Source organism: Oncorhynchus mykiss, chromosome 26 (genome assembly GCF_057628025.1).
Source record: "Oncorhynchus mykiss isolate SJ-2025 chromosome 26, ASM5762802v1, whole genome shotgun sequence".
In the NCBI taxonomy this organism is placed as follows: domain Eukaryota; kingdom Metazoa; phylum Chordata; class Actinopteri; order Salmoniformes; family Salmonidae; genus Oncorhynchus; species Oncorhynchus mykiss.
The window spans coordinates 46,517,501-46,655,000 of record NC_143047.1 but is presented as its reverse complement, the minus strand read 5'-3'; the positions used below and the strand labels follow the sequence as shown (position 1 = coordinate 46,655,000).

Genomic DNA, 137,500 nt, shown 5'->3' with positions numbered 1-137,500 from the left:
CCATTTGTGACCAAGATTTAACTTCCTGACTGATGTATTGAGATGTTGTTTCAATATATCCACATAATTTTATTTCCTCATGAGCCGTCTATTTTGTGAAGTGCACCAGTCCCTCCTGCAGCAAAGCACCCCCACAACATGATGCTGACACCCCCCGTGCTTCACGGTTGGGATGGTGTTCTTCGGCTTGCAAGGCTCCCCCTTTTTCCTCCAAACATGATGATGGTCATTATGGCCAAACAGTTCTATTTTTGTTTCATCAGACCAGAGGACATTTCTCCAAAAAGTACGATCTTTGTCCCTGTGTGCAGTTTGCTTTTTCATGGCGGTTTTGGAGCAGTGGCTTCTTCCTTGCTGAGCGGCCTTTCAGGTTATGTCAATATAGGACTCGTTTTACTGTGGATATCGATACTTTTGTACCTGTTTCCTCCAGCATCTTCACAAAGGTCCTTTGCTGTTGCTCTGGGATTGATTTGCACTTTTCTCACCAAAGTACGTTCATCTCTAGGAGACAGAACGCTTCTCCTTCCTGAGCGGTATGACGGCTGCGTGGTCCCATGGTGTTTATACTTGCGTACTATTGTTTGTACAGAGGAACATGGTACCTTCAGGTGTTTGGAAATTGCTCCCAAGGATGAACCAGACTTGGCTGATTTCTTTTGATTTTCCCATGATGTCAAGCAAAGAGGCACTGAGTTTGAAGGTAGACCTTGAAATACATCCACAGGTACACCTCCAATTGACTCAAATGATGTCAATTAGCCCATCAGAAGCTTCTAAAGCCCTGACATCATTTTCTGGAATTTTCCAAGCTGTTTAAAGGCACAGTCAACTTAGTGTATGTAAACTTCTGACCCACTGGAATTGTGATACAGTGAATTATAAGTGAAATAATCTGTCTGTAATCAAATGTTGGAAAAATGACTTGTGTCATGCACAAAGTAGATGTCATAATCGACTCGCCAAAACTTTAGTTTGATAACAAGATATTTGTAGAGTGGTTGAAAAACGAGTTTTAATGACTCCAACCTAAGTGTGTGTAAACTAGTTTTAATGACTCCAACCTAAGTGTATGTAAACTAGTTTTAATGACTCCAACCTAAGTGTGTGTAAACTAGTTTTAATGACTCCAACCTAACTGTATGTAAACTAGTTTTAATGACTCCAACCTAAGTGTGTGTAAACTAGTTTTAATGACTCCAACCTAAGTGTATGTAAACTAGTTGTAATGACTCCAACCTAAGTGTGTGTAAACTAGTTTTAATGACTCCAACCTAAGTGTGTGTAAAATAGTTTTAATGACTCCAACCTAAGTGTGTGTAAACTAGTTTTAATGACTCCAACCTAAGTGTGTGTAAACTAGTTTTAATGACTCCAATCTAAGTGTATGTAAACTAGTTTTAATGACTCCAACCTAAGTGTGTGTAAACTAGTTTTAATGACTCCAATCTAAGTGTATGTAAACTAGTTTTAATGACTCCAATCTAAGTGTATGTAAACTAGTTTTAATGACTCCAACCTAAGTGTATGTAAACTAGTTTTAATGACTCCCAACCTAAGTGTATGTGAACTAGTTTTAATGACTCCAATCTAAGTGTATGTAAACTAGTTTTAATGACTCCAACCTAAGTGTGTGTAAACTAGTTTTAATGACTCCAACCTAAGTGTATGTAAACTAGTTTTAATGACTCCAATCTAAGTGTATGTAAACTAGTTTTAATGACTCCAACCTAAGTGTGTGTAAACTAGTTTTAATGACTCCAATCTAAGTGTGTGTAAACTAGTTTTAATGACTCCAACCTAAGTGTGTGTAAACTCGTTTTAATGACTCCAATCTAAGTGTATGTAAACTTCCCACTGCAGCTGTATCTGTTGTTCCTAGTTTGATTTGTCACATGCAACAGTCCAGTGAAGTGCTGATCTTGCCAGCCCTTCCCAACAGGGCAATATAAACTGTCTGTTTAATGTGTGATGGGTGTATAGTATAGCAGTGTTTCCCAACTCCAGTCCTCCAGTACCCCCAACAGCCCAACTCCAGTCCTCCTGTACCCCCAACAGCCAAACTCCAGTCCTCCTGTACCCCCAACAGCCCAACTCCAGTCCTCCTGTACCCCCAACAGCCCAACTCCAGTCCTCCCGTACCCCCAACAGCCCAACTCCAGTCCTCCAGTACACCCAACAGCCCAACTCCAGTCCTCCTGTACCCCCAACTGACCTGATACCTGTAGAGAACCATTCACACTGACCTGATACCTACGGAGAACCATTCACACTGACCTGATACCCACAGAGAACCATTCACACTGACCTGATACCCACAGAGAACCATTCACACTGACCTGATACCTACAGAGAACCATTCACACTGACCTGATACCTACAGAGAACCATTCACACTGACCTGATACCCACAGAGATCCATTCACACTGACCTGATACCTACATAGAACCATTCACACTGACCTGATACCTACAGACAACCATTCACACTGACCTGATACCCACAGAGAACCATTCACACTGACCTGATACCTACAGAGAACCATTCACACTGACCTGATACCTACAGAGAACCATTCACACTGACCTGATACCTACAGAGAACCATTCACACTGACCTGATACCTACAGAGAATCATTCACACTGACCTGATACATACAGAGATCCATTCACACTGACCTGATACCTACAGAGAACCATTCACACTGACCTGATACCTACAGAGAACCATTCACACTGACCTGATACCTACAGAGAACCATTCACACTGACCTGATACCTACAGAGAACCATTCACACTGACCTGATACCTACAGAGAATCATTCACACTGACCTGATACCTACAGAGATCCATTCACACTGACCTGATACCTACAGAGAACCATTCACACTGACCTGATACCCACAGAGAACCATTCACTCAGACCTGATACCTACAGAGAACCATTCACACTGACCTGATACCTACAGAGAACCATTCACACTGACCTGATACCTACAGAGATCCATTCACACTGACCTGATACCTACAGAGAACCATTCACACTGACCTGATACCTACATAGAATCATTCACACTGACCTGATACCTACAGAGAACCATTCACACTGACCTGATACCTACAGAGAACCATTCACACTGACCTGATACCTACAGAGATCCATTCACTCAGACCTGCTACCTGTATTTTGGGTACAGGGTCTGTGGAAATGCAGGAGTGATAACCCCAAGCGTCTTACAGACACGCCAAAAGCTGCTCTAAAGGAGCTGGCATGGTGTGTTAGTGTGATCTTTGTCTGGGTATGAAAGGGGTATTTCTGGTTCCACCCAAGGCAAAAGCAGCCTCAGCTGTTCCTGTGCAATACGCACTCACATTCCACAACATAGTCAAACTCAATACATCTAGACAGCAAACAAATAGTCCCACCTACATTCATCTGATATCATCCGACCTCCCCCTCAATAACCTCCCCAACATGATGATACATTCATCTGATATCATCCCACCTCCCCCTCAATAACCTCCCCAACATGATGATACATTCATCTGATATCATCCCCCTCAATAACCTCCCCAACATGGTGATACATTAATCTGATTTCATCCCACCTCCCCCTCAATAACCTCCCCAACATGATGATACATTCATCTGATATCATCCCACCTCCCCCTCAATAACCTCCCCAACATGATGATACATTCATCTGATATCATCCCCCTCAATAACCTCCCCAACATGGTGATACATTCATCTGATATCATCCGACCTCCCCCTCAATAACCTCCCCAACATGATGATACATTCATCTGATATCATCCCACCTCCCCCTCAATAACCTCCCCAACATGATGATACATTCATCTGATATCATCCCCCTGAATAACCTCCCCAACATGATGATACATTCATCTGATATCATCCCCCTCAATAACCTCCCCAACATGATGATACATTCATCTGATATCATCCCCCTCAATAACCTCCCCAACATGATGATACATTCATCTGATATCATCCCCCTCAATAACCTCCCCAACATGGTGATACATTCATCTGATATCATCCCCCTCAATAACCTCCCCAACATGGTGATACATTCATCTGATATCATCCCCCTCAATAACCTCCCCAACATGATGATACATTCATCTGATATCATCCCCCTCAATAACCTCCCCAACATGATGATACATTCATCTGATATCATCCCCCTCAATAACCTCCCCAACATGATGATACATTCATCTGATATCATCCCACCTCTCCCTCAATAACCTCCCCAACATGATGATACATTCATCTGATATCATCCCCCTCAATAACCTCCCCAACATGATGATACATTCATCTGATATCATCCCCCTCAATAACCTCCCCAACATGATGATACATTCATCTGATATCATCCCACCTCCCCCTCAATAACCTCCCCAACATGATGATACATTCATCTGATATCATCCCCCTGAATAACCTCCCCAACATGATGATACATTCATCTGATATCATCCCCCTCAATAACCTCCCCAACATGATGATACATTCATCTGATATCATCCCCCTCAATAACCTCCCCAACATGGTGATACATTCATCTGATATCATCCCACCTCCCCCTTAATAACCTCCCCAACATGGTGATACATTCATCTGATATCATCCCACCTCCCCCTCAATAACCTCCCCAACATGGTGATACATTCATCTGATTTCATCCCACCTCCCCCTCAATAACCTCCCCAACATGATGATACATTCATCTGATATCATCCCACCTCCCCCTCAATAACCTCCCCAACATGATGATACATTCATCTGATATCATCCCCCTCAATAACCTCCCCAACATGATGATACATTCATCTGATATCATCCCCCTCAATAACCTCCCCAACATGATGATACATTCATCTGATATCATCCCACTCCCCCTCAATAACCTCCCCAACATGGTGATACATTCATCTGATATCATCCCCCTCAATAACCTCCCCAACATGGTGATACATTCATCTGATATCATCCCACCTCCCCCTCAATAACCTCCCCAACATGGTGATACATTCATCTGATATCATCCCCCTCAATAACCTCCCCAACATGATGATACATTCATCTGATATCATCCCCCTCAATAACCTCCCCAACATGATGATACATTCATCTGATATCATCCCACCTCCCCCTCAATAACCTCCCCAACATGATGATACATTCATCTGATATCATCCCCCTCAATAACCTCCCCAACATGGTGATACATTCATCTGATATCATCCCACCTCCCCCTCAATAACCTCCCCAACATGGTGATACATTCATCTGATATCATCCCACCTCCCCCTCAATAACCTCCCCAACATGATGATACATTCATCTGATATCATCCCACCTCCCCCTTAATAACCTCCCCAACATGGTGATACATTCATCTGATATCATCCCACCTCCCCCTCAATAACCTCCCCAACATGGTGATACATTCATCTGATATCATCCCCCCCAATAACCTCCCCAACATGGTGATACATTCATCTGATATCATCCCACCTCCCCCTCAATAACCTCCCCAACATGGTGATACATTCATCTGATATCATCCCACCTCCCCCTCAATAACCTCCCCAACATGATGATACATTCATCTGATATCATCCCACCTCCCCCTTAATAACCTCCCCAACATGGTGATACATTCATCTGATATCATCCCACCTCCCCCTCAAAAACCTCCCCAACATGGTGATACATTCATCTGATATCATCCCCCTCAATAACCTCCCCAACATGATGATACATTCATCTGATATCATCCCCCTCAATAACCTCCCCAACATGATGATACATTCATCTGATATCATCCCCCTCAATAACCTCCCCAACATGGTGATACATTCATCTGATATCATCCCACCTCCCCATCAATAACCTCCCCAACATGGTGATACATTCATCTGATATCATCCCCCTCAATAACCTCCCCAACATGATGATACATTCATCTGATATCATCCCCCTCAATAACCTCCCCAACATGATGATACATTCATCTGATATCATCCCACCTCTCCCTCAATAACCTCCCCAACATGATGATACATTCATCTGATATCATCCCCCTCAATAACCTCCCCAACATGGTGATACATTCATCTGATATCATCCCCCTCAATAACCTCCCCAACATGATGTTCCATTCATCTGATATCATCCCCCTCAATAACCTCCCCAACATGGTGATACATTCATCTGATATCATCCCACCTCCCCCTCAATAACCTCCCCAACATGGTGATACATTCATCTGATATCATCCCACCTCCCCCTCAATAACCTCACCAACATGGTGATACATTCATCTGATATCATCCCACCTCCCCCTTAATAACCTCCCCAACATGGTGATACATTCATCTGATATCATCCCACCTCCCCCTCAATAACCTCACCAACATGGACACTACCACATTATGGCAATAATCAACCCTGTGATAAAATGATTATTCTAGTGCTGAGTATTGCTGTGGTGAAATCCCTATGGGTCCTGGTGAAACCCTATGGGTCCTGGTCAACAACCCTATGGGTCCTGGTGAAACCCTATGGGTCCTGGTCAACAACCTTCTGGGTCCTGGTTAACAACAACCCTATGGGTCCTGGTGAAAACCCTAGGGGTCCTGGTCAACAACCCTATGGGTCCTGGTCAACAACCTTCTGGGTCCTGGTTAACAACAACCCTATTGGTCCTGGTCAAAACCCTATGGCTCCTGGTCAAAACCCTATGGGTCCTGGTCAACAACCCTATGGATCCTTGTCAACAACCCTATGGGTCCTGGTCAAAACCCTATGGGTCCTGGTCAACAACCCTCTGGGTCCTGGTCAAAACTCTATGGGTCCTGGTCAAAACCCTATGGGCCGTGGTGTAAACCCTATGTGTCCTGGTGAAACCCTATGGGTCCTGGTCAAAGCCCTATGGGTCCTGGTGAAACCCCTATGGGTCCTGGTGAAACCCTGTGGGTCCTGGTGAAACCCTATGGGTCCTGGTGAAACCCCTATGGGTCCTGGTCAAAACCCCTATGGGTCCTGGTGAAACCCTATGGGTCCTGGTGAAACCCTATGGGTCCTGGTGAAACCCCTATGGGTCCTGGTGAAACCCCTATGGGTCCTGGTGAAACCCTATGGGTCCTGGTGAAACCATATGGGTCCTGGTGAAACCCTCTGGGTCCTGGTGAAACCCTATGGGTCCTGGTGAAACCCTATGGGTCCTGGTGAAACCCTCTGGGTCCTGGTGAAACCCCAATGGGTCCTGGTGAAACCCTTATGGATCCTGGTCAAAACCCCTATGGGTCCTGGTCAACAACCTTAAGGGTCCTGGTCAACAACCTTATGGGTCCAGGTCAACAACCCTATGGGTCCTGGTCAACAACCTTATGGGTCCTGGTCAACAACCCTATGGGTCCTGGTCAACAACCCTATGGGTCCTGGTCAACAACCCTATGGGTCCTGGTGAAACCCTCTGGGTCCTGTTCAACAACCCTCTGGGTCCTGTTGAAACCCTATGGGTCCTGGTCAACAACCCTATGGGTCCTGGTCAACAACCCTCTGGGTCCTGGTAATAACCCTCTGGGTCCTGGTCAAAACCCTCTGGGTCCTGGTCAACAACCCTATGGGTCCTGGTTAACAAGCCTCTGGGTCCTGGTTAACAACCTTCTGGGTCCTGGTTAACAACAACCCTCTGGGTCCTGGTTAACAACCCTATGGGTCCTGGTCAACAACCCTATGGGTCCTGGTCAACAACCCTATGGGTCCTGGTCAACAACCCTATGGGTCCTGGTGAAACCCTCTGGGTCCTGTTCAACAACCCTCTGGGTCCTGTTGAAACCCTATGGGTCCTGGTCAACAACCCTATGGGTCCTGGTCAACAACCCTCTGGTTCCTGGTCAAAACCCTGTGGGTCCTGGTCAAAACCCTCTGGGTCCTGATTAACAACCCTCTGGGTCCTGTTCTGGTTAACAACCATATGGGTCCTGGTTAACAAGCCTCTGGGTCCTGGTTATAACCCTATGGGTCCTGGTAATCAACGGCCCTCTGGGTCCTGGTCAACAACAGCCCTCTGGTTCCTGGTTAACAACCCTCTGGGTCCTGTTCTGGTCAACAACCCTATGGGTCCTGGTTAACAACCCTATGGGTTCTGGTTAACAACCCTCTGGGTCCTGTTTAACATCCCTCTGGGAGCTGGTTAACAACCATCTGGGTCCTGGTTAACAACCCTCTGGGTCCTGTTCTGGTTACCAACCCTATGGGTCCTGGTTAACAACCCTATGGGTCCTGGTTAACAACCCTCTGGGTCCTGGTTATAACCCTATGGGTCCCGGTCAACAACAGCCCTCTGGGTCCTGGTCAACAACAGCCCTCTGGTTCCTGGTTAACAACCCTCTGGGTCCTGTTCTGGTCAACAACCCTCTGGGTCCTGGTTAACAACCCTCTGGGTCCTGGTTAACAACACTATGGGTCCTGGTCAAAACCCTCTGGGTCCTGGTTAACAACCCTCTGGGTCCTGGTTAACAACCCTCTTGGTCCTGGTTAACAACCCTCTGGGTCCTGTTCGTGTCAACAACCCTATGGGTCCTGGTTAAAACCACTATGGGTCCTGGTTATAACCCTCTGGGTCCTGGTCAACAACCCTCTGGGTCCTGGTTAACAACCCTCTGGGTCCTGGTCAATTACCCTCTGGGTCCTGGTTAACAACCTTCTGGGTCCTGGTTAACAACCCTCTGGGTCCTGGTGAAACCCTATGGGTCCTGGTTAACAACCCTCTGGGTCCTGGTTAACAACCCTCTGGGTCCTAGTTAACAGCCCTCTGGGTCCTGGTTAAACCCCTCTGGGTCCTGGTCAACAACCCTCTGGGTCCTGGTTAAACCCCTCTGGGTCCTGGTCAACAACCTTATGGGTCCTGGTTATAACCCTATGGATCCTGGTTATAACCCCATGGGTCCTGGTCAACAACCCTCTGGATCCTGGTTAACAACCCTCTGGGTCCTGGTTAACAACCGTCTGGGTCCTGGTCAAAAACCTTATTGTCCTGGTGAAACCCCTATGGGTCCTGGTGAAACCCTATGGGTCCTGGTGAAACCCCTATGGGTCCTGGTGAAACCCTATGGGTCCTGGTGAAACCCCTATGGGTCCTGGTGAAACCCTATGGGTCCTGGTCAAAAACCCCATGGGTCCTGGTGAAACCCACTTGGTCCTGGTGAAACCCCTATGGGTCCTGGTGAAACCCCTATGGGTCCTGGTGAAACCCTATGGGTCCTGGTGAAACCCCTATGGGTCCTGGTGAAACCCTATGGGTCCTGGTGAAACCCCTATGGGTCCTGGTGAAACCCCTATGGGTCCTGTTCAACAACCCTCTGGGTCCTGTTGAAACCCTATGGGTCCTGGTCAACAACCCTATGGGTCCTGGTGAAACCCTATGGGTCCTGGTGAAACCCCTATGGGTCCTGGTGAAACCCTATGGGTCCTGGTCAAAAACCCCATGGGTCCTGGTGAAACCCACTTGGTCCTGGTGAAACCCCTATGGGTCCTGGTGAAACCCCTATGGGTCCTGGTGAAACCCTATGGGTCCTGGTGAAACCCCTATGGGTCCTGGTGAAACCCCTATGGGTCCTGTTCAACAACCCTCTGGGTCCTGTTGAAACCCTATGGGTCCTGGTCAACAACCCTATGGGTCCTGTTGAAACCCTATGGGTCCTGGTCAACAACCCTATGGGTCCTGGTCAACAACCCTCTGGGTCAAGGTCAAACCCCTCTGGGTCCTGGTCAAAACCCTCTGGGTCCTGGTCAACAACCCTATGGGTGCTGGTTAACAACCCTCTGGGTCCTGGTTAACAACCCTATGGGTCCTGGTTAACAACCCTCTGGGTCCTGGTTAACATCCCTCTGGGTCCTGGTCAACAACCCTCTGGGTCCTGGTTAACAACCCTCTGGGTCCTGGTTAACAACCTTCTGGGTCCTGGTTAACAACAACCCTCTGGGTCCTGGTCAAAACCCTATGGGTCCTGGTTAACAACCCTCTGGGTCCTGGTTAACAACCCTCTGGGTCCTGTTCTGGTTACCAACCCTATGGGTCCTGGTTAACAACCCTATGGGTCCTGGTTAACAACCCTCTGGGTCCTGGTTATAACCCTATGGGTCCCGGTCAACAACAGCCCTCTGGGTCCTGGTCAACAACAGCCCTATGGTTCCTGGTTAACAACCCTCTGGGTCCTGTTCTGGTCAACAACCCTCTGGGTCCTGGTTAACAACCCTCTGGGTCCTGGTTAACAACCCTATGGGTCCTGGTCAAAACCCTCTGGGTCCTGGTTAACAACCCTCTGGGTCCTGGTTAACAACCCTCTGGGTCCTGGTTAACAACCCTCTGGGTCCTGTTCGTGTCAACAACCCTATGGGTCCTGGTTAACAACCCTATGGGTCCTGGTTATAACCCTATGGGTCCTTGTGAAAACCCTCTCGGTCCTGGTTATAACCCTCTGGGTCCTGGTCAACAACCCTCTGGGTCCTGGTTAACAACCCTCTGGGTCCTGGTCAATTACCCTCTTGGTCCTGGTTAACAACCTTCTGGGTCCTGGTTAACAACCCTCTGGGTCCTGGTGAAACCCTATGGGTCCTGGTTAACAACCCTCTGGGTCCTGGTTAACAACCCTCTGGGTCCTAGTTATCAGCCCTCTGGGTCCTGGTTAAACCCCTCTGGGTCCTGGTCAACAACCCTCTGGGTCCTGGTTAAACCCCTCTGGGTCCTGGTCAACAACCTTATGGGTCCTGGTTATAACCCTATGGATCCTGGTTATAACCCTATGGGTCCTGGTCAACAACCCTCTGGATCCTGGTTAACAACACTCTGGGTCCTGGTTAACAACCTTCTTGGTCCTGGTTAACAACCCTCTGGGTCCTGGTCAACAACCCTCTGGGTCCTGGTTAACAACCCTCTGGGTCCTGGTTATAACCCTCTGGGTCCTGGTTAACAACCCTCTGGGTCCTGGTTATAACCCTCTGGGTCCTGGTCAACAACCCTCTGGGTCCTGGTTAACAACCCTCTGGGTCCTGGTTATAACCCTCTGGGTCCTGGTTATAACCGTCTGGGTCCTGGTTAACAACCCTATGGGTCCTGGTTAACAACCCTATGGGTGGGGTGGACAGGGGGGTGGGGGGGTTCAGTGTAAAGCAGAAACCTGTTGACTTGTGCTGGGCATGCTGTTGTTCTGCTGTGCCAACGTCTCTGTGTTGTGATTTGATTCGCCACTTGATCACACACCCCAGGTGGCTGTGATGACGTACGTTTTCTGTGTGGTGCCATGCTCTGCTTAGTCAACACCTACCTACTGTTCTGTGTCTGCTGACTCATTTAGACCGGAAAGGGCCGTAGGACACACACTCACACACACGCACGCACACACACACACACACACACACACACACACACACACACACACACACACACACACACACACACACACACACACACACACACACACACACCGGCCCCTGTGGAGACTGTAGTAGATGTATTAGAAAGGGCTCAGGCTCCCCCCAGTGCATCTATGAAATGAGGCCCTGTACTCCCTCCAATTGAGGCCCCGTACCTCCTCCAAATGAGGCCCTGTACCTCCTCCAATTGAGGCCCTGTACCCCCTCCAATTGAGACCCTGTACCCCCTCCAAATGAGGCCCTGTACCTCCTCCAATTGAGGCCTAGTACCCCCTCCAAATGAGGCCCTGTACCTCCTCCAAATGAGACCCTGTACCCCCTCCAAATGAGGCCCTGTACCTCCTCCAATTGAGGCCCTGTACCTCCTCCAATTGAGGCCCTGTACCCCGTCCAAATGAGGCCCTTATACCCCTCCAAATGAGGCCCTGTACCTCCTCCAATTGAGGCCTAGTACCCCCTCCAAATGAGGCCCTGTACCTCCTCCAATTGAGGCCCTGTACCCCCTCCAATTGAGGCCTAGTACCCCCTCCAAATGAGACCCTGTACCCCCTCCAAATGAGGCCCTGTACCTCCTCCAATTGAGGCCTAGTACCCCCTCCAAATGAGGCCCTGTACCTCCTCCAAATGAGGCCCTTATACCTCCTCCAAATGAGGCCCTTATATCCCCTCCAATTGAGGCCCCGTACCCCCTCCAAATGAGGCCCTGTACCTCCTCCAATTGAGGCCCTGTACCTCCTCCAAATGAGGCTTTGTACCCCCTCCAATTGAGGCCTAGTACCCCCTCCAAATGAGACCCTGTACCCCCTCCAAATGAGGCCCTGTACCTCCTCCAATTGAGGCCTAGTACCCCCTCCAAATGAGGCCCTGTACCTCCTCCAAATGAGGCCCTTATACCTCCTCCAAATGAGGCCCTTATACCCCCTCCAATTGAGGCCCCGTACCCCCTCCAAATGAGGCCCTGTACCTCCTCCAATTGAGGCGCTGTACCTCCTCCAAATGAGGCCCTGTACCTCCTCCAATTGAGGCCCTGTACCTCCTCCAAATGAGGCCCTGTACCTCCTCCAAATGAGACCCTGTACCTCCTCCAAATGAGCCCCTGTACCCCCTCCAAATGAGACCCTGTTCCCCTCCAAATGAGGCCCTGTACCCCGTCCAAATGAGACCCTGTACCCCCTCCAAATGAGACCCTGTACCCCCTCCAAATGAGGCCCTGTACCCACTCCAAATGAGGCCCTGTACCTCCTCCAAATGAGGCCCTGTACCCCCTCCAAATGAGACCATGTTCCCCTCCAAATGAGGCCCTGTACCCCCTCCAAATGAGACCCTGTACCCCGTCCAAATGAGGCCCTGTACCCCCTCCAAATGAGGCCCTGTACCTCCTCCAAATGAGACCCTGTACCCCTCCAAATGAGGCCCTGTTCCCCCTCCAAATGAGGCCCTGTACCCCCTCCAAATGAGACCCTGTTCCCCTCCAAATGAGGCCCTGTACCCCGTCCAAATGAGACCCTGTACCCCCTCCAAATGAGACCCTGTACCCCCTCCAAATGAGGCCCTGTACCCACTCCAAATGAGGCCCTGTACCTCCTCCAAATGAGGCCCTGTACCCCCTCCAAATGAGACCATGTTCCCCTCCAAATGAGGCCCTGTACCCCCTCCAAATGAGACCCTGTACCCCGTCCAAATGAGGCCCTGTACCCCCTCCAAATGAGGCCCTGTACCTCCTCCAAATGAGACCCTGTACCCCTCCAAATGAGGCCCTGTTCCCCCTCCAAATGAGGCCCTGTACCCCCTCCAAATGAGACCCTGTTCCCCTCCAAATGAGGCCCTGTACCCCGTCCAAATGAGACCCTGTACCCCCTCCAAATGAGACCCTGTACCCCCTCCAAATGAGGCCCTGTACCCACTCCAAATGAGGCCCTGTACCTCCTCCAAATGAGGCCCTGTACCCCCTCCAAATGAGACCATGTTCCCCTCCAAATGAGGCCCTGTACCCCCTCCAAATGAGACCCTGTACCCCGTCCAAATGAGGCCCAGTACCCCCTCCAAATGAGGCCCTGTACCTCCTCCAAATGAGACCCTGTACCCCTCCAAATGAGGCCCTGTTCCCCCTCCAAATGAGGCCCTGTGCCCCCTCCAATTGAGGCCCTGTACCTCCTCCAAATGAGGCCCTGTACCTCCTCCAAATGAGACCCTGTACCCCCTCCAAATGAGGCCCTGTACCTCCTCCAATTGAGGCCCTGTACCTCCTCCAATTGAGGCCCTGTACCCCGTCCAAATGAGGCCCTTATACCCCTCCAAATGAGGCCCTGTACCTCCTCCAATTGAGGCCTAGTACCCCCTCCAAATGAGGCCCTGTACCTCCTCCAATTGAGGCCCTGTACCCCCTCCAATTGAGGCCTAATACCCCCTCCAAATGAGACCCTGTACCCCCTCCAAATGAGGCCCTGTACCTCCTCCAATTGAGGCCCTGTACCCCCTCCAAATGAGGCCCTGTACCTCCTCCAAATGAGACCCTGTACCCCCTCCAAATGAGACCCTGTACCCCGTCCAAATGAGGCCCTGTACCCCCTCCAAATGAGGCCCTGTACCTCCTCCAAATGAGACCCTGTACCCCTCCAAATGAGGCCCTGTACCTCCTCCAAATGAGGCCCTGTACCCCCTCCAAATGAGGCCCTGTACCTCCTCCAAATGAGACCCTGTACCCCTCCAAATGAGACCATGTACCTCCTCCAAATGAGGCCCTGTACCCCCTCCAAATGAGACCCTGTACCCCCTCCAAATGAGACCCTGTACCTCCTCCAAATGAGGCCCTGTACCCCCTCCAAATGAGACCCTGTTCCCCTCCAAATGAGGCCCTGTTCCCTGTCCAAATGAGGCCCTGTACCCCCTCCAATTGAGGCCCTGTACCTCCTCCAAATGAGGCCCTTTACCTCCTCCAAATGAGGCCCTTATACCCCTCCAAATGAGGCCCTGTACCCCCTCCAATTGAGGCCCTGTACCCCCTCCAAATGAGACCCTGTACCTCCTCCAAATGAGGCCCTGTACCCCCTCCAAATGAGACCATGTTCCCCTCCAAATGAGGCCCTGTTCCCCGTCCAAATGAGGCCCTGTATCCCCTCCAATTGAGGCCCTGTACCTCCTCCAAATGAGGCCCTGTACCTCCTCCAAATGAGACCCTGTTCCCCTCCAAATGAGGCCCTGTTCCCCGTCCAAATGAGGCCCTGTACCCCCTCCAACTATGCCATCAACAGCAAGATCAACATTTGATTTGAGTGTGTGTGTGTGTGTGTGTGTGTGTGTGTGTGTGTGTGTGTGTGTGTGTGTGTGTGTGTGTGTGCGTGTGTGTGTGTGTGTGTGTGTGCATGTGTAACCCTCTATGTTCTCTCTCCTCAGTCAGGGCTGGTGTACACGGAGGAGGAATGGGAGAGAGAATGGAACGAGCTGCTGAAACTAGCTTCTAGTGAACCACGTACACACAGCAGCAAGAACAACAACAATACTGTAGGGTGAGTATCACACACACATACACACACACACACACACACACACACACACACACACACATACAACAGAGAGCAGTGAGCACCAAACTAGTTTACTGTTGGATAGCTGAGTATTGAGACTGTCATGGGTCATTGACTACCAGATCAGTTATGATGGTGTCTATAGGTCAATACCAGATCAGTTATGATGGTGTCTATAGGTCAATACCAGATCAGTTATGATGGTGTCTGGTTGATGTCTGTATAAAGCCCTGACTATGGTGTCTATAGGTCAATACCAGATCAGTTATGATGGTGTCTGGTTGATGTCTGCATAAAGCCCTGACGATGGTGTCTATAGGTCAATACCAGATCAGTTATGATGGTGTCTGGTTGATGTCTGTATAAAGCCCTGACTATGGTGTATATAGGTCAATACCAGATCAGTTATGATGTTGTCTATAGGTCAATACCAGATCAGTTATGATGGTGTCTATAGGTCAATACCAGATCAGTTATGATGGTGTCTATAGGTCAATACCAGATCAGTTATGATGGTGTCTGGTTGATGTCTGTATAAAGCCCTGACTATGGTGTCTATAGGTCAATACCAGATCAGTTATGATGGTGTCTGGTTGATGTCTGTATAAAGCCCTGACTATGGTGTCTATAGGTCAATACCAGATCAGTTATGATGGTGTCTGGTTGATGTCTGTATAAAGCCCTGACTATGGTGTCTATAGGTCAATACCAGATCAGTTATGATGGTGTCTGGTTGATGTCTGCATAAAGCCCTGACGATGGTGTCTATAGGTCAATACCAGATCAGTTATGATGGTGTCTGGTTGATGTCTGTATAAAGCCCTGACTATGGTGTATATAGGTCAATACCAGATCAGTTATGATGTTGTCTATAGGTCAATACCAGATCAGTTATGATGGTGTCTATAGGTCAATACCAGATCAGTTATGATGGTGTCTATAGGTTAATACCAGATCAGTTATGATGGTGTCTGGTTGATGTCTGTATAAAGCCCTGACTATGGTGTCTATAGGTCAATACCAGATCAGTTATGATGGTGTCTGGTTGATGTCTGTATAAAGCCCTGACTATGGTGTCTATAGGTCAATACCAGATCAGTTATGATGGTGTCTATAGGTCAATACCATATCCGTTATGATGTTGTCTATAGGTCAATATCAGATCAGTTATGATGGTGTCTATGGGCCAATCAGATCACACCTGCTAAAGCAGGATGCTAGGCTATGTAAAAGACTATGGACTCTGAGGAGTTGTCATGGGCCATGATTCACACACAGACACACACACACAGACACACACACACAGACACACACACACAGACACACACACACACACACAGATACACACACACAGATACACACACACAGACACACACACACACAGACACACAAACACAGACACACACACACACACACACAGATACACACACACAGATACACACACTTGCCATTTAAATATCAGCCAACATTAGAGGTATAAATTTTTAAATGTTTACCCAATAGATCTAAATGGTTTGTGAGTGTCTGACAGGGGTTGTGTCTCGACGCAGGGTGGATAACTCAGAGGACCCTGTGTATGAGAGTCTGGAGGAGTTTCATGTGTTTGTCCTGGCTCACGTGCTGCGTCGACCAATCATAGTGGTGGCTGACACCGTGCTACGGGACTCAGGGGGAGAGGGTGAGTACACAGGCCATGCTACGGGACTCAGGGGGAGAGGGTGAGTACACAGGCCATGCTACGGGACTCAGGGGGAGAGGGTGAGTACACACGCCATGCTACGAGACTCAGGGGGAGAGGGTGAGTACACAGGCCATGCTACGGGACTCAGGGGGAGAGGGGGAGTACACAGGCCATGCTACGGGACTCAGGGGGAGAGGGTGAGTACACACGCCATGCTACATACTGCAGAGACCCATTGTAGTGGTGGTTAGATGCTATGTACTGCAGAGACCCATTGTAGTTGTGGCTAGATGCTACGTACTGCAGAGACCCATTGTAGTGGTGGCTAGATGCTATGTACTGTAGAGACCCATTGTAGTGGTGGCTAGATGCTATGTACTGTAGAGACCCATTGTAGTTGTGGCTAGATGCTATGTACTGCAGAGACCCATTGTAGTGGTGGCTAGATGCTATGTACTGTAGAGACCCATTGTAGAGGTGGCTAGATGCTATGTACTGTAGAGACCCATTGTAGTGGTGGCTAGATGCTACGTACTGCAGAGACCCATTGTAGTGGTGGCTAGATGCTATGTACTGTAGAGACCCATTGTAGTGGTGGCTAGATGCTATGTACTATAGAGACCCATTGTAGTTGTGGCTAGATGCTATGTACTGCAGAGACCCATTGTAGTGGTGGCTAGATGCTATGTACTGTAGAGACCCATTGTAGAGGTGGCTAGATGCTATGTACTGTAGAGACCCATTGTAGTGGTGGCTAGATGCTATGTACTGCAGAGACCCATTATAGTGGTGGCTAGATGCTACATACTGCAGAGACCCATTATAGTGGTGGCTAGATGCTTCGTACTGCAGAGACCCATTGTAGTTGTGGCTAGATGCTACATACTGCAGAGACCCATTGTAGTGGTGGTTAGATGCTATGTACTGCAGAGACCCATTGTAGTTGTGGCTAGATGCTATGTACTGCAGAGACCCATTGTAGTGGTGGTTAGATGCTATGTACTGCAGAGACCCATTGTAGTGGTGGCTAGATGCTATGTACTGTAGAGACCCATTGTAGAGGTGGCTAGATGCTATGTACTGTAGAGACCCATTGTAGTGGTGGCTAGATGCTATGTACTGCAGAGACCCATTATAGTGGTGGCTAGATGCTTCGTACTGCAGAGACCCATTGTAGTTGTGGCTAGATGCTATGTACTGTAGAGACCCATTGTAGTTGTGGCTAGATGCTACATACTGCAGAGACCCATTGTAGTGGTGGCTAGATGCTATGTACTGTAGAGACCCATTGTAGTTGTGTCTAGATGCTATGTACTGCAGAGATCCATTGTAGTGGTGGCTAGATGCTATGTACTGTAGAGACCCATTGTAGTTGTGGCTAGATGCTACATACTGCAGAGACCCATTGTAGTGGTGGCTAGATGCTTCGTACTGCAGAGACCCATTATAGTGGTGGCTAGATGCTACATACTGCAGAGACCCATTATAGTGGTGGCTAGATGCTTCGTACTGCAGAGACCCATTGTAGTGGTGGCTAGATGCTACGTACTGCAGAGACCCATTGTAGTGGTGGCTAGATGCTTCGTTATGCAGAGACCCATTGTAGTGGTGGCTAGATGCTACATACTGCAGAGACCCATTATAGTGGTGGCTAGATGCTACATACTGCAGAGACCCATTATAGTGGTGGCTAGATGCTACGTACTGTAGAGACCCATTGTAGTGGTGGTTAGATGCTATGTACTGCAGAGACCCATTATAGTGGTGGCTAGATGCTACATACTGCAGAGACCCATTATAGTGGTGGCTAGATGCTTCGTACTGCAGAGACCCATTGTAGTGGTGGCTAGATGCTACGTACTGCAGAGACCCATTGTAGTGGTGGCTAGATGCTTCGTTATGCAGAGACCCATTGTAGTGGTGGCTAGATGCTACATACTGCAGAGACCCATTATAGTGGTGGCTAGATGCTTCGTACTGCAGAGACCCATTGTAGTGGTGGTTAGATGCTATGTACTGCAGAGACCCATTGTCGTTGTGGCTAGATGCTATGTACTGTAGAGACCCATTGTAGTGGTGGCTAGATGCTACGTACTGCAGAGACCCATTGTAGTGGTGGTTAGATGCTGTGTACTGTAGAGACCCATTGTAGTGGTGGCTAGATGCTATGTACTGCAGAGACCCATTGTAGTGGTGGTTAGATGCTACGTACTGCAGAGACCCATTGTAGTGGTGGCTAGATGCTATGTACTGTAGAGACCCATTGTAGTGGTGGCTAGATGCTATGTACTGTAGAGACCCATTGTAGTTGTGGCTAGATGCTATGTACTGCAGAGACCCATTGTAGTGGTGGCTAGATGCTATGTACTGTAGAGACCCATTGTAGAGGTGGCTAGATGCTATGTACTGTAGAGACCCATTGTAGTGGTGGCTAGATGCTATGTACTGCAGAGACCCATTATAGTGGTGGCTAGATGCTACATACTGCAGAGACCCATTATAGTGGTGGCTAGATGCTTCGTACTGCAGAGACCCATTGTAGTTGTGGCTAGATGCTACATACTGCAGAGACCCATTGTAGTGGTGGCTAGCTGCTACGTACTACAGAGACCCATTGTAGTGGTGGTTAGATGCTATGTACTGCAGAGACCCATTGTAGTTGTGGCTAGATGCTATGTACTGCAGAGACCCATTGTAGTGGTGGTTAGATGCTATGTACTGCAGAGACCCATTGTAGTGGTGGCTAGATGCTATGTACTGTAGAGACCCATTGTAGAGGTGGCTAGATGCTATGTACTGTAGAGACCCATTGTAGTGGTGGCTAGATGCTATGTACTGCAGAGACCCATTATAGTGGTGGCTAGATGCTTCGTACTGCAGAGACCCATTGTAGTTGTGGCTAGATGCTATGTACTGTAGAGACCCATTGTAGTTGTGGCTAGATGCTACATACTGCAGAGACCCATTGTAGTGGTGGCTAGATGCTATGTACTGTAGAGACCCATTGTAGTTGTGTCTAGATGCTACGTACTGCAGAGATCCATTGTAGTGGTGGCTAGATGCTATGTACTGTAGAGACCCATTGTAGTTGTGGCTAGATGCTACATACTGCAGAGACCCATTGTAGTGGTGGCTAGATGCTTCGTACTGCAGAGACCCATTATAGTGGTGGCTAGATGCTTCGTACTGCAGAGACCCATTGTAGTTGTGGCTAGATGCTACATACTGCAGAGACCCATTGTAGTGGTGGCTAGATGCTATGTACTACAGAGACCCATTGTAGTGGTGGCTAGATGCTACGTACTGCAGAGACCCATTGTAGTGGTGGCTAGATGCTTCGTACTGCAGAGACCCATTATAGTTGTGGCTAGATGCTACATACTGCAGAGACCCATTGTAGTGGTGGTTAGATGCTATGTACTGCAGAGACCCATTATAGTGGTGGCTAGATGCTACATACTGCAGAGACCCATTGTAGTGGTGGCTAGATGCTATGTACTGCAGAGACCCATTATAGTGGTGGCTAGATGCTACATACTGCAGAGACCCATTATAGTGGTGGCTAGATGCTTCGTACTGCAGAGACCCATTGTAGTGGTGGCTAGATGCTACGTACTGCAGAGACCCATTGTACTGGTGGCTAGATGCTTCGTTATGCAGAGACCCATTATAGTGGTGGCTAGATGCTACATACTGCAGAGACCCATTATAGTGGTGGCTAGATGCTTCGTACTGCAGAGACCCATTGTAGTGGTGGTTAGATGCTATGTACTGCAGAGACCCATTGTCGTTGTGGCTAGATGCTATGTACTGTAGAGACCCATTGTAGTGGTGGCTAGATGCTACGTACTGCAGAGACCCATTGTAGTGGTGGTTAGATGCTGTGTACTGTAGAGACCCATTGTAGTGGTGGCTAGATGCTATGTACTGCAGAGACCCATTGTAGTGGTGGTTAGATGCTACGTACTGCAGAGACCCATTGTAGTGGTGGCTAGATGCTATGTACTGCAGAGACCCATTGTAGTGGTAGCTAGATGCTTCGTTATGCAGAGACCCATTGTAGTGGTAGCTAGATGCTTCGTTATGCAGAGACCCATTGTAGTTGTGGCTAGATGCTTCGTACTGCAGAGACCCATTGTAGTGGTGGCTAGATGCTATGTACTGTAGAGACCCATTGTAGTGGTGGCTAGATGCTTCGTACTGCAGAGACCCATTGTAGTGGTGGCTAGATGCTATGTACTGCAGAGACCCATTGTAGTGGTAGCTAGATGCTTCGTTATGCAGAGACCCATTGTAGTTGTGGCTAGATGCTTCGTACTGCAGAGACCCATTGTAGTGGTGGCTAGATGCTATGTACTGTAGAGACCCATTGTAGTGGTGGCTAGATGCTTCGTACTGCAGAGACCCATTGTAGTGGTGGCTAGATGCTACGTACTGCAGAGACCCATTGTAGTTGTGGCTAGATGCTTCGTACTGCAGAGACCCATTGTAGTGGTGGCTAGATGCTACGTACTGTAGAGACCCATTGTAGTGGTGGCTAGATGCTATGTACTGCAGAGACCCATTGTAGTGGTGGTTAGATGCTAGGTGCTCAGAGACCCATTGTAGTGGTGGCTAGATGCTACATACTGCAGAGACCCATTGTAGTGGTGGCTAGATGCTTCGTACTGCAGAGACCCATTGTAGTGGTGGCTAGATGCTACGTACTGTAGAGACCCATTGTAGTGGTGGCTAGATGCTACGTACTGCAGAGACCCATTGTAGTGGTGGCTAGATGCTACGTACTGCAGAGACCCATTGTAGTGGTGGCTAGATGCTATGTACTACAGAGACCCATTGTAGTGGTGGTTAGATGCTATGTACTGTAGAGACCCATTGTAGTTGTGGCTAGATGCTACGTACTGCAGAGACCCATTGTAGTGGTGGTTAGATGCTACATACTGCAGAGACCCATTGTAGTGGTGGCTAGATGCTTCGTACTGCAGAGACCCATTATAGTGGTGGCTAGATGCTTCGTACTGCAGAGACCCATTATAGTTGTGGCTAGATGCTACATACTGCAGAGACCCATTGTAGTGGTGGTTAGATGCTATGTACTGCAGAGACCCATTGTAGTGGTGGCTAGATGCTACGTACTGCAGAGACCCATTGTAGTGGTGGCTAGATGCTTCGTTATGCAGAGACCCATTGTAGTTGTGGCTAGATGCTTCGTACTGCAGAGACCCATTGTAGTGGTGGCTAGATGCTATGTACTGTAGAGACCCATTGTAGTGGTGGCTAGATGCTTCGTACTGCAGAGACCCATTGTAGTGGTGGCTAGATGCTACGTACTGCAGAGACCCATTGTAGTTGTGGCTAGATGCTTCGTACTGCAGAGACCCATTGTAGTGGTGGCTAGATGCTACGTACTGTAGAGACCCATTGTAGTGGTGGCTAGATGCTATGTACTGCAGAGACCCATTGTAGTGGTGGTTAGATGCTAGGTGCTCAGAGACCCATTGTAGTGGTGGCGAGATGCTACATACTGCAGAGACCCATTGTAGTGGTGGCTAGATGCTTCGTACTGCAGAGACCCATTGTAGTGGTGGCTAGATGCTACGTACTGTAGAGACCCATTGTAGTGGTGGCTAGATGCTACGTACTGCAGAGACCCATTGTAGTGGTGGCTAGATGCTACGTACTGCAGAGACCCATTGTAGTGGTGGCTAGATGCTATGTACTGCAGAGACCCATTGTAGTGGTGGCTAGATGCTACATACTGCAGAGACCCATTGTAGTGGTGGCTAGATGCTACGTACTGCAGAGACCCATTGTAGTGGTGGCTAGATGCTATGTACTACAGAGACCCATTGTAGTGGTGGTTAGATGCTATGTACTGCAGAGACCCATTGTAGTTGTGGCTAGATGCTACGTACTGCAGAGACCCATTGTAGTGGTGGTTAGATGCTACATACTGCAGAGACCCATTGTAGTGGTGGCTAGATGCTTCGTACTGCAGAGACCCATTATAGTGGTGGCTAGATGCTTCGTACTGCAGAGACCCATTATAGTTGTGGCTAGATGCTACATACTGCAGAGACCCATTGTAGTGGTGGTTAGATGCTATGTACTGCAGAGACCCATTGTAGTGGTGGCTAGATGCTACGTACTGCAGAGACCCATTGTAGTGGTGGCTAGATGCTTCGTTATGCAGAGACCCATTGTAGTTGTAGCTAGATGCTTCGTACTGCAGAGACCCATTGTAGTGGTGGCTAGATGCTATGTACTGTAGAGACCCATTGTAGTGGTGGCTAGATGCTACGTACTGCAGAGACCCATTGTAGTTGTGGCTAGATGCTACATACTGCAGAGACCCATTGTAGTGGTGGCTAGATGCTACGTACTGCAGAGACCCATTGTAGTGGTGGCTAGATGCTACGTACTGTAGAGACCCATTGTAGTGGTGGCTAGATGCTACGTACTGCAGAGACCCATTGTAGTGGTGGCTAGATGCTACGTACTGCAGAGACCCATTGTAGTGGTGGCTAGATGCTATGTACTGCAGAGACCCATTGTAGTGGTGGCTAGATGCTACATACTGCAGAGACCCATTGTAGTGGTGGCTAGATGCTACGTACTGCAGAGACCCATTGTAGTGGTGGCTAGATGCTATGTACTACAGAGACCCATTGTAGTGGTGGTTAGATGCTATGTACTGTAGAGACCCATTGTAGTTGTGGCTAGATGCTACGTACTGCAGAGACCCATTGTAGTGGTGGTTAGATGCTATGTACTGCAGAGACCCATTGTAGTGGTGGCTAGATGCTACGTACTGCAGAGACCCATTGTAGTGGTGGCTAGATGCTACGTACTGCAGAGACCCATTGTAGTGGTGGCTAGATGCTACGTACTACAGAGACCCATTGTAGTGGTGTCTAGATGCTTCGTACTGCAGAGACCCATTGTAGTGGTGGCTAGATGCTACGTACTGCAGAGACCCATTGTAGTGGTGGCTAGATGCTATGTACTACAGAGACCCATTGTAGTGGTGGTTAGATGCTATGTACTGTATAGACCCATTGTAGTTGTGGCTAGATGCTACGTACTGCAGAGACCCATTGTAGTGGTGGTTAGATGCTATGTACTGCAGAGACCCATTGTAGTGGTGGCTAGATGCTACGTACTGCAGAGACCCATTGTAGTGGTGGCTAGATGCTACGTACTGCAGAGACCCATTGTTGTGGTGGTTAGATGCTACATACTGCAGAGACCCATTGTAGTGGTGGCTAGATGCTTCGTACTGCAGAGACCCATTATAGTGGTGGCTAGATGCTTCGTACTGCAGAGACCCATTATAGTTGTGGCTAGATGCTACATACTGCAGAGACCCATTGTAGTGGTGGTTAGATGCTATGTACTGCAGAGACCCATTTTAGTGGTGGCTAGATGCTACGTACTGCAGAGACCCATTGTAGTGGTGGCTAGATGCTTCGTTATGCAGAGACCCATTGTAGTTGTGGCTAGATGCTTCGTACTGCAGAGACCCATTGTAGTGGTGGCTAGATAATATGTACTGTAGAGACCCATTGTAGTGGTGGCTAGATGCTATGTACTGCAGAGACCCATTGTAGTAGTGGCTAGATGCTACGTACTACAGAGACCCATTGTAGTTGTGGCTAGAAGGTGAAAAATCTGCTGATGTGCCCTTGAGCAAGGCACTTAACCCTCATTGCCTGAGGGTCACCGTTACCAATGGCAGTCCCTGGCCATGACCCCACTCTTCCAGGTGGTCTCAGGGGGGAGTTGGACTAAACACCCCACTCTTCCAGGTAGTCTCATGGGGAGTTGGAATAAACACCCTACTCTTCCAGGTGGTCTCATGGGGAGTTGGAATAAACACCCTACTCTTCCAGGTGGTCTCAGGGGGAGTTGGAATAAACACCCTACTCTTCCAGGTAGTCTCAGGGGGGAGTTGGAATAAACACCCTACTCTTCCAGGTGGTCTCAGGGGGAGTTGGAATAAACACCCTACTCTTCCAGGTAGTCTCAGGGGGAGTTGGACTAAACACCCTACTCTTCCAGTTGGTCTCAGGGGGAATTGGAATAAACACCCTACTCTTCCAGGTGGTCTCAGGGGGAGTTGGAATAAACACCCTACTCTTCCAGGTGGTCTCAGGGGGAGTTGGACTAAACACCCTACTCTTCCAGGTGGTCTCAGGGTGGAGTTGGAATAAACACCCTACTCTTCCAGGTGGTCTCAGGGGGAGTTGGACTAAACACCCTACTCTTCCAGGTGGTCTCAGGGGGAGTTGGAATAAACACCCCACTCTTCCAGGTAGTCTCAGGGGGAGTTGGACTAAACACCCTACTCTTCCAGGTGGTCTCAGGGGGAGTTGGAATAAACACCCTACTCTTCCAGGTGGTCTCAGGGGGAGTTGGACTAAACACCCTACTCTTCCAGGTAGTCTCAGGGGGGAGTTGGAATAAACACCCTACTCTTCCAGGTGGTCTCAGGGGGAGTTGGACTAAACACCCTACTCTTCCAGGTGGTCTCAGGGGGAGTTGGAATAAACACCCCACTCTTCCAGGTAGTCTCAGGGGGAGTTGGACTAAACACCCTACTCTTCCAGGTGGTCTCAGGGGGAGTTGGAATAAACACCCTACTCTTCCAGGTGGTCTCAGGGGGAGTTGGACTAAACACCCTACTCTTCCAGGTAGTCTCAGGGGGGAGTTGGAATAAACACCCTACTCTTCCAGGTAGTCTCAGGGGGGAGTTGGAATAAACACCCTACTCTTCTAGGTGGTCTCAGGGGGAGTTGGAATAAACACCCTACTCTTCCAGGTGGTCTCAGGGGGGAGTTGGAATAAACACCCTACTCTTCCAGGTGGTCTCAGGGGGAGTTGGAATAAACACCCTACTCTTCCAGGTGGTCTCAGGGGGAGTTGGACTAAACACCCTACTCTTCCAGGTAGTCTCAGGGGGGAGTTGGAATAAACATCCTACTCTTCCAGGTGGTCTCAGGGGGAGTTGGACTAAACACCCTACTCTTCCAGGTGGTCTCAGGGGGAGTTGGAATAAACACCCTACTCTTCCAGGAGGTCTCAGGGGGAGTTGGACTAAACACCCTACTCTTCCAGGTAGTCTCAGGGGGGAGTTGGAATAAACACCCTACTCTTCCAGGTAGTCTCAGGGGGGAGTTGGAATAAACACCCTACTCTTCCAGGTGGTCTCAGGGGGGAGTTGGAATAAACACCCTACTCTTCCAGGTAGTCTCAGGGGGGAGTTGGAATAAACACCCTACTCTTCCAGGTGGTCTCAGGGGGGAGTTGGAATAAACACCCTACTCTTCCAGGTGGTCTCAGGGGGGAGTTGGAATAAACACCCTACTCTTCCAGGTAGTCTCAGGGGGGAGTTGGACTAAACACCCTACTCTTCCAGGTAGTCTCAGGGGGGAGTTGGAATAAACACCCTACTCTTCCAGGAGGTCTCAGGGGGGAGTTGGACTAAACACCCTACTCTTCCAGGTGGTCTCAGGGGGAGTTGGACTGAACACCGTACTCTTCCAGGTGGTCTCAGGGGGAGTTGGAATAAACACACTACTCTTCCAGGTAGTCTCAGGGGGAGTTGGAATAAACACCCTACTCTTCCAGGTAGTCTCAGGGGGAGTTGGAATAAACACCCTACTCTTCCAGGTAGTCTCAGGGGGAGTTGGAATAAACACCCCACTCTTCCAGGTGGTCTCAGGGGGAGTTGGAATAAACACCCTACTCTTCCAGGTAGTCTCAGGGGGAGTTGGAATAAACACCCTACTCTTCCAGGTGGTCTCAGGGGGAGTTGGAATAAACACCCCACTCTTCCAGGTGGTCTCAGGGGGGAGTTGGACTAAACACCCTACTCTTCCAGGTAGTCTCAGGGGGGAGTTGGACTAAACACCCTACTCTTCCAGGTAGTCTCAGGGGGGAGTTGGACTAAACACCCTACTCTTCCAGGAGGTCTCAGGGGGGAGTTGGACTAAACACCCTACTCTTCCAGGTAGTCTCAGGGGGGAGTTGGACTAAACACCCTACTCTTCCAGGTGGTCTCAGGGGGAGTTGGACTAAACACCCTACTCTTCCAGGAGGTCTCAGGGGGAGTTGGACTAAACACCCTACTCTTCCAGGTGGTCTCAGGGGGGAGTTGGACTAAACACCCTACTCTTCCAGGTAGTCTCAGGGGGGAGTTGGACTAAACACCCCACTCTTCCAGGTGGTCTCAGGGGGAGTTGGAATAAACACCCTACTCTTCCAGGTGGTCTCAGGGGGAGTTGGAATAAACACCCTACTCTTCCAGGTGGTCTCAGGGGGGAGTTGGACTAAACACCCTACTCTTCCAGGTGGTCTCAGGGGGGAGTTGGAATAAACACCCTACTCTTCCAGGTGGTCTCAGGGGGAGTTGGAATAAACACACCACTCTTCCAGGTGGTCTCAGGGGGAGTTGGAATAAACACCCCACTCTTCCAGGTAGTCTCAGGGGGAGTTGGACTAAACACCCTACTCTTCCAGGTGGTCTCAGGGGGAGTTGGAATAAACACCCTACTCTTCCAGGTGGTCTCAGGGGGAGTTGGAATAAACACCCTACTCTTCCAGGTGGTCTCAGGGGGAGTTGGAATAAACACCCTACTCTTCCAGGTAGTCTCAGGCGGAGTTGGAATAAACACCCTACTCTTCCAGGTAGTCTCAGGCGGAGTTGGAATAAACACCCCACTCTTCCAGGTAGTCTCAGGGGGAGTTGGACTAAACACCCTACTCTTCCAGGTGGTCTCAGGGGGAGTTGGAATAAACACCCTACTCTTCCAGGTAGTCTCAGGCGGAGTTGGAATAAACACCCTACTCTTCCAGGTGGTCTCAGGGGGAGTTGGAATAAACACCCTACTCTTCCAGGTAGTCTCAGGCGAAGTTGGAATAAACACCCTACTCTTCCAGGTAGTCTCAGGCGGAGTTGGAATAAACACCCTACTCTTCCAGGTGGTCTCAGGGGGGAGTTGGAATAAACACCCTACTCTTCCAGGTAGTCTCAGGGGGAGTTGGAATAAACACCCTACTCTTCCAGGTGGTCTCAGGGGGAGTTGGACTAAACACCCTACTCTTCCAGGTGGTCTCAGGTGGAGTTGGAATAAACACCCCACTCTTCCAGGTGGTCTCAGGGGGAGTTGGACTAAACACCCTACTCTTCCAGGTGGTCTCAGGGGGAGTTGGACTAAACACCCTACTCTTCCAGGTGGTCTCAGGGGGAGTTGGAATAAACACCCTACTCTTCCAGGTGGTCTCAGGGGGAGTTGGACTAAACACCCTACTCTTCCAGGTGGTCTCAGGGGGAGTTGGACTAAACACCCTACTCTTCCAGGTGGTCTCAGGGGGAGTTGGAATAAACAAAACATTAATAAAAAAATATCATCAAATTCACACATGTATTAATACACACTTGTACGATGTGTGAAATAGGACAAATATAGATATCCACCAAAATTATTATTAATCATTATGAATTATTATGAATTATTATGAATTATTATAAATTATTATAAATTATTATGAATCATTATGAATTATTATGAATTATTATGAATTATTATGAATTATTATAAATTATTATGAATTATTATGAATCATTATGAATTATTATGAATTATTATGAATTATTATAAATTATTATGAATTATTATAAATTATTCTGAATTATTCTGAATTATTATAAATTATTATAAATTATTATAAATTATTCTAAATTATTATGAATTATTCTGAATTATTATGATTTATTATGAATTATTCTGAATTATTCTGAATTATTCTGAATTATTCTGAATTATTATGAATTATTATGAATTATTATGAATTATTCTGAATTATTATAAATTATTCTGAATTATTCTGAATTATTATGAATTATTATGAATTATTCTGAATTATTATAAATTATTATGAATTATTCTGAATTATTATAAATTATTATGAATTATTCTGAATTATTATAAATTATTATGAATTATTCTGAATTATTATAAATTATTATGAATTATTCTGAATTATTATAAATTATTATAAATTATTATGAATTATTCTTATTATTACATATTCACACCAGAGACGTACCTGCTCACAAAACCCAAAGAAGAAGAACGGTCCGACTCAAGAGTCACGTATCTAGAGAGTTCGAGAGGACATTTTAGGTTTCTGCATTATGATGCGTTTATATGACATGACATTGCATGGCAGCCATGTTAGCTCCCCATGGGCAACATGGACCGATAGCGGTTCACATCATTCTCAGGAATTTTTAACAACGCTATGTACAAGATTTCAAATTCTTGTCGTAAATGGATATACGGAATGCTCAAAGGCACTAACATGACGTCCAAATCGATCCAATCGAACTACTCTCATTCCTAGATGGGACAAACAAAGAACTTCAGACCGAGCCTTTCATCTCAACCTCTAACTGCCTGACCTCTTCTCCCCTCCCCTAGCATTTGCCCCCATCCCGTTTGGAGGGCTGTACCTGCCCCTGGAGGTGCCTCCTAACCTGTGCCACTGCTCCCCCCTGGTCCTAGCTTACGACCAGGCACACTTCTCTGCCCTGGTGTCCATGGAGCAGAAGGACCAGCACCAAGAACAAGGTAAGACAGACGACTGGAAGTTGACTGAGGATGTCCTAATATGTATACCGTACCTCCTAAGGGGACTGAGGATGTCCTAATATGTATACCGTAGCTCCTAAGTTGACTGAGGATGTCCTAATATGTATACCGTAACACCTAAGGGGACTGAGGATGTCCTAATATGTATACCGTAGCGCCTAAGTTGACTGATGATGACCTAATATGTACACCGTAACTCCTAAATTGACTGAGGATGTCCTAATATGTATACCGTAACACCTAATGTGCCTGAGGATGTCCTAATATGTATACCGTAGCGCCTAAGTTGACTGATGATGACCTAATATGTACACCGTAACTCCTAAATTGACTGAGGATGTCCTAATATGTATACCGTAACACCTAATGTGCCTGAGGATGTCCTAATATGTATACCGTAACCCCTAATGTGACTGAGGATGTCCTAATATGTATACCGTAACACCTAATGTGCCTGAGGATGTCCTAATATGTATACCGTAACCCCTAATGTGACTGAGGATGTCCTAATATGTATACCGTAACACCTAATGTGCCTGAGGATGTCCTAATATGTATACCGTAACCCCTAAATTGACTGAGGATGTCCTAATATGTATACCGTAACCCCTAATGTGCCTGAGGATGTACTAAAACGTATACCATGGTTCCATAAGGTGACTAAGGATGTCCTAAATAGTGTACCGGGACTGCTTAGGTAACTGAGGATGTCCGGAAATGTATCCCGTTTACACCAAGGTGTCTGAAGATGTCTTAAAGTGGATTCCTACCAGTGGAGGCTGGTGAGAGGAGCTATAGGAGGACGGGCTCATTGTAATGGCTGGAATGGAATCAATAGAACGCTATCAAACACATCAAACATATGGAAACCATGGAAACCACATGTTTGACTCCGTTCCTTATATGCCATTCCAGCCATTACAATGAGCCCATCCTCCTATAGCTCCTCCCACCAGCCTCCACTGATTCCTACTGCTCAAACCTAATCTCCATGTTATCTAGAGGAAGCAGGTAAACATACAGTCTGTTATGTAGATGAAGCAGGTAGACAGACATACAGTCTGTTATTTAGAGGAAGCAGGTAGACAGACATACAGTCTGTTATCTAGAGGAAGCAGGTAGACAGACATACAGTCTGTTATGTAGATGAAGCAGGTAGACAGACATACAGTCTGTTATGTAGATGAAGCAGGTAGACAGACATACAGTATGTTATCTAGAGGAAGCAGGTAGACAGACATACAGTCTGCTATGTAGATGAAGCAGGTAGCTACAGGGCTGGCTACACTAGAGCGACCCTTTGTGTTAGTCTGCCCTCTGTGGGCCTTTTTTCATCCTGACTGGCTCCTTTCACCCTCCGTCCCTACCTCCCCTCCTTTCACCCTCCCTCCCTACCTCCCCTCCTTTCACCCTCCCTACCTCCCCTCCTTTCACCCTCCCTCCCTACCTCCCCTCCTTTCACCCTCCCTCCCTCCCTCCCCTCCTTTCACCCTCCCTTCCTACTTCCCCTCCTTTCCTCGTCCCTTCCCTTCCTTCATCTCTCCCTCCTTCTCTTCCCTGGGAAGGCACAGGGCTGCATAGACAGACAGCTCACACTAGATAGCCTGGAACACGGCCCAGTTTGGCCTTCCCTTCCTGCTTATGGAGGAGGGTGGGGGGAGAGAGAGAGATAGAGGGAGAGGGAGAGATACTAGAGAGAGAGAGAGACTAGAGAGAGAGAGAGAGAGACTAGAGAGAGAGAGAGAGAGAGATACTAGAGAAAGAGAGACTAGAGAGAGAGAGCGAGACTAGGGAGAGAGAGAGAGAGAGAGAGAGACTAGAGAGAGAGAGAGAGAGAGAGACTGGGGAGAGAGAGAGAGAGAGATTAGAGAGAGAGCGAGACTAGGGAGAGAGAGAGAGAGAGACTAGAGAGACCAGAGAGAGAGCGAGACTAGGGAGAGAGAGAGAGACTAGAGAGAGAGAGAGAGAGACTAGAGAGAGAGAGGGAGACTAGAGAGAGAGAGACTAGAGAGAGAGAGAGAGACTAGAGAGAGAGAGAGACTAGAGAGAGGGAGACTAGAGAGAGAGAGAGAGACAGAGACTCCTTTTTTCTCTCTCCCTTATAATAACAATCTGACTCTTTGTCCTTCCCATCATTGCTGGTTTTCTATGCTTGTTTTATTGCTGTGGTTTACCAAATATGACTAAAGCCAGTCTATGTAAACAGCTGCAGTTATTTAAAACTATTTTTAGATTTACATATTATTTTAACATTTCCTGCTTTACACTAAGTTGACCCAATCAACATTTCCACTGCCTTCCACTGAAATGAACGAGGCCATTTTATCTTAAAGCCAACTATTTCATTCAACACTCTAGCTGACTAATGACTGCTAGCTTAACGGATGGAATGAAGTGTGAAACGTACCAAAAACGTGAACATACATGTATCATCATTAACGACAGTATTAGTAATTCGTCTTCTCGGTTGAATCCCTTATCTGTGCCATTGTGTTTTGGTAGTGGGGCGTAATACACATAATTACCACCAGAGGGCAGCGCTGACTAAATGAAAGAAGCCATTGTGCTTTGGTAGTGGGGTGTAATACACATAATCGCCACTAGATGGCAGCGCTGACTAAATGAAAGGAGCCATATGTGCAGCTGGTGAGGGAGGGACTTACAGCGCTGTTTAACACAGACAGTAATGCTCTTTTCTTTTTGTTCCAGTCCAACACTAACACACCTGATTCAACCAATCAGCTCATCATCAAACCCTCATTTAGTTGAATCCCTGTTGTGATGGAACGAACATGTTCTGTCCCGTGGGGCCCCCACCAAGGGCTCCCGTCCGAATATCGCTGCTATTTTTAATTTAAACTTTGTTTAACTAACAAAGTCGATTTTATACATTTATTTTTAACTAGGCAAGTTAGTTAAGACCAAATTCTTATTTAATGTACAATGACGGCCTACCCTTGCTATTTAGTTGCCCTTGGACCCTGTCGATGTGTTCTGAGATGAGTTCCTGACGTTTCTTTTAGACAAAGGGTTGTAAAGGCAGCCAGCTATGGAATCACACAGCCGTACTGCCTTACAGGTGGTCTAAAGGCTTGTTCTGACTGCTGCTGCGTTTGATAACCACCATTCTGTGTCAAACTACTGTATTCATACTGTATCCATGGGTCTATTATCTCTCTCGTAGAAATATAGGGTCTCTATCTCTTTTCGACCACCATTTTGTGTCAAACTGCTGGTTTCATAAGCTATCTGGATACCTGTTGTCTCTATTCTCCCATTTAGCACAATCAAATGGGAAGATCTGTGTTGTTCAGTGTTCCTTGATAGCTGTAGTGTTTGTGACCTTCGTGTCCCAGACAGGTTTCTACCAGTCTCTGTTTACTATAGAGAGGAACACAGCACACCACCACACGTTGAGGCTAGCTAGACCAGACACACTGACGGTTCATGGTTGAGTCCCAGACGACACCCTAAACCCTTGCACAGTGCACTACTTTTGACCAGAGCGCGTAGTCCCAAATAGAACCCCCGTTCTCTTTGTAGCGCACTACCGTGGTCAAAAGTAGTGCACTATATAAGGGCGTAGGGTGCCATTTGGGGCACAGACCCAATGCTACCCTGTTTGTATCTGGTTGTCCTGTTCTCGTTTGGAACTCTGATAAACATTCTAGAACACTGTTCCAGAACTACTACTGGCTTCATTGTGATGTCATGCCATGTTCCAGTCAGAAGCTCCTCTGCCTACAGTATCTACAAATACACAAGGTGCAATTTCAATCAATTAGCCCATGTGTCAGGTAACATTTCTACATTACCAGGTGAGGTAATTGGTCATCAAATGATGTGCCCAGGGGCCTTGACCTTGATTTTTAGGGCCAGTAACCGAAAGGTTACTCGATCGAATCCCTGAGCTGACAAGGTAAAAATCTGTCGTTCTGCCCCTGAACAAGGCAGTTAACCCACTGGGGGGGTGCTAAAGTGTTGAAGCACGTGAGGTGGGTAGGCCCCGCCACTAAATCTTGCTTAGGAACCCCCGAAAGGCTAGAGGAGCTTCTGGTTGTACTCTGTGCAAATTGTTGTCAGGAGCAGGGAGGGAGTTATTCAGGGAGAGGATGAGGGAGGGAGGGTTCAGGGTTCATTAAGTGAGTGGGAGGAATTTTTTTGGGGGGAAGGGTTGAGGAAGGGGCCGATGGGTTGTTCTAGGACAGACGCTGAGGTTATTGTCAACAGAAGAGCTGTAAACACTTTTCCAGTTCCCTGAACTGTCTGAACAGAAAGAGGAACAGGGGCAGGACAGCACGTTCAGTAATCTGTACTCTGGGCGCATCCCAAGTGGCACCTTAATCCTTATAGCGCTAGTCCCTATAAAGGGCTCATTTTGGAAGTAGTGCTCTATATAGGGCTCATGTTGAAAGTAGTGCACTATGTAGGGCTCGTGTTGAAAGTAGTGCTCTTTATAGGGCTCATGTTGAAAGTAGTGCACTATATGGGGCTCATGTTGAAAGTAGTGCACTATATAGGGCTCATGTTGAAAGTAGTGCTCTATATAGGGCTCATGTTGAAAGTAGTGCTCTATGTAGGGCTCATGTTGAAAGTAGTGCTCTATATAGGGCTCATGTTGAAAGTAGTGCACTATATAGGGCTCATGTTGAAAGTAGTGCACTGTATAGGGCTAAATAGGGCTCATGTTGACAGTAGTGCTCTATATAGGGCTCATGTTGGAAGTTGTGCACTATATAGGGCTCATGTTGAAAGTAGTGCTCTATATAGGGCTCATGTTGAAAGTAGTGCTCTATGTAGGGGTTATGTTGAAAGTAGTGCACTATAGAGGGCTCATGTTGAAAGTAGTGCTCTTATGTAAGGCTCATGTTGAAAGTAGTGCACTATATAGGGCTCATGTTGAAAGTAGTGCACTATATAGGTCTCATGTTGAAAGTAGTGCTCTATAGAGGGAATAGAGTTCCATTTGGTCCTCTATCTACTCTGTACAGTTAACAGCTGTTGTTGTGTGTTGGGGGCCTAATACTGATCATAGTGATACCATCCATACCAGCTGTGAACCCTGTGTGAACCACGTCTTTACACTGATATGCATAGAGAGCAACAGGTGTGCATGTGCACGTGCACGCACTCTCACTGACTCTGACCAGAGAGGGAGAGAGAAAGAGAGAGACAGAGAGGGAGAGAGAGAGAGAGAGAGACAGAGAGGGAGAGAGAAAGAGACAGAGAGGGAGAGAGAGAGAGAGAGACAGAGAGGGAGAGAGAAAGAGAGAGACAGAGAGGGAGAGAGAGAGAGAGAGACAGAGGGAAAGAGAGAGACAGAGAGAGACAGAGAGACAGAGAGGGAGAAAGAAAGAGAGAAGGAGAGAGACAGGGAGAGAGAGAGAGACAGAGAGGGAGAAAGAAAGAGAGCGGGAGAGAGGGAGAGAGACAGGGAGAGAGAGAGAGAGCGAGAGAGAGAGAGAGAGGGGAAAGAGAGAGAGAGAGAGAAGGAGGAGGGAGAAGGAAGACAGAAAGAGAAGTAGGGTATGAGAAGGAAGACAGAAAGAGAGGTAGGGTATGAGAAGGAAGACAGAAAGAGAGGTAGGGTATGAGAAGGAAGACAGACAGAGAGGTAGGGTATGAGAAGGAAGACAGACAGAGAGGTAGGGTATGAGAAGGAAGACAGACAGAGAGGTAGGGTATGAGAAGGAAGACAGAAAGAGAGGTAGGGTATGAGAAGGAAGACAGAAAGAGAGGTAGGGTATGAGAAGGAAGACAGAAAGAGAGGTAGGGTATGAGAAGGAAGACAGAAAGAGAGGTAGGGTATGAGAAGGAAGACAGAGAGGTAGGGTATGAGAAGGAAGACAGACAGAGAGGTAGGGTATGAGAAGGAAGACAGACAGGGAGGTAGGGTATGAGAAGGAAGACAGACAGAGAGGTAGGGTATGAGAAGGAAGACAGACAGAGAGGTAGGGTATGAGAAGGAAGACAGACAGAGAGGTAGGGTATGAGAAGGAAGACAGACAGAGAGGTAGGGTATGAGAAGGAAGACAGACAGAGAGGTAGGGTATGAGAAGGAATACAGAAAGAGAGGTAGGGTATGAGAAGGAAGACAGAAAGAGAGGTAGGGTATGAGAAGGAAGACAGACAGAGAGGTAGGGTATGAGAAGGAAGACAGACAGAGAGGTAGGGTATGAGAAGGAAGACAGACAGAGAGGTAGGGTATGAGAAGGAAGACAGACAGAGAGGTAGGGTATGAGAAGGAAGACAGACAGAGAGGTAGGGTATGAGAAGGAAGACAGACAGAGAGGTAGGGTATGAGAAGGAAGACAGACAGAGAGGTAGGGTATGAGAAGGAAGACAGACAGAGAGGTAGGGTATGAGAAGGAAGACAGAAAGAGAGGTAGGGTATGAGAAGGAAGACAGAGAGAGAGGTAGGGTATGAGAAGGAAGACAGACAGAGAGGTAGGGTATGAGAAGGAAGACATAGAGAGAGGTAGGGTATGAGAAGGAAGACAGAGAGAGAGGTAGGGTATGAGAAGGAAGACAGAGAGAGAGGTAGGGTATGAGAGGTTGTAACTATCTGAGTCACATTGCAGGCAGGTTGTCATTGACATGGTAAACAGGTGCACACAGCCAGGAACACAGCCTGTTTTGGACCTGGGTTCAAATACTATTCAACATCTTTCACTTACTTTGAAGTGTTTGCTTGGAGTGCCGATGGGTGGGGTTTGTACTTTTGCGATAATGACACAGGGTTTAGTGCCACAGGCAAGCTCAATCAAGCATTACAAAAAACGGTATTTGAAATTATTACGAACAATGTTTGAATCCAGGCGTGCTGCCTGCCTGCGTTGCGTGCCTGGCTGGCTGCCTGCGTGACTGGTTGACCTGAGAGGTGAGGTTAGGCCGTAACTCTGTCAGAGGGTTATTATGACTAGACTTGTTCAGACGGGTGTACAGTGTATCACTCCAGACTAGAGAGGAGAGTTGAGTTGATGATACACGTGTTGTTGAGACTCATGTACCAAAAGGGAAACAGTGACCTTGTGTGACATGTGGTCGTCGGCCATTTTGACAGTACAGTACAGTTGAGTTTTTAAGGTACACATTTCTCCATCATAGAAGACGATGGCAAGGCTATTTGTGGTTCTCTTCAAAAGAAGAGAGAACATCTTGGCTGATTTGTTTTACAGTATAAAGGTATTGACATTTCAGTCATTATGGCTTCCGTCAGTCAGTACACCACATGTAGGTTTTTGACAGATCAAACACTTAATTTAGTCTTCATTACCCAGGGGTGTAATTTAGTCTTCATTACCCAGGGGTGTATTTAGTCTTCATTACCCAGGGGTGTATTTAGTCTTCATTACCCAGGGGTGTATTTAGTCTTCATTACCCAAGGGTGTATTTAGTCTTCATTACCCAGGGGTGTAATTTAGTCTTCATTACCCAGGGGTGTATTTAGGCTTCATTACCCAGGGGTGTATTTAGTCTACATTACCCAGGGGTGTATTTAGTCTACATTACCCAGGGGTGTATTTAGTCTTAATTACCCAGGGGTATATTTAGTCTTAATTACCCAGGGGTGTATATAGTCTTCATTACCCAGGGGTGTATATAGTCTTCATTACCCAGGGGTGTATTTAGTCTTCATTACCCAGGGGTGTAATTAGTCTTCATTACCCAGGGGTGTATTTAGTCACAGTAGCTGTCATTTTCATCCATTGACATTTCAGTCATTATGGCTTCCGTCAGTCAGTACACCACATGTAGGTTTTTGACAGATCAAACACGTCATTTAGTCTTCATTACCCAGGGGTAAATGTAGTCTTAATTACCCAGGGGTGTATTTAGTCCTCATTACCCAGGGGTATATTTAGTCTTCATTACCCAGGGGTATATTTAGTCTTAATTACCCGGGGGTGTACTTAGTCTTCATTACCCAGGGGTGTATTTAGTCTACATTACCCAGGGGTGTATTTAGTCTTAATTACCCAGGGGTATATTTAGTCTTAATTACCCAGGGGTGTATTTAGTCTTAATTACCCAGGGGTATATTTAGTCTACATTACCCAGGGGTGTATTTAGTCTACATTACCCAGGGGTGTATTTAGTCTTAATTACCCAGGGGTATATTTAATCTTAATTACCCAGGGGTGTATATAGTCTTCATTACCCAGGGGTGTATATAGTCTTCATTACCCAGGGGTATATTTAGTCTTCATTACCCAGGGGTGTATATAGTCTTCATTACCCAGGGGTGTATATAGTCTTCATTACCCTGGAGTGTATATAGTCTTCATTACCCAGGGGTGTATATAGTCTTCATTACCCAGGGGTATATTTAGTCTTCATTACCCAGGGGTGTATATAGTCTTCATTACCCAGGGGTATATTTAGTCCTCATTACCCAGGGGTGTAATTAGTCTTCATTACCCAGGGGTGTATATAGTCTTCATTACCCAGGGGTGTATATAGTCTTCATTACCCAGGGGTATATTTAGTCTTCATTACCCAGGGGTGTATATAGTCTTCATTACCCAGGGGTGTATTTAGTCACAGTAGCTGTCATTTTCATGTGGTGTTTTCTGTCTTTTCGGTCAGTCTTGTGATAGATTACATAAATTCCTTGAAAGATACCCAAAGTTCTGGTAGTTTACTGGTCCATGTTGAAAGTTTCCAGTAATTTACCCTCCCTTTGCAACGCTAATTATGTCTGACAGTACATTGTCTCAATGCAGAGAGATGTAATTTATCTGATAGTACATTGTCTCAATGCAGAGAGATGTAATTTATCTGATAGTACATTGTCTCAATGCAGAGAGATGTAATTTATCTGATAGTACATTGTCTCAATGCAGAGAGATGTAATTTATCTGATAGTACATTGTCTCAATCAGTCTGTGGTGTAAAGTCATTCATCGTGTCTCAGGCTTGAGGCTGATCAAACTGTGCGACAAACTTTCTGTGAAAGGAAAGACAGAACGGCGTCACACTGCAACACACACACACACACACACACACACACACACACACACACGCAAACACACACAAACACACAGAAAGACAGAACAGTCTCACTGAAGACCTGTGGGAGAAACCCTCAAGACCACAGCACAACACAGCTGTACTTGATCAGAGTTACGCACACACTACTTACGTAAACACTCCCACACACACACACACAGGATACTGCATTCCTCTCCACATTCTGAGAGTTAACAGCTAAATCTTTTTTTGGCAAAAGCCCTGAACGTCAGAAGCTCGCTGACTGTCTGACAGACACTTTTACAGCACGGCCTGTCCTCTGTCTCAACAACCTTTGGAAAGAAAATTGTGATAAATAAAATAACAAGTGTGCGTTATAATACAAAATTCTTGCAACCAATAGAATGTTATTTACATGGGTGATTCAGGCTCTCCTCAGCTCTGCTGATTTTGCTGCGAAGAGTCTGAATCATTCGATTTCTTTGTTTTAATACTGTCCATATGTAGCTGGTTTCTGGTCGCAGGTTCAGGAATGGCTGAAGATTTGTAACATTTACCCGGAGCTAACTCTGCGGACGGCACTCCTGGGTGATCTGAAACCTCATAGTCAATCCATCTATAATGCTTTTAGTAAAAAAATATGTTTTTTTTAGGGCCTCCCGGGTGGCGCAGTGGTTAAGGGCGCTGTATACTGCAGCGCCAGCTGTGCCACCAGAGACTCTGGGTTCGCGCCCAGGCTCTGTCGTAACCGGCCGCGACCGGGAGGTCCGTGGGGCGACGCACAATTGGCCTAGCATCGTCCGGGTTAGGGAGGGGTTGGCCGGTAGGGATATCCTTGACTCATCGCGCACCAGCGACCCCTGTGGCGGGCCGGGCGCAGTGTGCGCTAGCCAGTTGCACGGTGTTTCCTCTGACACATTGGTGCGGCTGGCTTCCGGGTTGGATGCGCGCTGTGTTGAGAAGCAGTGCGGCTTGGTTGGGTTGTGTATCGGAGGACGCATGACTTTCAACCTTCGTCTCTCCTGAGCCCGTACGGGAGTTGTAGCGATGACACAAGATAGATACTAAAAAACATTTGGATACCACCAAATTGGGGCAAAAAAGGGGTAAAAAAAAATATATATATATGGGGGATTATAGATGATAGAAGCTACAATCTATTTGCACTATTAAAGCTGATCCGCCCTCTAACAAAGAGAGAGGGAGAGAGAGAGAGAGAGACAGAGAGAGAGAAAAACAGAGAGAGAGACAGAGAGAGAGAGAGAGACAGAGAGAGACAGAGAGAGAGAGAGAAAGGCATCAGACCCTCGTGACAGAGACTCATCTATCTCTCTCTAGACAGTGTTATTATGGTGTGTGAACATCCACCCACACAACACACTCCCTGTAATGTCAGTGTCGGTGCTTCTCAGCAACATCCGTTGTTTTACATGTTGGCCTGAAGAAGAAAATAAAAAAAAGGCCCTCTTGGCATCAAAAGTGTCACGTGGAAGATGATACCAGTATAAGGATCAAAGTTTTACGCAGTGGCACAACAGAGCTCATCAAACCATGACTTTATGAGCTGGGGTTTACTGTGATTAATGGGTCTGTGTCAACTTTCAAACCCAAATTGTCCTTCTGGTCAATAGAGGCTCTGCTTATCCTACCTAGGCTGTGTGGTTACCTGTCTGTGTGCTGTGTGGTTACCTGTCTGTGTGTTTACCTGTCTGTGTGGTTACCTGGCTGTGTGGTTACCTGGCTGTGTGCTGTGTGGTTACCTGGCTGTGTGCTGTGTGGTTACCTGGCTGTGTAGTTACCAGGCTGTGTGGTTACTTGGCTGTGTGGTTACCTGGCTGTGTGGTTACCTGTCTGTGTGCTGTGTGGTTACCTGGCTGTGTGCTGTGTGGTTACCTGTCTGTGTGCTGTGTGGTTACCTGGCTGTGTGCTGTGTGGTTACCTGGCTGTGTGGTTACCTGGCTGTGTGGTTACCTGGCTGTGTGGTTACCTGGCTGTGTGTTGTGTGGTTACCTGGCTGTGTGGTTACCTGGCTGTGTGTTGTGTGGTTACCTGGCTGTGTGGTTACCTGGCTGTGTACTCTGTGGTTACCTGTCTGTGTGCTGTGTGGTTACCTGTCTGTGTGCTGTGTGGTTACCTGGCTGTGTGGTTACCTGGCTCTGTGGTTACCTGTCTGTGTGCTGTGTGGTTACCTGGCTGTGTGGTTACCTGTCTGTGTGCTGTATGGTTACCTGGCTGTGTGGTTACCTGTCTGTGTGCTGTGTGGTTACCTGTCTGTGTGCTCTGTGGTTACCTGTCTGTGTGCTGTGTGGTTACCTGGCTGTGTGGTTACCTGGCTGTGTGTTTGTACCCCTGCTTATCTGATCTGACCATAATGACGTGTGATCTGTGTTTTCCAGCTGTGATCCCGCTGACCGACTCAGAACACAAGCTGCTATCTCTCCACTTCGCTACGGACCCTGGGAAGGACTGGGAGTGGAGCCGAGACCACAACGACAACATCAAGCTAGCCAAGTGAGTTAGGTACAACAAACGACAAACAGGTGGTGGTGGTGGAGGGGGTCATAGGGGTGGAGGGGGTAGTAGAGGGGTGGAGGGGGTAGTAGAGGGGTGGAGGGGGTCATAGGGGTGGAGGGGGTAGTAGAGGGGTGGAGGGGGTAGTAGAGGGGTGGAGGGGGTCATAGGGGTGGAGGCGGTAGTAGGGGTGGAGGGGGTAGTATGGGTGGAGGGGGTAGTAGAGGTGGAGGGGGTAGTAGAGGGGTGGAGGGGGTAGTAGGGGTGGAGGGGGTAGTAGAGGTGGAGGGGTGGAGGGGGTAGTAGAGGTGGAGGGGGTAGTAGAGGTGGAGGGGTGGAGGGGGTAGTAGGGGTGGAGGGTGTAGTAGAGGTGGAAGTAGGGGTGGAGAGGGTAGTAGGGGTGGAGGGGTAGTACGGGTGGAGGGGGTAGTAGAGGTGGAGGGGTGGAGGGGGTAGTAGGGGTGGAGGGTGTAGTAGAGGTGGAAGTAGGGGTGGAGAGGGTAGTAGGGGTGGAGGGGTAGTACGGGTGGAGGGGGTAGTAGAGGTGGAGAGGTAGTAGAGGGGTGGAGGGGGTAGTAGGGGTGGAGGGGTAGTAAAGGGGTGGAGGGGGTAGTATGGGTGGAGGGGGTAGTAGAGGTGGAGGAGGTAGTAGGGGTGGAGGGGGTAGTAGGGGTGGAGGGGGTAGGATGGGTGGAGGGGGTAGTAGAGGTGGAGGGGGTAGTAAGGGTGGAGGGGGTAGTAGAGGGGGTAGAAGAGGTGGAGGGGGTAGTAGGGGTGGAGGGGGTAGTAGAGGTGGAGGGGTGGAGGGGGTAGTAGAGGTGGAGGGGGTAGTAGAGGTGGAGGGGTGGAGGGGGTAGTAGGGGTGGAGGGTGTAGTAGAGGTGGAAGTAGGGGTGGAGGGGGTAGTAGGGGTGGAGGGGGTAGTAGAGGGGTGGAGGGGGTAGTACGGGTGGAGGGGGTAGTAGAGGTGGAGAGGTAGTAGAGGGGTGGAGGGGATAGTACGGGTGGAGGGGGTAGTAGGGGTGGAGAGGTAGTAGAGGGGTGGAGAGGTAGTAAGGGTGGAGGGGGTAGTAGGGGTGGAGGGGGTATTACGGAAAGGAGGAGAGGAGATCCCCCTCTAATCATAGAAAGGAGGAGGAGATCCCCCTCTAATCATAGAAAGGAGGAGAGGAGATCCCCCTCTAATCATAGAAAGGAGGAGAGGAGATCCCCCTCTAATCATAGAAAGGAGGAGAGGAGATCCCCCTCTAATCATAGAAAGGATTTCTGTCATGGAGCACTGTCTGTCTGTCATGAAGCACTGTCTGTCTGTCATGAAGCACTGTCTGTCTGTCTATTTGTCTGTCTGTCACGAAGCGGTGTCTGTCTGTCATGAAGCACTGTCTGTCTGTCTGTCTGTCATGAAGCACTGTCTGTCTGTCTGTCTGTCTGTCTGCCATGGACCACTGTCTGTCTGTATATTTGTCTGTCTGTCACGAAGCAGTGTCTGTCTGTCATGAAGCACTGTCTGGCTGTCTGTCTGTCTGTCATTGAGCACTGTCTGTCTGTCTGTCATGAAGCACTGTCTGTCTGTCATGGAGCACTGTCTGTCTCTCTATTTGTCTGTCTGTCACGAAGCAGTGTCTGTCTGTCATGAAGCACTGTCTGGCTGTCTGTCTGTCTGTCATGAAGCACTGTCTGTCTGTCATGAAGCACTGTCTGTCTGTCTGTCTGTCTGTCTGTCTGTCTGTCTGTCATGTAGCAGTGTTTGTCTGTTAGAATGAGAGAAAGAGACAGGATACTAGGTTGATGAGATCATTTCTGAGACATGTGTGATTTGGTGAGTTTAAAAACCACTAATTTGTGAGACTTACATTGAATCATTTCCCACTGGGAATTTGGGTTCCTTAGAGAAGAAAACTCCCCATTAATTGTGTACATATGTGAAGTCACACAAAGTCTAAGATTGAATGTGATTGTGAAGTTAGACCCTCTGAAGGTGATTGTGAGGATAGACCCTCTGAAGGTGATTGTGAAGTTACAGACTCTGAAGGTGATTGTGAAGTTACAGACTCTGAAGGTGATTGTGAAGTTAGACCCTCTGAAGGTGTTTGTGAAGTTACAGACTGAAGGTGATTGTGAAGTTTGACCCTCTGAAGGTGATTGTGAAGTTAGACCCTCTGAAGGTGATTGTGAAGTTACAGACTCTGAAGGTGATTGTGAAGTTTGACCCTCTGAAGGTGATTGTGAAGTTAGACCCTCTGAAGGTGATTGTGAAGTTACAGACTCTGAAGGTGATTGTGAAGTTTGACCCTCTGAAGGTGATTGTGAAGTTACAGACTCTGAAGGTGATTGTGAAGTTACAGACTCTGAAGGTGATTGTGAAGTTTGACCCTCTGAAGGTGATTGTGAAGTTAGACCCTCTGAAGGTGATTGTGAAGTTAGGCCCTCTGAAGGTGTTTGTGAAGTTAGACCCTCTGAAGGTGATTGTGAAGTTACAGACTCTGAAGGTGATTGTGAAGTTTGACCCTCTGAAGGTGATTGTGAAGTTAAACCCTCTGAAGGTGATTGTGAAGTTAGACCCTCTGAAGGTGTTTGTGAAGTTACAGACTCTGAAGGTGTTTGTGAAGTTAAACCCTCTGAAGGTGTTTGTGAAGTTACAGACTCTGAAGGTGATTGTGAAGTTAGACCCTCTGAAGGTGATTGTGAAGTTAGACCCTCTGAAGGTGTTTGTGAAGTTACAGACTCTGAAGGTGATTGTGAAGTTAGACCCTCTGAAGGTGATTGTGAAGTTACAGACCCTGAAGGTGATTGTGAAGTTAGACCCTCTGAAGGTGTTGGTGAATTTACAGACTCTGAAGGTGTTTGTGAAGTTAGAGCCTCTGTCTTTTTTGCTATTTACTTTTCTATCTAAAAGACAGTCTTAAGATTTTAAAAATAAGTTTCTAGTGGAGTTAAAGGCACTACAATGATGCAATGGAGCCTTGCCTCGGTTGCAACTGAGGTCTTTTAAGGTCCTTCTCCCTTGGAGAAGCTGGGTTCTCTGGCAGCAGCTCATTTGACAATATATAAATGACTCTGTCCATTTACTTTGTCAAGTAAGCTTCCAGTGTATTCCACTGCCAGACAAAATAGAACGTTTTTATGGCCCTGGTCAATCAGACAAAACAGGAAGGTGTAGGGGCCCTGGTCAACCAGACAAAACAGGAAGGTGTATGGCCCTGGTCAACCAGACAAAACAGGAAGGTGTATGGCCCTGGTCAATCAGACAAAACAGGAAGGTGTATGGCCCTGGTCGATCAGACAAAACAGGAAGGTGTAGGGCCCTGGTCGATCAGACAAAACAGGAAGGTGTAGGGCCCTGGTCAATCAGGCAAAACAGGACATTTTAGGGCCCTGGTCAATCAGACAAAACTGGACGTTTTAGGGCCCTGGTCAATCAGACAAAACTGGAAGTTTTAGGGCCCTGGACAATCAGGACGTTATAGAGCCCTGGTCAATCAAGTCAGCTAACTGTGCTGCAGGGAACATTGAAAAATATAATTCTTCTTGAATACAAGAATGAATGTTGGGATTCGTGTTCTCAACTAAACATTGTTCCCAGCACTAATCACAAAGAGCCTTATTTTTATTAGAGATTAACTATCCATGGTTTATTATCTATAAAACTTTAACACGTATCACTACAGGCTGTAGTGTTCAATCTTAATTCATTGCTAAATGAACTCAGCAAAAAAAAGAAACCTCCTCTCATTGTCAACTGCGTTTATTTTTCATCACACTTAACATGTGTAAATATTTGTATGAACATAACAAGATTCAACAACTGAGACTAAACAAGTTCCACAGACATGTGACCATGGACTGCACCAGATTTGCCCGTTCTTGCTGTGAGATGTTACCCCACTCTTCCACCAAGGCTCCTGCAAGTTCCCGGACATTTCTGGGGGGGAATGGCCCTAGCCCTCACCTTCCGATCCAACAGGTCCCAGACGTGTTCAATGGGATTGAGATCCGGGCTCTTCGCTGGCCATGGCAGAACACTGACATTCCGGTCTTGCATTAAATCACGCACAGAACGAGCAGCATGGCTGGTGGCATTGTCATGCTGGAGGGTCATGTCAGGATGAGCCTGCAGGAAGGGTACCACATGAGGGAGGAGGATGTCTTCCCTGTAACGCACAGCGTTGAGATTGCCTGCAATGACAACAACCTCAGTCCGATGATGCTGTGACCCACCGCCCCAGACCATGACAGATCCTCCACCTCCAAATCGATCCCGCTCCAGAGTACAGGCCTCGGTGTAACGCTCATTCCTTCAACGATAAACGCGAATCCGACCATCACCCCTGGTGAGACAAACCGCGACTCGTCAGTGAAGAGCACTTTTTGCCAGTCCTGTCTGGTCCAGCGACGGTGGATTTGTGCCCATAGCCGACGTTAATGCCGGTGTTGTCTGGTGAGGACCTGCCTTACAACAGGCCTACAAGCCCTCAGTCCAGCCTCTCTCAGCCTATTGCGGACAGTCTGAGCACTGATGGAGGGATTTGTGCGTTACTGGTGGAACTCGGCAGTTGTTGCTGCCATCCTGCACCTGTCCCGCAGGTGTGATGTTTGGATGTACCGATCCTGTGCAGGTGTTGTTACACGTGGTCTGCCACTGCAAGGACGATCAGCTGTCCGTCCTGTCTCCCTGTAGAGCTGTGTTAGGCGTCTCACAGTACGGACATTGCAATTTATTGCCCTGGTCCACATCTGCAGTCCTCATGCCTCCTTGCAGCATGCCTAAGGCACATTCATGCAGATGAGCAGGAACCCTGGGCATCTTTCTTTTGTCGTTTTTCAGAGTCAGTAGAAAGGCCTCTTTGGTGTCCTAAGTTTTCATAACTGTGACCTTTAATTGCCTACCGTCTGAAAGCTGTTAGTGTCTTGACGACCTTTCCACCGGTCCATTAATTGTTTATGGTTCATTGAACAAGAATGGGAAACAGTGTTTAAACCCTTTGCAAGGAAGATCTGTGAACTTAATTTGGATTTTTACGAATTATCTTTGAAAGACAGAATCCTGAAAACGGGGGACATTTCTTATTTTTTTTGCTGAGTTTGTATTTCTTCAAAAGCGTAGCATTTATAATCCAGATTTACTGTTGCTATCTAATGTTCGTAACCTTTCTCCCTCAGTTTAATCCTGTCTCTGGAAGCCAAACTGAACCTGCTGCATAACTACATGAACGTAACATGGATCAGGATACCAACTGAGACCAGGGTACCTCTCCTCTTTCTCTTCCACATTGATTGGCTAATGCCAGCAAATAATTGTTGTGAATAGATTTGATAGGTTGTTCTGCATCTGTGTTGTACCGCCAGCTCCCCAGCACCTTACTGTCTATGTACAAGGAATAAAGCAAACTACGTTTTGATGTCATAGTCTTGAAATGGAGTAGATTATACAGATTAACATAATTTACTGATGGTGCTTCCTCTCCATCCCTTCTCACCCCTCCCTCCCTCTCTCTCTCTCCAGGCTCCCCTGGCCCAGCCGGAGTCTCCCACGGCGTCCCACGGGGGCGACGACGTCCAGTCTCTAGCCGACTCCATGGACTCCGACCGCGACTCCGTCTGCAGCAACTCCAACGTCAACAACGGCAAGGTCTCCGCGAAGGACAAGGATCCCAAGGAGAAGACGGAGAGGCAGCAACAGGGTAAAGACAAGGACAAGACCAGGACGGACTCTGTGGCCAACAAGCTAGGCAGCTTCAGTAAAACCCTGGGTATCAAGCTGAAGAAGAACATGGGAGGTCTGGGAGGGCTGGTCCACGGAAAGATCAACCGCTCCAACTCTGGAGGCAACGGCCGGAACAACGGAGGAGGAGGGGGGGGCGGCAACGGAGGAGGGGGGGGCGGCAACGGAGGAGGGACAGAGAATAACGTAGACAAGAAGAAGGAGAAAAAGGAAGGAAAAGCCCGGAAGGATGGAGGAGGAGGAGAGAAGGAGGGCCAGTCTGCGAGTACGTCGTTCTCCTCGGACAAGACCACCAGCCCGTCTCCCACCGAGCGTCCCGCAGGCGTGCCCTCTCCTCCTGGGGAACGGGACAGGGACAGGGGGGGTCTCCTGGCCCGGCTGGTGGGGGATAAGGCCCTGTCGGAGCACTGGAAGTACAGCACAGACGTCAAGCTGAGCCTCAACATACTGAGAGCCGCCATGCAGGGCGAGAGGAAGTTCATCTTCGCCGGCCTTCTCCTCACCTCCCATCGCCACCAGTTCCACGAGGAGATGATCTCCTTCTACCTTACCTCTGCTCAGGAGCGCTTCTCTGCCGAGCAGGAGACCAGGAGGAAGGAAGGAGAGAAGAAACCTGCAGCAAACTCTACGACCACGACTACGACGACCAACGGGCCCTCCAACGCCCTGAAGAAACCAGAGCAGGAGAGCGCCCCTCACCGGGAGAGAGAGAGGGAGAAGGAAAGAGAGAGAGAAAAGGAGAGGGAGAGAGAGAGGGAGAGAGAGAGAGAAAGGGAGAGAGAGAGGGAGAGAGAGAGAGAAAGGGAGAGAGAGAGGGAGCGAGACACCCGCACCCCTCCTCCTCCTCCCTCCTGCCCTCCTCCTCCTACTCCCCTTCCCCAGGACTTCATCTCTTCCCCAGCCAGACACCACCAAAGCCATACCCCTCACACCCCCCCACAGATTGCCCTGAAGATGCAGGGCCGCCACAGCCCCTCCCCCAACTCCTCCCCCAGCAACGGTGCTACCAGGAGACCGGGGTCCGTCCCCCCTGTCCCCAGGCCCGTCCCAACTACAGTCCCAGTGTCAGCCCACTACAGCCATACCCCTCCCATCCAGAGGTCCAGTATCATCCACCTGAGAGACGTCAACCTCCAGGCCCTCCAGGCACCCAGCTTCCAGCCGGATGACCCCCAGCCCAGCTACAAGCCTGCTCTGGTGGGCACCCTGAAGACCTGTGCCACTTACCCCCAGCAGAACCGCTCTCTGTCCTCCCAGAGCTACTCTCCAGCCCGCCTGTCTGGGGTCCGTTTGGGCACCGGGGTCAACCACACCCACCCGGGGGTCCCAGGCACCACGGAGCCCTACAACATGCCTGGGGAGCACAAGTCCCATACCTATACCAACGGCTTCAACGCTAGCCACATACAGGACTGTCTGGAGTTCGCCGACGCCGACTTGCCTCAGACCTGGGGGAGCAGTAGGGTCACCAGGACGGGTTCGGGGTCCGACAAGGTCAAAGGTCAGATCGGTAGCGCCGGTGGGGGTTGCCTGGTGTACTGCCTGCAGCAGAGGAGATGCAAGAGGGAGAAGTGCTCCTTCTACGGGCGGCCGGAGACAGATAACTACTGTTCCTACTGCTTCAAGGAGGATCTGAAACACAAGGAGAGGGAGGCCAAGGCCCTCAGTAGGCCTGGGTAGCCCCTGGTAGCGCGCCAGCCAGAGGTGCTGCTACTCTATAGCCTGGTGTACTATCTATCGCACGACAGGTACAGCAAACCCCAGCTGCTGACAACGCAACACAACAGACAGACAGACAGAACTGTGTCCATAGAGAAGGCGATAGAACAGGTTCTACTCAATAGACTGTCTGTGGACGTTGGGACATCCAGACAGACAGACAGACAGACAAACAGACAGACAAACAGACAGACACGCTCAGAGCCAGTTGATCGCCTGCTCTGTTTAAAACATTTGATTCCTGTCACTTCTCCTGTCTCAGTGTACAGCACAGTAGGCTACTGTAAAGGACACAACTACTTGATGACGAGCAGGGTAGATCTCTGTCCACTTAACATCTTTGGCCAGCAGGAATTTAGAACTTTTGTTCGTTAAAAAAAATTGGGTTCAACTTCAATTTTTGGTTCGTTTTATGGAGAAATGTCTTGTGTTTTTGGCCCACAACTTGAAAGGCAAACTAAGATATAATTTCAGACAAATACAGTACACATAAAAATAGCAATTAAATGTTGTTGTGCAGTGGTTCAAAACGTAAACTTAAATCTAACATCTAACTAAAACCGGACTGTTTTGATCTTAAAATCTTCAACCAACTTTAAAAAACAAACTTCTCAAAGCAATACGTTAGTACCTTCAACGTTGTTAATTTTGTTGTTTTTTAATCAATAATTGTCCTAATGGCAACTCACTGTGAACCCTTTCTGTTGTCTAGGCACTCATGTTGGCTTCAGTAGAGAGTTGAAATCCTCTGCTGCAGCTGAAAGACAATAGACAACAACAGGCCGGATATTCAGTCAACTGTAAACAAACCCACACTAAGGAAAATAGCCGTTCCGTGTGGTGAAATTGCACTTTGTAAGTTAAATTTGCCGTGCGCCCTCACATTGATTACCCGGGTATAAACGAAACAACAACAAAATCAAATTGGTTTTAATGAATCGTGCTCCTTGTCACAGCGAGGGCCAGGGATACTGTTTCAGTGCTAGTTTGATTGGTCTGCCTCAAACAAAAATGTTTTATTTAATGTTTTCCTCTGCATTCTACACGTCTTCGATAAACCCGAATGTGTTTTCATCAGCAGTTGATTATCTTGGTTGTTATTTTACAGGTGCTGTGTGGTGTTGCTACCATTAGGTTTTCCCACATTTGAATGTCTTAACTGTCATTACAACGACAAAAGAACATGAAATCTCCTGGCCAAAGATGTTAAATATATAGAGAGAGAGAGAGAACGGCTCTTCGAAACACTCCTGAATTATAATGCAGTTTGGGATCCTTTTTATGTACCTGATTCATGGACTCTCACCATTTAAAAATGTAAAAATATGATTTTTGTATATTCATTTGAGAGTTTTACACAACTTAAATTATTAATTTGCACATTAGATACCAATGTACAGTACATAGCAAAAATGAGGAACAAAATAAGATTAGTATATTGTGTAAAAAACACAAAAAAAATATCAGTTTGTGTGTTTTTTGTGTATAAGAGAATGTGATGACGGGGAATTTACAAGCCAAGGCTTTACAAGTGTTATAGAGAAAAATATTTTTATATGATTTTCACAAAATGCCATGAAGCAATATTTCACTTTTCTTTCTTCTTATGGAAACCGTTTGTCACTTTGGTAAGTTACTTTAAGTACACGGACATTAGGTGGCGGCGGTGGTGGGGGGGGGAGGGGCCGAACGCCAAGCGTCGGTTGGTCGAGGGTTGGACCGACATCATATCAAGGGAAAATGACCTGTCGTATTGTCATGATTGTCTCAATCGATCTGACATTGAAGGGCTGGTTGGTTTTAAAACGGGTTGATAGATCGTCGATATATATATATATATATATATATATACACACACAACATCCTTCAGGCATCACCACATTTACGAGACTCTACGGGCATATGTTACACCCTATCCTGGTTGGTCCACTGGGCTGCGTATTGCCGATAAAACTGTAACACGTAGTTAACCAGACGTTTTAAATGTGAAGAGGGGATATTTCCTACTTCCTGGTTCATCACGAGTCATCGGAAGTCACAGCACGTGATGACGGTGATAACGAATTGTTGTTGTTGTTGTTTTGTTTTTATTCATATGTAAAAGCACAACATATATTAATTAATACTATGTTGTACTTCCACAGTGGGTATCTGTCTGTCCCTACCATGGCATTATGTTGTCCTATAGTTTAAGGGTTAAAAGACATACTGTTGAGATTCAGGTTGCCTGTATTACATAATGTGTCCCAGAGGAGGAGTACTCATCTAGGATCAGGTCCCCCCCCCCCACAGTCCATTCATTATAGTCTTAACAAAGTTGATCCGAGAACAGCACTCCTACTCTGGGAGTCTTAATGAATACGGTCTCTTCACCCAAACAGAACCCATTCATTCAGAGTCCTATGGAATAAACAGTAACGGTTAGAACCCATCCATCCAGAGTCCTATGGAATAAACAGTTATGAACAGTAACGGTTAGAACCCATCCATCCAGAGTCCTATGGAATAAACTGTTATGAACAGTAACGGTTAGAACCCATCCATTCAGAGTCCTATGGAGTGAACAGTAATGGTTAGAACCCATCCATCCAGAGTCCTATGGAATAAACAGTTATGAACAGTAACGGTTAGAACCCATCCATCCAGAGTCCTATGGAATAAACAGTTATGAACAGTAACGGTTAGAACCCATCCATCCAGAGTCCTATGGAATAAACAGTTATGAACAGTAACGGTTAGAACCCATCCATCCAGAGTCCTATGGAATAAACAGTTATGAACAGTAACGGTTAGAACCCATCCATCCAGAGTCCTATGGAATAAACAGTTATGAACAGTAACGGTTAGAACCCATCCATCCAGAGTCCTATGGAATAAACAGTTATGAACAGTTAACGGTTAGAACCCATCCATCCAGAGTCCTATGGAGTGAACAGTAACGGTTAGAACCCATCCATCCAGAGTCCTATGGAATAAACTGTTATGAACAGTAATGGTTAGAACCCATCCATCCAGAGTCCTATGGAATAAACTGTTATGAACAGTAATGGTTAGAACCCATCCATCCAGGGGCTTGAATTTATAGATCTGTCTATAGCAAGATGGCAGGGTGTGTGTGTGTGTGAGCGCACTTGCGCGTGTCCCTGTGTGTGTGTGTGTGAGTCTAATCTGAAATACCTCAGTTGTCCTATCCGGGGGTTTGGCATCGACTTTCACATATTTGATTTGCAATAATAATAAATTGTCCTTGTGTTCTGTTGTTGGTTATAGATCAGGGGTTCCCAAACGTCCCCCCCCCCCTATGGGCACAAGCACTGTTTATGACACAAACTGTTTGACACCCCGCTTGTTGGTAGAGAGAATTTAGCAGGTTTAAAAGCTTCTCTCCTGCAATTCTACACATTGTGTCACGGGGTGCAAGGAAAATGTTGTCGTTTTTAATGCTCATTTTCTTGCAATTATTTACAAATTTGATCACGTCTAATGTGTATCCATGTGATATTGGAGTGACTCAAAAACTACAACAATATTTATGGGCTAAAAAAAGTAAGTAAAAAGACTGCCATGGGCTGATTGATCTGGACCTTCCTGACTAGTTATAAATATCTCTCTAAATGTGAACAATGACTAACATGACAAGAGGAGCTGATTATGTCATACCCCCATTTAGAAATGTCACCTTGTACATTCTACTATTATGACTTTCAGGAGGAGTAAGTTTAAAGCTGGACTGAGTTCCTTAAAAAAAAATATATATATATATATTTATACGTATATATATATTTTTTTTATGGAGAGGGGAGGACCACGTGCTGCCGCTGCGGGGGGGGCGGGCGGGTGGGGGGGGGCGCCCCGCCTCACAGTTTGGGAACCGCTGGTATAGACGACCACCTATTGTTTCAATCAATCAGCTGTGTTTCAGTACAATGTCTATATGGGGTACATGTCAATGAAGCCAAATGGTACTTATGTCAGTGTCCTAGTTTGCCCTACATTGCAATAACAACGATAGAGACCTTTGAAAATTGGACCATCCAAACCTTTATTCAAAGAAAGCACTGTTGTGATATTTAAAAAAGGCAAGAAACAATGCTTAACCTACTGTACCAATGAGTGGATGAGTTGTTGTGCAGCACCAATACCTACCAATGAGTGGATGAGGTGTTGTGCAGCACCAATACCTACCAATGAGTGGATGAGGTGTTGTGCAGCACCAATACCTACCACTGAGTGGATGAGGTGATGTGCAGCACCAATACCTACCACTGAGTGGATGAGGTGTCGTGCAGCACCAATACCTACCACTGAGTGGATGAGGTGTTGTGCAGCACCAATACCTACCACTGAGTGGATGAGGTGTTGTGCAGCACCAATACCTACCAGTGAGTGGATGAGGTGATGTGCAGCACCAATACCTACCACTGAGTGGATGAGGTGTTGTGCAGCACCAATACCTACCAGTGAGTGGATGAGGTGTTGTGCAGCACCAATACCTACCAGTGAGTGGATGAGGTGTCGTGCAGCACCAATACCTACCACTGAGTGGATGAGGTGTCGTGCAGCACCAATACCTACCACTGAGTGGATGAGGTGATGTGCATCACCAATACCTACCAGTGAGTGGATGAGGTGATGTGCAGCACCAATACCTACCAGTGAGTGGATGAGGTGTTGTGCAGCACCAATACCTACCACTGAGTGGATGAGGTGATGTGCAGCACCAATACCTACCACTGAGTGGATGAGGTGTCGTGCAGCACCAATACCTACCACTGAGTGGATGAGGTTATGTGCAGCACCAATACCTACCACTGAGTGGATGAGGTGTCGTGCAGCACCAATACCTACCACTGAGTGGATGAGGTGTCGTGCAGCACCAATACCTACCACTGAGTGGATGAGGTGTCGTGCAGCACCAATACCTACCACTGAGTGGATGAGGTTATGTGCAGAGTTAGTTTTTTTTGTCTTACCTTGTGAGAGGTAGTGTGTGGTTCATATAGCCCATGCAGTGGGATGTGTTCATCATATCTTAAACAATTATAATAACAATCATTTATACCCGTCTCACGTTTCTGTCTCTTGTTTGTTGTTTTTCACTTTTGGGAAATGTTTGAATACTGTAAAATGTTTCTGCGTGGGAGAATATCACCAGTACCAACTAGAGCAGCAATATTCCAGATAATGTCTTTTCCACCATTAACCAGGTTTTACAGAAATTCTGGTTGGGGGGGGATTACCGGTTTCCCTGCTTATTCCCTCCTGATTCCAGGAATATTCCTACCAGGACTTCTGGGAACTTTGGGAATGTTACTGGAATTTATCAACCTTACTGTAGTACAACCCCAGTCCCTCTCTCTCCCTCAGGCCCACCCTACCCTAGTACTACCCTAGTACCACCCTTGTACAACCCACACCAGTACCGCCCTTGTACCAGCTTAGTACCACCCTAGTACCACCTTAGTACCACCCTAGTACCGCCCTAGTACCACCCTTGTACCACCTTAGTACCGCCCTAGGACCACCCTAGTACCACCCCACACCAGTACCGCCCTAGTACCAGCTTAGTACCACCCTAGTACCACCTTAGTACCACCTTAGTACCACCCTAGTACCGCCCTAGTACCACCCTAGTACCACCCTAGTACCACCTTAGTACCGCCCTAGGACCACCCTAGTACCACCCCACACCAGTACCGCCCTAGTACCAGCTTAGTACCACCCTAGTACCAGCTTAGTACCACCCTAGTACCACCCTAGTACCACCCTAGTATCACCCTAGGACCACCCTAGTACCGGCTTAGTACCAGCCTAGTACCACCCTAGTACCACCCTAGGACCACCCTAGTACCACCCTAGGACCACCCTAGTACCAGCTTAGTACCACCCTAGTACCACCCTAGTACCACCCTAGGACCACCCTAGTACCAGCTTAGTACCACCCTAGTACCACCCTAGGACCACCCTAGGACCACCCTAGTACCAGCTTAGTACCACCCTAGGACCACCCTAGTACCAGCTTAGTACCACCCTAGTACCACCCTAGTACCACCCTAGGACCACCCTAGTACCAGCTTAGTACCACCCTAGGACCACCCTAGTACCAGCTTAGTACCACCCTAGTACCACCTCACCCCAGTACCACCCCACACTAGCACCACCCTAGTACCACGGTTCCAGGAGTTCTGTTTCTCTTTCCAAAGTAGCAGGAGAATCTAGGATGGCCCAGAGGCTTTAAAACTCTATGTAAAACAATATTTACTAAACAGGGATTAGTAGATCTCCCAAGGGAGAAATATCACTACATGGACAAAAGTATGTGGACACGTGTTCGTCGAGCATCTCATTTAAAAATCATTAATATGGAGGAATGTGGAGCAGGGGGTTACCCAGACAGGAAGTCCCCATACTGCTCCATTGCTGAATTCTCATGGCCATTTCTCCTAAAGGGTTACCCAGACAGGAAGTGCCCATACTGCTCAATTCCTCCATTCTCGTGACCATTTGTCCTAAAGGGTTACCCAGACAGGAAGTCCCAGTCTTTACCATGAGGCTTTATTCCACCAAGCTCACAGACCCAGGATGTGTCCCCAATGGCACCCTATTCCCTACATAGTGCACTACTTTTGACCAGAGCCCTATGGCACCCTATTCCCTATTTAGTGCACTACTTTTGACCAAAGCCCTTATGGGAATAAGGTGCCATTTCAGACGCTGACCCAGCTCTCTGACCTGTTGCCTCACGTGGCCCTGACTGTGGTTTAAACCCATGTGACCTCGTTCTCTAACCTCTGATCAGTACAATAACACAGGACTGTAACAGGAACCTTCCTCAACAATGGGTTTCATTCTCCACTGCACACTAACACTAGCTAGCTAAGTAGTTAGCACTACTACTGCCTGGAGGTGTTTTTTAAAGAGATACTCTTCATTCTCTACTGCACACTAACACTAGCTAGCTAAGTAGTTAGCACTACTACTGCCTGGAGGTGTTTTTTAAAGAGAAACTCTTCATTCTCCACTGCACACTAACACTAGCTAGCTAAGTAGTTAGCACTACTACTGCCTGGAGGTGTTTTTTAAAGAGATACTCTTCATTCTCTACTGCACACTAACACTAGCTAGCTAAGTAGTTAGCACTACTGCTGCCTGGAGGTGTTTTTTGGCGCAGTGGTCTAAGGCACTGCATCTCAGTGCTAGAGGCATCACTACAGACCCTGGTTTGATTCCAGGCTGTATCACATCTGTGCCGTGATTAGGAGTCTTATGCACTGAACCATCCCACCATAGTGAACTACTCAGTGGTGGGAAAAGGACCTGATTGTCATACTTGAGTAAAAGTAAAGATACCTTTATAGAAAATGACTCAAGTAAAAGTGAAAGTAACAAGGGTAAAATACAATTTGACAAAAAAAATGTAAAGTATTTGGTTTTAAATATTCTTAAGTATCGAAAAAAAATATATACATTTTTTTAAAAGTATAAATCATTTCAAATGTCTTAAATTAAGCAAACCAGACGGCAGGAATTACCCCAAATAGTGAGAGAATTAAAGCAGAAGTGGTTAAAAAGTGAGGGATGAAATAAAGAGAAGTGAAACGTCAGTTTTCAGGTGAAACTACGCAGGGAGAAACAAGTCCAATGTCTGGTTGTTATTAGTTATCCTTATGACTCCTCAGGGAGAAACGAGTCCAATGTCTGGTTGTTATTAGTTATCCTTATGACTCCTCAGGGAGAAACGAGTCCAATGTCTGGTTATTATTAGTTATCCTTATGACTCCTCAGGGAGAAACAAGTCCAATGTCTGGTTGTTATTAGTTATCCTTATGACTCCTCAGGGAGAAACGAGTCCAATGTCTGGTTGTTATTAGTTATCCTTATGACTCCTCAGGGAGAAACGAGTCCAATGTCTGGTTGTTATTAGTTATCCTTATGACTCCTCAGGGAGAAACGAGTCCAATGTCTGGTTGTTATTAGTTATCCTTATGTCTCCTCAGGGAGAAACGAGTCCAATGTCTGGTTGTTATTAGTTATCCTTATGACTCCTCAGGGAGAAACGAGTCCAATGTCTGGTTGTTATTAGTTATCCTTATGTCTCCTCAGGGAGAAACAAGTCCAATGCGTCAATGTCTGGTTGTTATTAGTTATCCTTATGACTTCTTATGTATCCTTATGACTTCTTATGCCTCCTCATGTATCCTTATGACTTCTTATGTCTCCTCATGTATCCTTATGACTTCTTATGCCTCCTCATGTATCCTTATGACTTCTTATGACTCCTCATGTGTCCTTATGACTTCTTATGACTCCTCATGTATCCTTATGACTTCTTATGTATCCTTATGACTTCTTATGCCTCCTCGTGTATCCTTATGACTTCTTATTCCTCCTCGTGTATCCTTATGACTTCTTATGCCTCCTCGTGTATCCTTATGACTTCTTATGCCTCCTCGTGTATCCTTATGACTTCTTATGCTTCCTCGTGTATCCTTATGACTTCTTATGCCTCCTCGTGTATCCTTATGACTTCTTATGCCTCCTCGTGTATCCTTATGACTTCTTATGCCTCCTCATGTATCCTTATGACTTCTTATGCCTCCTCATGTATCCTCATGTATCCTTATGACTTCTTATGCTTCCTCATGTATCCTTATGACATCTTGGCCTGTGTCCCAAATGGAACCATTTTCCCCATGAGTTGTTATGTGCCTTATGAGTTGTTATGTGCCCTTTATGAGTTGTCATGTGCCCTTTATAAGTTGTTATGTGTCCTTTATGAGTTGTTATGTGTCCTTAGGAGTTGTTATGTGCCCTCATGAGTTGTTATGTGCCCTCATGAGTTATGTGCCCTCGTGAGTTGTTAAGTGCCCTTATGAGTTGTTATGTGCCCTCATGAGTTGTTATGTGCCCTTATGAGTTGTTATGTGCCCTTAGGAGGTGTTATGTGCCCTCATGAGTTATGTGCCCTCATGAGTTGGTATGTGCCCTCATGAGTTGTTATGTGCCCTTATGAGTTGTTATGTGCCCTCATGAGTTGTTAAGTGCCATTAGGAGTTGTTATGGGCCCTCATGAGGTGTTATGTGCCCTTATGAGTTGTTATGTGCCCTCATGAGCTATGTGCCCTTAGGAGTTGCTATGTGCCCTCGTGAGTTGATATGTGCCCTTATGAGTTGTTATGTGCCCTTATGAGTTGTTATGTCCCCTATGAGTTGTCATGTGCCCTTAGGAGTTGTTATGTGCCCTCATGAGTTGTTATGTGCCCTTATGAGTTGTTATGTGCCCTTATTAGTTGTTATGTGCCCTCATGAGTTGTTATGTGCCCTTATGAGTTGTTATGTGCCCTCATGTGTTGTTATGTGCCCTCATGTGTTGATATGTGCCCTTATGAGTTGTTATGTGCCCTCATGTGTTGATATGTAGCCTTATGAGTTGTTATGTCCCCTATGAGTTGTCATGTGACCTTAGGAGTTGTTATGTGCCCTTATGAGTTGGTATGTGCCCTTATGAGTTGTTATGTGCCCTCATGTGTTGTTATGTGCCCTCGTGTGTTGATATGCGCCCTTATGAGTTGATATGTGCCCTTATGAGTTGTTATGTGCCCTCATGAGTTGTTATGTGCCCTTATGAGTTGTTATGTGCCCTCATGAGTAGTTATGTGCCCTCATGAGTTGATATGTGCCCTCATGTGTTGATATGTGCCCTTAGGAGTTGTTATGTGCCCTTAGGAGTTGTTATGTGTCCTCATGTGAACACTGGTGAGAATGTGCCCAGTCCTCTCTGGCCCCTCTCTCACAGAGACCTTGGCATGGATACCACTATCAGTGTGACCTGAATAGAAATGCACGGCCCTCACTTGTACGTTAATAGTAAATATTAATCTAACCAAACCCTGATTGCAACACAGGCTTTTTACCAACAATCCCTTATCGGTTCCTAGAAAGAGATAGAGGGGTGATTAGGGTGACCTTGCCGTGACAGGGAATTGGAAAGTACATATAGAAAATGAAATGAGAAGATTAGTATTACATCGCCGTGTCTCTGTTGAAATAAGAGACGTTTGTACTTCAGGGGTTTTGTCTCCCAAATGGCACCCTAATTCCCTTTATAGTGCACTACTTTGTACCAGGTCCCATGGTCAGAAGTAGTGCACTACTTTGTACCAGGTCCCATGGTCAGAAGTAATGCACTACTTTGTACCAGGTCCCATGGTCAGAAGTAGTGCACTACTTTGTACCAGGTCCCATGGTCAGAAGTAGTGCACTACTTTGTACCAGGTCCTATGGTCAAAAGTAGTGCACTACTTTGTACCAGGTCCCATGGTCAGAAGTAGTGCACTACTTTGTACCAGGTCCCATGGTCAGAAGTAGTGCACTACTTTGTACCAGGTCCCATGGTCAGAAGTAGTGCACTACTTTGTACCAGGTCCTATGGTCAGAAGTAGTGCACTACTTTGTACCAGGTCCTATGGTCAGAAGTAGTGCACTACTTTGTACCAGGTCCCATGGTCAGAAGTAGTGCACTACTTTGTACCAGGTCCTATGGTCAAAAGTAGTGCACTACTTTGTACCAGGTCCCATGGTCAGAAGTAGTGCACTACTTTGTACCAGGTCCCATGGTCAGAAGTAGTGCACTACTTTGTACCAGGTCCCATGGTCAGAAGTAGTGCACTACTTTGTACCAGGTCCCATGGTCAGAAGTAATGCACTACTTTGTACCAGGTCCCATGGTCAGAAGTAGTGCACTACTTTGTACCAGGTCCCATGGTCAGAAGTAGTGCACTACTTTGTACCAGGTCCTATGGTCAAAAGTAGTGCACTACTTTGTACCAGGTCCCATGGTCAGAAGTAGTGCACTACTTTGTACCAGGTCCCATGGTCAGAAGTAGTGCACTACTTTGTACCAGGTCCCATGGTCAGAAGTAGTGCACTACTTTGTACCAGGTCCTATGGTCAGAAGTAGTGCACTACTTTGTACCAGGTCCTATGGTCAGAAGTAGTGCACTACTTTGTACCAGGTCCCATGGTCAGAAGTAGTGCACTACTTTGTACCAGGTCCTATGGTCAAAAGTAGTGCACTACTTTGTACCAGGTCCCATGGTCAGAAGTAGTGCACTACTTTGTACCAGGTCCCATGGTCAGAAGTAGTGCACTACTTTGTACCAGGTCCCATGGTCAGAAGTAGTGCACTACTTTGTACCAGGTCCTATGGTCAGAAGTAGTGCACTACTTTGTACCAGGTCCCATGGTCAGAAGTAGTGCACTACTTTGTACCAGGTCCCATGGTCAGAAGTAGTGCACTACTTTGTACCAGGTCCCATGGTCAGAAGTAGTGCACTACTTTGTACCAGGTCCCATGGTCAGAAGTAGTGCACTACTTTGTACCAGGTCCCATGGTCAGAAGTAGTGCACTACTTTGTACCAGGTCCCATGGTCAGAAGTAGTGCACTACTTTGTACCAGGTCCCATGGTCAGAAGTAGTGCACTACTTTGTACCAGGTCCCATGGTCAGAAGTAGTGCACTACTTTGTACCAGGTCCCATGGTCAGAAGTAGTGCACTACTTTGTACCAGGTCCCATGGTCAGAAGTAGTGCACTACTTTGTACCAGGTCCCATGGTCAGAAGTAGTGCACTATAAAGGGAATCGGGTGCCATTTGGGATGCGGACAACAATGAGTTTGATCTCCTGTGTACCAGCCTCTGTTCCCAGTACACTCAGCTCTCTAGCCAGTCAGCACACTGTGGGAGTGTGTCAATGCTCTCAGTTCTCTAGTCAGTCTGTACACTGTGGGAGTGTGTCAATACTCTCAGCTCTCTAGCCAGTCTGTACACTGTGGGAGTGTGTCAATATTCTCAGTTCTAACACGACTGTCAATACATCCATGACCAACCATCTAATCTAACACTACTCTCAGTACATCCATGACCAACCATCCAATCTAACACTACAGTCAATAGATCCATGACCAACCCTCCAGTCTAACACTACAGTCAATACATCCATGACCAACCATCCAATCTAACACTACTGTCAGTACATCCATGACCAACCATCCAGTCTAACACTACAGACAATAGATCCATGACCAACCATCCAGTCTAACACTACTGTCAGTACATCCATGACCAACCATCCAATCTAACACTACTGTCAATACATCCATGACCAACCATCCAATCTAACACTACTGTCAATACATCCCTGACCAACCATCCAATCTAACACCACAGACAATAAATCCATGACCAACCATCCAATCTAACACTACTGTCAGTACATCCCTGACCAACCATCCAATCTAACACTACTGTCAGTACATCCCTGACCAACCATCCAATCTAACACCACAGACAATAGATCCATGACCAACCATCCAATCTAACACTACTGTCAATACATCCCTGACCAACCATCTAATCTAACACTACTGTCAGTACATCCATGACCAACCACCCAATCTAACACTACTGTCAGTACATCCATGACCAACCATCCAATCTAACACCACAGACAATAGATCCATGACCAACCCTCCAATCTAACACTACTGTCAGTACATCCCTGACCAACCATCTAATCTAACACTACTGTCAGTACATCCATGACCAACCATCCAATCTAACACCACAGACAATAGATCCATGACCAACCCTCCAATCTAACACTACTGTCAGTACATCCCTGACCAACCATCCAATCTAACACTACTGTCAGTATATCCATGACCAACCATCCAATCTAACACCACAGACAATAGATCCATGACCAACCATCCAATCTAACACTACTGTCAGTACATACATGACCAACCATCCAATCTAACACTACTCTCAGTACATACATGACCAACCATCCAATCTAACACTACTGTCAGTACATCCCTGACCAACCATCCAATCTAACACCACAGACAATAGATCCATGACCAACCATCCAGTCTAACACTACTGTCAGTACATCCCTGACCAACCATCCAATCTAACACTACTGTCAATACATCCATGACCAACCATCCAATCTAACACTACAGTCAGTACATCCATGACCAACCATCCAATCTAACACTACAGACAATAGATCCATGACCAACCATCCAATCTAGCACTACTGTCAGTACATCCCTGACCAACCATCACTACTGACACTACTGTCAGTACATCCATGACCAACCATCTAATCTAACACTACTCTCAGTACATCCATGACCAACCACCCAATCTAACACTACTGTCAGTACATCCATGACCAACCATCCAATCTAACACCACAGACAATAGATCCATGACCAACCCTCCAATCTAACACTACTGTCAGTACATCCCTGACCAACCATCTAATCTAACACTACTGTCAGTACATCCATGACCAACCATCCAATCTAACACCACAGACAATAGATCCATGACCAACCCTCCAATCTAACACTACTGTCAGTACATCCCTGACCAACCATCCAATCTAACACTACTGTCAGTATATCCATGACCAACCATCCAATCTAACACCACAGACAATAGATCCATGACCAACCATCCAATCTAACACTACTGTCAGTACATACATGACCAACCATCCAATCTAACACTACTCTCAGTACATACATGACCAACCATCCAATCTAACACTACTGTCAGTACATCCCTGACCAACCATCCAATCTAACACCACAGACAATAGATCCATGACCAACCATCCAGTCTAACACTACTGTCAGTACATCCCTGACCAACCATCCAATCTAACACTACTGTCAATACATCCATGACCAACCATCCAATCTAACACTACAGTCAGTACATCCATGACCAACCATCCAATCTAACACTACAGACAATAGATCCATGACCAACCATCCAATCTAGCACTACTGTCAGTACATCCCTGACCAACCATCACTACTGACACTACTGTCAGTACATCCATGACCAACCATCTAATCTAACACTACTCTCAGTACATCCATGACCAACCATCCAATCTAACACCACAGACAATAGATCCATGACCAACCATCCAATCTAACACTACTGTCAGTACATCCATGACCAACCATCCAATCGAACACCACAGACAATAGATCCATGACCAACCATCCAGTCTAACACTACTGTCAGTACATCCATGACCAACCATCCAATCTAACACTACTGTCAGTACATCCATGACCAACCATCCAATCTAACACCACAGACAATAGATCCATTACCAACCATCCAATCTAACACTACTGTCAGTACATCCCTGACCAACCATCCAATCTAACACTACTGTCAGTACATCCATGACCAACCATCCATTCTAACACCACAGACAATAGATCCATGACCAACCATCCAATCTAACACTACTGTCAGTACATCCCTGACCAACCATCCAATCTCACACTACTGTCAGTACATCCCTGACCAACCATCCAATCTAACACTACTCTCAGTACATACATGACCAACCATCAAATCTAAAACTACAGTCAGTACATCCCTGACCAACCATCCAATCTAACACCACAGACAATAGATCCATGACCAACCCTCCAGTCTAACACTACTGTCAGTACATACATGACCAACCATCCAATCTAACACTACTGTCAGTACATCCCTGACCAACCATCCAATCTAACACCACAGACAATAGATCCATGACCAACCCTCCAGTCTAACACTACTGTCAGTACATACATGACCAACCATCTAATCTAACACTACTGTCAGTACATCCATGACCAACCATCTAATCTAACACTACTGTCAGTACATCCATGACCAACCATCCAATCTAACACCACAGTCAATACATCCATGACCAACCCTCCAGTCTAACACTACAGTCAATACATCCATGACCAACTATCCAATCTAACACTACAGTCAATAGATCCATGACCAACCCTCCAGTCTAACACCACAGTCAATACATCCATGACCAACTATCCAATCTAACACTACTGTCAGTACATCCATGACCAACCATGCAGTCTAACGCCACGAGGGTGCAACCCAATGCTCCGTTAATTAAATCTGACCACTTTGCTGTGATAGCAGAAAGATTTCCCGGTTTTGACAGAGGACACAGACTTCTTTCAGAGTGACATTGGCAGGGTGCCTTGCCCCAGTACCATTCAGATGTAATATATTCCTGCTCTATGCCAGGAACTAGACATGAAGATGAACTGCCAATGTGGCATGGAGGATCGACTTCATAGTCAGAACTAGTGGGAGACTTTTCTTCCCCGGGAGAAACTCCAGCCTCTAGTTGTAGTTGTAGCCAGTAACCAGGGCCCAGTTGTTCCTGGTGGTTTCATGTAGCCAGGAGACTATCATGTGACCTTGTGATATACTGTAAGACTGGCCCAGGTATGTCCTATCATGTGAACTAGTGATATACTATAAGAAGGGCCCAGGTATGTCCTATCATGTGACCTAGTGATATACTGTAAGAAGGGCCCAGGTATGTCCTATCATGTGACCTAGTGATATACTGTAAGAAGGGCCCAGGTATGTCCTATCATGTGACCTAGTGATATGCTGTAAGAAGGGCCCAGGCCAGTCCTATCATGTGACCTAGTGATATACTGTAAGAAGGGCCCAGGCCAGTCCTATCATGTGAGCTAGTGATATACTGTAAGAAGGGCCCAGGTATGTCCTATCATGTGACCTAGTGATATACTGTTAGAAGGGCCCAGGCAAGTCCTATCATGTGACCTAGTGATATGCTGTAAGAAGGGCCCAGGCCAGTCCTATCATGTGACATAGTGATATACTGTAAGAAGGGCCCAGGTATGTCCTATCATGACTGGCAGCCATGTTACCATACAGATAACTATTATTGTGTCCCAAATGGCACCCTATTCCCTACATTGAGCACTACTACAAGGGCCCAGAGTAAGGATTTAGGGCCCCATTTGACAATCCATAGTTGTCTGTTGTCCGGGTGATGAAACCGACGCATCCATAGTTGTCTGTTGTCAGGGTGATGAAACCGACGCATCCATAGTTGTCTGTTGTCCGGGTGATGAAACCGACGCATCCATAGTTGTCTGTTGTCAGGGTGATGAAACCGACACATCCATAGTTGTCTGTTGTCCGGGTGATGAAACCGACGCATCCATAGTTGTCTGTTGTCCGGGTGATGAAACCGACACATCCATAGTTGTCTGTTGTCCGGGTGATGAAACCGACACATCCATAGTTGTCTGTTGTCCGGGTGATGAAACCGACGCATCCATAGTTGTCTGTTGTCAGGGTGATGAAACCGACGCATCCATAGTTGTCTGTTGTCCGGGTGATGAAACCGACACATCCATAGTTAGTTGTCTGTTGTCCGGGTGATGAAACCGACGCATCCATAGTTGTCTGTTGTCCGGGTGATGAAACCGACGCATCCATAGTTGTCTGTTGTCCGGGTGATGAAACCGACGCATCCATAGTTGTCTGTTGTCCGGGTGATGAAACCGACGCATCCATAGTTGTCTGTTGTCATGGTGATGAAACCGACGCATCCATAGTTGTCTGTTGTCCGGGTGATGAAACCGACGTATCCATAGTTGTCTGTTGTCATGGTGATGAAACCGCCGTGAACGGGCACATAGTGGGAGCTGTGTGTGGCTATGAATTACTGTGCAAATGAAACTATCATCCAGAAGAAGACACTGCCAACATTAAAATGTTTATTTATCATATTTATCCCTATTGTCCAAAAAAAGACACGTAAACATAAAAATGCTAATTTATGAATTTAATTTACCAAATGTAAACTTCACAAATCCATGCGTGCAAGTTAAGGACGACATAACATTACATCGTATATTTTTTGTTTTGCATATTTGCATAGAACATAGTCATCACAAAATAATCATCTAGAGAGTAAAAAAAATACCTTGTAAAAAAAAAATAAAGGTAAGATGGAGCTGAGAGACACATCAGACCAGACCAGGGACAACTGTACATGTCTGACATTCTGTACATTAATGTCAGCAGGGAACTGTACAGCTGGGATACCTCAACATAGTGACTAGTGAGTTTCATTGAGTCGTTATACACATTAGGGGTTCCGCGGCAGCGTAGCTGTGGTGTATACTGTACATACCGGGACAAATATACGTCAATATTTATAGAAGACATCATTTAGACTCTAAAAGAGGGTTCTTTTTTTTCTTCTTCTCCAAAGCAGGTACCGGGTTAAAGCCACCGGTGTGATGACATCGGGCAAGAACGAACAGCGTTATCGTTACTCTACTCTTACCGCAAACTAACGATGAGCTTCCACCCCACGTTCCCCCCCATTTAAAAGGCAGGTTCTGTTGGTATGTTTACAGGGCGGTACAGAGACACACAGGGTGATCAATTAATCAGTGATTCAACCCTGATTGGGAATCATTCTACCACTCTAAAGGGAGGAGGGTGATGCTAGCGGATAATGTACCATTCGATAAGAATCCTCTCAGATATACTGTGTATTCCCCATATTGATACTAGAGCATACAGTATGTTGGCTTAGCCCGTAGACCACTTGGTCTCAGAGACGATACTTAACAGTACAGTTTGGAGTCATATTTCTGCTTCGAATGGAAACTTCCAGCCACATATTTTCACAGTGTTTTCTATGTCTTGTGTGATCAAACGAGGATCAAGACGACCAAATTTAACAAGGCGGAGGACTGCAACATCCCTACAGGATTCCTCAAATAGAGCTTAGAGGAATTATCATGTGATCGTTCGTATGGACTTCAGAGGCCCTCGTTGACACATATGAACACAGTCTACTGTACTGGACATTATGAACACAGTCTACTGTACTGGACATTATGAACACAGTCTACTGTAGTGGACATTATGAACACAGTCTACTGTTATGAACACAGTCTACTGTAGTGGACATTATGAACACAGTCTACTGTACTGGACATTATGAACACAGTCTACTGTAGTGGACATTATGAACACAGTCTACTGTACTGGACATTATGAACACAGTCTACTGTACTGGACATTATGAACACAGTATACTGTACTGGACATTATGAACACAGTCTACTGTATTGGACATTATGAACACAGTCTACTGTACTGGACATTATGAACACAGTCTACTGTAGTGGACATTATGAACACAGTCTACTGTAATGGACATTATGAACACAGTCTACTGTACTGGACATTATGAACACAGTCTACTGTACTGGACAGTATGAACACAGTCTACTGTACTGGACATTATGAACACAGTCTACTGTATTGGACATTATGAACACAGTCTACTGTAGTGGACATTATGAACACAGTCTACTGTACTGGACATTATGAACACAGTCTACTGTAGTGGACATTATGAACACAGTCTACTGTACTGGACATTATGAACACAGTCTACTGTACTGGACATTATGAACACAGTCTACTGTACTGGACATTATGAACACAGTCTACTGTAGTGGACATTATGAACACAGTCTACTGTTATGAACACAGTCTACTGTACTGGACATTATGAACACAGTCTACTGTACTGGACATTATGAACACAGTCTACTGTAGTGGACATTATGAACACAGTCTACTGTACTGGACATTATGAACACAGTCTACTGTAGTGGACATTATGAACACAGTCTACTGTACTGGACATTATGAACACAGTCTACTGTACTGGACATTATGAACACAGTCTACTGTACTGGACATTATGAACACAGTCTACTGTACTGGACATTATGAACACAGTCTACTGTATTGGACATTATGAACACAGTCTACTGTATTGGACATTATGAACACAGTCTACTGTTATGAACACAGTCTACTGTACTGGACATTATGAACACAGGTCAGTGTATTGTACTGGACATTATGAACACAGTCTACTGTACTGGACATTATGAACACAGGTCAGTGTATTGTACTGGACATTATGAACACAGGTCAGTGTATTGTACTGGACATTATGAACACAGGTCAGTGTATTGTACTGGACATTATGAACACAGTTCAGTGTATTGTACTGGACATTATGAACACAGTTCAGTGATTTGTATATATCTGAAATGGCACCCTACTTCATTTTAAAGTGCACTACTTTGGAACAGAGCAGTGGACTACAGCAACTAGGGGGTTTCATTCTGGCCCACAGTCACCTGCTGACATCGCTACGGAGCATGAGGTAACAGAGCGTCTTGCTGCCGTGGTAACCATAGGAATCCAAATACTCACAAAGACGCAGGACAACCCTCCGGCTGTGGTTATAGAAGCAGCGCAGGCCGTCGTAAAGAGATGTGGGTGTAGAGACCTCTTCCCAGACCTCTAGTTCTCTGGTGAGCAGGCCGTCGTTAACAGATATGGCTGTAGAGACCTCTTCCCAGACCTCTAGTTCTCTGGTGAGCAGGTCATCATTAAGAGATATGGCTGTAGAGACCTCTTCCCAGACCTCTAGTTCTCTTGTGAGCAGGTCATCATTAAGAGATATGGAGGTAGAGACCTCTTCCCAGACCTCTAGTTATCTTGTGAGCAGGTCATCATTAAGAGATATGGAGGTAGAGACCTCTTGTTATCTTGTGAGCAGGTCATCATTAAGAGATATGGAGGTAGAGACCTCTTCCCAGACCTCTAGTTCTCTTGTGAGCAGGTCATCATTAAGAGATATGGAGGTAGAGACCTCTTCCCAGACCTCAAGTTCTCTTGTGAGCAGGTCATCATTAAGAGATATGGCTGTAGAGACCTCTTCCCAGACCTCTAGTTCTCTTGTGAGCAGGTCATCATTAAGAGATATGGGTGTAGAGACCTCTTCCCAGACCTCTAGTTCTCTTGTGAGCAGGTCATCATTAAGAGATATGGAGGTAGAGACCTCTTCCCAGATCTCTAGTTCTCTTGTGAGCAGGTCATCATTAAGACATATGAAGGTAGAGACCTCTTCCCAGACCTCTCGTTATCTTGTGAGCTGGTCATCATTAATAAGATATATGGTGGTAGAGACCTCTTCCCAGACCTCTTGTTGTCTTATGAGCAGGTCATCATTAAGAGATATGGCTGTAGAGACCTCTTCCCAGACCTCTAGTTCTCTTGTGAGCAGGGCATCATTAAGAGATATGGCTGTAGAGACCTCTTCCCAGACCTCTTGTTCTCTTGTGAGCAGGGCATCATTAAGAGATATGGAGGTAGAGACCTCTTCCCAGACCTCTTGTTATCTTGTGATCATGTCATCATTAATAAGAGATATGGAGGTAGAGACCTCTTCCCAGACCTCTTGTGGGTAATTTCAGCTTAATGGTGCTAAAATCAAAAAGGTAAAATATTGGTAGCCCGAGACTGATGAAGGATGTGTTTCTTCTGCAAGAGCAGAATGTTCTGTACCCACTTATGATAAATACCTTGTCAGACTACTGGAGTCTCGTAGAGAAAAGGTCCCATGTCTTTCCATCTAGCTACCACACACACAGAGAGAGAGAGAGAGAGAGAGAGAGAGAGAGAGAGAGAGTGTGTTGTGGCCTCAAACAGCTCTCTCTCTCTCTCTCTGCTGAGAAGCAGGCTAGAACTAGTAGTAACAGCAATGAAATACTGTCTTTACTAAGGACGTGTCTAAAGAGGAATCATGTAGTTGTGAACATTCATCTGTACCTGACGACATCGGTGACTATCAGATCTGGCTTTAGGCAGGATGTGTTCTCAGTTACTATGACGATGTCAGCTGATAAAGGGGAACAACATAGTGTACATGGTACATCGCTCTTCGCAATTAATTTTTATTTAACTAGGCAAAAGTCAGTTAAGAACAAATTCTTATTTTCAATGACGGCCTAGGAACAGTGGGTTAACTGCCTTGTTCAGGGGCAGAACAACAGATTTTTACCTTGTCAGCTCGGGGATTCGCTCTAGCAACCTTTCGGTTACTAGTCCAACACTCTAAATCACTAGGCTACCTGCCGTCCCTCCACTCTAACCACTAGTCTACCTGCCGCCCCTCCACTCTAACCACTAGGCTACCTGCCGTCCCTCCACTCTAACCACTAGTCTACCTGCCACCCCTCCACTCTAACCACTAGGCTACCTGCCGCCCCTCCACTCTAACCACTAGGCTACCTGCAGCCCCTCCACTCTAACCACTAGTCTACCTGCCGCCCCTCCACTCTAACCACTAGTCTACCTGCCGCACCTCCACTCTAACCACTACCTGACGCCCCGAAAGCACAAGCAATACGAGCACATGATATTGCACCACGATGGCACTTTGTCTGACATCATTTAATATAGTGATTATCCACTATCAGTGGCTGATATTGTTAAAGAAGGTCAATGAGAATGGTTTGTACCCCTATAACCATGTATATCGGTGACTGATATTGTTAAAGAAGGTCAGTGAGAATGGTTTGTATCCCTGACCATGTATATCAGTGACTGATATTGTTAAAGAAGGTCGGTGAGAATGGTTTGTATCCCTGACCATGTATATCGGTGACTGATATTGTTAAAGAAGGTCAATGAGAATGGTTTGTACCCCTATAACCATGTATATCAGTGACTGATATTGTTAAAGAAGGTCGATGAGAATGGTTTGTATCCCTGACCATGTATATCGGTGACTGATATTGTTAAAGAAGGTCGATGAGAATGGTTTGTATCCCTGACCATGTATATCAGTGAGTGATATTATTAAAGAAGGTCGATGAGAATGGTTTGTATCCCTGACCATGTGTATCAGTGACTGATATTATTAAAGAAGGTCGATGAGAATGGTTTGTATCCCTGACCATGTATATCAGTGACTGATATTGTTAAAGAAGGTCGATGAGAATGGTTTGTATCCCTGACCATGTATATCAGTGACTGATATTGTTAAAGAAGGTCGATGAGAATGGTTTGTATCCCTGACCATGTATATCAGTGACTGATATTGTTAAAGAAGGTCGGTGAGAATGGTTTGTACCCCTGACCATGTATATCAGTGAGTGATATTGTTAAAGAAGGTCGGTGAGAATGGTTTGTACCCCTGACAATGTGTATCGGTGACTGACGGACATCTCCTCAAGGGAGTCTTGAGTATTACATTTTTTTTGTCATGTTTTCTGACAGCAACTCTTATTAGACAACATCAACTAAATAGTACAAAGAAATATAAGAAATAAGCAAACTAATAAAAAGAGCATGAATTGATAATGAATCTATTACTTGGAATAGTCAAATGAATCACAGTCAAGAATATAGTACAAAGTTCAAAAATAAATACAACCCATTAAATGAGGTTAGGCCAGATACATTGTTTTGAGGCGAAGTAAGCAGTGTACATACATGGCATACAAATGCAATATCAATTATCTTTTGGAATAGGCGTTCGCCTGTAGAGCGTTCCACTGTCCCCGTTCTGCTACAGAGGATGGCTGTTTGTCTTAGATGCAACACAGACCCATGTCAAAAAAAAATCCAACGTTAAACTAGCGACACGTTCTGAACATAAAGAGAATATACATTCTACTGCGTCCTGTTTCCCTTTTTTTTTTTGCAGTGAGATTAAAGTCAATCTTAAGTAAATCATTTTCAGAGAAGATACAAAAAAAAAGTTGAGTTCGTATTTGAGTTCCGCCTCTCGTTTAAATTTCCCAGTACACAAGTTGTTGTACAAATTGTGTTCGTGTTGTATCATCAATTGTCTGTTGAATATAGCTACAGGTTTTGTTATGGAATGATCACTGTTTTATTTAGCCACAATTCCATCAAATCCCAACCATGATAATTAGCCACAGCTCTTGTGTAGCCTAATGACATCATTTTATAACCCAGAGCTTTTCAGGGTCAAAAAAAAAAACAAAGCATATCTTGTAACAACATGATAAAAAACCTGAAGTCCTTTTGTTCAAGGATTTTATATCTTCCCCCCGTTTCCTTGGTATTCACAGTCATTTATTGTAACGACATGAGTTTAACCTTATCTACCTCCAGAATGCAGATTCTGAATGGCTTTTAAAAATGAGTTATTTGTGGAACACGACAGGGCTGCCCCTTCACTCCTCCTTAGTTTGAGCTGTGATGTTTTGATGAGTAGTTCCGGAATAACGTATCGTGTTTTGGACGTGATGAGAATAAAATAAGCTGGAATGAGATAATATATGAACATTTAAACAGCTGTTGTTGTTTATATGGGTTACGCGTCACTCTGAAAGAGGACGCGATGACAAAATATATTAACAACAGTTGGGTTTAATTTCCTCTGAAATTACAACTTCCTGAATCATTTTCCCTGCGGTGTCTTTGCGTTACAGACAAAGATGTACAATTTTCTGAGATTACGAGGAAAATTAATAATGTCCTGACGTTCTATTCGTAATGCTTAGCATCGATCAAGCGAAAAGAAAACTTAAATAATGTAGCAAATCAATTAAAAAAACATGATATGAACACACACACACACACAGGTGATAATAACAAAATGTACAAAACACAAAATAACACCATAGCAGTTCAAATAAAACATGGAAATAACAGAAAGCCAGAAAATAATATTGAAATCTAACAAATACATTTCTAGTAATATAATATATTATAATAATACTATATTACCATAATAATCAAAGTCTAGAGCGCTGGTCAAAAAACACACCTGGTATCTCTCAGTCAATCCCGGACACCCTCAGTGAGGTTTCTGTTTCAAAAGTTTTTTTTTTAAACAACCTTTATTTTTACACTCAAATCACTTTGTCTCTTTGAACCGAGTTCAAATTGTAGAGGTACATATAACCATTACCTAGACATTTGTTCAGGTTGGACCATTTTATGTTTAAGTGGTCAGTAAAAAGAATTGTGGGTATTGGAATAGAGGGGAAAGGGGGAAGGGGCATTAAAGGATCAGCTTCCTGACTGGCTGCTGACACTGAACTAGAGAAGAAATAACTACAATCATAACTGAATTGGCTGACTGACCGACTACCTGACTGACTGATTGTCTGATTGTCTGACTGTCTGACTGACTGTGCAAAGTGTTATAGAGATAGTGAGGTATATTGCATGTTCTGAATGAACGAGTGGACACCAGTTACAACGCACTGAGGTAATGTGAAGGGATGGGTTTTCTGTTTTCATATATAAACCTACATGGTCAGACAAGCACTGACTGTGATGGATAGGATGGTATGAATGTATCTCACAAGAGACTGTAAATGTTTAAATGTACCTGGTATATGTTGCATGAAAGAAAGAAAATAACATATAGAACATTCAACAGAGTCCAGTTAACTGATGAGCATGTGATTACGGAGGTATCTGACAGCTACAGAGACATTTCAAAATGGCCACCTGTCACCTATTCTGAATGGCTTTTAAAAATGAGTTATTTATGGAACACGACAGGGCTGTCCCTTCACTCCTCCTTAGTTTGAGTTTACAATGGAATTCTGTGATTACTCAAGACACAGTGGGCTGAACCAAGCCTCTCTTTACACAGCGTTAGAGGAGAGTTACCTTAGAGTAGTTCCACTGTGCTGTATGTCTGGGCTAGCTGGCATAGTGGTGACGCCGTGTGTTTTTACAAGGGGAGTTTCTTTTTGGAAGGGGGAGAGAAAAGCTGATTCTGGTTTCTTTTAGGTGACTGGGAAGAGGGAGGGCCCATGGGGAGGCTGAGGGGATGGGGGATACTGAGGGGGGAGGCAGGGGGACAAGGCTGGCCATTCACAGGCCTGACACCTGCTTCCTTCACCCTGTGAAGGATTCCTAGAACTCTCTCCAGCTGGACTCTCTCTTCTCCTTGCGTGATGTGATGTGTTGTGTTGTGTGTGTGTGTGTGTGTGTGTGCGTGCGTGCGTGCGTGCGTGTGTGCGATGTGTGTGTGTGTATGTGTAGCCTTTTACTGAAAGCCAACACTGAGGCGATGCAACGGCAGTCCAGCCAAAACCAAGGGCCTCAGCTTAGCTCATAGAGAAGCTAAAGCACAGTAGATTAGTCAAGAGGAAGCAGAGAAATCCTCAGACTATTTTAGACCTGGAGGCATTAATTTAGCCTGGACATAATTTACAGTGTCTTTTAATACAGAGTGTAGATGGACATGAGCACCACTGTGCTGAAAGCTAGCTCCGTCTTCTATTTCCTACTTTTCCCTGAACTTTTCACTGGATTGGACTAGAAACGCTGCCAACAAAGCTTGGAACACTGCTGGTAGTTCCAAGAAAGCAGAAAGAAAGGGGAGACACACTGTAGAGCTTTGCCTTTCAACTGGAGTCAATGTGATCACATCTCAAATGGCACCCTATTCTCTATATAGTGCACTACATTTTGACTAGGGCCCAATAGGGAATAGGGTGCCATTTTGGGAGTCATCCTGTAGCTTTCACTAGTACGATCACAGAGGAACGGGAACAGATAACCAGGTCTTTATGAGAGTGGGTCTACAGGCTTTTTACAATGATGAGATTGTTTTAAAACAGGCTGTAAAGAACACGTTGAGGTAATCCACTGTAAAGTGAAATGGAAGGGCCTTCCCAGAGCTATAAACCAAGCCTTGGGTGTGTTTGGGAATCTGAGGCAGGGTACTAATAAAAACATTGCCACATTGCAAAAGTTGCATCTTAAATGGCACCCTATTCCCTATATATAAAGTGCACTACCTATAGGCCCTGGTCAAAAGTAGTGCACTGTAATAGAGAATAGGGTGCCAGAATAGGGTGCCACCGCCTAGGTATGAAACCTGTGACTTCATGTAGAGACAGATCGGATCGTCGAGGTAACGAGGACAACTGTTGAGAGAAGAATTCTCAGTGGATCTAAAGGGCAGCCAACGACACGTTTGACACCGTATTCATCGGGAGATTTTCTCTCCTCTGCGCTGTTTGTCCTGTGGGACTAAGTCAGGTTTCTGTCCGTCACTTAACTCGAGATAAAGTCAAGATTAAAGACCAACTAATGACTCAGTGTTTCCCGCCAAGCATCTCTTTACTGTTTACATTCAACTGGAGTTTTTTTGCTCACTTCTGTCCTGTGCAGTCTGTCTGTCCTGTGTAGTCTGTCTGTCCTGTGTAGTCTGTCTGTCCTGCGTAGTCTGTCTGTCCTGTGCAGTCTGTATGTCCTGTGTAGTCTGTCTGTCCTGTGCAGTCTGTCTGTCCTGTGTAGTCTGTCTGTCCTGTGCAGTCTGTCTGTCCTGTGCAGTTTGTCTGTCCTGTGCAGTCTGTCTGTCCTGTGATTAAGTCACTTCTCTGTATAGTCACGATTAAAGTTGTCTGTCTGTCCTGTGCAGTCTGTCTGTCCCGTGCAGTCTGTCTGTCCCGTGCAGTCTGTCTGTCCTGTGCAGTCTGTCTGTCCCGTGCAGTCTGTCTGTCCCGTGCAGTCTGTCTGTCCCGTGCAGTCTGTCTGTCCCGTGCAGTCTGTCTGTCCCGTGCAGTCTGTTTGTCCTGTGCAGTCGGTCTGTCCTGTGATTAAGTCACTTCTCTGTACAGTCACTCTGGGCCAACTCAAGGGTATAGTGTCAGGATTAAATTGAATTTTAGTGACCTTTGGTGACATTTAGAAGCTGGTAGAAGGGATGGTTTACCTATAATTACTTAGTTACCTATAATAACTCTAGTTAACTGTCCTCCTATAATAACTCTAGTTAACTGCCCTCCTCATGTCTCGCAGCCTGTATGAGACTATAATAACTCTAGTTAACTGTCCTCATGTCTCCCAGCCTGTATGGGACTATAATTACTCTAGTTAACTGTCCTCCTATAATAACTCTAGTTAACTGCCCTCCTATAATAACTCTAGTTAACTGCCCTCCTATAATAACTCTAGTTAACTGTCCTCCTATAATAACTCTAGTTAACTGCCCTCCTATAATAACTCTAGTTAACTGTCCTCCTATAATAACTCTAGTTAACTGTCCTCCTATAATAACTCTAGTTAACTGTCCTCCTCATGTCTCGCAGCCTGTATGGGACTATAATAACTCTAGTTAACTGTCCTCCTATAATAACTCTAGTTAACTGTCCTCCTATAATAACTCTAGTTAACTGTCCTCCTCATGTCTCGCAGCCTGTATGGGACTATAATAACTCTAGTTAACTGTCCTCCTATAATAACTCTAGTTAACTGTCCTCCTATAATAACTCTAGTTAACTGTCCTCCTATAATAACTCTAGTTAACTGTCCTCCTCATGTCTCGCAGCCTGTATGGGACTATAATAACTCTAGTTAACTGTCCTCCTCATGTCTCCATGTGTTTATGATCTAGTCCTCTTCCCTGTCATTAGTGTCTTCCTGTCCTTCACCACCATGTCCCTGGAGACAGACGCTGTAATAACACCTCACACACACCCTGTCTGTCAACACGACACAGCGATATGTGTGTGTACTGTGTGTGCACTGTGTGTGTGTGTACTGTGTGTGTGTACTGTGTGTGTACTGTAAGTGCGTGTGTGCGTGTGCCTGTGCGTGTGTGTGTGTGTGTGTGTGTGTGTGTGTGTGTGTGTGTGTGTGTGTGTGTGTAGCCAGGTGAATCATGATGATGATAGTAATAAGATCAGGGGTGTGTGGCCGAACCCCAAACCACGTGCAGGGTATTGTTCCAGCCCTGCAGTAACACTGGCCTAAAGTGTTTAGGTGACTGACGTCTCTGCTCTCATCATGGGAACTAAACACCTCTCCCGTGGATGAGGTTATGAAGCAACGCAGCAGAGACGTCTCTGCTCTCATCATGGGAACTAAACACCTCTCCCGTGGATGAGGTTATGAAGCAACGCAGCAGAGACGTCTCTCCTCTCATCATGGGAACTAAACACCTCTCCCGTGGATGAGGTTATGAAGCAACGCAGCAGAGACGTCTCTGCTCTCATCTTCACATCCCCTTTTTTGAATCAGTCTGACGTGTTGACCGACACAGCTCACTGCCACACTGTGGCTCGCTGATGATCTCTCTGTCTCTCTCTCTCTCTGTCTCTCACTGTGGCTGTGGTTCGCTGATGATGTCTCTGTCTCTCTCTCTGTCTCTCTCTCTCTCTGTCTCTCACTGTGGCTGTGGTTCGCTGATGATCTCTCTCTCTATGTCTCTCTCTCTGTCTCTCTCTCACTGTGGCTGTGGTTCACTGATGATCTCTCTCTCTCTGTCTCTCTCTCTGTCTCTCTCTCACTGTGGCTGTGGTTCACTGATGATCTCTCTCTCTCTCTGTCTCTCTCTCTGTCTCTCTCTCACTGTGGCTGTGGTTCACTGATGTAAGAGATTCAAGAGTCAGAGATATGGGCTCTTGGATTCAAATGAAAGTGAAAGAGGGAACAGTATGTTTTCTCTCTCTCTCTCTGTCTCTCTCTCTCTCTCTCTCTCTCTCTGTCTCTCTCTCTCTCTCTCTCTAGTTTCCACTGGTTATTTTGTGTCATCACCATTCAGAGATGAGACCTAGTCTGAAGGACTACTTCCATGGTTTCTTTCAGTGTGAAAAACAAAAAAACAGAATTAATTCAAGGAGAGGAGTGCAATTCTGTTTGAATGTAAAGGCTATTTTGCGTGTGTGTGCGTGCGTGCGTGCGTGTGTGTGTGTGTGTGTGTGTTTGTTTCTGCGTGTCTTCATTGTGTCCATTCTTTCAAGCTATGAAAAGAGGCCTTCCCTGAGCAGGGCAGAAGATTCAACCTGCATTGAATTTCAGAGTAAAGTGATGTTTTCTATTTGTGCAGTCAAGTTTAAAAAAATAATAATAATAAATGAAACTGTGTGTTTTTTTTATAATCCTGAGGATGAAGATGGAAATCTCTCCTTTCGTCAATTTCAAATAAATGTAACTTCCTGTAGTATTTACAATACGGAATATCTCGTTCTGTGTTCTTTCTTGGCTGATTCTGCTAACTGTAAGTATCACAACCTAAATGACACAATATTAAACAATGGGGGACAATGAGGCTTCTCAAAGAGACAACACAGTACATTTGTATACTAATGGAAATATTGTAATCAGAAAGACATTATTTTTTGTTGTTGTCTTTGCTGTCGAAAGGATTGATCTCCAATAGGCAGTATAGTACATGATGTAGAAGACAGTACAATGCAGCAAGCAGACAAAGCATTGGAAATGAGGAGGGGGGGGGGGTCCCAATTAGGACCAGAGCCAATCAGACGAACCCTACTGAACAAAAATAACGAATCAGAGTAGCTGCTGGGGTTGTGGCGTAGTCCCATTGAAGTCAAGGTTAGGGTGAGACGTTAGAACAAGGGACGAGGCATCAAGTTCTTTGAAAGGATTCCTTCTACCACCACCTGTCATGGTAAAAAAAGACTGCAGCGTGACTGGAGTGGATCCTCTAGAGGATCCAGTCTAACACCACCATCATGATTTAAAAAAAATAAAAAATGAAATAGCCTATTTCCATTGCAGTGCTGTTGTGGGCTGTGACATTCCACAGGGCACCGGTGTAGAAACCCAAACCCTGTGGTGGAAAAGACCTAAAACAGACTGAAAGAGTCCTGTCCTGTCTGTGGGTGTGTGTCTTGTCTAGTGGGTGGGTGGGTCAATCAGGGCGTTGGAGGCAGAGCCTGAAAGTGCTGTTTGGCGGGGCTTTAAGGCGAGTTAGCTGGGCTGAGGGTGGGGCTGGGGCTTAGGGTGGGGCTGGACGAGTCGGAGCGGCTGTTGTAGTCGCTGAGGGATCCGGGGCGTGTAGTACTCCCGACCACGCCCATTCCTACGCCCATCCCTCCGCCCATCCCTGCGCCCATTACTCCGCCCATTCCTCCGCCCATTCCTCCGCCCATTCCTCCGCCCATTCCTCCACCACACCCGTACGGCCGCTTCAACATGGCGGGCTGGAACTCGGAGTGGCGGCGAGCGTGCTTCATCAGGTGGTCGCTACGCATGAAGCGCTTGTCGCAGAGCGGGCAGCTGAACTTCTTCTCCCCGGTGTGGGTTCGGTAGTGACGGGCCAGCTCATCCGAACGGGCAAACTTCTTGTTGCAGTCAGTCCAGGTGCAGGGGAAGGGACGCTCTCCTGGAAGATAGAGAGAGAGAGAGAGAGACAGAGAGAGAGAGAGAGAGAGAGAGAGAGAGAGAGAGAGAGAGACAGAGAGAGAGCGACAGAGAGAGTGTAATTAGTTTACTGTTAATTTTTATTGTTTATTTCACTTTTGTTTATTATCTACTTCACTTGCTTTGACAATGTTAACATATGTTTCCAATGCCAATAAAGCCCTTAAATTTAATTGAATTGAATTCAGAGAGAGAGAGAGAGAGAGACAGAGAGAGAGAGATGGGTCAACCATACTGTATGGAGGGAGAAGAGTTAAATTCCTATGGTACGTCCCCCTGGACAAGTGAACTAGTTAACTAAACAATAATAATAAACCTTCCCATAATAAACCTTCCCATAATAAACCTTCCCATAATAAACCCCATAATAAACCTTCCCATAATAAACCTTCCCATAATAAACCCCATAATAAACCTTCCCATAATAAACCTTCCCATAATAAACCCCATAATAAACCTTCCCATAATAAACCTTCCCATAATAAACCTTCCCATAATAAACCTTCCCATAATAAACCTTCCCATAATAAACCCCATAATAAACCCCATAATAAACCTTCCCATAACAAACCCCATAATAAACCTTCCCATAATAAACCTTCCCATAATAAACCTTTCCATAGCTGTTTCAAAGCCGTCTCCAGTTGAGGTTTTCAACGGCAGCCTTATGTGCAGTTCGATAGAAATGGCTCCTGGAAAGCACATGATAATGATCTCTGAACCAGCACTCCTGGTTCCTGTTCTGCCATGCTCTTATCAACTGACACGGTACACTCCACCCTCCCCCTCCACTATACACTCCACCCTCCATCCGTCCACTATACACTCCACCCTCCACCCTCCCCCTCCACTATACACTCCACCCTCCACCCTCCACCCGTCCACTATACACTCCACCCTCCACTATACACTCCACCCTCCCCCTCCCCCTCCACTATACCCTCCACCCTCCATTCCACCCTCCCCCTCCACTATACACTCCACCCTCCTGTCTCAGCCCCCTGTATTTATGCTGCAGTAGTTTTGTCGGGGGGCTAGGGTCAGTTTGTTATATCTGGAGTACTTCTCCTGTCCTATCCGGTGTTCTGTGTGAATTTAAGTATGCTCTCTCTAATTCTCTCTTTCTCTCTTTCTTTCTCTCTCTCGGAGGACCTGAGCCCTAGGACCATGCCTCAGGACTACCTGACATGATGACTCCTTGCTGTCCCCAGTCCACCTGGCCGTGCTGCTGCTCCAGTTTCAACTGTTCTGCCTGTGATTATTTATTATTTGACCATGCTGGTCATTTATGAACATTTGAACATCTTGGCCACGTTCTGTTATAATCTCCACCCGGCACAGCCAGAAGAGGACTGGCCACCCCACATAGCCTGGTTCCTCTCTAGGTTTCTTCCTAGGTTTTGGCCTTTCTAGGGAGTTTTTCCTAGCCACCGTGCTTCTACACCTGCATTGCTTGCCGTTTGGGGGTTTTAGGCTGGGTTTCTGTACAGCACACGGACAGGGGGGGAAGGGGGGGGGGGGTCGGGCCCCTCCCCCTTAAAAAAAGAAAAATTGTAAGAACTCAGTCCAGCTTTAAAGTTACTCCTGAAAGTTATAATAGTAGAATGTACGAGGTGACATTTCTAAATGGGGTATGACATCATCAGCTCCTCTTGTCATGTTAGTCATTGTTCACATTTAGAGAGATATTTATAACTAGTCAGGAATGTCCAGATCAATCAGCCCATGGGCAGTCTTTTTACTTACTTTTTTTAGCTCATAAATATTGTTGTAGTTTTTGAGTCACTCAAATATCACATGAATACACATTAGACGTGATCAAATGTATAGAATTGCAAGAAAATAATTTGCTTTAAAACTGCAAAACGTTCTTTGCACCCCATGATAAAAATGTGTATAATTGCAGGAAATAAGAGCCCCTGAGCTACAGGACTGTTTCGCTAGCACAGACTGGAATATGTCCCGCGCCTACCAGACGAGCTAAATGCCTTCTATGCTAGCTTTCGAGGCAAGCAACACTGAACCATGCGTGAGAGCGCCATCTGTTCCCGGAAGACTGTGTGCTCACGCTGTCCATAGTCGATGTGAGTAAGACCTTTAAACAGGTCAACATTCACAAGGCCGCAGGGCCAGACGGATTACCAGGACACGTACTCTGACATTTTCAACCTCTTACCGACCCAGTCTTTAATATCTATATGTTTCAAGCAGACCACCATAGTCCCTGTGCCCAAGAGAGCCAAGGTCACCTGTCTAAATGACTACCGCCCAGTAGCACTCCCAAGACAATGTCATCTATTACTCCAACAGACGTGTATTAGATGTTCATTTGAGGTCGAACCAACCAGAAGGTTGGTAATACACAGTAGTACTCTGCCACACTGACTAACTCTACCTACTCATGCTACCTACAGACACTGTCTTTCTCCTCCTACCTGACTAACTCTACCTACTGACACTGTCTTTATCATCCTACCTGACTAACTCTACCTATAGACACGGTCTTTCTCCTCCTACCTGACTAACTCTACCTACTGACACTGTCTTTATCATCCTACCTGACTAACTCTACCTACAGACACTGTCTTTATCATCCTACCTGACTAACTCTACCTACTGACACTGTCTTTCTCCTCCTACCTGACTGATCCTAGCAACACAAAGAGCCTGCTGGGGATTTACTGTTGAGATGAGCTGAATTACAAACTACATCTGTTCATGTGACCTCAAGGGCTGCTTCCCAAACAACACTCTATTCCCTACATAGCGCAACAACTAGTCCTATTTGCCCATGGTCAACAGTAGTGCACTATATAGGGAATAGAGTGCCGTTTGGGAAGCAGCCCCAGTTACAAAGCAGCAGAGGGTAAAGTATCACAGTGCTTCAATATTTAACAGCTTTTCAGAGGTGACTGGATCTGGGAGGTGTCAGTGGTGGAGGAGAGACTACTGGGATATCATGACTAAACAGACATCAGGTATCAACACAGTGGAGAGGAGACTGCTGGGATATCATGACTCAACAGACATCAGGTATCAACACAGTGGAGAGGAGACTGCTGGGATATCATGACTCAACAGACATCAGGTATCAACACAGTGGAGAGGAGACTGCTGGGATATCATGACTCAACAGACATCAGGTATCAACACAGTGGAGAGGAGACTGCTGGGATATCATGACTCAACAGACATCAGGTATCAACACAGTGGAGAGGAGACTGCTGGTAATCAGAATGATTTCTCTGAACAGTACACTCTCAAACACCTAGATCCCCTCTGAACGCAGCTCCCTCTCCAGATCCCAATCACCTGAATTCTGATCACCTGTTCACACACCTGTATGTCATGTCCACACACTATTTAGTTCAGTTCTTGCACCTCATCATTGTGAGGTCTTGTTGTTTTGATACACATTCTATTCGGAGCTCTGTTTCTGTCCATATTAGTCCTCCTGTGTGTCGTAGTTTTTGGCCATCCTCACTAACGACACCTGTTTGCCTATTCCCTGCCTGCACATTTGATACGATTTCCTGTCGTCAACCTCTTGCCTGATCTCCCAGACAACGTTACTAGCCCTTTCCCTGCCTGTACTGTTACCTTGTATGACCTTCTGCCTGCCCCTGGACCCAGCTACCTGCCCCTGGACCCAGCTACCTGCCCCTGGACCCAGCTACCTGCCCCTGGACCCAGCTGCCTGCCTCCTCCTGTGTATGACCTTCTGCCTGCCCCTGGACCCAGCTACCTGCCCCTGGACCCAGCTACCTGTCCCTGGACCCAGCTACCTGCCCCTGGACCCAGCTACCTGCCTCCTCCTGTGTATGACCTTCTGCCTGCCCCTGGACCCAGCTACCTGCCCCTGGACCCAGCTACCTGCCCCTGGACCCAGCTACCTGCCCCTGGACCCAGCCACCTGCCTCCTCCTGTGTATGACCTTCTGCCTGTCCCTGGACCCAGCTACCTGCCTCCTCCTGTGTATGACCTTCTGCCTGCCCCTGGACCCAGCTACCTGCCTCCTCCTGTGTATGACCTTCTGCCTGCCCCTGGACCCAGCTACCTGCCTCCTCCTGTGGTCCTTTACAATAAACACCAGCTGCGCCCTGCGCTTGAAACCAACTCTCTGTCTCCCATCGTGTTCACTACAAGTACTGTAATCAGAATGGTTTCTCTGAACATACACTATAGTGATGACAACAACACTAGAATACACTAACAGTACTCTAGCTATCTGTTAAGGACACTTGGGCTATCTGTATTTAGCTAGATAGTTCACTCAGAAAAAAAATGTCAGTCCTGGAATCCATCATCTAGATTCTAGCATGAATGACTGTGTCCAACTCAGTCCTTAACCCAATGTGCTTTCACAAAATGGTGGTTGGTGACACGGGATACCCAGTAATTAGTTCTGAGTTCTGACTAGTTTCTCCTGAGCTGTGGCTACAGACTGCCTATAAACAGACACACCCACATGGGCAGACACACCCACATGGGCAGACACACCCACATGGGCAGACACATCCACATGGGCAGACACACCCACATGGGCAGACACACCCACATGGGCAGACACACCCACATGGGCAGACACACCCACATGGGCAGACACACCCACATGGCAGACACACCCACATGGGCAGACACACCCACATGGGCAGACACACCCACATGGCCAGACACACCCACATGGCCAGACACACCCACATGGTCAGACACACCCACATGGGCAGACACACCCACATGGGCAGACACACCCACATGGGCAGACACATCCACATGGGCAGACACACCCACATGGGCAGACACACCCACATGGGCAGACACACCCACATGGGCAGACACACCCACATGGCAGACACACCCACATGGCCAGACACACCCACATGGCCAGACACACCCACATGGTCAGACACACCCACATGGCCAGACACACCCACATGGTCAGACACACCCACATGGGCAGACACACCCACATGGGCAGACACACCCACATGGGCAGACACACCCACATGGCCAGACACACCCACATGGCCAGACACACCCACATGGCCAGACACACCCACATAGCCAGACACACCCACATGGTCACAAGCACATCGCCAGACACACCCACATGGCCAGACACACCCACATGGCCAGACACACCCACATGGTCAGACACACCCACATGGGCAGACACACCCACATGGGCAGACACACCCACATGGGCAGGCACACCCACATGGGCAGACACACCCACATGGGCAGACACACCCACATGGGCCGACACATCCACATGGGCAGACACACCCACATGGGCAGACACACCCACATGGGCAGACACACCCACATGGGCAGACACACCCACATGGGCAGGCACACCCACATGGGCCGACACATCCACATGGGCAGACACACCCATAAAGCCGGACAAACCCACATAAAGCCTGTAACTACGACCCTCTGGTTCTGGAGAACAACCCACACAAAGCCTGTAACTACGACCCTCTGGTTCTGGAGAACAACCCACACAAAGCCTGTAACTACGACCCTCTGGTTCTGGAGAACAGTAGTGAAACCCACACAAAGCCTGAAACTACGACCCTCTGGTTCTGGAGAACAGTAGTGAAACCCACACAAAGCCTGAAACTACGACCCTCTGGTTCTAGAGAACAGTAGTAAAACCCACACAAAGCCTGTAACTACGGCCCTCTGGTTCTGGAGAACAGTAGTGAAACCCACACAAAGCCTGAAACTACGACCCTCTGGTTCTGGAAAGGAGGAGAGAGGAGAGTGGTGGCTATAGAAACATACGACCCTCTGGTTCTGGAAAGGAGGAGAGAGGAGAGTGGGTGGCTATAGAAACATACGACCCTCTGGTTCTGGAAAGGAGGAGAGAGGAGAGTGGGTGGCTATAGAAACATACGACCCTCTGGTTCTGGAAAGGAGGAGAGAGGAGAGTGGGTGGCTATAGAAACATACGACCCTCTGGTTCTGGAAAGGAGGAGAGAGGAGAGTGGGTGGCTATAGAAACATACGACCCTCTGGTTCTGGAAAGGAGGAGAGAGGAGAGTGGGTGGCTATAGAAACATACGACCCTCTGGTTCTGGAAAGGAGGAGAGAGGAGAGTGGTGGCTATAGAAACATACTGAACTATGGACTTTTGTTCTGTCATGCTGCTGTGACACGCTATGATTGTGACCCAAATGGAACCCTATTCCCTATAGTCCACTACTGTAGACAGAAGTAGTGCACTACATAGGGAAATAGAGTGTCACTTGGGACTCAGGGTAACTCTGTCCTCCATACAGCCTGGCGGCTCCAGCCCCGCCCACATCATAAGTGTTATTGCTTCGGAACAATAACAGTAAAAGCCAACAAGCTGGAAATGTCTGAATGATGTTTATGTGTTCCTGCTGTAACTACAGAGAACTAGTCACCCTGACATAAGACCTGCTATATCTACAGAGAACTAGTTACCCTGACATAAGGCCTGCTGTAACTACAGATAACTAGTCACCCTGACATAAGGTCAGACCTGCTGTAACTACAGAGAACTAGTCACCCTGACATAAGACCTGCTATATCTACAGAGAACTAGTTACCCTGACATAAGGCCTGCTGTAACTACAGATAACTAGTCACCCTGACATAAGGTCAGACCTGCTATTACTACAGAGAACTAGTTACCCTGACATAAGACCTGCTATAACTACAGAGAACTAGTCACCCTGACATAAGACCTGCTGTAATTACAGAGAACTAGTCACCCTGACATAAGACCTGCTGTAACTACAGAGAACTAGTCACCCTGACATAAGACCTGCTATAACTACAGAGAACTAGCCACCCTGACATAAGACCTGCTATAACTACAGAGAACTAGTCACCCTGACATAAGACCTGCTATAACTACAGAGAACTAGTCACCCTGACATAAGACCTGCTATAACTACAGAGAACTAGTCACCCTGACATAAGACCTGCTGTAACTACAGAGAACTAGTCACCCTGACATAAGACCTGCAATAACTACAGAGTACTAGCCACCCTGACATAAGGCCTGCTGTATCTACAGAGAACTAGTCACCCTGACATAAGACCTGCTATAACTACAGAGAACTAGTCACCCTGACATAAGGTCAGACCTGCTGTAACTTCAGAGAACTAGTCACCCTGACATAAGATCTGCTATAACTACAGAGAACTAGTCACCCTGACATAAGGCCTGCTGTATCTACAGAGAACTAGTCACCCTGACATAAGGTCAGACCTGCTATAACTACAGAGAACTAGTCACCCTGACATAAGGTCAGACCTGCTGTAACTACAGAGAACTAGTCACCCTGACATAAGGACAGACCTGCTATAACTACAGAGAATTAGTCACCCTGACATAAGGTCAGACCTGCTGTAACTACAGAGAACTAGTCACCCTGACATAAGACCTACTGTAACTACAGAGAACTAGTCACCCTGACATAAGGCCTGCTGTAACTACAGAGAACTAGTCACCCAGACATAAGACCTGCTGTAACTACAGACAACTTGTCACCCTGACATAAGACCTGCTATAAGTACAGAGAACTAGTCACCCTGACATAAGACCTGCTATAACTACAGAGAACTAGTCACCCTGACATAAGACCTGCTGTAACTACAGAGAACTAGTCACCCTGACATAAGACCTGTTATAACTACAGAGAACTAGTCACCCTGACATAAGACCTGCTGTAACTACAGAGAACTAGTCACCCTGACATAAGACCTGCAATAACTACAGAGAACTAGTCACCCTGACATAAGACCTGTTATAACTACAGAGAACTAGTCACCCTGACACAAGACCTGCTATACCTACAGAGAACTAGTCACCCTGACATTAGACCTGCTGTAACTATAGAGAACTAGTCACCCTGACATAAGGCCTGCTGTAACTACAGAGAACTAGTAACCCTGACATAAGACCTGCTGTAACTATAGAGAACTAGTCACCCTGACATAAGACCTGCTGTACCTACAGAGAACTAGTCACCCTGACATAAGACCTGCTGTAACTATAGAGAACTAGTCACCCTGACATAAGACCTGCTGTAACTACAGAGAACTAGTCACCCTGACATAAGACCTGCTGTAACTACAGAGAACTAGTCACCCTGACATAAGGTCAGACCTGCTATAACTACAGAGAACTAGTCACCCTGACATAAGACCTGCTGTAACTACAGAGAACTAGTCACCCTGACATAAGGCCTGCTATAACTACAGAGAACTAGTCACCCTGACATAAGACCTGCTATAACTACAGAGAACTAGTCACCCTGACATAAGGCCTGCTATAACTACAGAGAACTAGTCACCCTGATATAAGGTCAGGCTTGCCTTTGGGTTGTACTGGCTGTTTTGTGAACAAAACAAGAGCAGGCACACACACACACACACACACACACACACACATACACAGGCACGTGCGCAAGCAGTTCAGACACGCACACACTCACACGCAGGGGTTGTTTTCCTGGTCAGGATGGAAGAAACAGAACGTCGCTGTGGAGGGAGCCGCTTTGAGAACAGCTCTTTGTCCTTAAAGAGGGAAACAATGAGGGGAGCCACAGCCTCTGTCCCAAATGGCACACTACTCCCTGTATAGTGCACTATGTAGGCTATGGGTCCTGGTCAAAAGTAGTGCACTATAAAGGGAATAGGGTGCCATTTGGGACGAACTTACAGTCAAGTGGGATGATTGTTTCAGGACAAACAAAACTAGCATGAGGCATGCTATGCTGCTAACAGCCATAGACTACAACTGATTCATGATGCTAGATGCTGCTAACAGCCATAGACTACAACTGATTCATGATGCTAGATGCTGCTAACAGTCATAGACCACAACTGAGTCATGATGCTAGATGCTGCTAACAGCCATAGACCACAACTGATTCATGATGCTAGATGATGCTAACAGACATAGACTACAACTGATTCATGATGCTAGATGATGCTAACAGACATAGACTACAACTGATTCATGATGCTAGATGATGCTAACAGACATAGACTACAACTGATTCATGATGCTAGATGATGCTAACAGACATAGACTACAACTGATTCATGATGCTAGATGCTAATAACACCTATAGACTACAACTGATTCATGATGCTATGCTGCTAACAGCCATAGACTACAACTGATTCATGATGCTAGATGCTGCTAACAGCCATAGACTACAACTGATTCATGATGCTGTGCTGCTAACAGCCATAGACTACAACTGATTCATGATGCTAGATGATGCTAACAGCCATAGACCACAACTGATTCATGATGCTAGATGTTAATAACAGCCATAGACTACAACTGATTCATGATGCTAGATGCTGCTAACAGTCATAGACCACAACTGATTCATGATGCTAGATGATGCTAACAGACATAGACTACAACTGATTCATGATGCTAGATGCTGCTAACAGCCATAGACTACAACTGATTCATGATGCTGTGCTGCTAACAGCCATAGACTACAACTGATTCATGATGCTAGATGATGCTAACAGCCATAGACCACAACTGATTCATGATGCTAGATGTTAATAACAGCCATAGACTACAACTGATTCATGATGCTAGATGCTGCTAACAGTCATAGACCACAACTGATTCATGATGCTAGATGTTAATAACAGACATAGACCACAACTGATTCATGATGCTAGATGCTGCTAACAGCCATAGACTACAACTGATTCATGATGCTAGATGCTGCTAACAGTCATAGACCACAACTGATTCATGATGCTAGATGCTGCTAACAGTCATAGACCACAACTGATTCATGATGCTAGCTGCTGCTAACAGCCATAGACTACAACTGATTCATGATGCTAGATGCTGCTAACACCCATAGACTACAATTGATTCATGATGCTAGCTGCTGCTAACAGCCATAGACTACAACTGATTCATGATGCTGCTAACAGCCATATACTACAACTGATTCATGATGCTAGATGCTGCTAACACCCATAGACTACAACTGATTCATGATGCTAGCTGCTGCTAACAGCCATAGACTACAACTGATTAATGATGCTAGATGCTGCTAACACCCATAGACTACAACTGATTCATGATGCTAGATGCTGCTAACAGCCATAGACTACAACTGATTCATGATGCTAGATGCTGCTAACAGTCATAGACCACAACTGATTCATGATGCTAGATGCTGCTAACACCCATAGACTACAACTGATTCATGATGCTAGATGCTGCTAACAGTCATAGACTACAACTGATTCATGATGCTAATAACAGCCATAGACTACAACTGATTCATGATGCTAGATGCTGCTAACAGCCATAGACCACAACTGATTCATGATGCTATGCTAATAACAGCCATAGACTACAACTGATTCATGATGCTATGCTAATAACACCCATAGACTACAACTGATTCATGATGCTACTAACACCCATAGACTACAACTGATTCATGATGCAACTAACACCCATAGACTACAACTGATTCATGATGCTATGCTAATAACACCCATAGACTACAACTGATTCATGATGCTATGCTAATAACACCCATAGACTACAACTGATTCATGCCGGAATATGAAAACAAATATTTATTTCAGACCCATGTCTTTTGCCTTGTGTGACCTCTGTGTGCGTGTTCCTAGTCGTTAGGGCACAGTGCTCCGTGATGCCTTCTTAACTTCCTGATAAGTGGCCCTTCTCTGGTGTTCTGCCCCAGGCAAACACACACCCTTTCTGGGAATGGGAGAGCCAGCGGTAATCAGGGAAGATTTCATTCGTTAGAATGAACACATTGACCCACTTCTATTGTGAGGCCGTTACGTCAATCCTGTGTGTGTGTGTGTGTGTGTGTGTGTGTGTGTGCGTGCGTGTGCGTGTGTACAGTAGCTCCAGTACATCTGTGGCCAAACAGCAGAATCTCCCCTCAGGCCCTAACTCTCATTATGTCACAGTAGCTGCTCTCTTATGTAAACACCCTCATTCACAGTCAGTAGCCAGGAGAGACAGGAGAGACAGATGAGACAGGAGAGACAGTAGGAATGGAGAGACAGGGGAGAGGAGAGACAGGAGAGACAGGAGAGACAGGAGAGACAGGAGTGACAGGAGTGAGAGGAGAGACAGGAGAGACAGGAGAGACAGGAGAGACAGGGGAGACAGGAGAGACAGGAGAGACAGGAGTGACAGGAGAGACAGGAGAGACAGGAGAGACAGGAGTGACAGGAGTGAGAGGAGAGACAGGAGAGACAGGAGAGACAGGGGAGACAGGGGAGACAGATGAGACAGGAGAGACAGGGGAGACAGGGGAGACAGGAGAGACAGGGGAGACAGGAGAGACAGGGGAGACAGGAGAGACAGGAGTAACAGGGGAGACAGGGGACACAGGAGAGACAGGAGAGACAGGGGAGACAGGAGAGACAGGAGTAACAGGGGACAGGGGAGACAGAAGAGACAGGGGAGACAGGAGAGACAGGAGTAACAGGGGAGACAGGGGAGACAGGAGAGACAGGAGAGACAGGAGAGACAGGGGAGACAGGAGAGACAGGGGAGACAGGAGAGACAGAAGAGAGACAGGAGAGACAGGAGGACAGGAGAGACAGGAGAGAGGAGAGACAGGAGGTCCCGTGGGTCAAACACACAGATTATAACACTGTTAGTTCATAGAGAGGTCAAACACACAGATTATAACACTGTTTGTTCATAGAGAGGTCAAACACACAGATTATAACACTGTTAGTTCATAGAGAGGTCAAACACACAGATTATAACACTGTTCGTTCATAGAGAGGTCAAACACAGATTATAACACTGTTCGTTCATAGAGAGGTCAAACACAGATTATAACACTGTTAGTTCATAGAGAGGTCAAACACACAGATTAAAACACTGTTAGTTCATAGAGAGGTCAAACACACAGATTATAACACTGTTAGTTCATAGAGAGGTCAAACACACAGATTATAACACTGTTAGTTCATAGAGAGGTCAAACACACAGATTATAACACTGTTAGTTCATAGAGAGGTCAAACACACAGATTATAACACTGTTAGTTCATAGAGAGGTCAAACACATAGATTATAACAATGTTAGTTCATAGAGTGGCCAAACACACAGATTAAAACACTGTTAGTTCATAGAGAGGTCAAACACACAGATTAAAACACTGTTAGTTCATAGAGAGATCAAACACACAGATTATAACACTGTTAGTTCATAGAGAGGTCAAACACATAGATTATAACACTGTTAGTTCATAGAGAGGTCAAACACATAGATTATAACAATGTTAGTTCATAGAGTGGTCAAACACACAGATTAAAACACTGTTAGTTCATAGAGAGGTCAAACACACAGATTAAAACACTGTTAGTTCATAGAGAGGTCAAACACACAGATTATAACACTGTTAGTTCATAGAGAGGTCAAACACATAGATTAAAACACTGTTAGTTCATAGAGAGATCAAACACACAGATTATAACACTGTTAGTTCATAGAGAGGTCAAACACATAGATTATAACAATGTTAGTTCATAGAGTGGTCAAACACACAGATTAAAACACTGTTAGTTCATAGAGAGGTCAAACACACAGATTAAAACACTGTTAGTTCATAGAGAGGTCAAACACACAGATTATAACACTGTTAGTTCATAGAGAGGTCAAACACACAGATTAAAACACTGTTAGTTCATAGAGAGATCAAACACACAGATTAAAACACTGTTAGTTCATAGAGAGATCAAACACACAGATTATAACACTGTTAGTTCATAGAGAGGTCAAACACATAGATTATAACAATGTTAGTTCATAGAGTGGTCAAACACACAGATTATAACACTGTTAGTTCATAGAGAGGTCAAACACACAGATTATACCAATGTTAGTTCATAGAGAGGTCAAACACAGAGATTATAACAATGTTAGTTCATAGAGAGGTCAAACACAGAGATTATAACAATGTTAGTTCATAGAGAAGTCAAACACACAGATTATAACACTGTTAGTTCATAGAGAGGTCAAACACAGATTATAACACTGTTAGTTCATAGAGAGGTCAAACACACAGATTAAAACACTGTTAGAGAGGTCAAACACACAGATTATAACACTGTTAGAGAGGTCAAACACACAGATTAAAACACTGTTAGAGAGGTCAAACACACAGATTAAAACACTGTTAGAGAGGTCAAACACAGAGGTGTCGGTTTAAAGAGATGCTCAGCATGTTTAACACCACAGCTCTAGTTTCATCTAATCTTGACTATTGTCTGGTGATATTGGCCAAGTGCTGCAAAGAAGGACCTAGAAAAGCTGCAGCTGGCCCAGAACAGAGAATCAGGTCTTGACCTTTGATGGACACAGAGAACTAATGTCAGCAGTATGCATGTCAGCCTCTCTTGGGTCAGAGTAGAGAGGAGAGATTGACTGCATCAATTCTTGTTCAATTGTGAGAAAATATTATTGTGTTGAAAATTCCAAATTGACTGTACAATCGATTTACATATACCGTAGTTCTGACAGACATAGTTACCCCACCAGACAGGCCAACAGACAGGTCACCAGACAGGCCAACAGACAGGCCAACAGACAGGCCAACAGACAGGTCACCAGACAGGCCAACGGACAGGCCAACAGACAGGCCAACAGACAGGCAAACAGACAGGTCACCAGACAGGCCAACGGACAGGCCAACAGACAGGCCAACAGACAGGTCAACAGACAGGCCAACAGACAGGCCACCAGACAGGCCAACAGACAGGCCACCAGACAGGCCAACAGACAGGCCACCAGACAGGCCAACAGACAGGCCAACAGACAAGCCACCAGACAGGCCAACAGACAGGCCAACAGACAGGCCAACAGACAGGCCAACAGACAGGCCACCAGACAGGCCAACAGACAGGCCAACAGACAGGTCACCAGACAGGCCAACAGACAGGCCAAAGGACAGGCCAACGGACAGGTCCTTTTTGTACAGTTCAGTCCTTGAGCTGTTCTTGTCTATCGATGTTCTGTATTATGTCATGTTCTATGTTCTGTGTGGACCCCAGGAAGTGTAGCTGCTGCTATGGCAACAGTTAATGAGGATCCTAATAAACCCCAGGAAGTGTAGCTGCTGCTATGGCAACAGTTAATGAGGATCCTAATAAACCCCAGGAAGTGTAGCTGCTGCTATGGCAACAGTTAATGAGGATCCTAATAAACCCCAGGAAGAGTAGCTGCTGCTATGGCAACAGTTAATGAGGATCCTAATAAACCCCAGGAAGAGTAGCTGCTATGACAACAGTTAATGAGGATCCTAATAAACCCCAGGAAGAGTAGCTGCTGCTATGGCAACAGTTAATGAGGATCCTAATAAACCCCAGGAAGAGTAGCTGCTGCTATGACAACAGTTAATGAGGATCCTAATAAACCCCAGGAAGTGTAGCTGCTGCTATGGCAACAGTTAATGAGGATCCTAATAAACCCCAGGAAGAGTAGCTGCTATGACAACAGTTAATGAGGCTCATAATAAACCCCAGGAAGAGTAGCTGCTATGACAACAGTTAATGAGGATCCTAATAAACCCCAGGAAGAGTAGCTGCTGCTATGACAACAGTTAATGAGGATCCTAATAAACCCCAGGAAGAGTAGCTGCTGCTATGGCAACAGTTAATGAGGATCCTAATGAACCCCAGGAAGAGTAGCTGCTATGACAACAGTTAATGAGGATCCTAATAAACCCCAGGAAGAGTAGCTGCTGCTATGGCAACAGTTAATGAGGATCCTAATAAACCCCAGGAAGAGTAGCTGCTGCTATGACAACAGTTAATGAGGATCCTAATAAACCCCAGGAAGAGTAGCTGCTGCTATGGCAACAGTTAATGAGGATCCTAATAAACCCCAGGAAGAGTAGCTGCTGCAATGGCAACAGTTAATGATGATCCTAATAAACCCCAGGAAGAGTAGCTGCTGCTATGGCAACAGTTAATGAGGATCCTAATAAACCCCAGGAAGTATAGCTGCTGCTATGGCAACAGTTAATGAGGATCCTAATAAATCACAGGAAGTGTAGCTGCTGCTATGACAACAGTTAATGAGGATCCTAATAAACCCCAGGAAGAGTAGCTGCTGCTATGACAACAGTTAATGAGGATCCTAATAAACCCCAGGAAGAGTAGCTGCTGCTATGACAACAGTTAATGAGGATCCTAATAAACCCCAGGAAGAGTAGCTGCTGCTATGACAACAGTTAATGAGGATCCTAATAAACCCCAGGAAGAGTAGCTGCTGCTATGACAACAGTTAATGAGGATCCTAATAAACCCCAGGAAGAGTAGCTGCTGCTATGACAACAGTTAATGAGGATCCTAATAAACCCCAGGAAGAGTAGCTGCTGCTATGACAACAGTTAATGAGGATCCTAATAAACCCCAGGAAGAGTAGCTGCTGCTATGACAACAGTTAATGAGGATCCTAATAAACCCCAAGAAGAGTAGCTGCTGCTATGGCAACAGTTAATGAGGATCCTAATAAACCCCAGGAAGAGTAGCTGCTGCTATGACAACAGTTAATGAGGATCCTAATAAACCCCAAGAAGAGTAGCTGCTGCTATGGCAACAGCTAATGAGGATCCTAATAAACCCCAGGAAGAGTAGCTGCTGCTATGGCAACAGCTAATGAGGATCCTAATAAACCCCAGGAAGAGTAGCTGCTGACTCAAATTATGGGTGCATTTAGAAATCATCAGGATTATGGAGGTTTCAGGGCAATCACACACACACACACACACACACACACACACACACACACACACACACACACACACACACACACACACACACACACACACACACACACACACACACACACAGTGCAGATGTAGAATCTTAATAGCAGGAGCACTTTCCTGCAACTTTTAAAACGCTTCATGTAAAGGACTGTAGTAGCTACTATCTGATATAGCGTGCTGAAGTGGCTGCGTGGGAGAACTGAGACTACCTGAGTGAGACACACACACACACACACAGAGAGAACACCTTGTGAAAGTCATTGAGTCATTCCAATCACTGCGGTGTGTGTGTGTGTGTGTGTGTGTGTCTCACTCAGGTAGTCTCAGTTCCCCGCACAACCACTTCAACGCGCAATAGCAGATAGCATCATCTGTGTGTGTGTGTGTGTGTGTGTGTGTGTGTGTGTGTGTGTGTGTGTGTGTGTGTGTGTGTGTGTGTGTGTGTGTGTGTGTGTGTGTGCATACGTCGTGTCTCCGGTTCACAAACTCTCCATGAGATTTGAATCGTAAAATTCCAATAGGCAGGCACAGTGTACGAACCGACAGACACACAGACAGACAGACCTGACAGGCCTGAGTTATATTACCTCCATATAGGGCCTGAGTTATAATACCTCCATATAGTAGTCCATATAGGGCCTGAGTTATATTACCTCCATATAGTAGTCCATATAGGGCCTGAGTTATATTACCTCCATATAGGGCCTGAGTTATAATACCTCCATATAGTAGTCCATATAGGGCCTGAGTTATATTACCTCCATATAGTAGTCCATATAGGGCCTGAGTTATAATACCTCCATATAGGGCCTGAGTTATAATACCTCCATATAGTAGTCCATATAGGGCCTGAGTTATAATACCTCCATATAGTAATCCATATAGGGCCTGAGTTATATTACCTCCATATAGTAATCCATATAGGGCCTGAGTTATATTACCTCCATATAGGGCCTGAGTTATAATACCTCCATATAGTAGTCCATATAGGGCCTGAGTTATATTACCTCCATATAGTAGTCCATATAGGGCCTGAGTTATAATACCTCCATATAGGGCCTGAGTTATAATACCTCCATATAGTAGTCCATATAGGGCCTGAGTTATATTACCTCCATATAGGGCCTGAGTTATAATACCTCCATATAGTAGTCCATATAGGGCCTGAGTTATATTACCTCCATATAGTAGTCCATATAGGGCCTGAGTTATATTACCTCCATATAGGGCCTGAGTTATATTACCTCCATATAGTAGTGCATATAGGGCCTGAGTTATATTACCTCCATATAGTAGTCCATATAGGGCCTGAGTTAAATTACCTCCATATAGGGCCTGAGTTATATTACCTCCATATAGGGCCTGAGTTATAATACCTCCATATAGTAGTCCATATAGGGCCTGAGTTATAATACCTCCATATAGTAGTCCATATAGGGCCTGAGTTATATTACCTCCATATAGTAGTCCATATAGGGCCTGAGTTATAATACCTCCATATTGTAGCCCATACAGTCACATATATACTGTACCTAGTTAAAACACTGTTTATATCCATTATAGTCACATATATACTGTACCTAGTTAAAACACTGTTTATATCCATTATAGTCACATATATACTGTACCTAGTTAAAACACTGTTGATATCCATTATAGTCACATATATATTGTAGCTAGTTAAAACACTGTTGATATCCATTATAGTCACATATATACTGTAGCTAGTTAAAACACTGTTTATATCCATTATAGTCACATATATACTGTACCTAGTTAAAACACTGTTTATATCCATTATAGTCACATATATACTGTACCTAGTTAAAACACTGTTTATATCCATTATAGTCACATATATACTGTACCTAGTTAAAACACTGTTGATATCCATTATAGTCACATATATATTGTAGCTAGTTAAAGCCAATGAGGAACAGAGAGAACCTCGAAGAACAACAACAAGACAACGTCAACAAGGCCAGATGTCCTGTGTTTACACATCCAGTCTTCCCCTCAGCACACAAGTCCTTTCTTTAATGGAGTAGCAGTTAGAGGGTAATCACTGTGAACACGATGAAACAGTCCCATGATCAATAGGATTAACTAGCCCTCTAGTAGTCTATCTAACTCATCTTACCCTGGCTCCGCTCTGCTCTCGTCTAGTCTGGTCTAACTCATCTTAACCTGGCTCCGCTCTGCTCTCGTCTAGTCTGGTCTAACTCTTCTTACCCTGGCTCCGCTCTGCTCTCGTCTAGTCTGGTCTAACTCATCTTACCCTGGCTCCGCTCTGCTCTCGTCTAGTCTGGTCTAACTCATCTTACCCTGGCTCCGCTCTGCTCTCGTCTAGTCTGGTCTAACTCATCTTACCCTGGCTCCGCTCTGCTCTCGTCTAGTCTGGTCTAACTCATCTTACCCTGGCTCCGCTCTGCTCTCGTCTAGTCTGGTCTAACTTATCTTAACCTGGCACAGCTCTGCTCTCGTCTAGTCTGGTCTAACTCATCTTACCCTGGCTCCGCTCTGCTCTCGTCTAGTCTGGTCTAACTCATCTTACCCTGGCTCCGCTCTGCTCTCGTCTAGTCTGGTCTAACTCATCTTAACCTGGCACAGCTCTGCTCTCGTCTAGTCTGGTCTAACTTATCTTAACCTGGCACAGCTCTGCTCTCGTCTAGTCTGGTCTAACTTATCTTAACCTGGCACAGCTCTGCTCTCGTCTAGTCTGGTCTAACTCTTCTTACCCTGGCTCCGCTCTGCTCTCGTCTAGTCTGGTCTAACTCATCTTAACCTGGCACAGCTCTGCTCTCGTCTAGTCTGGTCTAACTCATCTTACCCTGGCTCTGCTCTGCTCTCGTCTAGTCTGGTCTAACTCATCTTAACCTGGCTCTGCTCTCGTCTAGTCTGGTCTAACTTATCTTAACCTGGCTCTGCTCTGCTCTCGTCTAGTCTGGTCTAACTCATCTTAACCTGGCTCTGCTCTCGTCTAGTCTGGTCTATCCCATCTTAACCTTGCTCTGCTCTTCTCTCATTTGGTCTAACTCATCTTAACCTGGCTCTGCTCTCATCTAGTCTGGTCTAACTGATCTTAACCTGGCTCTGCTCTGCTCTCATCTAGTCTGGTCTAACCCATCTTAACCTTGCCCTGCTCTTCTCTCATTTGGTCTAAGCCATCTTAACCTGGTTCTGCTCTGCTCTCATCTAGTCTGGTCTAAGCCATCTTAACCTTGCTCTGCTCTCATCTAGTCTGGTCTAAGCCATCTTAAACTCGCCTTGCTCTGCTCTCGTTTAGTCTGGTCTGACCCATCTTAACCTCACCCTGTTCTTCTCTACTGTTGGCCTGGGAGAAAGACACCTCATGGCCAGGATTCAACCCTTGGAGCGCCGTCCACAATGCAGCTTTTAAAAGAGATGTTTACGTGTTTTTGCGGAGATCGTAGTCACGGTAAATACCGCCCAATGGGAAAGCCCTTTTCAAAGCGGTGTTTGTTTAGATCGTAGTCACGGTAAATACCGCCCAATGGGAAAGCCCTTTTCAAAGAGGTGTTTGTGGAGATCGTAGTCACGGTAAATACTGTCCAATGGGAAAGCCCTTTTAAAAGAGATGTTTACGTGTTTTTGTGGAGATCGTAGTCACGGTAAATACCGCCCAATGGGAAAGCCCTTTTCAAAGCGGTGTTTGTTTAGATCGTAGTCACGGTAAATACCGCCCAATGGGAAAGCCCTTTTCAAAGAGGTGTTTGTGGAGATCGTAGTCACGGTAAATACTGTCCAATGGGAAAGCCCTTTTAAAAGCGGTGTTTGTTTAGATCGTAGTCACGGTAAATACCGCCCAATGGGAAAGCCCTTTTCAAAGCGGTGTTTGTGGAGATCGTAGTCACGGTAAATACCGCCCAATGGGAAAGCCCTTTTAAAAGCGGTGTTTGTTTAGATCGTAGTCACGGTAAATACCGCCCAATGGGAAAGCCCTTTTCAAAGCGGTGTTTGTTTAGATCGTAGTCACGGTAAATACCGCCCAATGGGAAAGCCCTTTTCAAAGCGGTGTTTGTGGAGATCGTAGTCACGGTAAATACCGCCCAATGGGAAAGCCCTTTTCAAAGCGGTGTTTGTGGAGATCGTAGTCACGGTAAATACCGCCCAATGGGAAAGCCCTTTTAAAAGAGGTGTTTGTGGAGATCGTAGTCACGGTAAATACCGCCCAATGGGAAAGCCCTTTTAAAAGTGGTGTTTGTGGAGATCGTAGTCACGGTAACTACCGCCCAATGGGAAAGCCCTTTTAAAAGCTGTGTTTGTTTAGATCGTAGTCACGGTAAATACCGCCCAATGGGAAAGCCCTTTTCAAAGCGGTGTTTGTGGAGATCGTAGTCACGGTAAATACCGCCCAATGGGAAAGCCCTTTTAAAAGAGGTGTTTGTGGAGATCGTAGTCACGGTAACCACCGCCCAATGGGAAAAGCCCTTTTCAAAGTCAGTTACAGTGCACTATTACGCAGCTTCAGTGTAACCCCGGCCTTAGTCTTTTCAACGCTAGTTAACGCTAGTTAACGCTAGTTAACCGACAAGGAGGAGAAGGTTAACACAGCTAGTAAACAGTTAACCCCAACGGACGCTGCTAGCAATCCCCATAATACCATGATAGTACTGGGGCCTAGAGAGATGATTTAATCCAAAGAGTTTTACCCATAACACATTATACAGTAATGTGGCAAAAACCCTCAACTGTGGTGCTGTTGACAACCCAAAGCTTTAATGAACGACGCCATCGGATGCACAACGGCACCAGTCCCAGAGGCCAGGGGCCTCGTCAACACTGATGTTTTGGTGAAACTGGCTCTCTCACAGAGGGCACAGAGGAGACACAACAGCCTGGAGTGGTGTTGGTTACAATAAGGAACAGGGCACAGAGGAGACACAACGGGCCTGGGAGTGGTGTTGGTTACAATGAGGAACAGGGCTCAGAGGAGACACAACAGCCTGGGAGTGGTGTTGGTTACACTGAGGAACAGGGCTCAGAGGAGACACAACAGCCTGGGAGTGGTGTTGGTTACAATAAGGAACAGGGCACAGAGGAGACACAACAGCCTGGGAGTGGTGTTGGTTACAATAAGGAACAGGGCACAGAGGAGACACAACAGCCTGGGAGTGGTGTTGGTTACAATAAGGAACAGGGCACAGAGGAGACACAACGGGCCTGGGAGTGGTGTTGGTTACAATGAGGAACAGGGCTCAGAGGAGACACAACAGCCTGGGAGTGGTGTTGGTTACAATGAGGAACAGGGCTCAGAGGAGACACAACGGGCCTGGGAGTGGTGTTGGTTACACTGAGGAACAGGGCTCAGAGGAGACACAACGGGCCTGGGAGTGGTGTTGGTTACACTGAGGAACAGGGCTCAGAGGAGACACAACAGCCTGGGAGTGGTGTTGGTTACAATGAGGAACAGGGCTCAGAGGAGACACAACAGCCTGGGAGTGGTGTTGGTTACTATGAGGAACAGGGCTCAGAGACACAACAGCCTGGGAGTGGTGTTGGTTACACTGAGGAACAGGGCTCAGAGACACAACAGCCTGGGAGTGGTGTTGGTTACAATGAGGAACAGGGCTCAGAGACACAACAGCCTGGGAGTGGTGTTGGTTACACTGAGGAACAGGGCTCAGAGGAGACACAACAGCCTGGGAGTGGTGTTGGTTACACTGAGGAACAGGGCTCAGAGGAGACACAACAGCCTGGGAGTGGTGTTGGTTACAATGAGGAACAGAGCTCAGAGACACAACAGTACCCCCTCCTCCTCTCCATCTCTCTTCTCCTATCCCCCTCCTCTCCTCTCTCCCTCTCTCCCTCCCCCTCCTCCTTCCCCTCCTTCTCTCCTCACCCTCTGCATCTCTCCTCTCCTCTCTCCCTCCCCCCTCAAGCCCTCCTCTCCTCTCCTCTCTCCCTCCCCTTCCTCCTCCCCTTCCTCCTCTCCTCTTCCCCTGCCCCCTCCTTCTCTCCTCACCCCCTGCCCCCTCCATCCCTCCTCTCCTCCATCTGCTGAATGCTCCTTTTCTTCCGTGGTGACATGGAGCCCAGACCATCTGATTCATTACTCTCAGTGTGAGTGTGCATGCATGCTTGCCTATGTGTGTGTGTGCGTGCCTGCGTGTGTGTGCGTGCCTGTGTGTGTGTGTGTGTGTGTGTGCGTGTGTGTGTGTGTGTGTGCGTGCCAGCGTGTGTGTGTGTGTGTGTGTGTGTGTGTGTGTGTGTGTGTGTGTGTGTGTGCGTGCCTGCGTGTGTGTGTGTGTGTGTGTGTGTGTGCGTGCCTGCGTGTGTGTGTGTGTGTGCGTGCCTGCGTGTGTGTGTGTGTGTGTGTGTGTGTGCGTGCCTGCGTGTGTGTGTGTTTGTGTGTGTGTGTGCGTGCCTGCGTGTGTGTGTGTGTGTGTGTGTGTGTGCGTGCCTGCGTGTGTGTGTGTGTGTGTGCGTGCCTGCGTGTGTGTGTGTGTGTGCGTGCCTGCGTGTGTGTGTGTGTGTGTGTGTGTGTGCGTGCCTGCGTGTGTGTGTGTGTGTGTGCGTGCCTGCGTGTGTGTGTGTGTGTGTGTGTGTGTGTGTGCGTGCCTGCGTGTGTGTGTGTTTGTGTGTACAGTCTCGGAACCGTACAAACCTCCCAGTACAGAGTAAATATGGTGGGTCAGCAGGGAGAAAGACCTCTCTGTTTCAGTCAGTCTGTATCACACAGACCATGTCCATTACAGTTGTTTTATTAGTAAGGATATATTCAAACTACCAGACGCAGGGCTGGGTCTGACTGGCTTTGACACATCAAACGCTCGTTTGCTTTCCTTCAAGTGAAGTCCAATATGGTTAACTCTTTTCAGATGGAGAACAGATCACCTTCATCAATGGAGATTACTGACTGAGTTAACCTGATGAGAATACTGGCTGAGTTAACCTGGATGAGAATACTGGCAGAGTTAACCTGGATGAGAATACTGACTGAGTTAACCTGATGAGAATACTGGCAGAGTTAACCTGATGAGAATACTGACTGGGTTAACCTGATGAGAATACTGACTGGGTTAACCTGATGAGAATACTGACTGGGTTAACCTGATGAGAATACTGACTGAGTTAACCTGATGAGAATACTGACTGGGTTAACCTGATGAGAATACTGACTGGGTTAACCTGATGAGAATACTGACTGAGTTAACCTGATGAGAACACTGACTGGGTTAACCTGATGAGAATACTGACTGGGTTAACCTGATGAGAATACTGACTGGGTTAACCTGATGAGAATACTGACTGGGTTAACCTGATGAGAATACTGACTGAGTTAACCTGATCAGAATACTGACTGGGTTAACCTGATGAGAATACTGACTGGGTTAACCTGATGAGAATACTGACTGGGTTAACCTGATGAGAATGCTGACTGGGTTAACCTGATGAGAATACTGACTGAGTTAACCTGATCAGAATACTGACTGGGTTAACCTGATGAGAATACTGACTGAGTTAACCTGATGAGAACACTGACTGAGTTAACCTGATGAGTTAACCTGATGAGAATACTGGCAGAGTTAACCTGATGAGAATACTGACTGAGTTAACCTGATGAGAATACTGACTGGGTTAATTAACCTGATGAGAACACTGACTGGGTTAACCTGATGAAAACACTGACTGAGTTAACCTGATGAGTTAACCTGATGAGAACACTGACTGAGTTAACCTGATGAGAATACTGACTGAGTTAACCTGATGAGAATACTGACTGGGTTAACCTGATGAGAATACTGACTGGGTTAACCTGATGAGAATACTGACTGAGTTAACCTGATGAGTTAACCTGATGAGAATACTGACTGTGTCACGACTTCCGCCGAAGTTGGCTCTCCTGCCTGTTCGGGCGGTGCTCGGCGGTCGTCGTCACCGTCCTACTAGCCACCACCGATCCCTTTTTCGTTTGTCTGTTGGTTTTGTCTTATTAGTTTCACCTGTGTGTATTTTAGTTTAATTAACGTCCTTATATGTAGTAGGTTGTCCCGCCCTTGTTTTGTGCGGGATTGTTTGTTTTCATGTATTTTGGTTAATACGTGTGTGTTATTTCCTCCGGTATAATTTTTGATCCTGTGTTGGATTATTTCACCCGGTATGTTGGGTTGACCGTGTTTGGTTCACCGGAGAATAAAACTGTTGATTCACTGTAACCTGCTCTCTGCGCCTGATTCCACCCACCTTGATAATACGTGACAGACTGAGTTAACCTGATGAGAATACTGACTGAATTAACCTGATGAGAATACTGACTGAGTTAACCTGATGAGAATACTGACTGAGTTAACCTGATGAGAATACTGACTGAGTTAACCTGATGAGAATACTGACTGAGTTAACCTGATGAGAATACTGACTGAGTTAACCTGATGAGAATACTGACTGAGTTAACCTGATGAGAATACTGACTGAGTTACCCGTATTACATGTGATGGAGCTCTACTGTATTGTGTGGTCACATTGTTGTACCGTCTCAGAATGGATGGTCAGCCGGTATGGAGCTGTCTCAGCACTAGTAACAACAGAGTAGTGGATCCTGGTCCACAGTCTTGAGATCTAGTAACAACAGAGTGGTGGATCCTGGTCCACGGTCTAGAGATCTAGTAACAACAGAGTGGTGGATCCTGGTCCACGGTCTAAACCTAGTAACAACAGAGTAGTGGATCCTGGTCCATTGTCTAAACCTAGTAACAACAGAGTAGTGGATCCTGGTCCACGGTCTAGAGATCTAGTAACAACAGAGTAGTGGATCCTGGTCCACGGTCTAAACCTAGTAACAACAGAGTAGTGGATCCTGGTCCACGGTCTAAACCTAGTAACAACAGAGTAGTGGATCCTGGTGCACGGTCTAAACCTAGTAACAACAGAGTAGTGGATCCTGGTCCACGGTCTAGAGATCTAGTAACAACAGAGTAGTGGATCCTGGTCCACGGTCTAGAGATCTAGTAACAACAGAGTAGTGGATCCTGGTCCACAGTCTAGAGATCTAGTAACAACAGAGTAGTGGATCCTGGTCCATGGTCTAGAGACCTAGTAACAACAGAGTAGTGGATCCTGGTCCACGGTCTAAACCTAGTAACAACAGAGTAGTGGATCCTGGTCCACGATCTAAACCTAGTAACAACAGAGTGGTGGATCCTGGTCCACGGTCTAGAGATCTAGTAACAACAGAGTAGTGGATCCTGGTCCACGGTCTAAACCTAGTAACAACAGAGTAGTGGATCCTGGTCCACGGTCTAAACCTAGTAACAACAGAGTAGTGGATCCTGGTCCATGGAGTCAGGTTGGATATCACTAGGGATTGTAACACACCAGGGTTGGGTTTGTTTCCATGGAGAGGAGAGGGGAGTCAGGTTGGATAACACTAGGGATTGTAACACACCAGGGTTGGGTTTGTTTCCATGGAGAGGAGAGGGGAGTCAGGTTGGATAACACTAGGGATTGTAACACACCAGGGTTGGGTTTGTTTCCATGGAGAGGAGAGGGGAGTCAGGTTGGATAACACTAGGGTTGGGTTTGTTTCCATGGAGAGGAGAGGGACTACACACACATAGCCCAACACCCATCCTCACCACCGCTCTCTACAGCCAGAACTCACAGTGAGTATCAATCTGGCTGTCATGTGGCCTGCCAACAGAGTGAAGGAACACACACTGAATGACCTTCTGACTGACTGACTGACTGGCTGACTGACTGACTGACTGACTGACTGACTGGCTGACTGACTGACTGACTGACTGACTGGCTGACTGACTGACTGGCTGACTGACTGACTGGCTGACTGACTGACTGACTGGCTGACTGACTGACTGACTGACTGGCTGACTGACTGACTGACTGACTGGCTGACTGACTGACTGACTGGCTGACTGACTGACTGGCTGACTGACTGACTGACTGACTGGCTGACTGACTGACTGACTGGCTGACTGACTGACTGACTGACTGGCTGGCTGACTGACTGACTGACTGACTGGCTGACTGACTGACTGACTGACTGACCTTCTGACTGACTGACTGACTGACTGACTGACTGACTGGCTGACTGACTGACTGACTGACTGACTGACTGAACGTTGGACTTCCTGCATCTGTAACCTGGCATGGTGTCTACAGGGGGAGGGAAAGGAAGAGAGAGAGAAAGAGAGAGAGAGAGAGATGCACAGGGAGAGAGAGACAGAAAGACCAGAGAAGAAAGAGAGAGACAGAGACAGAGAGAGAGAGAGAGAGAGAGAGAGAGAGAGAGAGAGAGAGAAAGAGAGAGAGAGAGAGAGAGAGAGAGAGAGAGAGAGAAAGAGAGAGAGAGAGAGAGAGAGAGAGAGAGAGAGACAGAGACAGGGACAGAGACAGAGACAGAGAGAGAGAGAGAGAGAGAGAGAGCGAGAGAGAGAGAGAGAGAGAGAGAAAGAGAGAGAGAGAGAGATGCACAGGGAGAGAGAGACAGAAAGACCAGAGAAGAAAGAGAGAGACAGAGACAGAGACAGAGACAGAGACAGAGAGAGAGAGAGAGAGAGAGAGAGAGACACAGAGAGAGAGAGAGAGAGAGAGAGAGAGAGAGAGAGAGAGCTGGGAGAGACAGATGGGAGGAGATGGACGACACACACTTCAGAGCGAGTGAAAATGTGGATTTGGCAGTCAGACATCTAAACTATATCCCTAACGGCCCCCCTATTCCCTACATAGTGCACTACTTTTGACCAGAGCTCTATGGTCCCAGGTCAAAGGTAGTGCACTATATAGGGAATAGGATGCCGTTTGGAACGCAGGCCCACTCTGCTAAAGTCTGGCGACTGCTGCCTGTTGCTGAGTAAAAACTACGCTGATTCATCCCTTCTGGAGATGGAGGAGGGTGGATGAGGCTGGGGATTCGTCCTAAATGGTAGCCTATTCCCTATATAGTGCACTACGTTTGACCCAGGCCCAAAGGGAATCCCTCAAAAATAGTGCACTGTATAGGGAACAGGGTGCCATTTTGGACTCAAGCCTGGTACTTTTCCGTCTCTAATGCTCTTAATGAATAAAGCTCCTAGGGGCTTAAATGTACGTCCCCCAACTGGTCTGTGTCTTGGAGGGCTGGGAGCGAGGGAGGGAGTTGGGCAACGGGGGGGGACGGACGGACTATTGACGATAGCAAAGGGACATTTTCTAGAGGTTCTTCAGAGAGACAATACTGTCGCGTAAACGTCTGGAGAGCTACCTCCGGAGGTCGAGCACCACACTCGCCAGACAGTTGCTCCTCGCCGCCGAGCAGGGCGTTGGAAACAGAATGGTGTTGTTCCGCTCAACACTCGTTTTCAGGGAAAACTGTAATAGCAGAGTGAAGCTTTTTGAAACAGCTGAAATGTATAGACATTTTCCCTACATTTGAGTCTTTTCCCTGAGCCTGTTACTGTACATTCTGAAATTACAGTGAGAGCATGTTACTGTAAATTCTGAAATTAGGGTAAGAGCCTGTTACTGTACATTCTGAAATTGTAGTAAGAGCCTGTTACTGTACATTCTGAAATTACAGTAAGAGCCTGTTACTGTACATTCTGAAATTACAGTAAGAGCCTGTTACTGTACATTCTGAAATTACAATAAGAGCCTGTTACTGTACATTCTGACATTACATTAAGAGCCTGTTACTGTACATTCTGAAATTACAGTAAGCGCCTGTTACTGTACATTCTGAAATTACAGTGAGAGCATGTTACTGTAAATTCTGAAATTAGGGTAAGAGCCTGTTACTGTACATTCTGAAATTGTAGTAAGAGCCTGTTACTGTACATTCTGAAATTACAGTAAGAGCCTGTTACTGTACATTCTGAAATTACAGTAAGAGCCTGTTACTGTACATTCTGAAATTACAATAAGAGCCTGTTACTGTACATTCTGACATTACATTAAGAGCCTGTTACTGTACATTCTGAAATTACAGTAAGAGCATGTTACTGTACATTCTGAAATTACAGTAAGAGCCTGTTACTGTACATTCTGAAATTACAGTAAGCGCCTGTTACTGTACATTCTGAAATTACATTAAGAGCCTGTTACTGTACATTCTGAAATTACAGTAAGCGCCTGTTACTGTACATTCTGAAATTACAGTAAGAGCCTGTTACTGCCTGCCGGCTGCACTGAGCCACGTAAATCTATGGAAACCCAAAAATGTTTAGATACGCAAGTCAAACTAAGTCAACATGTTGAGATAAGAAATCATTCAAACAGAATATGTTTTCTCATGTGTAACATTGTCTGGTGATTTCAGAGGTGGCACCACAGGTCCCAGATTGTTGGGGGCTGGGGGGGGGGGGGTGTTCCTGGGGCCCAGAGTTTTCCCTATTCTGGCAGGCTAACCTAACCAGAGAAAACTCTGGGTCCAACATAGTAACACATCAGTTGACGTGACCAGATTGTTTCTAACCAGGTCATATGGTTTTAAATTCCTGGCTAAACTCCTGGTTAAACTCCTGGCTAAACTCCTGGCTAAACTCCTGGTTAAACTCCTGGTTAAACTCCTGGTTAAACTCCTGGTTAAAATCTAACCACTAGGCTACCTGCTGGTTACTGGCCCAACACTCTAACCACTAGGCTACCTGCTGGTTACTAGTCCAACACTCTAACCACTAGGCTACCTGCTGGTTACTAGTCCAACGCTCTAACCACTAGGCTACCTGCTGGTTACTAGGCTACCTGCTGGTTACTAGTCCAACATTCTAACCACTAGGCTACCTGCTGGCTACTGGTCAAACACTCTAACCACTAGACTACCTGCTGGTTACTAGTCTGGGAGACTGGGAGACTGGACACTGTGTTACCTAGTAGACTGGGAGATTGGGAGACTGGACACTGTGTTAACTAGTAGACTGGCAGACTCGGAGACTGGATACTGTGTTACCTAGTAGACTGGGAGACTGGGAGACTGGACACTGTGTTACCTAGTAGACTGGGAGACTGGACACTGTGTTACCTAGTAGACTGGCAGACTCGGAGACTGGATACTGTGTTACCTAGTTACCTAGTAGTGGTCGACTGGGAGACTGGACACTGTGTTACCTAGTTACCTAGTAGTGGTCGACTGGGAGACTGGACACTGTGTTACCTAGTAGACTGGGAGACTGGACACTGTGTTACCTAGTAGTGGTAGACTGGGAGACTGGACACTGTGTTACCTAGTAGACTGGGAGACTGGACACTGTGTTACCTAGTAGTGGTAGACTAGGAGACTGGACACTGTGTTACCTAGTAGTGGTAGACTAGGAGACTGGACACTGTGCTACCTAGTAGTGGTCGACTGGGAGACTGGACACTGTGTTACCTAGTAGACTAGGAGACTGGACACTGTGTTACCTAGTAGACTAGGAGACTGGACACTGTGTTACCTAGTAGTGGTAGACTAGGAGACTGGACACTGTGTTACCTAGTAGTGGTCGACTGGGAGACTGGACACTGTGTTACCTAGTAGTGGAGACTAGGAGACTGAACACTGTGTTACCTAGTAGACTGGGAGACTGGACACTGTGTTACCTAGTAGACTGGGAGACTGGACACTGTGTTACCTAGTAGACTGAGAGACTGGACACTGTGTTACCTAGTAGACTGGCAGACTCGGAGACTGGATACTGTGTTACCTAGTAGTGGCAGACTAGGAGACTGGACACTGTGTTACCTAGTAGTGGCAGACTGTGAGACTGGACACTGTGTTACCTAGTAGACTGGCAGACTCGGAGACTGGATACTGTGTTACCTAGTAGTGGCAGACTAGGAGACTGGACACTGTGTTACCTAGTAGTGGCAGACTGTGAGACTGGACACTGTGTTACCTAGTAGACTGGGAGACTGGACACTGTGTTACCTAGTAGACTGGGAGACTGGGAGACTGGACACTGTGTTACCTAGTAGTGGTAGACTGGGAGACTGGACACTGTGTTACCTAGTAGACTGGGAGACTAGGAGACTGGACACTGTGTTACCTAGTAGTGGTAGACTGGGAGACTGGACACTGTGTTACCTAGTAGACTGGGAGACTAGGAGACTGGACACTGTGTTACCTAGTAGTGGTAGACTGGGAGACTGGACACTGTGTTACCTAGTAGACTGGGAGACTGGACACTGTGTTACCTAGTAGACTGGGAGACTGGACACTGTGTTACCTAGTAGACTGGGAGACTGGACACTGTGTTAACTGGTAGTGGTAGACTAGGAGACTGGGCACTGTGTTACCTAGTAGACTGGGAGACTGGACACTGTGTTACCTAGTAGACTGGGAGACTGGACACTGTGTTAACTAGTAGTGGTAGACTAGGAGACTGGACACTGTGTTACCTAGTAGACTGGGAAACTGGACACTGTGTTACCTAGTAGACTGGGAGACTGGACACTGTGTTAACTAGTAGTGGTAGACTAGGAGACTGGACACTGTGTTACCTAGTAGTGGTAGACTGGGAGACTGGACACTGTGTTACCTAGTAGACTGGCAGACTGGACACTGTGTTACCTAGTAGACTGGGAGACTGGACACTGTGTTACCTAGTAGACTGGGAGACTGGGAGACTGGACACTGTGTTAACTAGTAGTGGAGACTAGGAGACTGGACACTGTGTTACCTAGTAGACTAGGAGACTGGACAGTGTGCAACCTAGTAGACTAGGAGACTGGACACTGTGTTACCTAGTAGACTAGGAGACTGGACACTGTGTTACCTAGTAGACTAGGAGACTGGACACTGTGTTACCTAGTAGTGGAGACTAGGAGACTGGACACTGTGTAACCTAGTAGTGGTAGACTAGGAGACTGGACACTGTGCTACCCAGTAGTGGAGACTAGGAGACTGGACACTGTGGTCAGGAAAGGGTTTTAATAGTAGTTCTGTGTGAAATATATGTAGCCTATGGCTTGATGGGTTCTCGCAGGAAAATACCAGAGTCGGCCAGTCAATTGGAGAGCTGATTGTAACTTGTAACTTACAGAAGTAGAACCTATTCTTAGGATGCTTATTGAACCTAAACCCAAACCTCAAGAGACTTCCTGGGGAGACGAACAGTTCAAACCTCAAGAGACTTCCTGGTCAAATGAAGGTGAGATAAAAGATTGCTGTAGCTGCATTATTCCGTGTGTGTGTGCGTGCGTGCGTGCGTGTGTGTGTGTGTGTGTGTGTGTGTGCGTGTGTGCATGCGTGTGTGCAGCTCAACAGGGAAGAACCTCCTCATTTTCCTGGAAATCACACAACGCCTGTCTGCTGACGGTCCCCTGTAACCTGAACTATCTCTGCTGATATTGGCCTCCATCGTGCACTGTGCTATGGTACAGACTGAAGACTGACTACTGTGCTATAGTACAGACTGAAGACTGACTACTGTGCTATGGTACAGACTGAAGACTGACTACTGTGCTATGGTACAGACTGAAGACTGACTACTGTGCTATGGTACAGACTGAAGACTGACTACTGTGCTATGGTACAGACTGAAGACTGACTACTGTGCTATGGTACAGACTGAAGACTGACTACTGTGCTATAGTACAGACTGAAGACTGACTACTGTGCTATGGTACAGACTGAAGACTGACTACTGTGCTATAGTACAGACTGAAGACTGACTACTGTGCTATAGTACAGACTGAAGACTGACTACTGTGCTATAGTACAGACTGAGGACTGACTACTGTGCTATGGTACAGACTGAAGACTGACTACTGTACTATAGTACAGACTGAAGACTGACTACTGTGCTATGGTACAGACTGAAGACTGACTACTGTGCTATAGTACAGACTGAAGACTGACTACTGTGCTATAGTACAGACTGAAGACTGACTACTGTGCTATGGTACAGACTGAAGACTGACTCCTGTGCTATAGTACAGACTGAAGACTGACTACTGTGCTGTAGTACAGACTGAAGACTGACTACTGTGCTATGGTACAGACTGACTACTGTGCTATAGTACAGACTGAAGACTGACTATAGTACAGACTGAAGACTGACTACTGTGCTATGGTACAGACTGAAGATTGACTACTGTGCTGTAGTACAGACTGAAGACTGACTACTGTGCTATGGTACAGACTGACTACTGTGCTATAGTACAGACTGAAGACTGACTACTGTGCTATGGTACAGACTGAAAACTGACTACTGTGCTATGGTACAGACTGACTACTGTGCTATAGTACAGACTGAGGACTGACTACTGTGCTATGGTACAGACTGAAGACTGACTACTGTGCTATGGTACAGACTGAAGACTGACTACTGTGCTGTAGTACAGACTGAAGACTGACTACTGTGCTATGGTACAGACTGACTACTGTGCTATAGTACAGACTGAAGACTGACTATAGTACAGACTGAAGACTGACTACTGTGCTATAGTACAGTCTGAAGACTGACTACTGTGCTATAGTACAGACTGGAGACTGACTACTGTGCTATAGTACAGACTGAAGACTTTGACCAACTACCTTACAAAGGGAAACCTCTGACTCATTAAGCCGAGTAAGCAACATGTGTTTTAGGAGTTAAACAAGAGAAAAACAGTGAACATCACAATTGTTCCCACAATCCCCCCTTGAGAGAGGCTCCTGTTAGCTCTCTCTCTCTCTCTGGTTTCAAAGGAGAGCAGTATGTTTCAAACCAATGCTTACTTTCAACTTAAAGGGGCACTCAAACCAATCCCTATTGGAACATCCTGTTCTGTATCACTGGTATGGTGCTGAAGATAGTGGAGATATATACGATGTTTAAAATGGGTGAAGTATCCCTTTAAAGTCCACAAAGGAAACGCTATGTTCCAGTGTCAGCCATTTAAACTTGTTCTCAAGATTAAGAGTTCTCCCTGTTGACCTTCCCAAATGGCACCCTATTCCCTATATAGCGCACTACTTTTGACCAGAGCCCTATTGACCAGGGCACCAAAGTAGTGCACTATGTAGGGAATAGGGTGCCATTTTGGGATGTAGTCCCTTGTCTTTAGATCCTGAAAGGGAAGGGGAGGGTTGCTGTGCCGTTGTTAAATTCTTAACTGACACCTCGAGTGTCTAAGTACCGAAGCCCTGCGCTCCGGGGTTGTTGTGACTGTCTCTTACAGCAGACACACCGTGAAGCTACTCAGACACTCGCTATTACGTTGAGCACTTATCAGCAGACAGTCTGCTGCTATTCCATTGGCTCTCAGCTGTGTTCCGAGACTGGAGGGCACATAGAACAGAAGACTGTCAACTCCCTGCACTCTTTTTATTTCTCAAGTTCATTACAATTATTTAAGTGCAGAGGAAAACCACAAAAAAATAAAAAATATGTATGATGATCTCTTGATTACAATTTTTATTATTTTTTAATACATTTGGACACTAATCAGCATAGCGATGTTAACCAGTTCACTGCAACGTTTACATTTCAAGTTCGGTCAGGTTCTTACGAGTCAAAATACATTTTAAAGTCAAATGTCAACGAAGTCAATAAAGGTAAATAGACACAAACCAGCTTTCATTGACATTTGACACACAACAAAAAATAAGCTTTTAAAAAAGATAGGGAGTTCCTAGTACTTAAACGGCTTCACGCTAAGAGGGAACTCCCTGTTCTCTCTGCTCTGCTGCTACACACTGGAGTGATGTGAAAGGTGCTGAGAGAGAGAGCGAGAGAGAGAGAGAGAGAGAGAAGCAGAAAAAAAGAGAGAGAAGCAGAAAGAGAGTGAGGGAGAGAGCGAGAGAGAGAGAGAGAGAGAGAGAGAGAGAGAGAGAGAAGCAGAAAAAAAGAGAGAGAAGCAGAAAAAAAGAGAGAGAGAGAAGCAGAAAGAGAGAGAGAGAGAGAGAGAGAGAGAGAGCTACTTCGGGGACAAACTGTGTTGGCTGAGCCAGAGCTGAACTCAAATGACCCACATTCTCTGATTACCCAACGAGAGGAGAGCGAGACGGAAAACATTATCTGACCGAGCCAGTTGCAGCGCTGAGCAGTCAAGAGCCAGGAGAGAGAGAGAGTGTGGGGGAGAAAGAGACCTAAATAGTGAGTGTGAGAGAGAGAGAGAGAGAGAGAGAGAGAGAGAGCGTGTGGGGGAGAAAGAGACCTAAATAGTGTGTGTGAGAGAGAGAGAGAGAGAGAGAGAGAGAGAGAGAGAGAGAGAGCGTGTGGGGGAGAAAGAGACCTAAATAGTGAGTGTGAGAGAGAGAGAGAGAGAGAGAGAGAGAGAGAGAGAGCGTGTGGGGGAGAAAGAGACCTAAATAGTGTGTGTGAGAGAGAGAGAGAGAGAGAGAGAGAGAGAGAGAGAGAGAGAGAGAGAGAGAGAGAGAGAGACAGAGAGAGAGAGAGAGAGAGAGACAGAGAGAGAGAGAGAGAGAGACAGAGAGAGAGAGAGAGAGAGAGAGAGAGAGGGGTAACCAACAACTGGAAACTGTTGCTTTCACTTCCATGTGCCATAATTTCTCTGTGTACTTAAACAGCTGTGTGAACACTGAGCCAAACACAACATGTGTTGAACATTCCCAACTGCACACTGGACAGAATGACAGAGAGAGAATTGAGAGAGAGATACAGACGTGTCGGCTTCAGCTTAGCAGCTATAACATTGACAAAGACCAACTGACACTTTCTTTCTTTTACCTGAAAGGTCAGGTTCAAACTTCACCGGGATAAATGTCATCCATGAGCTACTTCATGAACAGAACCAATAAAGCCTCACAGAGGGGCATTATATAAAACACTGTCCCTATTTTCCCGAGGTAAAGTGGAGGTAGTTGTATGGACTACCTGAGGTAACGTGGAGGAGGTAGTTGTATTTACTAAGACTACCTGAGGTAAAGTGGAGGAGGTAGTTGTATAGACTACCTGAGGTAAAGTGGAGGAGGTAGTTGTATTTACTACCTGAGGTAAAGTGGAGGAGGTAGTTGTATTTACTACCTGAGATAAAGTGGAGGAGGTAGTTGTATAGACTACCTGAGGTAAAGTGGAGGAGGTGGTTGTATAGACTACCTGAGGTAAAGTGGAGGAGGTAGTTGTATAGACTACCTGAGGTAAAGTGGAGGAGGTGGTTGTATTTACTAAGACTACCTGAGGTAAAGTGGAGGAGGTAGTTGTATAGACTACCTGAGGTAAAGTGGAGGAGGTAGTTGTATAGACTAAGACTACCTGAGGTAAAGTGGAGGAGGTAGTTGTAAAGACTACCTGAGGTAAAGTGGAGGAGGTAGTTGTATAGACTACCTGAGGTAAAGTGGAGGAGGTAGTTGTATAGACTACCTGAGGTAAAGTGGAGGAGGTGGTTGTATAGACTACCTGAGGTAAAGTGGAGGAGGTGGTTGTATAGACTACCTGAGGTAAAGTGGAGGAGGTAGTTGTATAGACTACCTGAGGTAAAGTGGAGGAGGTAGTTGTATAGACTACCTGAGGTAAAGTGGAGGAGGTGGTTGTATAGACTACCTGAGGTAAAGTGTAGGAGGTGGTTGTATAGACTACCTGAGGTAAAGTGGAGGAGGTAGTTGTGTAGACTACCTGAGGTAAAGTGGAGGTAGTTGTATAGACTACCTGAGGTAAAGTGGAGGAGGTGGTTGTGTAGACTACCTGAGGTAAAGTGGAGGAGGTGGTTGTGTAGACTACCTGAGGTAAAGTGGAGGAGGTGGTTGTATAGACTACCTGAGGTAAAGTGGAGGAGGTAGTTGTGTAGACTACCTGAGGTAAAGTGGAGGAGGTAGTTGTATAGACTACCTGAGGTAAAGTGTAGGAGGTGGTTGTATAGACTACCTGAGGTAAAGTGTAGGAGGTGGTTGTATAGACTACCTGAGGTAAAGTGGAGGAGGTAGTTGTGTAGACTACCTGAGGTAAAGTGGAGGTAGTTGTATAGACTACCTGAGGTAAAGTGTAGGAGGTGGTTGTATAGACTACATGAGGTAAAGTGGAGGAGGTAGTTGTGTAGACTACATGAGGTAAAGTGGAGGAGGTAGTTGTGTAGACTACCCGAGAGAGTGATGTAATGAGGAAGAATAGAAGCTCTTTTCAAAGAAGAGAATATGTCCCAAATTGCACCCTATTCCTTATATAGTGCACTACTTTTGGGCTTCTCCCCACAGAGTACTGGTCAAAAGTAGTGCACTATAATGGAAATAGGGAGCCATTTGGGATTCAGGTGGATGGCGTGTGTTTCAACAACAGCAGGAAATACCACACACACACACACACACACACACACACACACACACACACACACACACACACACACACACACAGACCAGACAATGCTCTGTTCCGCGATCTGCTGTTCCCATCTGGGCCGCTGTCACAGAAACCTAACACAACACAACATCCACTAACCTCAGACCAACGCAGCACACGTATCTGACGTAACCCGTGGCACCCACACACACACACACACACACGCACATACACGCGCACGCACATGCACACACACACACGCAGACAGGCTACAATACGTTGCCACAAATCACTCAACTTCTCTTGTTTACTTGAAGCGAAACGAGATCTAACCCTGTTGCCAACACATAATTTAAACTCTATAGTCTGAAGAACTCCTCAGAGACAACGAGCACAGTTAATAAAGAATGAAGAGGCAAAAGTCTAACCATTAATGGTAACTATAAAGCCCTGTGTGCAGACACCCACCGGGATACGGCAGAGTTCCCCACTGAGTGCAGCGTCTCGTCCATCTAGTCAGGCAGCCGGTGTCTTCACAGCCACTGGTGACCATAGCAACGACATAAACAAACACTACGTGCGAAAGGTGACTCGCTACAGCGCCGCAGGCGTGCATTAAAAACATATTTACCTGAACGTGCAACAGAAATGATGAATCCAAAAAATTGATTAGAAAACGATTTATAGAATCTGCTGACTCACACATATTATGCACACACACACACACACACCCACACTCACACACACTCACACACATACACACACACACACACTCACACACACACACACTCACACACACACACACCCACTGACCCTGTATATAGTATGGTATTAACTGACCCTGTATATAGTATGGTATTAACTGACCCTGTATATAGTATGGTATTAACTGACCCTGTATATAGTATGGTATTAACTGACCCTGTATATAGTATGGTATTAACTGACCCTGTATATAGTATGGTATTAACTGACCCTGTATATAGTATGGTATTAACTGACCCTGTATATAGTATGGTACTAATTGACCCTGTATATAGTATGGTACTGACCCTGTATATAGTATGGTATTAACTGACCCTGTATATAGTATGGTATTAACTGACCCTGTATATAGTATGGTATTAACTGACCCTGTATATAGTATGGTATTAACTGACCCTGTATATAGTATGGTCTTAACTGACCCTGTATATAGTATGGTATTAACTGACCCTGTATATAGTATGGTACTAATTGACCCTGTATATAGTATGGTACTGACCCTGTATATAGTATGGTATTAACTGACCCTGTATATAGTATGGTATTAACTGACCCTGTATATAGTATGGTACTAACTGACCCTGTATATAGTATGGTACTGACCCTGTATATAGTATGGTACTAACTGACCCTGTATATAGTATGGTATTAACTGACCCTGTATATAGTATGGTACTGACCCTGTATATAGTATGGTACTAACTGACCCTGTATATAGTATGGTACTGACCCTGTATATAGTATGGTACTAACTGACCCTGTATATAGTATGGTATTAACTGACCCTGTATATAGTATGGTACTGACCCTGTATATAGTATGGTACTAACTGACCCTGTATATAGTATGGTACTGACCCTGTATATAGTATGGTACTAACTGACCCTGTATATAGTATGGTATTAACTGACCCTGTATATAGTATGGTACTAATTGACCCTGTATATAGTATGGTATTAACTGACCCTGTATATAGTATGGTATTAACTGACCCTGTATATAGTATGGTATTAACTGACCCTGTATATAGTATGGTACTGACCCTGTATATAGTATGGTACTAACTGACCCTGTATATAGTATGGTATTAACTGACCCTGTATATAGTATGGTACTAATTGACCCTGTATATAGTATGGTATTAACTGACCCTGTATATAGTATGGTATTAACTGACCCTGTATATAGTATGGTATTAACTGACCCTGTATATAGTATGGTACTGACCCTGTATATAGTATGGTACTAACTGACCCTGTATATAGTATGGTATTAACTGACCCTGTATATAGTATGGTACTAATTGACCCTGTATATAGTATGGTATTAACTGACCCTGTATATAGTATGGTATTAACTGACCCTGTATATAGTATGGTATTAACTGACCCTGTATATAGTATGGTACTGACCCTGTATATAGTATGGTATTAACTGACCCTGTATATAGTATGGTATTAACTGACCCTGTATATAGTATGGTATTAACTGACCCTGTATATAGTATGGTATTAACTGACCCTGTATATAGTATGGTACTGACCCTGTATATAGTATGGTACTAACTGACCCTGTATATAGTATGGTATTAACTGACCCTGTATATAGTATGGTATTAACTGACCCTGTATATAGTATGGTATTAACTGACCCTGTATATAGTATGGTATTAACTGACCCTGTATATAGTATGGTACTGACCCTGTATATAGTATGGTATTAACTGACCCTGTATATAGTATGGTACTAACTGACCCTGTATATAGTATGGTATTAACTGACCCTGTATATAGTATGGTACTGACCCTGTATATAGTATGGTACTAACTGACCCTGTATATAGTATGGTATTAACTGACCCTGTATATAGTATTTCACTGTACCTGTGCAGGTGACATCAAATTAAAACCCTGAAACGTGAAACCTATTGTTAACCGTGTCTGTGTAAACGGCTAGCCGTTAGCCAGCTAGCTAAAGAGGACAAAGGCCGTACGGAGCCGACGTATCGCCCCAACAGGCTGCGTCGTCTCCCGTGATTGGTCAACGATGACACCACTGCTGCATAAATAGGACAGGTTTCTATTTTCTCAGCCTCACTTGAGTGGCAGTCATCGGCACGAGCACCGCCCCGACCGCTCTGCCTGGATAGAATATCACCCCCCCCCAAAACCACGTCTAGTCTTCATTGAAAATGAATGGGCCCCCCCCTGCTGTCTATCAGCAGCTTAAGGACCAGTCTCTCTTCTCCACACGTAGAACACTAGCTCAGCACAGCAGTCTAGACAAAATGGCTGATTGTCCCCGTGTTGTGGGTGCAGCGCCGTCTCACTAGAATAACAAAGTGAGTGGAAGGAGGATTATATTTCAGGAGTTCACACCCAAACTCACAGAATATGAATGTTGTTCATAAAAGTGCTATGTTCAGGATTTTGACTGCAGGTCTAGACTCACTTGATATTCAGGACCAAGGTCAGGAGAATTTCTGGTCAGAAGATCCTTCCTTACCTTATAGTATTGTTCAGATGTGTAGATGGGGTTAGGGTTAGAGGGGAGTATCAGAGATGTGTAGATGGATAGGGTTAGGGTTAGAGGGGAGTATCAGAGATGTGTAGATGGATAGGGTTAGGGTTAGAGGGGAGTATCAGAGATGTGTAGATGGGTTAGGGTTAGAGGGGAGTATCAGAGATGTGTAGATGGGGGTAGGGTTAGAGGGGAGTATCAGAGATGTGTAGATGGATAGGGTTAGGGTTAGAGGGGAGTATCAGAGATGTGTAGATGGGGTTAGGGTTAGAGGGGAGTATCAGAGATGTGTAGATGGATGGGGTTAGGGTTAGAGGGGAGTATCAGAGATGTGTAGATGGGGTTAGGGTTAGAGGGGAGTATCAGAGATGTGTAGATGGATAGGGTTAGGGTTAGAGGGGAGTATCAGCGATGTGTAGATGGATAGGGTTAGGGTTAGAGGGGAGTATCAGAGACGTGTAGATGGATAGGGTTAGGGTTAGAGGGGAGTATCAGAGATGTGTAGATGGGGGTAGGGTTAGAGGGGAGTATCAGAGATGTGTAGATGGATGGGGTTAGAGGGGATGGGGGTAGGGTTAGAGGGGATGGGGTAGGGTTAGAGGGGATGGGGGTAGGGTTAGATGGGAAGGGGGTAGGGTTAGATGGGAAGGGGGTAGGTTTAGATGGGATGGGGTAGGGTAGGGTTAGAGGGGATGGGGTAGGGTTAGAGGGGATGGGGGTAGGGTTAGATGGGAAGGGGGTAGGGTTAGATGGGATGGGGGTAGGTTTAGATGGGATGGGGTAGGGTAGGGTTAGAGGGGATGGGGTAGGGTTAGAGGGGATGGGGGTAGGGTTAGATGGGATAGGGGTAGGGTTAGAGGGGATGGGGGTAGGGTTAGAGGAGATGGGGGTAGGGTTAGATGGGATGGGGGTAGGTTTAGATGGGATGGGGTAGGGTAGGGTTAGAGGGGATGGGGGTAGGGTTAGAGGGGAAGGGGGTAGGGTTAGATGGGATGGGGGTAGGGTTAGAGGGGATGGGGGGATGGGGGTAGGGTTAGAGGGGATGGGGGTAGGGTTAGATGGGATGGGGGTAGGTTTAGAGGGGATGGGGTAGGGTAGGGTTTGAGGGGATGGGGGTAGGGTTAGAGGGGATGGGGGTAGGGTTAGAGGGGAAGGGGGTAGGGTTAGATGGGATGGGGGTAGGGTTAGAGGGGATGGGGGTAGGGTTAGAGGGGATGGGGGTAGGGTTAGAGGGGATGGGGGTAGGGTTAGAGGGGAAGGGGGTAGGGTTAGATGGGATGGGGGTAGGGTTAGTAGTCGAGTACAGAACATCTGCATCATTCGGTCACCGTCCAGAGACACCAAACGACCACAAATGAATCACTTGTATCGATCTATCTAGGAACGTATCTGTTGCAAATCCTAGCGTAACGTTCACGGAGCATCTGTCTTCTGTAGTTGTAATCTACAAAGGCTTCTGAAAGTCTAGGAAGGCTTTGATCATCAAAGATAAAGTCCTTGTAGAGACGTGTTACATGTAAAAACGAAAAGAGCCAACAGGCCAACCCCTTCCAGCTGTGAACCTGATGAATTATTGCATAACAGCTCATTTCATTCACCAATATAATAATATGTCTATATAATATCTGTATAGTGTTTCTGTGGGCTGTCAGTGTTATGCTGTCTATGTCCAATATAATAATATGTCTATATAGTATCTGTATAGTGTTTCTGTGGGCTGTCAGTGTTACGCTGTCTATGTCCAATATAATAATATGTCTATACAATATCTGTATAGTGTATTGTTTCTGTGGGCTGTCAGTGTTATGCTGTCTATGTCCAATATAATAATATGTCTATATAGTATCTGTATAGTGTATTGTTTCTGTGGGCTGTCAGTGTTATGCTGTCTATGTCCAATATAATAATATGTCTATATAATATCTGTATAGTGTATTGTTTCTGTGGGCTGTCAGTGTTACGCTGTCTATGTCCAATATAATAATATGTCTATATAATATCTGTATAGTGTATTGTTTCTGTGGGCTGTCAGTGTTACGCTGTCTATGTCCAATATAATAATATGTCTATATAATATCTGTATAGTGTTTCTATGGGCTGTCAGTGTTACGCTGTCTATGTCCAATATAATAATATGTCTATATAGTATCTGTATAGTGTATTGTTTCTATGGGCTGTCAGTGTTACGCTGTCTATGTCCAATATAATAATATGTCTATATAGTATCTGTATAGTGTTTCTATGGGCTGTCAGTGTTATGCTGTCTATGTCCAATATAATAATATGTCTATATAGTATCTGTATATTGTTTCTGTGGGCTGTCAGTGTTATGCTGTCTATGTCCAATATAATAATATGTCTATATAGTATCTGTATAGTGTATTGTTTCTATGGGCTGTCAGTGTTATGCTGTCTATGTCCAATATAATAATATGTCTATATAGTATCTGTATATTGTTTCTATGGGCTGTCAGTGTTACGCTGTCTATGTCCAATATAATAATATGTCTATATAGTATCTGTATAGTGTATTGTTTCTATGGGCTGTCAGTGTTACGCTGTCTATGTCCAATATAATAATATGTCTATATAATATCTGTATAGTGTATTGTTTCTGTGGGCTGTCAGTGTTACGCTGTCTATGTCCAATATAATAATATGTCTATATAGTATCTGTATATTGTTTCTATGGGCTGTCAGTGTTACGCTGTCTATGTCCAATATAATAATATGTCTATATAGTATCTGTATATTGTTTCTATGGGCTGTCAGTGTTACGCTGTCTATGTCCAATATAATAATATGTCTATATAATATCTGTATAGTGTATTGTTTCTATGGGCTGTCAGTGTTATGCTGTCTATGTCCAATATAATAATATGTCTATATAATATCTGTATAGTGTATTGTTTCTGTGGGCTGTCAGTGTTATGCTGTCTATGTCCAATATAATAATATGTCTATATAGTATCTGTATAGTGTATTGTTTCTGTGGGCTGTCAGTGTTATGCTGTCTATGTCCAATATAATAATATGTCTATATAGTATCTGTATAGTGTTTCTGTGGGCTGTCAGTGTTATGCTGTCTATGTCCAATATAATAATATGTCTATATAATATCTGTATAGTGCTTCTGTGGGTGGGCTGTCAGTGTTATGCTGTCTATGTCCAATATAATAATATGTCTATATAGTATCTGTATATTGTTTCTATGGGCTGTCAGTGTTACGCTGTCTATGTCCAATATAATAATATGTCTATATAGTATCTGTATAGTGTTTCTGTGGGCTGTCAGTGTTATGCTGTCTATGTCCAATATAATAATATGTCTATATAGTATCTGTGTATTGTTTCTATGGGCTGTCAGTGTTATGCTGTCTATGTCCAATATAATAATATGTCTATATAGTATCTGTATAGTGTATTGTTTCTATGGGCTGTCAGTGTTACGCTGTCTATGTCCAATATAATAATATGTCTATATAGTATCTGTATAGTGTATTGTTTCTATGGGCTGTCAGTGTTACGCTGTCTATGTCCAATATAATAATATGTCTATATAGTATCTGTATATTGTTTCTATGGGCTGTCAGTGTTATGCTGTCTATGTCCAATATAATAATATGTCTATATAGTATCTGTATATTGTTTCTATGGGCTGTCAGTGTTACGCTGTCTATGTCCAATATAATAATATGTCTATATAGTATCTGTATAGTGTATTGTTTCTATGGGCTGTCAGTGTTACGCTGTCTATGTCCAATATAATAATATGTCTATATAATATCTGTATAGTGTTTCTATGGGCTGTCAGTGTTACGCTGTCTATGTCCAATATAATAATATGTCTATATAATATCTGTATAGTGTTTCTATGGGCTGTCAGTGTTACGCTGTCTATGTCCAATATAATAATATGTCTATATAATATCTGTATAGTGTTTCTGTGGGCTGTCAGTGTTACGCTGTCTATGTCCAATATAATAATATGTCTATATAGTATCTGTATATTGTTTCTGTGGGCTGTCAGTGTTACGCTGTCTATGTCCAATATAATAATATGTCTATATAATATCTGTATAGTGTTTCTATGGGCTGTCAGTGTTATGCTGTCTATGTCCAATATAATAATATGTCTATATAGTATCTGTATAGTGTTTCTGTGGGCTGTCAGTGTTACGCTGTCTATGTCCAATATAATAATATGTCTATATAGTATCTGTATAGTGTATTGTTTCTATGGGCTGTCAGTGTTACGCTGTCTATGTCCAATATAATAATATGTCTATATAATATCTGTATAGTGTATTGTTTCTGTGGGCTGTCAGTGTTACGCTGTCTATGTCCAATATAATAATATGTCTATATAGTATCTGTATAGTGTATTGTTTCTGTGGGCTGTCAGTGTTACGCTGTCTATGACTGAGTTCCAAATAGCATCCTGTGTTTTTTTATAGTGCATATCCCTATGGGCCCTGGTCAAAAGTAGTGCACTAAATAGGGAATAGGCAGACATTTGGGACGCAGCCTAAGACTATTCAGGGCTCCTAGACTAGTTATGGGGTCAGGGGATGGGCATCTCTGATACTCCCCTCTAACCCCATCCATCTACACATCTCTGATACTCCCCTCTAACCCTAACCCTATCCATCTACACATCTCTGATACTCCCCTCTAACCCTAACCCCATCTACACATCTCTGGTACTGCCCTCTAACCCTAACCCTCTAACCCTAACCCCATCTACACATCTCTGGTACTGCCCTCTAACCCTAACCCTCTAACCCTAACCCCATCTACACATCTCTGGTACTGCCCTCTAACCCTAACCCTCTAACCCTAACCCCATCTACACATCTCGGATACTGACCTCTAACCCTAACCCTCTAACCCTAACCCCATCTACTCCCCTCTAACCCTAACCCTCTAACCCTAACCCCATCTACACATCTCTGGTACTGCCCTCTAACCCTAACCCTCTAACCCTAACCCCATCTACACATCTCTGGTACTGCCCTCTAACCCTAACCCTCTAACCCTAACCCCATCTACACATCTCGGATACTGACCTCTAACCCTAACCCTCTAACCCTAACCCCATCTACACATCTCTGATACTCCCCTCTAACCCTAACCCTCTAACCCTAACCCCATCTACTCCCCTCTAACCCTAACCCCATCTACAGATCTCTGATACTCTCCCTTAATACCGCCTCATAAAATTAAGTGCTTAGTAAAAAATAGATAAAAGTAACAAAAATTAAAGAGCAGCAGTAAAAATAACAATATGGAGACTATATACAGGGTATTACGGTACAGAGTCAATGTGGAGACTATATACAGGGTATTACGGTACAGAGTCAATGTGGAGGCTATATACAGGGTATTACGGTACAGAGTCAATGTGGAGGCTATATACAGGGTATTACGGTACAGTCAATGTGGAGACTATATACAGGGTATTACGGTACAGAGTCAATGTGGAGGCTATATACAGGGTATTACGGTACAGAGTCAATGTGGAGGCTATATACAGGGTATTACGGAACAGAGTCAATGTGGAGGCTATATACAGGGTATTACGGTACCGAGTCAATATGGAGACTATATACAGGGTATTACGGTACCGAGTCAATGTGGAGGCTATATACAGGGTATTACTGAACAGAGTCAAAATGGAGACTATATACAGGGTATTACGGTACAGAGTCAAAGTGGAGACTATATACAGGGTATTACGGTACAGAGTCAATATGGAGGCTATATACAGGCTGTTACGGTACAGAGTCAATGTGGAGGCTATATACAGGGTATTACGGTACAGAGTCAAAGTGGAGACTATATACAGGGTATTACGGTACAGAGTCAATATGGAGGCTATATACAGGCTGTTACGGTACAGAGTCAATATGGAGACTATATACAGGGTATTACGGTACCGAGTCAATATGGAGACTATATACAGGGTATTACGGTACCGAGTCAATGTGGAGGCTATATACAGGGTATTACGGAACAGAGTCAAAATGGAGACTATATACAGGGTATTACGGTACAGAGTCAAAGTGGAGACTATATACAGGGTATTACGGTACAGAGTCAATATGGAGGCTATATACAGGCTGTTACGGTACAGAGTCAATGTGGAGGCTATATACAGGGTATTACGGTACAGAGTCAAAGTGGAGACTATATACAGGGTATTACGGTACAGAGTCAATATGGAGGCTATATACAGGCTGTTACGGTACAGAGTCAATGTGGAGGCTATATACAGGGTATTACGGTACAGAGTCAAAGTGGAGACTATATACAGGGTATTACGGTACAGAGTCATTGTGGAGGCTATATACAGGGTATTACGGTACAGAGTCAATGTGGAGGCTATATACAGGGTGTTACGGTACAGAGTCAATGTGGAGGCTATATACAGGGGGTACCAGTACAGAGTCAATGTGGAGACTATATACAGGGTGTTATGGTACAGAGTCAATGTGGAGGCTATATACAGGGTATTACGGTACAGAGTCATCTGTGTTGGGAGGGGTGGGGGGGGGGGGTTGTGTGTGGGGAGGGGGGGGCGTTGTGTGTGGGGAGGGGTGGGGGGGGTTGTGTGTGGGGAGGGGTGGGGGGGGTTGTGTGTGGGGAGGGGTGGGGGGGGGTTGTGTGTGGGAAGGGGTGGGGGGGGGTTGTGTTTGGGGAGGGGTGGGGGGGGTTGTGTGTGGGGAGGGGTGGGGGGGGGGGTTGTGTGTGGGGAGGGGTGGGGGGGGGTTGTGTGTGGGGAGGGGTGGGGGGGGGGGTTGTGTGTGGGGAGGGGTGGGGGGGGGGTTGTGTGTGGGGAGGGGTGGAGTAGTTATTTCGTCACTATTTTGTATGTGTACTGTAGTGGCCATTAGGTCTCGGTTGATAGTAAATATGAAACATTTAACATTACTGTAACCTGGGTCCGTAGGTAGAAAACATAGATACAGAGGACAGGTCTGATTTAAATGGGACAACATGATTACATTGCACTGAAAACTCACCAAACTTTTCCTGAAGTATTTACCTGTTAGAAAGCATTTGAATACCAAACTCACAAAAAATATATTTACACAATTACACACACTTACCATAACATGTGCAAATTGTGATGGAAATTGTGATGGAAATTGTGATGGTAATTGTGATAGTAATTGAGATGGTAATTGAGATGGTAATTGTGATGGAAATTGTGATGGAAATTGTGCTGGTAATTGTGATGGTAATTGTGATAGTAATTGAGATGGTAATTGAGATGGTAATTGTGATGGTAATTGTGATGGTAATTGTGATGGTAATTGTGCTGGTAATTGTGCTGGTAATTGTGATGGTAATTGTGATGGTAATTGTGATGGTAATTGTGATAGTAATTGAGATGGTAATTGAGATGGTAATTGTGATGGTAATTGTGATGGTAATTGTGCTGGTAATTGTGATGGTAATTGTGATGGTAATTGTGATAGTAATTGTGATAGTAATTGAGATGGTAATTGAGATGGTAATTGTGATGGTAATTGTGATGGTAATTGTGATGGTAATTGTGCTGGTAATTGTGATGGTAATTGTGATGGTAATTGAGATGGTAATTGTGATGGTCATTGTTATGGTAATTGAGATGGTAATTGAGATGGTAATTGTGATGGTCATTGTTATGGTAATTGAGATGGTAATTGAGATGGTAATTGAGATGGTAATTGTGATGACAATTGAGATGGTAATTGAGATGGTAATTGTGATAGTAATTGTGATGGTAATTGTGATGGTAATTGTGATAGTAATTGTGATGGTAATTGTGATAGTAATTGTGATGGTAATTGAGATGGTAATTGTGATAGTACTTGTGATGGTAATTGTGATAGTAATTGTGATGGTAATTGAGATGGTAATTGTGATAGTAATTGTGATGGTAATTGTGATAGTAATTGTGATGGTAATTGAGATGGCAATTGTGATGGTAATTGAGATGGTAATTGTGATAGTAATTGTGATGGCAATTGTGATAGTAATTGTGATAGTAATTGTGATGGTAATTGTGATAGTAATTGTGATGGTAATTGAGATGGCAATTGTGATGGTAATTGAGATGGTAATTGTGATAGTAATTGTGATGGTAATTGTGATAGTAATTGTGATAGTAATTGTGATGGTAATTGTGCTGGTAATTGTGATGGTAATTGTGATAGTAATTGTGATGGTAATTGAGATGGCAATTGTGATAGTAATTGTGATAGTAATTGTGATGGTACTTGTGATGGTAATTGTGATAGTAATTGTGATAGTAATTGTGATGGTACTTGTGATAGTAATTGTGATAGTATTTGTGATGGTAGCTTTTTTGAAGAACAGAGAAGAAAAGAGGACGAAGCCTCACACACGTGATATCATTGAAAAGCCCAGAATGTACCTGTCAAAGGTACAACAAGTCCCAACACAGTGGCATGCATGGCCTCTGGGACACGGAGAAAAACAACATGACCATTAGAGAGGACAACAATGAACTGCTGGGTCTCAGAAAGCTATAGGATGGCAGATCGAGGACATTATGTTCTCCATCTAATGACATGAAGCATCTTATCCTATGGGAAACACTCCCTGTGTCTGAGCTCTGGCACACTGCTTTATCACGTGGTAATAACATGGATTACGCTTGTGGAGTTTATATGTCCCACCTAATGATATGATATGAAGCATCTTATGGGGAACACTCATCTGTGTCTGAGCTCTGCTAGCTGAGTCTGTTGCTGGACAGATTGGCTGTAAGGCAGGCAGAGTGTGTGTCTGGGGCTGGGCCTGGAGCCGAGAGAGAGAGAGAGACTGAGAGAGAGAAACAGAAACAGAGAGAAAGAGAGAGAGCGAGAGAGAGAGAGAGAGATAGAGAGAGGGAGAGAGAGACTGAGACAGAGAGAGAGAGAGAGAGAGAGAGAGAGAGAGAGAGAGAGAGAGAGAGAGAGAGAGAGAGAGAGACTGAGGGAGAGAGAGGTAGAGACAGACTGAGAGAGAGAGAGAGAGAGAGAGAGAGAGAGAGAGAGAGAGAGAGAGAACTGATGTTGGCAGGGAAGGGGTTGTCACTAGTTACCAAAAGCACAAAGTGAAAAATTTGCTATATTTTTGAAAATTCATGAAAACAAAAATAGCTTTTTTTTGTCTTAATTTAAGGTTAGGGTTAAAATCCGATTTTAAGAAGATAAATTGCAGAAATAGGCGCGGTTTTTCCATAATTATGACTTTGTGGCTGTGGTAACTAGTGAAGAAAGAGTGAAGGGGGTGTGGTACATCCTCCCACAGCAAAACAAAGAGCTTAGAGTCACACTTACCATCTCTCTCTCTCTCTCCCACTCTTTCTCTCTTTACCCTCTCTGTCTATCTCTCTCTCTCTCTTTCTCTCCCTCCATCCATCCTTTCCTATTGGATTTATAGTTTACAGTAAAGAAATTGATTTGACTTTCTCAGAAACGTTTTCTGATAAAAGTCTAATCGTTTTGTTGTTGTTGTTATGTGCACCGTGTTTCTTGTGTTTTTCTATCAACTGAAACAAAGCCCATAGTGGTATAGTTGAGTTGTATGAATCCCATTTCGCTGCACCTGCTGTTCTACATCAGCCATACAGCAGGTCATTGAGTTGAGTGTTTTCTCCACGCGCTCAACTTATTCACCGGCCAGTAAATACAGACAAGGCTACAATGTAACGCAGCTCTCTCATTCACTGCAGCTCTTAACATTGTTTCAGAGAGGATTGTTTACAGGGTTAAGTGTATATTAACAGAATAGTTAGATCATGTGGGTTTTTTTTAAAGCGTTTTATATGTGCAAACGGGTCAATAGAATAGTTCACCGTGAGCGACCGTATGTGTGACACGTTGTGCATTGCATCAATGCGTTGGCTCTCATCCAATTTAGGGTCACTATTCGTCCCTATTCACACCCAGTTCTTCACAATACTAGGCTACTAGTGAAACTGAACAAAATAAATAATGGGGAGTTTAACATCACTATAAATAATGCATTTGAATGTAATTTTTTTTAAAGGGAACTGACCTGTGTGTGTCCTTAGGTGCGCTTTGAGGTGGGACGACTTCCCGTAAACTTTTTCACAACCTGAATAATGACATTTGTGCTTTTTCTGCGGCGATTCCGGTTCGGATCGACCTCTGACACGTTTACTGCCTCTTTGTGTGAGGTCGGCGGCGGGGCTGACGAGGATAGGTGTGGCAGTATTCCCATCCTCTGTGACTGGAGCTGGCGATACGCACCCTTCTGGTATTTTTGCCTGCTCGGCAATATCGCTAGTGGTCGTGGGTGCCTGCTGGTTAAAATCCGCTAGAATCCTCGCCACCACGAAAAGAGAGGAGTTGTCTTTGACCATGTCCTCTCCATCGTTCCTTGGACAGCAGGCTGGCTCTGTTTTGAACTCTCTGTTCTCTTTAGGGTGAACGACAGCCCGACTGGACATAGACACAAGGCACTCAGCGGCGAAATGATCCATATCCCCTCAAACGGAACACCGATGCGTCGTTGGTGACATTCAAATATAACAACTATGTTCTGGTATAAAGGATTTCGGTCGGGTTTGATCCCTTTATGTGATTATGGAGGTAGCTTTGGTCTCAGTATGCTATCAATAGGAAACAACTCACATCATACATGTTACCGGCTTCTCCATGGAATCGCCATCCTAGATCCCCAAAATAAAATCTAAACGTAAACACGTCGAGTATGAATCCCTTTCCGGTCTTTGGAAATTACACAGTTATGAAATGATGATAACTTTTCTTTCTTTCTGTAGCCAAATGAACATACTCCATCCCAGTGATATTTCCCTAGTTGTCTCCTGCATTGTGACAGGTCAATGTGCCGAGTCGACTAGAAGCTGTTTCCATGCTGGGGGCGTGCCCAACTTCATGCATAAAAAGGGGTGTGTCGTCTTGCAGCTGCTTATCCATTGGATACCGATGCGTTCCAGAGCGCCAGAATCGTGACCTCGTTAAAAACAAAGTTAGATCGGGACATGATGTACTATACAGAGAGACAGTGCTGTGGACTGTTGTATCTGCGATAAAGAGCCCTCCCCTCTCTCTCTCTCTCTCTCTCTCTCTCTTATCTTCTAGAGAAAAAAAACGTCTCAGTGCAAGAGGAATAAGAGATACTATACTGTATGTAAAGTAGGCTATGCAATAAATATGTTATGAAGGCACTACTGTAATCTGTAATGTGTAATATATTACTGTCTTAGTGTAGTCCATAATGTCATATATTACTGTCTTAGTGTAGTCCATAATGTCATATATTACTGTCTTAGTGTAGTCCATAATGTAATATATTACTGTCTTAGTGTAGTCCATAATGTAATATATTACTGTCTTAGTGTAGTCCATAATGTAATATATTACTGTCTTAGTGTAGTCCATAATGTAATATATTACTGTCTTAGTGTAGTCCATAATGTAATATATTACTGTCTTAGTGTAGTCCATAATGTAATATATTACTGTCTTAGTGTAGTCCATAATGTAATATATTACTGTCTTATTGTAGTCCATAATGTAATATATTACTGTCTTAGTGTAGTCCATAATGTAATATATTACTGTCTTAGTGTAGTCCATAATGTAATATATTACTGTCTTAGTGTAGTCCATAATGTAATATATTACTGTCTTATTGTAGTCCATAATGTAATATATTACTGTCTTATTGTAGTCCATAATGTAATATATTACTGTCTTAGTGTAGTCCATAATGTAATATATTACTGTCTTAGTGTAGTCCATAATGTAATATATTACTGTCTTAGTGTAGTCCATAATGTAATATATTACTGTCTTAGTGTAGTCCATAATGTAATATATTACTGTCTTAGTGTAGTCCATAATGTAATATATTACTGTCTTAGTGTAGTCCATAATGTAATATATTACTGTCTTAGTGTAGTCCATAATGTGTAATATATACTGTCTTATTGTAGTCCATAATGTGTAATATATTACTGTCTTAGTGTAGTCCATAATGTGTAATATATTACTGTATTAGTGTAGTCCATAATGTAATATATTACTGTCTTAGTGTAGTCCGTAATGTAATATATTACTGTCTTAGTGTAGTCCATAATGTAATATATTACTGTCTTAGTGTAGTCCATAATGTAATATATTACTGTCTTAGTGTAGTCCATAATGTAATATATTACTGTCTTAGTGTAGTCCATAATGTGTAATATATTACTGTCTTAGTGTAGTCCATAATGTAATATATTACTGTCTTAGTGTAGTCCATAATGTAATATATTACTGTCTTAGTGTAGTCCATAATGTAATATATTACTGTCTTATTGTAGTCCATAATGTAATATATTACTGTCTTAGTGTAGTCCATAATGTGTAATATATTACTGTCTTAGTGTAGTCTATAATGTAATATATTACTGTCTTATTGTAGTCCATAATGTAATATATTACTGTCTTAGTGTAGTCTATAATGTAATATATTACTTGCCCTGCAACTGTTTTAAAGGTAATGTAAGAAGATAGTGCTGCATCTTCACTTATCCATATATTACTTTTAAATGTCAAATAGTTTGCTAAGATAGGAATACACCTTAATATCTGGATATTCCCATCTTCTCTCTCTCTCTCTCTCTCTCCCTCTCCCTCTCTCTCTCTCCCTCTCTCTCTCCCTCTCTCTCTCTCTCTCTCCCTCTCTTCCTCCCTCTCTCTCCTGCACTCTAGTCTTTCTCCCTTTCTCTCCCGCTCTCTAGTCTCTCTCCCTCTCTTCCTCTCTCTCCCTCTCTCCCTCCCTCTCTCTCCCTCTTTCCCTCTCTCTCCTGCTCTCTAGTTTTTCTCCCTCTCTCTCCCGCTCTCTAGTCTCTCTCTCTCTCTCTCTCTCTCTCTCTCTCTCTCTCTCTCTCTCTCTCTCTAATATCTCTCTCTCTAGTCTCTCTCTCACTGGTCTCTCTCTCTCTCGCTGTTAAAGTACAAAAGGGAAAATAAATAAACATAAATATGGGTTATATTTGCGATGGTGTTTGTTCTTCACTGGTTTGCCCTTTTCTCGTGGCAACAGGTCATCAAATCTTGCTGCTGTGATGTCACACTGTGGTATTTCACCCAATAGATATGGGAGTTTCTCAAAATTGGATTTGTTTTCGAATTCTTTGTGGATCTGTGTAATCTAAAGGAAATACGTGTCTCTAATATGGTCATACCTTGGGCAGGACGTTAGGAAGTGCAGCCCAGTTTCAAATCAAATCAAACTTTATTTGTCACGTGTGCCAGAATACAATGGGTGTAGGTCTTACTGTGAAATGCTTTACTTACAAGCCCTTAACCAACAGTGCAGTTCAAGAAAGAGTTAAGAGAATATTTACCAAATAAAGGAAAGTAAAGAAAACATAATAAAAAGTAAAACAATAAAATAACAATAACGAGACTATGTACTAAGGGGGCGCCGGTACCACGTCAATGTGCAGGGGTACAGGTTAGGTCAGGGTAGGGGTACAGGTTAGGTCAGGGTAGGGGTACAGGTTAGGTCAGGGTAGGGGTACAGGTTAGGTCATGGTAGGGGTACAGGTTAGGTCAGGGTAGGGGTACAGGTTAGGTCAGGGTAGGGGTACAGGTTAGGTCAGGGTAGGGGTACAGGTTAGGTCATGGTAGGGGTACAGGTTAGGTCAGGGTAGGGGTACAGGTTAGGTCAGGGTAGGGGTACAGGTTAGGTCAGGGTAGGGGTACAGGTTAGGTCAGGGTAGGGGTAAAGGTTAGGTCAGGGTAGGGGTAAAGGTTAGGTCAGGGTAGGGGTAAAGGTTAGGACAGGGTAGGGGTACAGGTTAGGTCAGGGTAGGGGTACAGGTTAGGTCAGGGTAGGGGTACAGGTTAGGTCAGGGTAGGGGTAAAGGTTAGGTCAGGGTAGGGGTACAGGTTAGGTCAGGGTAGGGGTACAGGTTAGGTCAGGGTAGGGAAAAGGTTAGGTCAGGGTAGGGGTAAAGGTTAGGTCAGGGTAGGGGTAAAGGTTAGGTCAGGGTAGGGGTAAAGGTTAGGTCAGGGTAAGGGTACAGGTTAGGTCAGGGTAGGGGTACAGGTTAGGTCAGGGTCAGGGTAGGGATACAGGTTAGGTCAGGGTAGGGGTAAAGGTTAGGTCAGGGTAGGGGTAAAGGTTAGGTCAGGGTAGGGGTAAAGGTTAGGTCAGGGTAGGGGTAAAGGTTAGGTCAGGGTAGGGGTACAGGTTAGGGTAGGGTAGGGGTACAGGTTAGGTCAGGGTAGGGGTACAGGTTAGGTCAGGGTAGGGGTACAGGTTAGGTCAGGGTAGGGGTAAAGGTTAGGTCAGGGTAGGGGTAAAGGTTAGGTCAGGGTAGGGGTAAAGGTTAGGTCAGGGTAGGGGTACAGGTTAGGTCAGGGTAGGGGTACAGGTTAGGTCAGGGTAGGGGTACAGGTTAGGTCAGGGTAGGGGTACAGGTTAGGTCAGGGTAGGGGTAAAGGTTAGGTCAGGGTAGGGGTACAGGTTAGGGTAGGGTAGGGGTACAGGTTAGGTCAGGGTAGGGGTACAGGTTAGGTCAGGGTAGGGGTACAGGGGTACAGGTTAGGTCAGGGGAGACAGAGATGTCAGTTAGCTTTGGGGTTGCGGTTGGTACTTGTTTTATAGGAAGTAGACAATCAGGAACAGTCTCAGATATGAAAGTGTAGGATCTTGTCAGGCTTCCTTACAGTGGAAACCAGAAACCAGGGGGATCAACCAAATGTCCCCCTATCACCTTTATAGTGCACTACTTTAGACCAGACAAATGGAACACTATCCCCTTTATAGGGCACTACTTTAGACCAGACAAATGGAACACTATCCCCTTTATAGGGCACTACTTTAGACCAGACAAATGGAACACTATCCCCTTTATAGGGCACTACTTTAGACCAGACAAATAGAACACTATCCCCTTTATAGGGCACTACTTTAGACCAGACAAATAAAACCCTATTCCCGTTATAGGGCACTACTTTAGACCAGACAAATGGAACACTATCCCCTTTATAGGGCACTACTTTAGACCAGACAAATGGAACACTATCCCCGTTATAGGGCACTACTTTAGACCAGACAAATGGAACACTATCCCCTTTATAGGGCACTACTTTAGACCAGACAAATGTCCCCCTATCCCCTTTATAGGGCACTACTTTAGACCAGACAAATGTCCCCCTATCCCCTTTATAGGGCACTACTTTAGACCAGACAAATGGAACACTATCCCCTTTATAGGGCACTACTTTAGACCAGACAAATAGAACACTATCCCCTTTATAGGGCACTACTTTAGACCAGACAAATGTCCCCCTATCCCCTTTATAGGGCACTACTTTAGACCAGACAAATGGAACACTATCCCCTTTATAGGGCACTACTTTAGACCAGACAAATGGAACACTATCCCCTTTATAGGGCACTACTTTAGACCAGACAAATGTCCCCCTATCCCCTTTATAGGGCACTACTTTAGACCAGACAAATGGAACACTATCCCCTTTATAGGGCACTACTTTAGACCAGACAAATGGAACACTATCCCCTTTATAGGGCACTACTTTAGACCAGACAAATGGAACACTATTGTCTTTATAGTGCACTACTTTAGACCAGACAAATGGAACACTATCCCCTTTATAGGGCACTACTTTAGACCAGACGAATGGAACACTATCCCCTTTATAGGGCACTACTTTAGACCAGACGAATGGAACACTATCCCCTTTATAGGGCACTACTTTAGACCAGACAAATGGAACACTATCCCCTTTATAGGGCACTACTTTAGACCAGACAAATGGAACACTATCCCCTTTATAGGGCACTACTTTAGACCAGACAAATGGAACACTATCCCCTTTATAGGGCACTACTTTAGACCAGACAAATGGAACACTATCCCCTTTATAGGGCACTACTTTAGACCAGACAAATGGAACACTATCCCCTTTATAGGGCACTACTTTAGACCAGACAAATGGAACACTATCCCCTTTATAGGGCACTACTTTAGACCAGACAAATGGAACACTATACCCTTTATAGGGCACTACTTTAGACCAGACAAATGGAACACTATCCCCTTTATAGGGCACTACTTTAGACCAGACAAATGGAACCCTATCCCCTTTATAGGGCACTACTTTAGACCAGACAAATGGAACACTATCCCCTTTATAGGGCACTACTTTAGACCAGACAAATGGAACACTATCCCCTTTATAGTGCACTATTTTAGACCAGACAAATGGAACACTATCCCCTTTATAGGGCACTACTTTAGACCAGACAAATGGAACACTATCCCCTTTATAGGGCACTACTTTAGACCAGACAAATGGAACACTATCCCCTTTATAGTGCACTACTTTAGACCAGACAAATGGAACACTATTCCCTTTATAGTGCACTACTTTAGACCAGACAAATGGAACACTATCCCCTTTATAGGGCACTACTTTAGACCAGACAAATGGAACACTATACCCTTTATAGGGCACTACTTTAGACCAGACAAATGGAACACTATCCCCTTTATAGGGCACTACTTTAGACCAGACAAATGGAACACTATCCCCTTTATAGGGCACTACTTTAGACCAGACAAATGGAACACTATCCCCTTTATAGGGCACTACTTTAGACCAGACAAATGTCCCCCTATCCCCTTTATAGGGCACTACTTTAGACCAGACAAATGGAACACTATCCCCTTTATAGGGCACTACTTTAGACCAGACAAATGGAACACTATCCCCTTTATAGGGCACTACTTTAGACCAGACAAATGGAACACTATCCCCTTTATAGGGCACTACTTTAGACCAGACAAATGGAACACTATACCCTTTATAGGGCACTACTTTAGACCAGACAAATGGAACACTATCCCCTTTATAGGGCACTACTTTAGACCAGACAAATGGAACACTATCCCCTTTATAGGGCACTACTTTAGACCAGACAAATGTCCCCCTATCCCCTTTATAGGGCACTACTTTAGACCAGACAAATGGAACACTATCCCCTTTATAGGGCACTACTTTAGACCAGACAAATGGAACACTATCCCCTTTATAGGGCACTACTTTAGACCAGACAAATGGAACACTATCCCCTTTATAGGGCACTACTTTAGACCAGACGAATGGAACACTATCCCCTTTATAGGGCACTACTTTAGACCAGACGAATGGAACACTATCCCCTTTATAGGGCACTACTTTAGACCAGACAAATGGAACACTATCCCCTTTATAGGACACTACTTTAGACCAGACAAATGGAACACTATCCCCTTTATAGGGCACTACTTTAGACCAGACAAATGGAACACTATTGTCTTTATAGTGCACTACTTTAGACCAGACAAATGGAACACTATCCCCTTTATAGGGCACTACTTTAGACCAGACGAATGGAACACTATCCCCTTTATAGGGCACTACTTTAGACCAGACGAATGGAACACTATCCCCTTTATAGGGCACTACTTTAGACCAGACAAATGGAACACTATCCCCTTTATAGGGCACTACTTTAGACCAGACAAATGGAACACTATCCCCTTTATAGGGCACTACTTTAGACCAGACAAATGGAACACTATCCCCTTTATAGGGCACTACTTTAGACCAGACAAATGGAACACTATCCCCTTTATAGGGCACTACTTTAGACCAGACAAATGGAACACTATCCCCTTTATAGGGCACTACTTTAGACCAGACAAATGGAACACTATCCCCTTTATAGGGCACTACTTTAGACCAGACAAATGGAACACTATACCCTTTATAGGGCACTACTTTAGACCAGACAAATGGAACACTATCCCCTTTATAGGGCACTACTTTAGACCAGACAAATGGAACCCTATCCCCTTTATAGGGCACTACTTTAGACCAGACAAATGGAACACTATACCCTTTATAGGGCACTACTTTAGACCAGACAAATGGAACACTATCCCCTTTATAGGGCACTACTTTAGACCAGACAAATGTCCCCCTATCCCCTTTATAGGGCACTACTTTAGACCAGACAAATGGAACACTATCCCCTTTATAGTGCACTATTTTAGACCAGACAAATGGAACACTATCCCCTTTATAGGGCACTACTTTAGACCAGACAAATGGAACACTATCCCCTTTATAGGGCACTACTTTAGACCAGACAAATGGAACACTATCCCCTTTATAGTGCACTACTTTAGACCAGACAAATGGAACACTATTCCCTTTATAGTGCACTACTTTAGACCAGACAAATGGAACACTATCCCCTTTATAGGGCACTACTTTAGACCAGACAAATGGAACACTATACCCTTTATAGGGCACTACTTTAGACCAGACAAATGGAACACTATCCCCTTTATAGGGCACTACTTTAGACCAGACAAATGGAACACTATCCCCTTTATAGGGCACTACTTTAGACCAGACAAATGGAACACTATCCCCTTTATAGGGCACTACTTTAGACCAGACAAATGTCCCCCTATCCCCTTTATAGGGCACTACTTTAGACCAGACAAATGGAACACTATCCCCTTTATAGGGCACTACTTTAGACCAGACAAATGGAACACTATCCCCTTTATAGGGCACTACTTTAGACCAGACAAATGGAACACTATCCCCTTTATAGGGCACTACTTTAGACCAGACAAATGGAACACTATACCCTTTATAGGGCACTACTTTAGACCAGACAAATGGAACACTATCCCCTTTATAGGGCACTACTTTAGACCAGACAAATGGAACACTATCCCCTTTATAGGGCACTACTTTAGACCAGACAAATGTCCCCCTATCCCCTTTATAGGGCACTACTTTAGACCAGACAAATGGAACACTATCCCCTTTATAGGGCACTACTTTAGACCAGACAAATGGAACACTATCCCCTTTATAGGGCACTACTTTAGACCAGACAAATGGAACACTATCCCCTTTATAGGGCACTACTTTAGACCAGACGAATGGAACACTATCCCCTTTATAGGGCACTACTTTAGACCAGACGAATGGAACACTATCCCCTTTATAGGGCACTACTTTAGACCAGACAAATGGAACACTATCCCCTTTATAGGGCACTACTTTAGACCAGACAAATGGAACACTATCCCCTTTATAGGGCACTACTTTAGACCAGACAAATGGAACACTATCCCCTTTATAGGGCACTACTTTAGACCAGACAAATGGAACACTATCCCCTTTATAGGGCACTACTTTAGACCAGACAAATGGAACACTATCCCCTTTATAGGGCACTACTTTAGACCAGACAAATGGAACACTATCCCCTTTATAGGGCACTACTTTAGACCAGACAAATGGAACACTATACCCTTTATAGGGCACTACTTTAGACCAGACAAATGGAACACTATCCCCTTTATAGGGCACTACTTTAGACCAGACAAATGGAACCCTATCCCCTTTATAGGGCACTACTTTAGACCAGACAAATGGAACACTATACCCTTTATAGGGCACTACTTTAGACCAGACAAATGGAACACTATCCCCTTTATAGGGCACTACTTTAGACCAGACAAATGTCCCCCTATCCCCTTTATAGGGCACTACTTTAGACCAGACAAATGGAACACTATCCCCTTTATAGTGCACTATTTTAGACCAGACAAATGGAACACTATCCCCTTTATAGGGCACTACTTTAGACCAGACAAATGGAACACTATCCCCTTTATAGGGCACTACTTTAGACCAGACAAATGGAACACTATCCCCTTTATAGTGCACTACTTTAGACCAGACAAATGGAACACTATTCCCTTTATAGTGCACTACTTTAGACCAGACAAATGGAACACTATCCCCTTTATAGGGCACTACTTTAGACCAGACAAATGGAACACTATCCCCTTTATAGGGCACTACTTTAGACCAGACAAATGGAACACTATCCCCTTTATAGTGCACTATTTTAGACCAGACAAATGGAACACTATCCCCTTTATAGTG

General features: G+C 45.5%; 2 protein-coding genes across 5 annotated transcripts in view; one reads left to right on the top strand and one right to left on the bottom strand.

The window, feature by feature from the left end:
* The window catches only part of otud7a (OTU deubiquitinase 7A), a 127,546-nt gene extending 77,732 nt beyond the window's left edge, over window positions 1-49,814 (top strand). For 2 of the 3 annotated variants that reach the window (XM_090223318.1, XM_090223320.1), the window contains 6 exons: window positions 14,876-14,988; window positions 16,557-16,684; window positions 29,173-29,322; window positions 40,713-40,827; window positions 45,987-46,071; window positions 46,330-49,814. In XM_090223318.1, coding sequence (XP_090079444.1) covers window positions 14,876-14,988; window positions 16,557-16,684; window positions 29,173-29,322; window positions 40,713-40,827; window positions 45,987-46,071; window positions 46,330-48,228 — 2,490 coding nt within the window. In that variant the 3' untranslated portion in view covers window positions 48,229-49,814. Of the gene's footprint in view, window positions 1-14,875; window positions 14,989-16,556; window positions 16,685-16,741; window positions 16,885-29,172; window positions 29,323-40,712; window positions 40,828-45,986; window positions 46,072-46,329 lie in introns of those variants that run through there. The other variant, XM_090223321.1, reaches the window with a different exon arrangement.
* Window positions 49,815-70,400: 20,586 nt separating this feature from the next.
* Window positions 70,401-130,879, bottom strand: klf13 (KLF transcription factor 13). Of its 2 annotated transcripts, none has more exons than XM_036963550.2 (2): window positions 127,524-130,879; window positions 70,401-78,182 (listed from the first exon to the last, which is right to left on the bottom strand). In XM_036963550.2, the coding sequence occupies exons 1-2, from the start codon at window positions 127,969-127,971 to the stop codon at window positions 77,758-77,760; spliced, it is 873 nt and encodes a 290-aa protein (XP_036819445.2). In that variant the 5' UTR covers window positions 127,972-130,879; the 3' UTR covers window positions 70,401-77,757. The 2 variants fall into 2 exon arrangements, with proteins under 2 accessions (XP_036819445.2, XP_090079443.1); XM_090223317.1 differs by lacking the exon at window positions 127,524-130,879 and adding an exon at window positions 126,158-127,516.
* Between the last annotated feature and the right edge of the window lie 6,621 nt (window positions 130,880-137,500).

Excerpts from the sequence above, each read along its gene's own strand:
- klf13 (XM_036963550.2), bottom strand. The coding sequence starts at position 127,971 with ATGGATCATTTCGCCGCTGAGTGCCTTGTGTCTATGTCCAGTCGGGCT. Across the intron at positions 78,183-127,523 it reads GCACCTAAGGACACACACAG|GAGAGCGTCCCTTCCCCTGC; the intron begins GTCAGTTCCCTT and ends TCTATCTTCCAG.